At 47.1% G+C, this 144,179-nt stretch overlaps 2 protein-coding genes across 3 annotated transcripts; both read right to left on the reverse strand.

The window, feature by feature from the left end:
- Nucleotides 1–21,764: 21,764 nt before the first annotated feature.
- On the reverse strand, nucleotides 21,765–34,302 carry LOC135050639 (protein kinase C delta type-like). Of its 2 annotated transcripts, none has more exons than XR_010241712.1 (5): nucleotides 34,062–34,302; nucleotides 32,478–32,669; nucleotides 30,804–30,932; nucleotides 23,281–23,574; nucleotides 21,765–21,924 (listed from the first exon to the last, which is right to left on the reverse strand). XR_010241712.1 is itself a non-coding variant. In XM_063957070.1 (5 exons), exons 1-5 carry the CDS (start codon nucleotides 34,176–34,178, stop codon nucleotides 21,919–21,921), a joined length of 543 nt encoding a protein of 180 aa, XP_063813140.1. In that variant the 5' UTR covers nucleotides 34,179–34,302; the 3' UTR covers nucleotides 21,765–21,918. The 2 variants fall into 2 exon arrangements, 1 of the variants encoding a protein (XP_063813140.1); XM_063957070.1 differs by having other exon boundaries at nucleotides 23,476–23,574.
- Nucleotides 34,284–69,273, reverse strand: LOC134991012 (protein kinase C delta type-like). The gene is made up of 4 exons (XM_063950727.1): nucleotides 68,903–69,273; nucleotides 58,296–58,451; nucleotides 50,242–50,333; nucleotides 34,284–34,359 (listed from the first exon to the last, which is right to left on the reverse strand). The coding sequence occupies exons 1-4, from the start codon at nucleotides 69,212–69,214 to the stop codon at nucleotides 34,284–34,286; spliced, it is 636 nt and encodes a 211-aa protein (XP_063806797.1). The 5' UTR covers nucleotides 69,215–69,273.
- Between the last annotated feature and the right edge of the window lie 74,906 nt (nucleotides 69,274–144,179).

A 144,179-nucleotide genomic window follows, 5' to 3' on the forward strand; every position in this document is an offset into this window, starting at 1 on the left:
CCAAGCGCCCATTGTCTGTAAAATGGCGCCGGGCACTAGGGGTTAACCCCTTCAGTGCCGCAGCGGCCATTTTCCTCGTGGCTGGAGCCTTTCCGGCCACAGGGGCCCATACTTAAGGGGGTGTGGCCAGCCTCCACAGAGGCTTGAAATACACAATAGTCTAGTGCAGTGTAATGCAACATATCTACCATGTATAATACAAGTGCACAGTCTGGAACCTGATCCCTAGAGGAAGGAGTGGGCACTCAGGCAGTGGGGCCTACCGGTGGTTTCCCTGGTACCTCTGTGGGCCAGTCCGGCCCTGCTTGTGTCACAGTGGCTAATGCTGCTGCTTACTGCAATGCAGGCCCCTATGTGAGTATATTGAGTAAGCTATGTGAGGCACCTATAGATATTAAGGCTGGTTTTATGCGCCCCATGTTATTATGGCTCCACCATATCATGTGGATACCTTTGTTTTGTGGAACTATACCCTGTCTGTATGTATCAGTATTACATATGCATATTTATTTTAGTTTAAGATATGTTAAACATGTCCCTGTGTGGATGTACTCAGTATATATCATTAGGAGCTATACATTTTACAAATACTGTATATCACAGACTGGACATATATGTACACATATACTGTATAGGTACTGGTGCTGGAAAATGGATAACCCTTTGAAGTGGGAGACATACTAATAAAGGCAGATAGTTGTTTTTTTTTTTTTTTTTAATTGGCTTAACATTTGTGCATACTTGCCTACATTGTGATTCTCCTCTCCGGGAGAAGCCCGCAGAGGAGACGCTGCAGGAGTCTTCAGGGGGCGGGGACGGACTGTGACATCACCAAGCCCCGCCCCCATATCGGAAAATGTTGCGATACGCGGGTCCGCGGGAAGGGGGCGGGGCTAAAATGATGCGATTTGCGTCATTTTAGCCCCTTCCCCACCCGACGGACCTGCAAATACAGGAGATTATCTCTCCATCCTGCTGGCATCACTACGATGCGAGCAGGATGCGGGAGACCTGCCCACTCTTCCGGGGGTGCGGGGGGCTACCCCAAAAAACGGGAGCCTCCCGCAGCTTCCGGGAGAGTAGGTAAGTATGCATTTGTGTCTATGCTGGTGGCAATGTTAAAAAGCATCTAAAATGAATGTCACACTATTAAAGACCCTAAACCTTCCTTCCAGGGATTGGGCAGCCCATAGGCCTCTGGCCATTCACTACAGGTTTCTGTTACACAGCAGTGTATGTACACTTTGTATTCATTGCTCTCCTGCTTCCAGTGTGTGTGTGTGAGTACCAATATGAGTTTTAAAGTACAGTTTTCAAGTGGCGACATTTTATTATATTCCCTGGGCACTATCAACTCTGCTTTTTTTCCATTATGTGGGTTTAAGTACTGTATAAGGATATGTTTCTAAAGAAGAACACTGCCCTCTTGTGATACAGGTTGAGTATCCCATATCCAAATATTCCGAAATACGGAATATTCCGAAATACGGACTTTTTTGAGTGAGAGTGAGATAGTGAAACCTTTGTTTTTTGATGGCTCAATGTACACAAACTTTGTTTAAAACACAAAGTTATTAAAAATATTGTATTAAATGACCTTCAGGCTGTGTGTATAAGGTGTATATGAAACATAAATGAATTGTGTGACTGTAGACATACTTTGTTTAATGCACAAAGTTATAAAAAATACTGGCTAAAATTACCTTCAGGCTGTGTGTATAAGGTGTATATGAAACATAAATGCATTCTGTGTTTAGACTTGGCTCCCATCGCCACGATATCTCATTATGGTATGCAATTATTCCAAAATACGGAAAAATCCCATATCCAAAATACCTCTGGTCCCAAGCATTTTGGATAAGGGATTCTCAACCTGTATTGTTATATCCTTGCATATCAAGCTTTTTCTACAAGTTCGGTATTTCATTTTGGCTGGTGAAGCTGGAAGGAATGAACCTGTTTTATAAATTTCTGGGTTTCTGTTAGAATCCTTATATACAGTACTAAGGGGTCTATTTACTAAGCCTTGGATGGAGATAAAGTCGCTGGAGATAAAGTACCAGTCAATCGGCTCCTAACTGCCATGTCACAGGCTGGATTTGAAAAATTACAGTTAGAAGCCGATTGGCTGGTACTTTACTTCCAGCGACTTTATCTCCATCCAAGGCTTAGTAAATAGACCCATAAGTTCCTTATAAATACACCAGATAAGAAAATGATATATAAGTTGTGAAATCGAGGCAGCTTCAGGCTGTAATAAGCCGCTTATTAATCCAGTGGCAATGGTTAATTGTAGCTAAGCAAGTGGTTCACAACTCCATTCTTCAAGTGCGCCCAGCAGGTCATGTTTTCTGGATTTCTTTAATCATGCACATTTCCGTAGACAGAAATCCTGAAAACATGACTTATTGGGGGTACTTGAGGACTGTAGTTGAAAATCACTAATCAAGGCAAAAATATGTAGGGGCCAGTGACATGCAGTCACGGTAGGCAGATCCTCATCTGTCATACTCAAGTATACTCCAGTGTTTTGACTATAAAATAGGATTTTATTTACCTACTGGTAAATCCTTTTCTCGTAGTCCGTAGAGGATGCTGGGGTCCATATTAGTACCATGGGGTATAGACGGGACCACCAGGAGCCATTGGCACTTTAAGAGTTTGTGAGTGTGGGCTGGCTCCTCCCTCTATGCCCCTCCTACCAGACTCAGTCTAGAAACTGTGCCCGAGGAGACAGACATCTTCGAGAGAAGGATTATACACAGATAGTGGTGAGATTCATACCAGCTCACACATATAAGGCAAACCAAGCTAACTAGCTTGAAACTCAGCAACAGCTGAAACATTACTTAGCCAAGTAACAAGGCAGTACGCAACTAAGAACAAAGTCGTACTGAACCAGATAACCATTGCAGGATTACGAAGCACTGGGCAGGCGCCCAGCATCCTCTACAGACTACGAGAAAAGGATTTACCGGTAGGTAATTAAAATCCTATTTTCTATTACGTCCTAGAGTATTCTGGGGTCCACATTAGTACCATGGGGATGTACCAAAGCTCCCAGAACGGGAGTGAGAGCGCGGAGGCTCCTGGAGAACTGATTGACCAAACTTCAGGTCCTCAGAGGCCAAAGTATCGAACTTGTAGAACTTAGCAAACGTGTTCGACCCTGACCAAGTAGCCGCTCGGCAAAGCTGTAAAACCGAGACACCACGGGCAGCCGCCCAGGAAGACCCCACCTTACGAGTAGAGTGGGCTTTAACTGATTTCGGACACGGCAATCCTGCTGGAGAATATGCATGCTGGATAGTGATCCTGATCCAGCGAAAAATCGTCTGCTTTGAAGCAGGACACACAATTTTCTTGGGATTATAAAGTACAAACAGAGAGTCCGATTTTCTGTGACGAGCAGTCCTCTTCACATAGAATCTCAAAGCCCTCACAACATCCAAGGACTTTGATGTAATTGAGGAGTCAGTAGCCACTGGCACAACAATAGGCTGGTTGATATGAAAAGCCGACACAACCTTTGGAAGGAACTGCTGATGCGTCCTGAGCTCCGCTCTATCTTCATGGAAGATTAAATAGGGGCATTTACAGGACAAAGCCCCCAACTACGACACACGTCGAGCAGAAGCTAAGGCCAATAAAGTGACAGCCTTCCACGTGAGAAACTTAACCTCAGCCTTCTGTAAAGGTGCAAACCAATCCGATGGCAGGAACTTGCGCACCATGTTAAGATCCCAGGGTGCCGTCGGCGCCACAAAGGGAGGCTGGATGTGCAGAACCCCTTTCAAAAAGGTCTGAACCTCAGGGAGGGCAGCCAATTGTTTCTGGAAGAAAATGGATAAGGCCGAAATCTGGACCTTTATGGATCCCAAACGCAGACCCATATCCACACCTGCTTGCAGGAAGAGGAGAACATGTCCAAGTTGAAACTCCACCGTAGGAAATTTTTTGGATTCACACCAAGACACATTTTTTCCAAATGCGATGGTAATGTTTAGATGTAGGAATAACCTTGCTTGGAATACCCTTTCGGGCTAAGATCTGGCATTCAACCGCCATGCAGTCAAACGTAGCCGCGGTAAGTCCTGATAAGTGAACAGCCCTGTTGCAGAAGGTCCTCGCGAAGAGTAAGGGACCACTGTTCTTCTAGCAGTAGGTCCAGAAGATCCATGTACCAAGCTCACCTTGGCCAGTCCGGAGCAATGAGAATTGCCTGAACCCTTGTTCTCTTTATGAGCTTTAGAATACTTGGAATGATAGGAAGTGGAGGGAACACGTACACTGACTTGAACACCCACGGAGTTACCAGGGCATCCTCCGCCACTGCTTGAGGGTTTCTCAACCTCGAACAGTACCTCCGAAGTTTCTTGTTGAGACGTGAGACCATCATGTCTATTTGAGGCACGCCCCAACGACTGGTCACGTCTGCGAACACCTCTGGATGGAGGCCCCATTCTCCTGGATGGAGATCGTGTCTGCTGAGGAAATCTGCTTCCCAGTTGTCCATTCCTGTGAGGAAGATCGCTGACAGAGCTAACGCGTGCATTTCTGCCCAGACGAGGATTCTTGTCACCTCTGACATTGCAGCTCTGCTCTTTGTTCCTCCCTGTCGGTTTATGTAGGCTTCCGTCGTTACATTGTCCGACTGTACTTGAATGGCCTGATCTTGTAGAAGATGAGCCGCTTGGAGAAGACCGTTGTAGCCAGCTCTTAATTCCAGAATGTTTATTAGAAGAATGGCTTCCTGATTTGACCATATTCCTTGGAAGGTTTCCCCCTGGGTGACCGCTCCCCAACCTCTGAGACTTGCATCCGTGGTCAAAAGGATCCAGTTCAGAATTCCGAACCTGCGGCCCTCCAGAAGGTGAGGCATTTGCAGCCACCAGAGGAGTGAAATCTTTGCCCTCGGTGAGAGACATATCCTCTGGTGCATGTGAAGATGAGATCCCGACCATTTGTCTAGGAGATCCAGCTGGAAGGGTCGAGCATGGAATCTTCCGCACTGTAGAGCCTGGTAGGAGGCAACCATCTGCCCCAGAAGGCGAATGCACTGATGAACCGATACCCGGGCAGGCTTCAAGACATCCCGGACCATAGATTGTATCACCAACGCTTTCTCCAGTGGAAGAAACACCCACTGCACTTCCGTGTCGAGGAACATCCCCAGGAAAGACAATCTCCAAATGTGATTTTGGAAGGTTCAGGATCCAACCGTGATTCCTGAGCAGTCGAGTCGTCAGAGCAATGGACTGCAACAACCTCTCCCTGGACACTGCCTTTACTAGCAGATCGTTCAGGTACAGAATTATGTTCATACCCTGCCTGCGCAGGAGAACAATCATCTCTGCCATCACCTTGGTGAACACCCTTGGTGCCATGGAGAGATCGAATGGCAGTGCCTGGAACTGAAAGTGACTGTCTAACAGTGCGAATCGGAGATCAGCCTGATGGGGCTGCCAAATTGTAATGTGGAGGTACGCATTCCTTGATATCCAGGGAAACCATGAACTCTCCCTCCTCCAGACCTGAGATCACCGCTCTCAGAGATTCCATTTTGAATTTGAACACCCCCAGATAGGGGTTTAACGATTTCAAATTCAAAATTGCCTGACCGAACCATTCGTTTTCGGTACCACGAAAAGGTTCGAATAATAACCCTTGTTTTGCATATGAGGTGAAACTGGGACAATGACTTGTGACCCTACCATTTTTTGGATGACTTCCTGTAGGATAGCCCTGTCTGCCAGCAAAGCTGGTAAGCCTGATTTGAAGAATCGGTGAGGCGGTAGGTCTTGAAACTCCAGCCTGTACCCCTGGGACACAATATCCTGCACCCAGGGGTCCAGGCTGGACGCCACCTAAACGTGGCTGAACCTTTTTGGCCTCACCCCCACCAGTCCTTCCTCCAGACCGTGCGGTCCACCGTCATGCGGAGGATTTTGATGTACCAGAAGTAGGTTTCTGGTCTTGGGAGCCTGCAGTAGCAGGTTTTGGGGATTTTGCCCAACCTCCTCTAAAGAAGGTTTTGGGCTGCCTGTTCCTTCTTGTATTAGGAGCCCGAAAGGACTGTGACGTAGCTGAAGAAAAAGGTTTCTTCATAGCAGGTGCAGCTGAAGGAAGAAAAGGTGACTTACCCACAGTTGCCGTGGAAATCCACGCATCTAGTGCTTCCCCAAAAAGAGCCTGATCTGTGTAGGGTAGGTTCTCCACACCTCTCCTGGATTCTGTGTCGGCAGATCATTGGCGCAGCCAGAGTCCTCTACGAGCTGAGACAGACATGGAAGAAATCCCTGCAGCCATCGAACCCAGGTCTTGGATTCCACCGTAAATCCCGCAGAATCCTGAATGTTACGTAAGAACAATTCAACGTCACTTTTATCCATTGTATCCAATTCCTCAAGTTACGTGCAGACCACGTTACTATAGCCATAGAAGTCCATGCACAGGCAATGGTAGGCCGTAATATCGCCCCCGAAGCCATGTATATGGATTTGAGCATAGTGTCAATCCTGCGATCAGCTGGTTCTTTTAACTCGGCAGATCCCGGGACAGGTAAAACCACCTTCTTTGACAGTCTGGACACAGATGCGTCAACTATGGGTGGGTTTTCCCATTTTTTCCTATCCTCCTCAGGGAAGGGGAATGCAACCAGAACATTTCTTGGGATCTGGAATTTTTTGTCTGGATTTTCCCAAGATTTTTCAAATATAGCATTTAACTATTTTGACGCCGGAAAGGTTAGCGAGGCTTTCTTATTATCCGTGAAGTAAGCCTCCTCAACCTGCTCCGGTATTGCTTCGGCAATATTTAACACATCTCTAATGGCTTCAATCATCAACTGCACCCCTTTTGCAAGAGATGCCGCCCCCCTCAGCACGTCCCCATCACCGTCTACCGTGTCAGAGTCGGTATCCGTGTCGTCCTGCATAATCTGGGCTAGAGCACGTTTTTGAGAGTGAGTGCCAGGGGGCCCTGAAGGTGCCGACCCGGAGCAAACAGCCATAGAGTTCTGAAAAACCTGAGTTGCAGTTTCATTTTGTGCTACCCTAGTAGAAATCTGAGAAATCATACTTTTAATAGAGGATAACCACTCAAGTTCTCTTATAGGAATCTGTGCTAAAACAGTGCAATCCTGATTACATGGAATGGGATCATCCTGAGATGATCCTCTGCAGCATAGGACACAGAGTCCCTAGACATGGTTCTTTTTGTGAGCAAACAAGCACTCACACACACACACACACACACACACACACAGGGAAATGCAGACAAAGTTTCCCCCCTAAGCATGCCAAGAGAGACACAGTTTGGAGCCAACCCACACACAGCGCCTCCAAAGATAAAGGACACCCTTTACCAGCACCAACTGTGTACCTTAATAGGTTACACAGTCTATTACACCGCCTCCCTCCCCTTCTACAACCTCTGGTACCGTACAGATAGCTGGAGTTGAATTGGAGGGACAGCTCTCCCCTGTCAGCGGCTCTGCATGCAGGAAAGATGGCGCTGAACGCTGCTGGGTCCACTCTGAGGAGAAGCTCTGCCCCCTTTTCTGGCGGTGGCTCCCGCTCTTGTTTGAAATTTTACTGGCCTGAGGTATATTGCTGGCGGTGATCCGGGGTCCCGACAGGCTGTGTGACCAGTTTAGGGTGTAGGCACTGGCTCAGAGCACCTCTCACAGCGCCGCACCATGTACCGCTGAGCCCCGGAGTGCAGTCAGTACTGCGCTTCCTACTCTGTTGCCGCCATCTTCACACTGGCTCCCCGCTTGCCAGGGGGCCAGTGACTCACTCGCCACTGAAGTCTTCTGGCTCTGTAAGGGGGTTGGTGTTGGTGGCATGCTGCTGGGGTGAGCGATCCCCTGGTGCGGCGATCGATCCGTCCCCTCAGGAGCTCAGTGTCCTGTCAGCGGAAATAGTGGCTCAGACCCCTTAGGGCAGACACTACTCCCCCCCTTAGTCCCACGAAGCAGGGAGGCTGTTGCCAGCAGCCTTCCAGTGCCTAAACTCTTTTAAAATAAAAAAACTAAAGAAACTCCTATGGAGCTCCCCTAGCTGTGACTGGCTCCTCTGGGCACATTTTCTAAACTGAGCCTGGTAGGAGGGGCATAGAGGGAGGAGCCAGCCCACAGTCTCAAACTCTTAAAGTGCCAATGGCTCCTGGTGGACCCGTCTATACCGCATGGAACTAATGTGGACCCCAGCATCCTCTAGGACGTAAGAGAAAAATGATTATATAATAATACAGAATAAGACATTTACTATATATATATTTATATATATATATATATATATTGGTTAAAGATGAACGGCACTCACTGTCCATACATTCAGCCACCCAGGTGCCCTCCTTAGTAAAGATATGAAAGGTATGGTTCTCTGGTTAGGATTACTGCTCCTGTCCGTACTGCAAAAGAACCAGGCGGCACTCCGGGATTTTGAAAAAAGCCAAACGTGTAGTGGTCACAACAAATGCATCAAACAGGCATAGTGGTTACACCGACGTTTCAACGCCCTACCGGCGTTTTCTTCAAGGTGCTATGCTGCAAGTGAAACACACCAAACTAAACAAAAAACACTAGCAAGTGACATACCTTAAGTAGGTGATTGAGGTGATGTAGGACAGCCCCCTCCTGCCCCATGCTGGCGTCTCCCTGGGTCCGGACATCGCCTTCCGTTGCATTTCCGGTCACGGCCGTGGGCGTGCTGACGTCACCCACCCCGTGTTTCCTCTATGCCCGGCTACAGCTCTCTATCCATTGCCAGGGACGCCGTCACCTGGGGGAGGGCCGGAGGCTGAAAGAAAACAAAGTACTTAAATACATGACTTATGCGCGCTACATGCGCTAGTAGTGAACATGCCTAAAGTGCAGACAAGTAGTAAAACAAGTTAAAAACAAAGTATCATTACAGTGCTGCCAAGCATATTTAAGCAATTAATGAGACTTGTCTAAACGACAAGCTATGCATTAACACATATAAATAATTACTCGAGAAAAGCATCAGAGGTACCTTCCACTTATACACACGGAGATCGCTGGTAATACCACTTCTACAGGGTGGTATGAACTACATGGGACTAACTAGGCACTGAGGCTGCTAAAGGGGCACCTACTTAGGGAAGGCTCATATTTACTGCCGTCAGCCAATCCCATGGCATAACTGCAGCAAATATGCCCCCCAGACGTGATAAATTATACAGATTGAGAAATACTGCTGCATCATATACTTGAATAGACTCCAGTCCAGTTAATGGAAGGTCTAGAGGAATACATTCCACTGGATTTGTTCATTAAGACCCTTCGGGGTCAGAGAGTCTAATTGATGAATCCATTTAGTTTCTTTTTGAGATAGCATCCTAGCCCGGTCTCCACCCCTCAAAGGCTTTGGTACATGATCTATGATGGTATACTTCAAGTCATTCAGACGATGGTTGGCTACCTTGAAGTGTCTGGCTACGGGTTGGTCTTTCCCTTTTCCCTCCAGTGTGGCACGTATGGCCGATCTGTGGAGTGCCATCCTCTCACGGAATGTCCTTGTGGTCTGACCGACATATATTAGGCCACACGGGCAGACTATCGCGTAGATTACAAATGACGATGTACATGTGACATAGTGTCTGATATCAAACTTTTTACCTGTACCTGGATGTACAAACGTCTGTCCCGAGGCCATGTCTTCAGAAAATCTTCAGGACTTGTTGTCTTCCCTAGATTCTAGGGACTCTCCAGTCAAGTTGACTGCTACATGGAGTGAGAAATCCATCAATTTTCTAGATGTTAATATCTCCATCAACAACAAGAGACTCAGCACGGAGGTGTATACCAAACCCACGGATCGCAATACCCTATTGCAATACAGCAGCTTCCACCAACCAGCCCTAAAGGCAGGGCTTCCAAAATCACAGCTCATGAGGGCTGCTAGGATCACGAGTGATAGGACGAAAGTGGAACCAGCCTTGGACAAAGTGGTGGACAGATTCATGCAGAGGGGATACCCGAGAAAATCCCTCTATGAATGTAAAGAGGAGGTTTTGAAGACACCTCGAGAGAGCCTCCTTAATCCAGCCAAGAGGGACCAGCAGGGAGACAGAATACCCCTCATAACGGAATTCACCACAGCAAGTTCAGTCCTCTCAAGGGCCACCAAGGCCTTGTGGCCCATAGTATCTACAGATCCCGAAGTACCATGCTTTAAAGGGAAAAGGATAATGCCAAGCTTCAAAAGGGGACGTAACCTCAAAGATCTGGTAGTAAAACTGGATGTAACCAAGAAGCCGACGATCTTTCACAAGAGCGGGTGTTATAAATGCCTCAAGTGTGAGACATGCAATTACATGGCCCCGGCACAGACGTTTGTACATCCAGGTACAGGTAAAAAGTTTGATATCAGACACTATGTCACATGTACATCGTCATTTGTAATCTACGCGATAGTCTGCCCGTGTGGCCTAATATATGTCGGTCAGACCACAAGGACATTCCGTGAGAGGATGGCACTCCACAGATCGGCCATACGTGCCACACTGGAGGGAAAAGGGAAAGACCAACCCGTAGCCAGACACTTCAAGGTAGCCAACCATCGTCTGAATGACTTGAAGTATACCATCATAGATCATGTACCAAAGCCTTTGAGGGGTGGAGACCGGGCTAGGATGCTATCTCAAAAAGAAACTAAATGGATTAATCAATTAGACTCTCTGACCCCGAAGGGTCTTAATGAACAAATCCAGTGGAATGTATTCCTCTAGACCTTCCATTAACTGGACTGGAGTCTATTCAAGTATATGATGCAGCAGTATTTCTCAATCTGTATAATTTGTCACGTCTGGGGGGCATATTTGCTGCAGTTATGCCATGGGATTGGCTGACGGCAGTAAATATGAGCCTTCCCTAAGTAGGTGCCCCTTTAGCAGCCTCAGTGCCTAGTTAGTCCCATGTAGTTCATACCACCCTGTAGAAGTGGTATTACCAGCGATCTCCGTGTGTATAAGTGGAAGGTACCTCTGATGCTTTTCTCGAGTAATTATTTATATGTGTTAATGCATAACTTGTCGTTTAGACAAGTCTCATTAATTGCTTAAATATGCTTGGCAGCACTGTAATGATACTTTGTTTTTAACTTGTTTTACTATTTGTCTGCACTTTAGGCACGTTCACTACTAGCGCATGTAGCGCGCATAAGTCATGTATTTAAGTACTTTGTTTTCTTTCAGCCTCCGGCCCTCCCCCAGGTGACGGCGTCCCTGGCAATGGATAGAGAGCTGTAGCCGGGCATAGAGGAAACACGGGGTGGGTGACGTCAGCACGCCCGCGGCCGTGACCGGAAATGCAACGGAAGGCGATGTCCGGACCCAGGGAGACGCCAGCATGGGGCAGGAGGGGGCTGTTCTACATCACCTCAATCACCTACTTAAGGTATGTCACTTGCTAGTGTTTTTTTGTTTAGTTTGGTGTGTTTCACTTGCAGCATAGCACCTTGAAGAAAACGCCGGTAGGGCGTTGAAACGTCGGTGTAACCACTATGCCTGTTTGATGTATTTGTTGTGACCATTACACGTTTGGCTTTTTTCAGAATCCCGGAGTGCCGCCTGGTTCTTTTGCAGTACGGACAGGAGCAGTAATCCTAACCAGAGAACCATACCTTTCATATATATATTAGAGATGAGCGGGTTCGGTTTCTCTGAATCCGAACCCGCCAGAACTTCATGTTTTTTTTCACGGGTCCGAGCGACTCGGATCTTCCCGCCTTGCTCGGTTAACCCGAGCGCGCCCGAACGTCATCATGACGCTGTCGGATTCTCGCGAGGCTCGGATTCTATATAAGGAGCCGCGCGTCGCCGCCATTTTCACACGTGCATTGAGATTGATAGGGAGAGGACGTGGCTGGCGTCCTCTCCGTTTAGAATAGATTAGAGAGACACTTGATTTACTAATTTTGGGGAGCATTAGGAGTACTCAGTACAGTGCAGAGTTTTGCTGATAGTGACCAGTGACCACCAGTTTTATTTATAATCCGTTCTCTGCCTGAAAAAAGCGATACACAGCACACAGTGACTCAGTCACATACCATATCTGTGTGCACTGCTCAGGCTCAGGCCAGTGTGCTGCATCATCTATTATCTATATATAATATTATATATATCTGTCTGACTGCTCAGCTCACACAGCTTATAATTGTGGGGGAGACTGGGGAGCACTACTGCAGTGCCAGTTATAGGTTATAGCAGGAGCCAGGAGTACATAATATATTATATAGTGAGTGACCACCAGACACACAGTGCAGTTTATTTAATATATCCGTTCTCTGCCTGAAAAAAGCGATACACACAGTGACTCAGTCAGTCACATACCATATCTGTGTGCACTGCTCAGGCTCAGGCCAGTGTGCTGCCTGCATCATCTATATATATTATATATCTGTCTGACTGCTCAGCTCACACAGCTTATAATTGTGGGGGAGACTGGGGAGCACTACTGCAGTGCCAGTTATAGGTTATAGCAGGAGCCAGGAGTACATAATATTATATTAAAATTAAACAGTGCACACTTTTGCTGCAGGAGTGCCACTGCCAGTGTGACTAGTGACCAGTGACCTGACCACCAGTATATATAATATTAGTAGTATACTATCTCTTTATCAACCAGTCTATATATTAGCAGCAGACACAGTACAGTGCGGTAGTTCACGGCTGTGGCTACCTCTGTGTCGGCACTCGGCAGCCCGTCCATAATTGTATATACCACCTAACCGTGGTTTTTTTTTCTTTCTTTATACATACATACTAGTTACGAGTATACTATCTCTTTATCAACCAGTCTATATTAGCAGCAGACACAGTACAGTGCGGTAGTTCACGGCTGTGGCTACCTCTGTGTCGGCACTCGGCAGCCCGTCCATAATTGTATATACCACCTAACCGTGGTTTTTTTTTTCTTTCTTTATACATACATACTAGTTACGAGTATACTATCTCTTTATCAACCAGTCTATATATTAGCAGCAGACACAGTACAGTGCGGTAGTTCACGGCTGTGGCTACCTCTGTGTCGGCACTCGGCAGCCCGTCCATAATTGTATATACCACCTAACCGTGGTTTTTTTTTCTTTCTTTATACATACATACTAGTTACGAGTATACTATCTCTTTATCAACCAGTCTATATTAGCAGCAGACACAGTACAGTGCGGTAGTTCACGGCTGTGGCTACCTCTGTGTCGGCACTCGGCAGCCCGTCCATAATTGTATATACCACCTAACCGTGGTTTTTTTTTCTTTCTTTATACATACATACTAGTTACGAGTATACTATCTCTTTATCAACCAGTCTATATTAGCAGCAGACACAGTACAGTGCGGTAGTTCACGGCTGTGGCTACCTCTGTGTCGGCACTCGGCAGCCCGTCCATAATTGTATATACCACCTAACCGTGGTTTTTTTTTCTTTCTTTATACATACATACTAGTTACGAGTATACTATCTCTTTATCAACCAGTCTATATATTAGCAGCAGACACAGTACAGTGCGGTAGTTCACGGCTGTGGCTACCTCTGTGTCGGCACTCGGCAGCCCGTCCATAATTGTATATACCACCTAACCGTGGTTTTTTTTTCTTTCTTTATACATACATACTAGTTACGAGTATACTATCTCTTTATCAACCAGTCTATATTAGCAGCAGACACAGTACAGTGCGGTAGTTCACGGCTGTGGCTACCTCTGTGTCGGCACTCGGCAGCCCGTCCATAATTGTATATACCACCTAACCGTGGTTTTTTTTTCTTTCTTTATACATACATACTAGTTACGAGTATACTATCTCTTTATTAACCAGTCTATATATTAGCAGCAGACACAGTACAGTGCGGTAGTTCACGGCTGTGGCTACCTCTGTGTCGGCACTCGGCAGCCCGTCCATAATTGTATATACCACCTAACCGTGGTTTTTTTTTCTTTCTTTATACATACATACTAGTTACGAGTATACTATCTCTTTATCAACCAGTCTATATATTAGCAGCAGACACAGTACAGTGCTGTAGTTCACGGCTGTGGCTACCTCTGTGTCGGCACTCGGCAGCCCGTCCATAATTGTATATACCACCTAACCGTGGTTTTTTTTTCTTTCTTTATACATACATACTAGTTACGAGTATACTATCTCTTTATCAACCAGTCTATATATTAGCAGCAGACACAGTACAGTGCGGTAGTTCACGGCTGTGGCTACCTCTGTGTCGGCACTCGGCAGCCCGTCCATAATTGTATATACCACCTAACCGTGGTTTTTTTTTCTTTCTTTATACATACATACTAGTTACGAGTATACTATCTCTTTATCAACCAGTCTATATATTAGCAGCAGACACAGTACAGTGCGGTAGTTCACGGCTGTGGCTACCTCTGTGTCGGCACTCGGCAGCCCGTCCATAATTGTATATACCACCTAACCGTGGTTTTTTTTTCTTTCTTTATACATACATACTAGTTACGAGTATACTATCTCTTTATCAACCAGTCTATATATTAGCAGCAGACACAGTACAGTGCGGTAGTTCACGGCTGTGGCTACCTCTGTGTCGGCACTCGGCAGCCCGTCCATAATTGTATACTAGTATCCAATCCATCCATCTCCATTGTTTACCTGAGGTGCCTTTTAGTTGTGCCTATTAAAATATGGAGAACAAAAATGTTGAGGTTCCAAAATTAGGGAAAGATCAAGATCCACTTCCACCTCGTGCTGAAGCTGCTGCCACTAGTCATGGCCGAGACGATGAAATGCCAGCAACGTCGTCTGCCAAGGCCGATGCCCAATGTCATAGTACAGAGCATGTCAAATCCAAAACACCAAATATCAGTAAAAAAAGGACTCCAAAACCTAAAATAAAATTGTCGGAGGAGAAGCGTAAACTTGCCAATATGCCATTTACCACACGGAGTGGCAAGGAACGGCTGAGGCCCTGGCCTATGTTCATGGCTAGTGGTTCAGCTTCACATGAGGATGGAAGCACTCAGCCTCTCGCTAGAAAAATGAAAAGACTCAAGCTGGCAAAAGCAGCACAGCAAAGAACTGTGCATTCTTCGAAATCCCAAATCCACAAGGAGAGTCCAATTGTGTCGGTTGCGATGCCTGACCTTCCCAACACTGGACGTGAAGAGCATGCGCCTTCCACCATTTGCACGCCCCCTGCAAGTGCTGGAAGGAGCACCCGCAGTCCAGTTCCTGATAGTCAGATTGAAGATGTCAGTGTTGAAGTACACCAGGATGAGGAGGATATGGGTGTTGCTGGCGCTGGGGAGGAAATTGACCAGGAGGATTCTGATGGTGAGGTGGTTTGTTTAAGTCAGGCACCCGGGGAGACACCTGTTGTCCGTGGGAGGAATATGGCCGTTGACATGCCAGGTGAAAATACCAAAAAAATCAGCTCTTCGGTGTGGAGGTATTTCACCAGAAATGCGGACAACAGGTGTCAAGCCGTGTGTTCCCTTTGTCAAGCTGTAATAAGTAGGGGTAAGGACGTTAACCACCTCGGAACATCCTCCCTTTTACGTCACCTGCAGCGCATTCATAATAAGTCAGTGACAAGTTCAAAAACTTTGGGTGACAGCGGAAGCAGTCCACTGACCAGTAAATCCCTTCCTCTTGTAACCAAGCTCACGCAAACCACCCCACCAACTCCCTCAGTGTCAATTTCCTCCTTCCCCAGGAATGCCAATAGTCCTGCAGGCCATGTCACTGGCAATTCTGACGAGTCCTCTCCTGCCTGGGATTCCTCCGATGCATCCTTGCGTGTAACGCCTACTGCTGCTGGCGCTGCTGTTGTTGCCGCTGGGAGTCGATGGTCATCCCAGAGGGGAAGTCGTAAGCCCACTTGTACTACTTCCAGTAAGCAATTGACTGTTCAACAGTCTTTTGCGAGGAAGATGAAATATCACAGCAGTCATCCTACTGCAAAGCGGATAACTGAGTCCTTGACAACTATGTTGGTGTTAGACGTGCGTCCGGTATCCGCCGTTAGTTCACAGGGAACTAGACAATTTATTGAGGCAGTGTGCCCCCGTTACCAAATACCATCTAGGTTCCACTTCTCTAGGCAGGCGATACCGAGAATGTACACGGACGTCAGAAAAAGACTCACCAGTGTCCTAAAAAATGCAGTTGTACCCAATGTCCACTTAACCACGGACATGTGGACAAGTGGAGCAGGGCAGGGTCAGGACTATATGACTGTGACAGCCCACTGGGTAGATGTATGGACTCCCGCCGCAAGAACAGCAGCGGCGGCACCAGTAGCAGCATCTCGCAAACGCCAACTCTTTCCTAGGCAGGCTACGCTTTGTATCACCGCTTTCCAGAATACGCACACAGCTGAAAACCTCTTACGGCAACTGAGGAAGATCATCGCGGAATGGCTTACCCCAATTGGACTCTCCTGTGGATTTGTGGCATCGGACAACGCCAGCAATATTGTGTGTGCATTAAATATGGGCAAATTCCAGCACGTCCCATGTTTTGCACATACCTTGAATTTGGTGGTGCAGAATTTTTAAAAAAACGACAGGGGCGTGCAAGAGATGCTGTCGGTGGCCAGAAGAATTGCGGGACACTTTCGGCGTACAGGCACCACGTACAGAAGACTGGAGCACCACCAAAAACTACTGAACCTGCCCTGCCATCATCTGAAGCAAGAAGTGGTAACGAGGTGGAATTCAACCCTCTATATGCTTCAGAGGTTGGAGGAGCAGCAAAAGGCCATTCAAGCCTATACAATTGAGCACGATATAGTAGGTGGAATGCACCTGTCTCAGGCGCAGTGGAGAATGATTTCAACGTTGTGCAAGGTTCTGATGCCCTTTGAACTTGCCACACGTGAAGTCAGTTCAGACACTGCCAGCCTGAGTCAGGTCATTCCCCTCATCAGGCTTTTGCAGAAGAAGCTGGAGGCATTGAAGAAGGAGCTAAAAGGGAGCGATTCCGCTAGGCATGTGGGACTTGTGGATGCAGCCCTTAATTCGCTTAACAAGGATTCACGGGTGGTCAATCTGTTGAAATCAGAGCACTACATTTTGGCCACCGTGCTCGATCCTAGATTTAAAGCCTACCTTGGATCTCTCTTTCCGGCAGACACAGGTCTGCTGGGGTTGAAAGACCTGCTGGTGACAAAATTGTCAAGTCAAGCGGAACGCGACCTGTCAACATCTCCTCCTTCACATTCTCCCGCAACTGGGGGTGCGAGGAAAAGGATCAGAATTCCGAGCCCACCCGCTGGCGGTGATGCAGGGCAGTCTGGAGCGACTGCTGATGCTGACATCTGGTCCGGACTGAAGGACCTGACAACGATTACGGACATGTCGTCTACTGTCACTGCATATGATTCTCTCAACATTGATAGAATGGTGGAGGATTATATGAGTGACCGCATCCAAGTAGGCATGTCACACAGTCCGTACTTATACTGGCAGGAAAAAGAGGCAATTTGGAGGCCCTTGCACAAACTGGCTTTATTCTACCTAAGTTGCCCTCCCACAAGTGTGTACTCCGAAAGAGTGTTTAGTGCCGCCGCTCACCTTGTCAGCAATCGGCGTACGAGGTTACATCCAGAAAATGTGGAGAAGATGATGTTCATTAAAATGAATTATAATCAATTCCTCCGCGGAGACATTGACCAGCAGCAATTGCCTCCACAAAGTACACAGGGAGCTGAGATGGTGGATTCCAGTGGGGACGAATTGATAATCTGTGAGGAGGGGGATGTACACGGTGATATATCGGAGGGTGAAGATGAGGTGGACATCTTGCCTCTGTAGAGCCAGTTTGTGCAAGGAGAGATTAATTGCTTCTTTTTTGGGGGGGGTCCAAACCAACCCGTCATATCAGTCACAGTCGTGTGGCAGACCCTGTCACTGAAATGATGGGTTGGTTAAAGTGTGCATGTCCTGTTTTGTTTATACAACATAAGGGTGGGTGGGAGGGCCCAAGGACAATTCCATCTTGCACCTCTTTTTTCTTTTCTTTTTCTTTGCATCATGTGCTGATTGGGGAGGGTTTTTTGGAAGGGACATCCTGCGTGACACTGCAGTGCCACTCCTAGATGGGCCCGGTGTTTGTGTCGGCCACTAGGGTCGCTAATCTTACTCACACAGTCAGCTACCTCATTGCGCCTCTTTTTTTCTTTGCGTCATGTGCTGTTTGGGGAGGGTTTTTTGGAAGGGACATCCTGCGTGACACTGCAGTGCCACTCCTAGATGGGCCCGGTGTTTGTGTCGGCCACTAGGGTCGCTAATTTTACTCACACAGCTACCTCATTGCGCCTCTTTTTTTCTTTGCGTCATGTGCTGTTTGGGGAGGGTTTTTTGGAAGGGACATCCTGCGTGACACTGCAGTGCCACTCCTAGATGGGCCCGGTGTTTGTGTCGGCCACTAGGGTCGCTAATCTTACTCACACAGCTACCTCATTGCGCCTCTTTTTTTCTTTGCGTCATGTGCTGTTTGGGGAGGGTTTTTTGGAAGGGCCATCCTGCGTGACACTGCAGTGCCACTCCTAGATGGGCCCGGTGTTTGTGTCGGCCACTAGGGTCGCTAATCTTACTCACACAGCTACCTCATTGCGCCTCTTTTTTTCTTTGCGTCATGTGCTGTTTGGGGAGGGTTTTTTGGAAGGGACATCCTGCGTGACACTGCAGTGCCACTCCTAGATGGGCCCGGTGTTTGTGTCGGCCACTAGGGTCGCTTATCTTACTCACACAGCGACCTCGGTGCAAATTTTAGGACTAAAAATAATATTGTGAGGTGTGAGGTATTCAGAATAGACTGAAAATGAGTGTAAATTATGGTTTTTGAGGTTAATAATACTTTGGGATCAAAATGACCCCCAAATTCTATGATTTAAGCTGTTTTTTAGTGTTTTTTGAAAAAAACACCCGAATCCAAAACACACCCGAATCCGACAAAAAAAATTCGGTGAGGTTTTGCCAAAACGCGTTCGAACCCAAAACACGGCCGCGGAACCGAACCCAAAACCAAAACACAAAACCCGAAAAATTTCAGGCGCTCATCTCTAATATATATATATATATATATATATAGATGAAGGTTCAGCACTCACATAACATGAACAGCTTGGCCCGGTGCCCTCACAATTTTAGTAACAGAATATGTAGATAGTGTGTGCGGCACTCATAGCAAATAAAAAGACGACTTGACCACCAAAGGGTATCGACGTTTCAATTATAGAAAATTGTTATCAGGATACATCCAGATGACAATTTTCAATAATTGAAACGTTGATACTCTTTGGTGGTCGTCACCTTTTTATTTGCTACGAGTACCGCACACCCGATTTACAATATATAATATATTATACATATTTTTATATAAATATATATATATATATATAGATATATATATATATAGTAACGAAGTACAGTATATACTGCTGCACCTTTGTATAATTCCCGCAAGAACTACGAGGTTCATATATGTGTGTGTGTAAGTCTGGCTCTGATACCAGCCTGTATCTCTCCAGCCATTTACCTCAACAAATGTCCCTGATAGGAGCCTATTACTATTCCTAAATGGATCCATTACCGAATGCATGATTTAAGTAATGGGCCCTTTCATTATTAGAGGTCAAATGGGGCTGCTGAGTATTCAGCAAACTCTGAAAACTGAAGTATTGCAGTCATGGATGCAAGGCCAGCTCCAGACCTACTAGCACCCTGAGCTAAAAATTTTGAAGCGCCCCCTACCTCTCTAATTTGCTCCTGTGAAAGTGGGTGTGGCTTCGCAACTTCATATTATCAAACTCTAAATATATATTTCTTTTCACACCCCCTCTACACACACAATTAGCAGCCTTACACATAATGCCCACAGTAGTGTTCCTTACACATAATGTCCCCAGTATAGTGTCAGTGTACATAAAACGTTCCAGTAGCATGCCAGATACACATACGTCCCCCATAAGGGAAGTGCCAGATGCACATATGCCCCCAGTAGTTGCAGATACACATACGCCACCAATAGTGCAGTGCCAGATGCACATATGCCCCCAGCAGTGCAATGGTATATACATATTATATGCCCCCAGCAGTGCCATGCCGAATACACATTATATGCCCCCAGCAGTGCCATGCCAGATACACATTATATGCCCCCTGCAGTGCCATAACAGATACACATTATATGACCCCAGCAGTGCTGCCACATACACTATTGCCCCCACAGTGCTGCCAGATACACATTATATGCCACCAGCAGTGCTGCCAGATAAACAAATGCCCCCTTAGTGCTGCCAGATACACATTATATGCCCACACAGTGCTGCCAAATACACAAATGCCCCCACAGTGCTGCCAGATACACAAATGCCCCCACACTACTGCCAGATACACAAATGCCCACACAGTGCTGCCAGATACACAAATGCCACCACAGTACTACCAGATACGCAAATGCCCCCACAGTGCTGCCAGATACACATTATAGGCCCCCACAGTGCTGCCAGATACACAAATGCCCCCACAGTGCTGCCAAATACACAAATGCCCCCACAGTACTGCCAGATACACAAATGCCCCCACAGTGCTGTCAGATACACAAATGCCCCCACAGTGTTGCCAGATACACAAATGCCCCCACAGTGCTACCAGATACACAAATGCCCCCACAGTACTGCCAGATACACAAATGCCCCCACAGTACTGCCAGATACACAAATGCCACCACAGTGCTTTCAGATACACATTATATGCCCCCACAGTGCTGCCAGATACACTAATGCCCCCTCAGTGCTGTGCTGCCAGACACACTAATGCCCCCTGTGCTGCCAAATACACAAATGCCTCCATAGTGCTGCCAGATATACAAATGCCCCCACAGTGCTGCGTTGCCAGATACACAAATGCCCCCATAGTGCTGCACTGCCAGATACACAAATGCCCCCAGTGCCAGATAGCCGGATCTCAGTGCGACGGGGATGGGCGGTGCGCAGTGTGCTTAGGTCTGGGAGCTTTGCTCCCGACACCTCAGCTACATGCAGGCAGAGAGCTACGGCAGCAGGGATAAGCTTCCCGAGCTGCTGTACACCCGTCCCGCCCTCAAACCCCGGCTCACTCACCGCGATGTCTGGTCCGCAGCGCGGCTCTCCCCCCGTCCCCGGCCGCCAGTCATCTCAAATATGGGCGCCGGTCCACGAGCCAATCAAAGCTCGCGGCCCGGCAGCCAATCAGGGGCCGCCGCTGCCGGTCCACGAACTCTGATTGGCTGACGGCTGGCACCATATTAGAAATGGGCAGCCACTCTTAAATAGCCAGCGCCCTGCACGGCCGCTCCAGTCGAACGTGTCTGGAGCCGGCCCTGCATGGTTGGCTGAGGAAGTGACCTCTTGCAAATGATGTGACCTGTGAGAAGTTATTCTTGTATGATCACCAGAGAATCATTATGACTTTGTGAATGGGGGTATATCTGTCTTATTCTAGCCCCAATAAACTAAGGGGGACCCATATGTAAAAGAGGGAGTGATCACCAGACAATATTATTGTGAACTCAGAAATACTCCTCATCCTCTCCTCATCCAGGCACTTTTTTATTTTTAAAGAGGCAATCATGTAAAAGGCTAAATCATGTCTTGTTCATGATTGCCCCTTTAAAAAAACGTCCGAGTTCAGTCGGCATCACTCTGAAAAGTGATAAAGAGATACATATAGGGGTTTGCAAAGTTTGTATTTATAGTATACTATATTAATGTTTTTTATATTTTTTTTATAATTCTTTTTTAAGATAATGCTTCAGAAGACAGAGGGAGATGTTGTTTTGGGAGATGGCTATCCCAAGAGGCCTCAGTAGACTTGGCCAGGCTGATGTTTGGTGGAGATGGAGAAATCTGTGTTCTGGCTGATGGCTGTCCTATTCCTGGAAAGAAACAGTGTTACAGTAAGTGAGAGTAACAAGCTAGTTGTAGAGGTGTAGAGTGCTGCTAATCCGTGCTAGTGAGAGCGACACGACCACTCGTCAGGATCGCTAGTTAGTAGCTTACACCTCTCTTCTCCTCTTCCTCTCCTCTCTCACTGACAGTCAGATTGCTATTAGATGAATTGCACTTGTTGCGCTGCATCTGTTAGATAAGGATTGTCCTTCTGTCCAGGACCACAGCCAGAACTTTGTTTGCCCCATAGCAACACTTTTGTTTGAAATTGATAAAAATTTATTGGAATTTAGGGGTCTATTTACTAAGCTTTGGATGGAGATAAAGTGGACGGAGATAAAGTACCAGCCAATCAGCTCTTAACTGCCATGTCAAAGGCTGTGTTTGAGAAATGACAGTTAGAAGCTGGTTGGCTGGTACTTTATCTCCGTGCACTTTATCTCTATTCCATGCTTAGTAAATAGACCCCTTAGTAAATAAACCCCTTATTATGCCAGCAGTGCTTCACAGCATCACACGTGGGGATACTGATTTTTGTTGAGACATTTTCATAATTGACTATTGTTTTTTCAAAAACATCTGTATTCTAACTCTGAGGGTCCAAATCAAATCATCCAAATGGATGGGATGAATGTTTGGCGGAGTTGAAGTGAACCCTTATAGTAACTACTATATAGGAAGAAAGGGAGGTAGTCAGGAGTCTGCTGGTCACAATATCGACGCCGGAACCCTACCACCTTAAAGTCCCATGCCAACTAACAGGGATTATTCCCACTCGTGGGTGTCCACAATACCCATTGAGTGGGAATACCGATCCCACAGCGTGGGGAGCGTAGCGAGCCCGCAAGGGGCTTTGTTGCGCTTGACCATCACTTCCCCGTCGGGCATCTAAAAGCCGGTATCCCGGCATCGGTATGGTGACCAGCGGTCTCCTGACCGCCAGCCACGCATACCCAACCTAAAGAAACAACTGGTGATCATGTCTGTGTGAACTTCAGAGCCACCATTTTGCCCGTTCTGGATTGAGACTTTTCTGGATATGTGGCTTCTGGAAACAAAATCCCATACTTAAGATTACATTTAGATGCTTATAAATGAGAAAATACATTAAATAAATGTATGAACATGGGAGAGAATTTCTTACACCCAGATTTCATGTCGGTAATCCTATTTCAGGACTATACAAGCAGCTTTACCTAGCCTCTTAAAATTACCAGTACAATAAACAATATCCTACACTCATAGCAAAATGTTACATTTTGTCAAAGTATGGAAAACCAATCTGTGTAAAGTCAATTTAAGTGTACATCCATTCTGGCATTCTGTAGCCAGACAGTAATTACCTGTGCGGATCAGGTGCCTAGGTAGATGAGATTGGAAAACACAGCCTTTGTCTGTGCCTGCACAGATGTGTATTCGGACATACAGCTAAGATAAAAAACCTTGCCATATTTCTTCTGGCTTATACGTCACATTGATATTTCTGCAATAATTGGGAGTGCCCAAAATCATGAAGGAATTTATGAAGTCTATCTTACTGTGTCTCCAATAAAGGAAAATCCTGGTATAGGGTCAGCTGCCATGCTATCTTCCAGTTTCAGCTCCAAACTAGGATGTTCCTGGAGCTCTGGAACGTGCTGCAAAACAAAAAAATATTGTTACTATTATGTAAGCATTATACTGTACATACATAGTAAAACTGGCATACTGTTTAAAACCATCATGCAATTCAGTGCCACTCTGCGACATGATATTTAGGGGGACATGTACTAAGCAGTGATGAAAGTGGAGAAGTGAGCCAGTGGAGAAGCTGCCCATGGCAACCAATCAGCTGCTCTGTTTACTTCCATAGTATGCAAATTATAAATGTTACGTCAATCCTGATTGGTTGCCATGGGGAACTTCTCCACTGGCTCACTTCTCCACTTTTATCACTGCTTAGTGCATGTCCCCTTTAGTATCAAGGTAAAACTGGAAACTCTATGCTCATTTGAGCTTTATTGATATACACAGTTGGTAGCAGTTTAGATATCTGGCTGTGGGGTCAGAAAAAATTCATTTGGCAGACAGATTGTTGAAAATACTATTCAAAGCTGCACACTGCTTATTGTGTATAGTGATGTCATATTGGGGTGGGTTTGGCATAATCTGTTGACAGTCAGAAAGTGAACAGTCAGAATAACAGTGTAATGTTGACTAGAGAATTCAGACATGGGGGGAAATATACTAAGCTCCCGATTTTGACCGAGATGCCGTTTTTTCATCAAAGTGTCATCTCGGTAATTTACTAAACACTAATCACGGCAGAGATGAGGGCATTCGTAATTTTTTGCAAGTCCAAGTAAAAAATTACGAATGAATACACCATCGGTCAAAACGCGGCTGTTTAAGTATGAATCTCGGTCATTTACTAAGGGGTAAATTTACTAAGATTCGTATTTTCCAGATTCAGGTCAAAGTTCAATCACGAATGACATCGAAAGTGTAAAACTGCAACTTTTTGAATTTGTTACGATGGATTTACTAAGCTGTCGTATTCGGGTTTTTCTTTTCTTCCGATGTCGATGTCATTCGTGTTTTTTTTGTGTTTTTTACGGCAGTGATTAGCAAAACACTGCCGACTTTTTTACAATTAATCTCGGCCGGATCTGTGTGATCCGTGCTGGGGTTCTATTTTTTTTTTTTTTTTAATTAAACACTGTAAAATTTTAAAAAAAAATTGCGTGGGGTCCCCCCTCCTAAGCATAACCAGCCTCGGGCTCTTTGAGCCGATCCTGGTTGCCGAAATATGGGAAAAAAAATGACAGGGGTTCCCCCATATTTAAGCAACCAGCATCGGGCTCTGCGCCTGGTCCTGGTTCCAAAAATACGGGGGACAAAAAGAGTAGGGGTCCCCCGTATTTTTAAAACCAGCACCGGGCTCCACTAGCTGGACAGATAATGCCACAGCCGGGGGTCACTTTTATATAGTGCCCTGCGGCCGTGGCATCAAAAATCCATCTAGTCACCCCTGGCCGGGGTACCCTGGGGGAGTGGGGACCCCTTCAATCAAGGGGTCCCCCCCCCCCAGCCACCCAAGGGCCAGGGGTGAAGCCCGAGGCTGTCCCCCCCCATCCAATGGGCTGCGGATGGGGAGGCTGATAGCCTTTGTTGTAAAAGAAAAGATATTGTTTTTAGTAGCAGTACTACAAGGCCCAGCAAGCCTCCCCCGCATGCTGGTACTTGGAGAACCACAAGTACCAGCATGCGACGGAAAAACGGGCCCGCTGGTACCTGTAGTAGTACTACTACTAAAAAAATACCCAAAAAAAGACAAGACACACACACCGTGAAAGTATAATTTTATTACATACATACACACATACATACATACTTACCTTAAGTTCCCACGCAGGTCGGTCCTCTTCTCCAGTAGAATCCAAGGGGTACCTGTTGAAGAAATTATACTCACGAGATCCAGGGGTCCAGGCTCCTCGGGAAATCCAGGGGTAATCCACGTACTTGAAAAAAATAACAAAACGGTGTCCCGACCACGAACTGAAAGGGGACCCATGTTTGCACATGGGTCACCTTTCCACGAATGCCAGAAACCCACTTTGACTTCTGTCTAAGTGGGTTTCTTCAGCCAATCAGGGAGCGCCACGTTGTAGCACTCTCCTGATCAGCTGTGTGCTCCTGTCCTCACTGACAGGCAGCACACGGCAGTGTTACAATGTAGCGCCTATGCGCTACATTGTAACCAATGATGGGAACTTTCTGCCCTGCGGTTGACCTAAAGTGACGTCACCGCTGAGCAGAAAGTTCCCAGCATTGGTTACAATGTAGCGCATAGGCGCTACATTGTAACACTGCCGTGTGCTGCCTGTCAGTGAGGACAGGAGCACACAGCTGATCAGGAGAGTGCTACAACGTGGCGCTCCCTGATTGGCTGAAGAAACCCACTTAGACAGAAGTCAAAGTGGGTTTCTGGCATTCGTGGAAAGGTGACCCATGTGCAAACATGGGTCCCCTTTCAGTTCGTGGTCGGGACACCGTTTTGTTATTTTTTTCAAGTACGTGGATTACCCCTGGATTTCCCGAGGAGCCTGGACCCCTGGATCTCGTGAGTATAATTTCTTCAACAGGTACCCCTTGGATTCTACTGGAGAAGAGGACCGACCTGCGTGGGAACTTAAGGTAAGTATGTATGTATGTGTGTATGTATGTAATAAAATTATACTTTCACGGTGTGTGTGTCTTGTCTTTTTTTGGGTATTTTTTTTGTAGTAGTACTACAGGTACCAGCGGGCCCGTTTTTCCGTCGCATGCTGGTACTTGTGGTTCTCCAAGTACCAGCATGCGGGGGAGGCTTGCTGGGCCTTGTAGTACTGCTACTAAAAACAATATCTTTTCTTTTACAACAAAGGCTATCAGCCTCCCCATCCGCAGCCCATTGGATGGAGGGGGACAGCCTCGGGCTTCACCCCTGGCCCTTGGGTGGCTGGGGGGGGGACCCCTTGATTGAAGGGGTCCCCACTCCCCCAGGGTACCCCCGGCCAGGAGTGACTAGTTGGATTTTTGATGCCACGGCCGCAGGGCACTATATAAAAGTGACCCCCGGCTGTGGCATTATCTGTCCAGCTAGTGGAGCCCGGTGCTGGTTTTAAAAATACGGGGGACCCCTACTCTTTTTGTCCCCCGTATTTTTGGAACCAGGACCAGGCGCAGAGCCCGATGCTGGTTGCTTAAATATGGGGGAACCCCTGTCATTTTTTCCCCCATATTTCTGCAACCAGGATCGGCTCAAAGAGCCCGAGGCTGGTTATGCTTAGGAGGGGGGACCCCACGCAATTTTTTTTGTAAAAATAAGCACTTTCCCACCCCTTCCCACTGATATACATGCACGGATCTCATGGATCCGTGCATGCCTATCCAATCACGAATAAAAAAAAAAGGTCTGTTTTTTTTTAGCACTTTTTTACGAGTTGTAATTTTTCACGGCAGTGTTTGTTTTTTTTTTGCTTTGCACTTCTTAGTAAATGACCGAGATTCATACTTAAACAGCCGCGTTTTGACCGATGGTGTATTCATTCGTAATTTTTTACTTGGACTTGCAAAAAATTACGAATGCCCTCATCTCTGCCGTGATTAGTGTTTAGTAAATTACCGAGATGACACTTTGATGAAAAAACGGCATCTCGGTCAAAATCAGGAGCTTAGTAAATTTCCCCCTAAGAAGTGCAAAGCAAAAAAAAAAAAAACACTGCCGTGAAAAATTACAACTCGTAAAAAAGTGCTAAAAAAAAACAGACCTTTTTTTTTTATTCGTGATTGGATAGGCATGCACGGATCCATGAGATCCGTGCATGTATATCAGTGGGAAGGGGTGGGAAAGTGCTTATTTTTTCAAAAAAAATTGCGTGGGGTCCCCCCTCCTAAGCATAACCAGCCTCGGGCTCTTTGAGCCGATCCTGGTTGCAGAAATATGGGAAAAAAAATGACAGGGGTTCCCCCATATTTAAGCAACCAGCATCGGGCTCTGCGCCTGGTCCTGGTCCCAAAAATACGGGGGACAAAAAGAGTAGGGGTCCCCCGTATTTTTAAAACCAGCACCGGGCTCCACTAGCTGGACAGATAATGCCACAGCCGGGGGTCACTTTTATATAGTGCCCTGCGGCCGTGGCATCAAAAATCCAACTAGTCACTCCTGGCCGGGGTACCCTGGGGGAGTGGAGACCCCTTCAATCAAGGGGTCCCCCCCCCCAGCCACCCAAGGGCCAGGGGTGAAGCCCGAGGCTGTCCCCCCCCATCCAATGGGCTGCGGATGGGGAGGCTGATAGCCTTTGTTGTAAAAGAAAAGATATTGTTTTTAGTAGCAGTACTACAAGGCCCAGCAAGCCTCCCCCGCATGCTGGTACTTGGAGAACCACAAGTACCAGCATGCGACGGAAAAACGGGCCCGCTGGTACCTGTAGTACTACTACTAAAAAAATACCCAAAAAAAGACAAGACACACACACCGTGAAAGTATAATTTTATTACATACATACACACATACATACATACTTACCTTAAGTTCCCACGCAGGTCGGTCCTCTTCTCCAGTAGAATCCAAGGGGTACCTTTTGAAGAAATTATACTCACGAGATCCAGGGGTCCAGGCTCCTCGGGAAATCCAGGGGTAATCCACGTACTTGAAAAAAATAACAAAACGGTGTCCCGACCACGAACTGAAAGGGGACCCATGTTTGCACATGGGTCACCTTTCCACGAATGCCAGAAACCCACTTTGACTTCTGTCTAAGTGGGTTTCTTCAGCCAATCAGGAAGCGCCACGTTGTAGCACTCTCCTGATCAGCTGTGTGCTCCTGTCCTCACTGACAGGCAGCACACGGCAGTGTTACAATGTAGCGCCTATGCGCTACATTGTAACCAATGCTGGGAACTTTCTGCTCAGCGGTGACGTCACTTTAGGTCAACCGCAGGGCAGAAAGTTCCCACCATTGGTTACAATGGAGCGCATAGGCGCTACATTGTAACACTGCCGTGTGCTGCCTGTCAGTGAGGACAGGAGCACACAGCTGATCAGGAGAGTGCTACAACGTGGCGCTCCCTGATTGGCTGAAGAAACCCACTTAGACAGAAGTCAAAGTGGGTTTCTGGCATTCGTGGAAAGGTGACCCATGTGTAAACATGGGTCCCCTTTCAGTTCGTGGTCGGGACACCGTTTTGTTATTTTTTTCAAGTACGTGGATTACCCCTGGATTTCCCGAGGAGCCTGGACCCCTGGATCTCGTGAGTATAATTTCTTCAACAGGTACCCCTTGGATTCTACTGGAGAAGAGGACCGACCTGCGTGGGAACTTAAGGTAAGTATGTATGTATGTGTGTATGTATGTAATAAAATTATACTTTCACGGTGTGTGTGTCTTGTCTTTTTTTGGGTATTTTTTTAGTAGTAGTACTACAGGTACCAGCGGGCCCGTTTTTCCGTCGCATGCTGGTACTTGTGGTTCTCCAAGTACCAGCATGCGGGGGAGGCTTGCTGGGCCTTGTAGTACTGCTACTAAAAACAATATCTTTTCTTTTACAACAAAGGCTATCAGCCTCCCCATCCGCAGCCCATTGGATGGGGGGGGACAGCCTCGGGCTTCACCCCTGGCCCTTGGGTGGCTGGGGGGGGGGACCCCTTGATTGAAGGGGTCCCCACTCCCCCAGGGTACCCCGGCCAGGGGTGACTAGATGGATTTTTGATGCCACGGCCGCAGGGCACTATATAAAAGTGACCCCCGGCTGTGGCATTATCTGTCCAGCTAGTGGAGCCCGGTGCTGGTTTTAAAAATACGGGGGACCCCTACTCTTTTTGTCCCCCGTATTTTTGGAACCAGGACCAGGCGCAGAGCCCGATGCTGGTTGCTTAAATATGGGGGAACCCCTGTCATTTTTTTTCCCATATTTCGGCAACCAGGATCGGCTCAAAGAGCCCGAGGCTGGTTATGCTTAGGAGGGGGGACCCCACGCAATTTTTTTTTTAAATTTTACAGTGTTTAATAAAAAAAAAAAAAAAATAGAACCCCAGCACGGATCACAGAGATCCGGCCGAGATTAATTGTAAAAAAGTCGGCAGTGTTTTGCTAATCACTGCCGTAAAAAACACAAAAAAAACACGAATGACATCGACATCGGAAGAAAAGAAAAACCCGAATACGACAGCTTAGTAAATCCATCGTAACAAATTCAAAAAGTTGCAGTTTTACACTTTCGATGTCATTCGTGATTGAACTTTGACCTGAAACGGGAAAATACGAATCTTAGTAAATTTACCCCATGGTATTTATTTAAAGCATTTTAAATGTATTTCCATTATAATGTTAAAACATCATGTTTAAAGTTATAATGCTGTAATGGCTAAAATTATTTAAATTAAATTCATTTTGTGTCGGCATTCTCTGGTCATCATTACACTGTCTACATTTTCACTGTTGGCAAATTAACTACCTCCCCATTTGTGCAGTGTAGCCAGCATTGGATGTCCCTGGAATCTTCTATAGCGTATCATAGACAAATGCTATTGAGGCTGCAGGTGCAAGGCATTACTGATAAATAAAAGCTAAAGTGGAGCTTGTAGTAAATGTTCAATTAGTGACTACTAGATACAGTTCTTCCTGGATTTATTACATCTGGAAATAGGGTGACATCAGATAGAGTCTTTGGGGTCTCTTCAGTGTGTTTTGAAAATAAATATCTTCCAAATTTCAGATAACCAGAATTGTAGGGTACAATAACCACAAATCTATGCGTGTTTCTGGACCTAAAGTTGCATGTTAGTGTACTGCACCCCGCACCTTAAGTAGAAGTGACGTATTCAAATAGGAGATCACTTCGGCTCTTACATCACAGAGACAATAATCGGCAATTAGACAGGGACGATAATCAGCTATAAGATTCTGATTATCGGGTCTAGAACCTGATAATGAATAATATGTCCAAAATATATAAAAATATATCTATTTCTAAAGGGATAGTCTGTGTTTCCGGTTGATATTTTTTCTAATTACATGAAATAGGCCCATTAGGGCTAATGTTCAAGTACATGTAACATGCTGCCCTACAGCTTCTGTGGAAGTACGTAGTAGCTGGAGGGCAGCATGATCACTACCCTGGGCTTACACAACTGGTTAGATGACCTGCTTGGTTGAGTATATCTAACATTACCAAACCATGATAAAAACAGAGAGTGTGGGCAAGACAAGCAAATATACCCACCCCCAATGATGCATTATCTATCTGATGTTGGCACATATCAATTGTACAGCATAAATAAAACTTCCTTTTGATTGTACGTTAGAATAGGCATCTAACCGTAGCTGTCCTTATCCCAACGTACCATAAATGGCAGGAATGGTGGTCTTACTCTTCTGCTTTCTATCTCTGCCCAGTCGATGTCCTTCAGGAAGGGGTGCTCCCGTATGTCATGTGACACCCCGAGGCGTTTTTGCGGCCTCTTTCTCAGTAGCTGTAAATTTTAAATAACAAATGCGTGTCATTTCACATTTTCTTTTACTAATTCTTATTTTATTAAAAGTTGTACTTCTTAGAGTCTGCTTTTGGGGGTGCTCATTTAAAGCAATATTTGTCTTTACAATGCACATAAAATGCTTATTAACTTTTTTTGAAATCCCTATATGCGTAGCTATCTTACTTTTTTATTCAGAAATCACTACAACATTTTTCTGTCCCCCTTTTGGATACCATTCACTAATATATGTAAACTTATACATATATCACCTTGAAATATTTCTGCTATTTTACACTGTTTATATTTTATATTTAAATATGTAAAACTTTCCCCAAATCAACGGCTTCATCTGAAATATTACAGATGCAGTAACTAAATACATTATTGGCATTGTTGATTATTTTATATTTATTGAATAAATGAAGCCTTCAAAAAGTGATTTGTAAATGTGCTCATAAAAGCTGTGAGACCTCCCAGACTGGGACCTCTAACCTCTCACGTCATCCTAACACCGTACTGCGATCTCACCGGTCACTACCACCTCTGGCAGTTTTTGGTGGCAGAATAACCTGTGATTTATATAAGTGAAAGCTAATGTATATATTTTTTTATTAAAATAACAAAATCAATAGGAATTGCTATTTGCTGCATGATATGTTTATAAAAAATAGTTTTTTTCTATAATCCCCCCAACCCCCAAAACAAACAAACAAACAAACAAACACCAAAACACTGAAAACTGCCAATTTTAATAAATTGCTCACAGAAAATGCAATGGGGGAAATGTAATAGGGTCCGAGTTTGCCGATGTCCCGGATTTCGGCCGAGACTGACGTATTTTTAAATCAGCGATCATATACAAGGCAAAACCAGATTGGTTTTGCCTTGTAAATGATTGCCACTTTAAAAATACGGGCGATCTCGGCCAAAATCCCGGACCTTGGCAAACTCGAACCCTATTACATTTCCCCCAGTATTACAATTTGATTAAGTGGCTGGCTGGGGCAGGGGTGGGGTAGTGGTCCTTGCAGGGCAATTGGCGGATATGATGCCCAGTAACAGAAGTCCTACCCATGCCTGTCTGCCCACTACAGAAGCCCGGCACTACTCTTCTTAGCAGAGTTTGTGAATATTTGCAATGTTACTAAAATTATAAAGAGGATCTATGTAACAATGCAAACAGCATATTTATAGTGGGAATGATTGTTAGCAAGCATCGAAGGTCTGACATCAATGGTAAGAAAAAAGAGTTACCATTAATGGATGTTCACCAGTGATATACACCAGCCACGTAGATCTGATGTCAGATGGTGGCCTCGGACTGCACATGTGTGATAAGGGGCCATTGATGATGCAACCATAAATGGTTTCCTAACGATGGTTAGGAACCATTGATCATCAATGATTTACCCATCGATGGCCATCCCATGCCAATTACTCACAGTCACTTTTATCAGTTGGCTGAGCCCAAATAGTGAGGTTTGTATGGCTTTAATACTGCATTCTACCATTAAAGGGTAATATACAAACTCATATGCTTACCTGCTTCAGAAAATGTTTTGCGTCTGGCTCTAGCCATGTTGGGAATGTGGGCTTCTCCTTTAGAACAGCCTTATACAAGAGCTGTTTATGTGGCCCATTATAGAATGGATGCCTTCCTGTAGCCATCCCAGTGAGTGTTACTCCTAGTGACCACCAATCCACTTCCTTCCCGTAGGGTTTTTCTTGGAGAACCTGATAAAGATGTGATTAGTCATAATGTAGATTATACCATCTGTAATTACATCTACTATATCTACCAGCCTATATGTCAGCCTTTATGGAACTATAGCAACTGTTGTCCTTTAGTTTTTCTGTTATACTGGCTTACACCACTTTCTTATAATCCACATCCTGATCCAATACCTGTATTGTCCCATGTAGCACAGCCCTGGTGCCTGTATACTCTGTCACTATGGCTGCCTCCCTAGTGCAGCTGCTGGTCAGTGTTCCATCATCTGCACAATATGGACCTGAGTCTGAGTGGCAAGCATTGCCAATGGTAACATAGTTGAGCAATTATTTGCAACTGTTATGCGCAAAAAGTCATGGAGACCCCTGCACAACATGCGTTACACTGAGTGCGCACACAGAGGTGCTATTGTGATCACTTCAGATGGTATTAGAAAGGTGGCGGTACAGCAGTGGGCGTTCCTGGGCGGTGACTGGGAGGTGACTAGTTGTGCACGTAATATTGTCTGGTCAGTGGGTGTGTCAATGGGAGTGTTACAGGCATGTCAATGCAAGCTGTTGTACAGCCACAAGCATAGGAGACCATGGTCCGACAGAGAAACTGTATCTGCCATGGGGCTGGAGCAAATGGATGGTGAGGTACTGTATAATGATGCACCAATCTATATTACAGTGTGCTTGGGCACTAGATATTTGGCCAAATGAATTTATGCAAGGGAGGGAGTATGTAGGGCATTTGGATAAACTGGCAGGTGGGCAACCACCAGTGATGCCTGTACATCCATTACAGGCCCTGTAGGGGAAATTCAGTTGTTTCAGGCGTCCATTAATTATCATGTTTGTAGCACCAAATTAGACCGTATTTAGTCATGTATAGTGGATGAACTCATCTAAAATCCTGGTTATGGCAACCAAATCACAGACTTATTGCACATTCCTGCTCGCAACCTCAGGAGGCTGTGAGAAGAAATGTTACCCTCTGCAACACTCACACCCGAACGGAGAAACAATTGATTTGTTCCATCGGGCACCATCTAGTGCCAGTCACGGAAGAAACCAGTTGAATTCCCGCCTATCTGTGCAGTGCTATGTCCTCTCCATCCAGTTATGTCATGTCTTCTGCACACACATTGCTGTAGCTGCTACTGAAATGCAGTCACTTATACACTTTATATTGCTTAGTACACAGGCACATGGTTTCCTATGCATTACAAATCACACAAGTGCCTATTCTTTTTTCTAAATGCTGTGTCTGTGTCAGTATATTTTATAATGACATAATGCTACCGTACCTTCCAAACATTCATTTCCAAAACAAATCCATGACAAATTAAACTGTAATTAGTTCTCCAAAATCTCCTTCTAACTCTAGCTTTCTCTATTTCTGAATCTCACCTCTGGGGCCATGTATTCAAAAGTCCCCGTGCGGTCACTGACTACTTTATCTCCATTCATTCCATCCACAGCGAGGCCAAAGTCAATGATCTTAATATGACCATCCTTGTCAAGCATGATGTTATCTGGCTTGATATCTCTGCAGTGAAATAAAGAGATTTCTATGTAAGGTAGGAGAAGGCACTGCCAGTATTGCAGATAGCTGTAGCATGTACTGTAAGACTATTGTACTAACCGATGGATGATGCCTCTGCTGTGTAGAAATTGGAGACCACAAATTAATTCTGCTGCATAGAACCTGGACAAGAGAAGAGAACAATGTAATTAAATGCTTCTAAATCTAGTTATTTAGTTTTTTTCCCACCATATTCAATACATAATGATTGTCCACATAATAAAATGATTTTGCCTGTACATCTTCTGCATGGACAGATAGCTTTCTGGCAGTTTTGGTGACATTGCTGGCACTTAGACCATCCCCAAAAGCCACATATCAGTGACTGTATAAGATTTACCTTCCATGCCGCTGAATAGTAAATCCAGTGGTTTGGAGGTGAATTCCACTGGCGATTTGTAGCCAATCCAAACTGCTGCACAAACTAACCTTTTATGGTCGCCTTAATGACTGTGATTGTAGTGAAATTACCAGATGTAGCGAACTGACAAAGCAGTTCAGAACCAGTATGTATGATGTGAGTCCCGGGCTCCCACCGATGTTTTGTCACCACGCTGGATCAGCTAAACTGGGTTTCATCAGTCACTGATCCAGCGTGGTGACAAAACATTGGTGGGAGCCCGGGACTCACATCATACATGCTGGTTCTGAACTGCTTTGTCAGTTCGCTACATCTGGTAATTTCACTACAATCACAGTCATTAAGGCGACCATTGGTTTTATGTTATATGTGTGGAGCATTTATGTGATTTTATAATTGATGTTTTTCATGTGATATTCACTGTCTTATGTATTAAAAACTGTACTTCACTATATCCAACTCCATTTGTTTTTGGGTGGATACAAATTCGATCACTGAAAGAATTGGAAGATCTGTGGTACAGGAGATTCATATATCAGTAGCGCCAGATAAGTTTACCCTTCTTTTTTTTGTTGCATAATGGGTGTTCCTGTTTATAAATAATAATTTTGACTTGGTTATATTGATTTTATACCTCGATATGCTTCCAAATTGAGAAATTAGATCCAAAATTACTGAAATGGAATGAACTGGATTGGAGAGGAATAGGAGCATATCGTCAGCAAATAATGATACACGGAGATCTCTGGTGCCTATATGAATTCCCTGGTACAACGGGGATTGATGTATGGTGATAGCCAATGGTTTCAATGCCAATATAAACAGTAATGGGGAAAGAGGGTATCCCTGACAGGTTCCTCTCAATATTGGAAAGGGGTCTGGAAGTAAGCTATTACATATTAGTTGCGAGGAGGGTTTCGTGTAGAGAGTCTCGAGAAAACCTACAAATTTTCTTGGGAAAGAGAAGCGCAGCAGCACATCATAGAGATGGTCCCAGTGCACCATGTCAAAAGCTTTTTCGGCGTCCAAGGAAAAAATAGCCTGTGGTGTGTTTGACATGGTGCCCTGGGAACCACCCACCGCCATCAATAATCGGCATATACTGGTCACAGAACTCCTACCCTGCACAAACCCCATCTGATCTTCGTGAATAATTGTTGGAAGAATCAATTTCAAGTGACTCGCTAAAATTTTTGTCAACATTTTATATTCAATATTCAATAATGAAATTGGCCTATATGAGCCAGGGTCAGATGGATTCCGACCGGGTTTAAGAATAACTCTAATATGTGCTGTGTTATAATGCAATGGCAAGTCACCAGAATCTAATATAGTGTTAAAGACCAAAACCAGAATAGGTATAATGCGGGGGGCAAGTAGCTTATAGAATTCAGGGGTGAAGCCATCAGGGCCCGGCGTCTTACCTAGTTTCAAATGGGAAATTGCCGATGTAACCTCCTCTGTAGAAATCTTATAAAGCAATAAGTCACCTAATGAGTCTGACAATTGCTGTAGAGAAAAATTCTCCCAAAAGTGAGAATCCTGTAAAGTAGGTGTTTGTGGGGCCGAATACAGGGCGGTATAGAAATCTTTTAACACCTCAGCTATCTGAGTATTGGATGTGGTGGTAGTCCCATCCGCACTCACCAATGGGACAATTGTAGAGGGTGTACGTTGTACTCTTAGTAAATTAGGTAGCAGTTTGCTAGATTTATTAGCAAATCAATGATTTTTGCAATTTCTTGTAAGAGAATAAGAAGCCTCCATCTTAATAAATATATTCTCAAATTGTTGCCTAGCACGATTATAAGAATCTTTAGTGGTCACGGAGGGGTTAGATTTATATAATTGGAAAGAGGAAGTCAATAAATCTTGTGCTTGAGTGAACTGCAAAATGGCTGTCTTCTTATGGGCAGTAGTGTGTGAAATAATAACCCCCCTGAACGTTGCTTTAAAAGCTTGCCAATATAAGACTGGGTTAGTCAATTTCGTCTCTAAATTGTCCATCTCAAAATTATCCTAAGCTGTAAATATCCCTTCCTTGAAGGTATGGGAAGTCTTTATAGAAGGACACCGCAACCGAATAGAACCACCCCTATCAAGAGCTACTTGTAATTCTACCCAGACAACCGCATGATCAGAAATCGTTATCAGCCCAATCTCAACCCTAGATATTTTTGGAAGTAAAGTTATCGATGTCAATATGAAATTTATCCTAGACATACGGCCAGTAGCTGCCAACAGGCAGGAGCATTCCCTGTCAGTCGGGTGCAACATGCACCAGGAATCTAACAGTTGGAGCTTCCGTGCAAATTCTGGAACTCCTTATTTCGGGAGCCTCATGTTAGAGGGAGTGGTGGACTAGGTATCTAGTTGAGGGATAGAAACAAGATTCAGGTCCCCACATAAAACCATAGGTAAGTATATGTGTGGAAGCAGTATAGACACAAGTTTCATCAGGAATGTCAAGGAATATACAGTTGGCGCATATATAGAGACACAAACAAACCACATATTTTCATAAATCAAATTACACACAACATAACGCCCCATAGGGTCAATAATTACATATGAGATCTCTACTGATACAGAAGACCTAGCAACCCCTCACGCCTTTGAATTATAGGAAGCTGACATGAGGACTTTCCAGCCTAGAATATTTAACTTGAGGATTTCACTCTGGATAAGGTGCAATCTCCTGTAAACACATGATATCCAAGTGTAGCTTTTTTTAAATACATGAGGATACAGTTGCAGTTAAAGCCCCCCACATTCCAGCTACCTATTTTCATAGCCATGACCGCAACTCAGAGATCGTACATGTGGATACAATAACTTAAAGAGCATTTCCTTCAGAGAGTCCAAGGAGCCCAGACAACCATAAAGATCATGCTGAATCATGTCTAGAAGTGCAAGCAATCATGTGAAGAATAGATGCATGGGAAAAGAAGAGGGAAAAGCACCCATGGGCACTCTAAAATAGAAACAAAAGAAACACGTAATAACATTTGAAACAGAACAGGGATAACTTCCATACAATTTAAGCAGCAACAGGTTGCTCGGAGTGTGATCCATAGAACATTCGCCCCTACTTCTGGCCATCCACCAAGCTATATAGAAACAATGTGGGTTGGTAACGCACTCTCGCAGAGGAAAAACAACTAAAATAGAACGTAACTCTGAACCTCTAGTTTTTTCCCAACACTATGACCAGGACGGTCGTCGTCTGGTGGTCCTATAGAGGAGAGATCAACAGACCTAAAAAGGAGGAGGATACAATGTAAAACCATAACAGTACCAGTATGGCCCCATGAGTAACTGTAATAAGAAATTAAAAGCTGAGCCGAAAGCTTAGCATGCATACTGTACTTGGGGGAGGGAATGTAGGCAACATCCAGAGTGTACCTACGGCACACATTATACAATCCCTGAAAAGGAAATGATGGATTAGAAAATATTCAGACATTTAACAGGATATTACCTCCAGACGACAGGCACAGCGATGGGCACGAGATTCGCACCCAGCTAAGCCAATCTCTTTATGAGCTAGTGGGAAGACCAGTTTATCTGGACAAAATCAGAGCTTGGGCGGAATCTCGTGCTCTGGACAAGGTTCATAGATGACATATTCTTCATTTGGCCAGGAGAAGAAAAAACACTCATTGAATTTATACAATACATGAATAAGAATGACAATAATCTTCAATTTACAACAAAATACAGTAAAAGTAGTATGGAGTTTCTAGACCTGAACATCTTTGTAGAAGAGGGTAACCTACATACCAAGACCTTTAGGAAAAAATAAGAATTTACTTACCGATAATTCTATTTCTCGTAGTCCGTAGTGGATGCTGGGGACTCCGTAAAGACCATGGGGGAATAGCGGCTCCGCAGGAGACTGGGCACAAAAGTAAAGCTTTAGAACTACCTGGTGTGCACTGGCTCCTCCCCCTATGACCCTCCTCCAAGCCTCAGTTAGGATACTGTGCCCGGACGAGCGTACACAATAAGGAAGGATTTTGAATCCCGGGTAAGACTCATACCAGCCACACCAATCACACCATATAACTTGTGATCTAAACCCAGTTAACAGCATGATAACAGAGGAGCCTCTAGAAAAGATGGCTCACTACAGCAATAACCCGATTTTTTTTGGTAACAATAACTATGTACCAGTATTGCAGACAATCCGCACTTGGGATGGGCGCCCAGCATCCACTACGGACTACGAGAAATAGAATTATCGGTAAGTAAATTCTTATTTTCTCTAACGTCCTAAGTGGATGCTGGGGACTCCGTAAGGACCATGGGGATTATACCAAAGCTCCCAAATGGGCGGGAGAGTGCGGATGACTCTGCAGCACCAAATGAGAGAACTCCAGGTCCTCCTCAGCCAGGGTATCAAATTTGTAGAATTTTACAAACGTATTTGCTCCTGACCAAGTAGCTGCTCGGCAAAGTTGTAAAGCCGAGACCCCTCGGGCAGCCGCCCAAGATGAGCCCACCTTCCTTGTGGAATGGGCTTTTACAGATTTTGGCTGTGGCAGGCCTGCCACAGAATGTGCAAGCTGAATTGTACTACAAATCCAACGAGCAATAGTCTGCTTAGAAGCAGGAGCACCCAGCTTGTTGGGTGCATACAGAATAAACAACGAGTCAGATTTTCTGACTCCAGCCGTCCTGGAAACCTATATTTCCAGGGCTCTGACAACGTCTAGCAACTTGGAGTCCTCCAAGTCCCTAGTAGCCGCAGGCACCACAATAGGTTGATTCAGGTGAAACGCTGAAAACCACCTTAGGGAGAAACTGAGGACAAGTCCTCAATTTCGCCCTGTCCGAATGGAAAATCAGATGAGGGCTTTTACAGGATAAAGCCGCCAATTCTGACATGCACCTGGCCCAGGCCAGGGCCAACAGCATGACCACTTTCCATGTGAGATATTTTAACTCCACATATTTAAGTGGTTCAAACCAATGTGACTTTTGGAACCCAAAAACTACATTTAGATCCCAAGGTGCCACTGGAGGCACAAAAGGAGGCTGTATATACAGTACCCCTTTCACAAACGTCTGAACTTCAGGGACTGAAGCTAGTTCTTTTTGGAAGAAAATTGACAGGACCGAAATTTGAACCTTAATGGACCCCCATTTCAGGCCCATAGACACTCCTGTTTGCAGGAAATGTAGGAATCGACCTAGTTGAAAATTCCTCCGTCGGGGCCCTACTGGCCTCGCACCACGCAACATACTTTCGCCAAATGCGGTGATAATGTTTTGCGGTTATATCTTTCCTGGCTTTGATCAGGATAGGAATGACTTCATCCGGAATGCCTCTCTCCTTCAGGATCCGGCGTTCAACCGCCATGCCGTCAAACGCAGCCGCGGTAAGTCTTGGAACAGACAGGGTCCTTGCTGGAGCAGGTCCCTTCTTAGAGGTAGAGGCCACGGATCCTCCGTGAGCATCTCTTGAAGTTCCGGTTACCAAGTCCTTCTTGGCCAATCCGGAGCCACGAATATAGTGCTTACTCCTCTCCATCTTATAATTCTCAGTACCTTGGGTATGAGAGGCAGAGGAGGGAACACATACACTGACTGGTACACCCACTGTGTTACCAGAGCGTCTACAGCTATTGCCTGAGGGTCCCTTGACCTGGCGCAATACTTGTCGAGTTTTATAAACATGTGGAAGACTTCTGGGTGAAGTCCCCACTCTCCCGGGTGGAGGTCGTGTCTGCTGAGGAAGTCTGCTTCCCAGTTGTCCACTCCCGGAATGAATACTGCTGACAGTGCTATCACATGATTTTCCGCCCAGCGAAGAATCCTTGCAGCTTCTGCCATTGCCCTCCTGCTTCTTGTGTCACCCTGTCTGTTTACGTGGGTGACTGCCGTGATGTTGTCCGAATGGATCAACTCCGGGTGACCTTGAAGCAGAGGTCTTGCTGAGCTTAGAGCATTGTAAATGGCCCTTAGCTTCAGGATATTTATGTGAAGTGATGTCTCCAGGCTTGACCATAAGCTCTGGAAATTCCTTCCCTGTGTGACTGCTCCCCAGCCTCGCAGGCTGGCATCCGTGGTCACCAGGACCCAGTCCTGAATGTGCGGCCTTCTAGAAGATGAGCACTCTGCAACCACCACAGGAGAGACACCCTTGTGCTTGGTGACAGGGTTATCCGCTGATGCATCTGAAGATGCGACCCGGACCATTTGTCCAGCAGGTCCCACTGGAAAGTTCTTGCGTGGAATCTGCCGAATGGGATTGCTTCGTAGGAAGCCACCATTTTTCCCAGAACCATTTCATTGATGTACTGAGACTTGGCTCGGTTATAGGAGGTTCCCGACTAGCTCGGATAACTCCCTGACTTTCTCCTCCGGGAGAAACACCTTTTTCTGGACTGTGTCCAGGATCATCCCTAGGAACAGAAGACGAGTCGTCGGAATCAGCTGCGATTTTGGAATATTGAGAATCCAATCGTGCTGCCGCAACACTACCTGAGATAGTGCTACACCGACCTCCAACTGTTCCCTGGATCTTACCCTTATCAGGGAATCGTCCAAGTAAGGGATAACTAAAATTCCCTTCCTTCGAAGGAGTATCATCATTTCGGCCATTACCTTGGTAAAGACCCAGGGTGCCGTGGACCATCCATACGGCAGCGTCTGAAACTGATAGTGACAGTTCTGTACCATAAACCTGAGGTACCCTTGGTGAGAAGGGTAATTGGGACATGAAGGTAAGCATCCATGATGTCCCGAGACATCATGTAGTCCCTTCTTCCAGGTTCGCAATCACTGCTCTGAGTGACTCAATCTTGAATTTGAACCTCCGTATGTAAGTGTTCAAGATTTTAGATTTAGAATCGGTCTCACCGAGCCGTCCGGCTTCGGTACCACAACAGTGTGGAATAATACCCCGTTCCCTGTTGCAGGAGGGGTACCTTGATTATCACCTGCTGGGAATACAGCTTGTGAATGGCTTCCAAAACTGCCTCCCTGTCAGAAGGAGACATCGGTAAAGCCGACTTTAGGAAACAGCGAGGGGGAGACGTCTCGAATTCCAATTTGTACCCCTAAGATATCACCTGAAGGAACCAGGGGTCTACTTGCGAGTGAGCCCACTGCGCGCCGAAATTCATTGAAACGGGCCCCCACCGTGCCTGATTCTGCTTGTAAAGCCCCAGCGTCATACTGAGGGCTTGGCAGAGGCGGGAGAGGGCTTCTGTTCCTGGGAACTGGCTGATTTCTGCAGCCTTTTTCCTCTCCCTCTGTCACGGGGCAGAAATGAGGAACCTTTTGCCCGCTTGCCCACGAAAAGACTGCGCCTGATAATACGGCGTCTTCTTATGTTGAGAGGCGACCTGGGGTACAAACGTGGATTTCCCAGCTGTTGCCGTGGCCACCAGGTCTGAAAGACCGACCCCAAATAACTCCTCCCCTTAATAAGGCAATACTTCCAAATGCCGTTTGGAATCCGCATCACCTGACCACTGTCGTGTCCATAACCCTCTACTGGCAGAAATGGACAACGCACTTAGACTTGATGCCAGTCGGCAAATATTCCGCTGTGCATCACGCATATATAGAAATGCATCTTTTAAATGCTCTATAGGCAATAATATACTGTCCCTATCTAGGGTATCAATATTTTCAGTCAGGGAATCCGACCACGCCAACCCAGCACTGCACATCCAGGCTGAGGCGATTGCTGGTCGCAGTATAACACCAGTATGTGTGTAAATACATTTTAGGATACCCTGCTGCTTTCTATCAGCAGGATCCTTAAGGGCGGCCATCTCAGGAGAGGGTAGAGCCCTTGTTCTTACAAGCGTGTGAGCGCTTTATCCACCCTAGGGGGTGTTTCCCAACGCACCCTAACCTCTGGCGGGAAAGGATATAATGCCAATAACATTTTAGAAATTATCAGTTGTTATCGGGGGAAACCCACGCATCATCACACACCTCATTTAATTTCTCAGATTCAGGAAAACTACAGGTAGTTTTTCCTCACCGAACATAATACCCCTTTTTGGTGGTACTCGTATTATCAGAAATGTGTAAAACATTTTTCATTGCCTCAATCATGTAACGTGTGGCCCTACTGGAAGTCACATTTGTCTCTTCACCGTCGACACTGGAGTCAGTATCCGTGTCGGCGTCTATATCTGCCATCTGAGGTAACGGGCGCTTTAGAGCCCCTGACGGCCTATGAGACGTCTGGACAGGCACAAGCTGAGTAGCCGGCTGTCTCATGTCAACCACTGTCTTTTATACAGAGCTGACACTGTCACGTAATTCCTTCCAACAGTTCATCCACTCAGGTGTCGACCCCCTAGGGGGTGACATCACTATTACAGGCAATCTGCTCCGTCTCCACATCATTTTTCTCCTCATACATGTCGACACAAACGTACCGACACACAGCACACACACAGGGAATGCTCTGATAGAGGACAGGACCCCACTAGCCCTTTGGGGAGACAGAGGGAGAGTTTGCCAGCACACACCAGAGCGCTATATATATACAGGGATAACCTTAAATAAGTGTTTTTCCCCCTTATAGCTGCTATTTGTAATTATTACGCCAATTAGTGCCCCCCTCTCTTTTTTACCCTGTTTCTGTAGTGCAGGACTGCAGGGGAGAGTCAGGGAGACGTCCTTTCAGCGGAGCTGTGAAGGAAAATGGCGCCTGTGTGCTGAGGAGATAGGCTCCGCCCCCTTCTCGGCGGCCTTATCTCCCGTTTTTCTGTGTATTCTGGCAGGGGTTAAATTCATCCATATAGCCCAGGAGCTATATGTGATGCATTTTTTGCCATCCAAGGTGTTTATATTGCGTCTCAGGGCGCCCCCCCCCCAGCGCCCTGCACCCTCAGTGACCAGAGTGTGAAGTGTGCTGAGAGCAATGGCGCACAGCTGCAGTGCTGTGCGCTACCTTGTTGAAGACAGGACGTCTTCTGCCGCCGATTTTCCGGACCTCTTCTGTCTCCTGGCTCTGTAAGGGGGCCGGCGGCGCGGCTCTGGGACCTATCCATGGCTGGGCCTGTGATCGGTCCCTCTGGAGCTAATGTCCAGTAGCCTAAGAAGCCCAATCCACTCTGCACGCAGGTGAGTTCGCTTCTTCTCCCCTTAGTCCCTCGATGCAGTGAGCCTGTTGCCAGCAGGTCTCACTGAACATAAAAAACCTAAAACTAAACTTTTCACTAAGCAGCTCAGGAGAGCCACCTAGTGTGCACCCTTCTCGTTCGGGCACAAAAATCTAACTGAGGCTTGGAGGAGGGTCATAGGGGGAGGAGCCAGTGCACACCAGGTAGTTCTAAAGCTTTACTTTTGTGCCCAGTCTCCTGCGGAGCCGCTATTCCCCCATGGTCCTTACGGAGTCCCCAGCATCCACTTAGGACGTTAGAGAAATGTTGATGTAAACAGCTATATTCTATCTACTAGCGGTCACCACCCTAATTGGTTGAGGACAATCCCAAAGGGACAATTCACTAGATTGAGAAGGAACTGCTCTAAGAAATCAGACTATCTAACTCAAGGTAAAGAACTGATGGCAGATTTCAGAGAGAAGGAATACAAGGAAGATCTAGTAGAGGAGGCATACAACCAAGTAGGGGAGACAGATAGGGCTCAGCTACTCAAATACAAAGATAAACAAGACAGGGACCACTCAAAAGAGGTAATGTTTATCACTAACTATAAACAACAAGCAAGATCAATACAACACATTCTCAACAAACATTGGTCACTCCTTATGGAGGATGAAATTTTTAACGATTTACTTAGCACGAAACCTTAAGTTGTGTTTAGAAAAGCGCCTGATTTAAAGCAGAAATTAGTACATAGTCATCTACAGCCAACACAAATGACACAGTCCTACATCAATCAATTAAAACCCAAACAGGCTTCTATAACTGTGGAACGTGTTTAGGGTGCAGGAATGGGGGACCCATGAGCACCAAACCAGTAACAAACTTCAGTTTTGCCAATACCCACAAAACCTACAACATTAAATATAGATTAACCTGCAACAGCAAAGGAGTTATTTATCTGTTGGAATGCAGGTGCACAAAGCAGTATGTAGGACGTACCACACGTTCATTAAAAACAAGAATTAGCGAACACATTCGCATCATCAAAAAGGGACTTGAGGAACACAATCTTTCAAAACATTTCAAATATCATTACAACAGTGATTCCCATTCATTGAAATTTATAGGGATACAAGAAGTACACCCCAACTGGAGAGGGGGTGACTTAATTGAAAAGATCAATACCATAGAACTCAGGTGGATGTACGAATTAAGGACCCTGCCCCCATTTGGATTAAATCGTGATAATGAGGTGAAATCGATAATATGTAAGAAATAACACGTATCAAGCACCACCCTTTTGCCTAGTAGTGAATATGCAATAAACAAATTAACACTTCTGCACGTTTATGCATTTATATATAATTCATAGATATGCATACGTATATATGTGGATATATGTAGGTGGATATATATTTGTATGTATATGCATATACGTATGTTGGTACCTGTGGGATCATGGGTCTATGCACATGCGTATGTGCATATCAGAATCTAGAGATTCTACATATAGGGTACATGTGCATACTGCAACATACAACATATAGTAAAAAAGTCTTTATAGAGGAAACTATATGAGGCTATGCAATAAGAAAAACAACTGACAAAGATAGATGCCTGCGAAGTTTATTATAAGAAATGTCCAGACTGACGATAATTTAATGAAGAAGGGATCAGACCAATAACAGCCAGGGATTTGGACCACATGACTGGATGAGGACACATGGACAGCCTTTAAAAATCGAAGGAATCATTATCATAATCATTCACTTCTCCCAGAGGAAGGCCTTGCAGAGGCTAAAACGCGTTGGAGCAACTGCACCAGATTTACAGCAAAGAGAATAACCAGCACTAAAGACGCTTGGTGAATCACTTCCACAGAAGGATCACCTCGGTCACGTGACCCCGGATCCGGAAGCAGAGGAGGGCATCGGACGGAGAGGAGATGAGTGGAGGAAGAAAGCCGGCACCGGGACAAGGTGGACGGCAGAGGCGGACAACGAGATGAGTCTCCGTATGGGAAGCATGTGCCGCATCTGCTAACAGGCGATCCCCAATACAGGACCCATCCCCTCAGCGCAGCAGTGCCCGGGTAGTGACCGTGTATGGCCGCATCTCCGGAGGCAAAGGGGGGAAGGAGGACAGTCCGGAGTCCCTTTCAGTACACCACTGCCTACACTAATTGTCTTACAATGCTGTGAAGAAACTCAGAAACTTTAATTTTATTTTAATATAGTGTGCACACATTGAATAAGGACAAGCGGTATGCCGCAGCCCTATTCTATTCATTTATGCAAAAATGGTCCCCATTTTTTCAATTCACTACTTTCTAGAAAGTACATCAAGAAATCTGATAATTTATAGCAGTAACTTGTATTGGACTATTTGGACAGCAATATCAGTGCGGTCACAAGCTAATGTACGCAAGTGATCAAGTTACTGAATAAGGCTGGTTATGATTATGATACGGCCAAGTCTCTGAGAGAGACCTTAAGGTGTTACCACTAGCACCAGACAAAGTGACTTTTAATATCATCATTATCCCACATCTCAAATTCATTAAAAGATTTTACATGCATGATCAACCCCATTGTATTCTTGTGAATTAATCAGCAGATACTTTATCACCACTCTAGTATATTACTAAGCAACACCAGGGGCAGAGCGCTATATAACCCAAAAGTGTAACTATCCACATAGGACCAGATAAAATCACCCGCATTAGCTAGGATTGAGCGCAACACTAGACAATACATTATTTATCTCTAGAGAGACTGGTCACCTAGCAAGTGCAGCTGCTCGTCCGAACAAAAAGATACTCAGTGCGCAGTTAATTTAAAGAAATTTATTCAACAGGAATACAGAAGGACATTAAAACATCAGAGGGCATAAGAGCCATCAGACGTCACTATATAAAAAAGGTCACATAATAGTACAGAAAATTCCAATGAAAGTTCCCATATATATGGGTCTGATGACGATATAGCCAGTAGCATGTGAGATGTAGGTGAGAGTAAAAAATCCAGGGGTATGATATTTGATCATGTATCCTCAATGTGGGTTAGTTTTATCCGGAACAATGCAGCAGTAATGTCAGGAAAAAAGAATAATATGAACACAAACAGCAGCAAGAAATAAGCAAGATATCATTCGCAGTCTGACAGTCCAGAAGTGAACGTAGTGGCAGCAGACGATTCTTTGAGATATGCTTCCGCATCCATGGGGGACAGGAAATCAACAAACTGTGAGCCACTATATAGGCGCAGCCACTCCGGATACAGGAGGGCAAATTTTCTATCTTCTTGGATAAGACGGGAGCATAAAGGGGCAAAATCTCGTCTTGCTTTGGACAATTCTACTGAGTAATCTTGAAAGAGTAGAATCTTATGTTCTTCCCAGGTAAGCTGCTTTATCTTGCGAGATGCAGACCACAATAATTCTTTGTGAAGGAAGTTCAATGGCTTGAATATCACAGCCCTGGGCCTAGCGCCCTCCTATGGTCTCACCGGGCCCAGTCTATGAGCCCTTTCTATAATCAGATCAGAGCACCTCTCTTGTACATGGAGCATTTCTAACAAGGACTTTTTTATGAAATCAAATAAATCTTGACCTTTACAGCTTCTGGAAAGGCAATAATTCTGAGGTTCCCCCTGCGTGACCTATTTTCTAAATCTTGAATTTTGTTATGCAGTTGCAGGATATCTTTAGTGTTTCGAGAAGGAGGTTTTTTTAAGATTAGCTACGTCTGCAAAAGTCTCCCCTAATCTTTTTTTAATGCCGAGGACTCTGTGTGAGTTGTGCCAGTTGTCTGTTGTATCAGACGTTTGTTCTTTAAACAATGGACTGATGGCAGGGCCGGTGCTAGGGTGTTCGGCACCACGCTGCAAACTATAAATTTGCGCCCTCCCATATTTCACAAAAGGTCAGAGCATGCCAAAGGAAAAGGGGTGTGGTCTCACAAGGAAGGGGCATGGCCACACAATAGTACCCCCATTTAAAATTACGCCACACAGTAGCACAATCTTATTCACCTTATACATAATGCCCCATGTAATGCTCCACCATAGTAGTTGCGTCCTTATACGTAATGCCCCCCAGTAGTAGTAGCATCCTTATACGTAATGCCCCCCAGTAGTAGTAGCGTCCTTATACATAATGCCCCCCCAGTAGTAGTAGCGTCCTTATATGTAATGCGCCCCCAGTAGTAGCACCGTCCTTATACATAATGCCCCCCCAGTAGTAGTAGCGTCCTTATACGTAATGCGCCCCCAGTAGTAGCACCGTCCTTATACATAATGCACCCCCAGTAGTAGTAGCGTCCTTATATGTAATGCGCCCCCAGTAGTAGTAGCATCCTTATACGTAATGCCCCCCCAGTAGTAGTAGCGTCCTTATATGTAATGTGCCCCCAGTAGTAGTACCATCCTTATACATAATGCCCCCCCAGTAGTAGCTTCCTTAAATGTAATGCCCCCAGTAGTAGCGTCCTTATATATGATGCCCCCCCCAGTAGTAGTAGTAGCGTCCTTATACGTAATGCCCCCCCAGTAGTAGTAGTAGTGTCCTTATATGTAATGCCCCCCAGTAGTAGTAGTAGCGTCCTTATACGTAATGCCCCCAGTAGTAGTAGTAGCGTCCTTATACTTAATGCCCCCCAGTAGTAGTAGTAGTAGTAGCATCCGTATACGTAATGCCCCCCCAGTAGTAGCGTCTTTATACGTAATGCCCCCTCCCCCAGCAGTAGCGTCATTATACATAATGTCCCCCCAGTAGTAGAAGTAGCGTCCTTATACGTAGTACCCCCCCAGTAGTAATAGTAGCATCCTTATACGTAATGCCCCCCCAGAAGTAGCGTCCTTATACGTAATGCCCCCTCCCTCAGTAGTAGCGTTGTTATACGTAATGCCCCCCTGTAGCCAATAGTAGCATCCATAATACGTGCACACACAGACACACCTCACACCCCCACTACACACACATCCCCACCATACACACACACACACATACACATCCCCACAATATATACACAACCCACCATGCACACACACATACATACATTTCTCTCTCTCCCTCCACTTACCTAAGTCTGGCTGGCTGTCACTGTAATTACTCTTCCTCTGTACAGCTACAGCAGCCTGGTCCATGTAGCCCCGCCCATGCATCCTGTGTAGCTCCACCCCCTGCATCACGTGTAGCTCCGCACCCTCTTCGGATCTGCAGTGCACACAGTCGCTGTTACAGGCGAGGGGAGGGCAGTAGGCATTTCATGCTGTCGGCGTCGCTGCCTGTCATACAGTGACAGGCACAGCAGCCGGCAGCAGGGGGGACAGGTCAGGCGGCGCAGCATCAGGGAAGGGATGCAGAGCAGGGACAGCACCTCTCCTTCCCAGCGCCTCCCTGCACTGCATCCCTTCGCTGAGCGGGTAGCGCCGGGCCTGACTGATGGCCTGCTTAATAGCTGTCACCATGTCGGTATGTGTAAGCTGCATGTCTGCATGGTGTAATGGGGGTGATTCTGAGTTGTTCGCTCGCTAGCTGCTTTTAGCAGCATTGCACACGCTAAGCCGCCGCCCTCTGGGAGTGTATCTTAGCTTAGCAGAAGTGCGAACGAAAGATTAGCAGAACTGCGAATAGAAATTTCTTAGCAGTTTCTGAGTAGCTCCAGACTTACTCAGCCATTGCGACCAGCTCAGTCATTTTCGTTCCTGGTTTGACGTCACAAACACACCCAGCGTTTGCCCAACCACTCCCCCGTTTCTCCAGCCACTCCTGCGTTTTGCAACTCGAACGCCTGCGTTTTTCCGCACACTCCCATAAAACGGCTAGTTTCCGCCCAGAAACACCCACTTCCTGTCAATCACACTACGATCAGCACAGCGATGAAAAAGCTTCGTTATGCCGTGAGTAAAATACCTAACTTTTGTGTAAAATAACTAAGCGCATGCGCTCTGCGTACCTTGCGCATGCGCTGTTAGCGACTAATCGCAGTATAGCGAAAATCGGCAACGAGCTAACAACTCGGAATGACCCCCAATGACTTGTCATGTAGTGGTAACTTTACTGCTTTAGCTTTAGCCTGAGGAGCTGGGAGTGAATCCTCTTCTGAAAAATCATCAGATTCAGCTGTGCGGGAACCGTCCTCCTGGGTGAGGGAAGCTGAGTCATGCTGTTTCTGAGAGAAAACGGCGTCCTGCGCCATCTTGGATAATGTGTGGTGCAGCTTCCTCTCCTTCTGACCGCGCAATTTACCACCTGGCATAACGGGGAAGTACTGATTCATGCGGCGGTACTCGTCCCACACAGTCTCCGGTGGTGTGATCCCGCTATGAGACGCTTTGCAGCCGTGAAAAGGGTAGCTGGGGTGGCCGGTGTAGTGGAGCTCACAGGCTCAGCATCCGCACATCAGGCTTCCGGAAGCGGACGTCCATCTCAGATCATCTTTTTAGCCAAGCCCCCATTTCCCCCCAGTCCTTCGTCTGACAAACCTGTTCACATTTATTTTATTTCTACCCACCCTCAGTGACATCATGCTTCTTATCTCATTAGTAGTTATTTACTTACCGCACTTTGTCAGTCTCCAGGTGTTTCCATGTTTTCATTAGTGCTTTGATGCTGCCACCACAAATATACTCCATAATGAAGTATGCATGGGCCTGTAAAGAGAAAAAAAATCCCTGATAAAGAAAAATATAATTTAAAAGCATAGATGTTAATTTTAAGACACAAAAATATGAAGATCTACAGATGCATTTAGGGCACTGAGCGGGGAAGGGGGGGGGGGGGGGTCACAGACAGTACCAGGGTGGCATGGCTACAACCCCATGGAGAAATACTGCAAAATGATGGTACAGTGCACAGCTTCTTATAGGGTATTCCAGTACTGGGGCCCGACCAGAGGCGGATTTAGACCTCATGGGGCCCTAAGTAAGACATCGATTTCGTTCCCCCATCCTCGAACGGGTCTGGGACTCCAGGTTGACAACAAAAAGTTCGACACACCTCAGGTCGACGCCAATAGGTCGACATGGGCAAAAGGTCGACATGGGCAAAAGGTCGACAGGAACAAGGTCAACATGGAAAAAGGTCGACATGAGTTTTTTGTTTTTTTGGTGTCGTTTTCTTCGTAGAGTGACGGGGAACCCCAATTAGTGCACTAGTCACTGACAGCCTGCCGGGAGTTTTCAGCCAGACCAGCGCTCAGACATTTTCGGCGGAAAACAGAAATGACCCGTGACTCCATGATCTGTCGGCGAGCCCCTGGGACCCGCCGGGCCCTTGCGGCTGCTTTGGTTGCCTAGTGGTAAATCTGCTACTACATGGTGGTGAGTTCGCTAACTTAATTGTCAGACCTCATATAATGGAGTCACACTAAAGTCACTGATATATAGTCAATACAGTCACAGTCACTGAGGGGTGCAATAATGCCAGAAATGCCCTTTATACAGCCTTGTTGGCGGGCCCCCTGAGACCAACAGGGCCCCAAGCAGCTACTTTGGTTGCATTGTGGTAAATCCTCCTTTGGGCCCGGCCAATCTCTTGTTGGCCCCGGGTATTTGAATCTCTATGGCAGTAGCTTCACAACAGAAATATCCAGGCTGAGAAAGTATATTGACTACTACACAAGATAAACAGGGCCCTTTTACCTCTGCAGGGGAGATGTATCAATGTAGAATTGCAGTAAATGAAAACATCTGGAGAATTTCAGGATCAGTTAAGGGTCCCCTTTGGGGACTGTGATTTAGCCGAATGTGTCAAGCTCTGAAAAGCTTAGCTTTTTTGTTTGGCAGTAGCCGCTGAAGCCTAGTGACTACAATATTACAAGTTTTCCATTCAGATTCCGCTCTAATAGAGGCAACTTCAGAATGTGTAGCCTGATGACTGCTCATACTTATTACATCTGCTGTGTCCCAAACAGAAGCAGTGTTGGACTGGCCCAGAGGGGTACAGAGGTGGGCCCACCTCCTCCTCAGGTTCCAGACTGTGCTCTTATACATTTGTTACTTTATACTGCACAGGACTATGGTTTATTCTCCACAGTGCATTGCTTTTATTACTCTGGTACAGTATCATGCATGCAGGGGCGTATCTAGAGAGGAGGAGACCCGTGTGCAGTCTCCGTGTGTGGGCCCCCTAGTCTCCCGTAGCAGTAGCGCTGCTGTTAGCGCTCTGAGCACTAGAGCAGCGGTGGCCAACCAGTGGCTCTTGAGCCGCATGTGGCTCTTTCTTTCTTTAAATGTGGCTCCCGACACTCAGTCACCTGACCACAACAGATCCGCTAACCACTGCACTCCAGAAAGACATGCAGAAGCACTACGAGGGCTGTGGACTGAGGGAGCCAGATACTAGAGATAAACTACCCACCGTCAAACAGAGGATTCTTAACCCCCTTTCACATCGCCAATGCAGGATCCCACTCGGGAATTAGAAACAGTCCTTCCCGAGTGGGATCCAGCATTGGACCCTAACAGGTGGCTTCCCAACCTGGCAATTTGCTGGGTTGGTTACCATAGCTGTAGGGGGTGGGGGGCGGCAGCGAGGGTGGAGAAGGTGCTGGGAGATGAGCTCATCTCCGCGCCGCCTCTCCCTATGTAGTAAACGGGTCCTGGGTCGCATTGACCCGGAACCCGTTTACGCTGCCACTGACCCGGTATTCAACCCAGGAATAACACTGCTTATAACCTGGGTTGAATTACCGGGTCAGGCGACCCAGGAATTCGACCATGACCCATTCACACCGCACACCAACCCGTGTCCACCTGGAAATATGCCGGGTCGATACCGGGATATTTGTGCGGTGTGAAAGGGGTAATAAGGAGCTGCTACAATGGCATGAGGTGGGGGGAGCTCTGAAGTGACACATGAGGGTTCTAGCAGGAGTGACATGTAGGGGAGCTGACTGGAGTGACACATGGGAGAGCTGAAGTGTACTATGTGTATGTGAATCATCTCATTATATTTTATGTGGTTCTGGCTTTTTCAATTATTTTATGTGGAGGTGACTTCTTCAATGTATTTTATGTTGGATCTGGCTATAAAAATTAATTTTATGTGGATCTGGCTTTTTCAATGTATTTTACACCAGGGGCGGTGCCTAGCAGGCACAAGGCCACACCCCATTTTTGCATGCTTGCCTTCGGCTCTTTGACGTACCTAACAAGATTTTTTGGCTCCTTGACTCTGACTGGTTGGCCACCCCTGCACTAGAGGCTCTGACACAGTTCCAGAGTCTACGGCACATGCTCAGGTCACCGGAAAAATGGTGCAGCGGCCATTTTTTCGGAGACCTGCGCATGCGCTGTAGACTCTGACACCTTGTCAGTGTCTCTAGTGCTCAGAGCACTAACAGCGATGCTGCCGGCTACGGGAGAGGAGGGGGCCCACACACAGACACTAGAAAGGTAAGTATACAAAAAATGGAAGCAGTGTGTGCGATGTGGGCCCCATTCTGGACCCAGGGGCCCAGGTGCACCACACACTGCACCCATTATAGATACGACACTGCATGCATGCACTAGCAGTGTTTACATACATATATATATTTATCAAGGGACCCAGCTCATGCACTTTCTAATGGTTTGGCAAACCAATTTGGTGACTGACCCCACCCCCTCTGGAGACTGGCAACACCCCTAAACATGGGCTAGTACCACTCTGTCTCCCCAGTGGGCCTTCAATCCCCAGTCCCATACTGAACAGAAGTGATGTCTTTGCCAAAACAGCTACTGGAGTAGCTGTCTAGGCAAGATTATATTCAGTGATGCCAAGAGGGGTAAAGCAGATACTAATTACTCAGGCCTGGGTATGTCCAAGATCCCAAGAGGGACCTGGCTAACTGTTCAGGAGGATGCATAGTAGTTTTCATTAATTTAATTAGAGAAGGCTTGACCTGTTTGACAGTGATTCCGCAATAATCCTCAGAATGGTTTTGATTTTTATATGATCTTTGATAGGGAGGCAGTCAATTTACTGCCTGCCGGGATTACAGCGGTCAGGATACCGACGCCAGAAATCTCGACACCAGCTGAAATACTGGTGGTCGGAGTCTCTGGTTACCCCTCTTGGGTGGTGGTCCACGCCATCTCCCAGAGGGGAATAGAACCCTATGGTGACCGAAGGTCGCCACCGGGCCCGAAGCCTGGCCGCCGGGATCCCAGCTGTCAGGCTCCTGGGATCGGTCTCCTGACCGACGGGATCTCTCTCGTACTGATCACCTTTGATAAATCTGTATCTGTTAATAGTCATCACGCTGGCAGTATATGAATACATGTATATAATATGTCTACTGGTTCCAGGTACTGTAATAAATATGGGTTGTTTATTGTACAATTGATATTGATAAAAGGCGTTTTCTAGTTCTCAGATGCTTGACCCCATTCTCTGCTGCTGCTTTGTACTGACAGAATGAGGAGGTCATCACTATTAACACATTTGTAGTTGGCGGGTGTTCAGTAATAGTTAAACATGAATGGCTGGACCATTCCTGTTAACAATATACTCATGGTCCAGATGATTTGGGGCTATAAAAATAAAAAGGTAAAAACTGGCAAGTATCTAAGACAGGCTTTTTAAACCAATGTGCTGTGGCACACTAGTGTGCCGCGCAGAGGCGGAACTACCGGCAGTGCAAGCAGTGCGTTGCACTGGGGCCCGCCTCTGTCCAGGGGCCCAAACATGTAATGAGTCAAACTGACTCATTACATGCCGCTGTGCGCTGCAGGCAACCGCTGCCCGCAGCACACAGCCGCCCGGAGAGGAGAGGAGAGGAGAAGCGGCACTGACGGGGGAAGGAGGAGGAGGGAGGTGAAGGAGGGAGCCGCAGCAGCGCTTTGTTACTGGTGGAGGCGCTGCTGCTGCTGCCCCTCTGCTTCACTATAGGCTGTCTTCCGAGAACAGCCTATAGGGAAGCAGAGGGGCAGCAGCAGTAGCGCCTCCACCAGTAACAAAGCGCTGCTGCGGCTCCCTTCTTCACCTCCGTCCTCCACCTCCTCTACTGCCCGGGAATCGTCTGACGCGGCTGCACCGAGGAGCCTGAGCCGGCGGAGAGGGTAAGTATAATTCTTCTTTCTTTCTTTTTCTCTTTTTCTTTCTTTCTTTCTTTCTCTTTCTTTTTTCTTGGGCCTGCCTGCCGCTATGTGTAAAAATGGGGGACTGCCTGCCGCTATGTGTAAGAAGGGGAATCAGCCTGCCGCAATGTGTAAAAAGGGGGGACTGCCTGACGTATTGTGTAAAAAGGGGGAATCAGCCTGCCGCAATATGTAAAAAGGGGGGACTGCCTGACGTAATGTGTAAAAAGGGGGAATCAGCCTGCCGCAATGTGTAAAAATGGGGGCCTGCCCTCCGCTATGTGTAAAAATGGGGGACTGCCTGCCGCTATGTGTAAAAAGGGGAATCAGCCTGCCGCAATGTGTAAAAAGGGGGGACTGCCTGACGTAATGTGTAAAAAGGGGGAATCAGCCTGCCGCAATGTGTAAAAAGGGGGGACTGCCTGACGTAATGTGTAAAAAGGGGGAATCAGCCTGCCGCAATGTGTAAAAAGGGGGGACTGCCTGACGTAATGTGTAAAAAGGGGGAATCAGCCTGCCGCAATGTGTAAAAATGGGGGACTGCCTGCCGCTATGTGTAAAAAGGGGTAATCTGCCTGCCGCTATGTGTAAAAAGGGGTAATCTGCCTGCCGCAATGTGTAAAAATGGGGAATCTGCCTGCCGTAATGTGTAAAAATGGGGACGCTGTCTGCCGTAATGTGTAACAAGGGCACGCTGTCTGCCGTAATGTGTAAAAAGGGGACGCTGTCTGCCGTTATGTGTAAAAAGGGGATGCTGTCTGCCGTAATGTGTAACAAGGGCACGCTGTCTGCCGTTATGTGTAAAAAGTGTACGCTGTCTGCCGCTATGTGTAACAAGGGCATGCGGTCTGCCGTTATGTGTAAAACGGGCACGCTGTCTGCCGTTATGTGTAAAAAGGGCACGCTGTCTGCCGTTATGTGTAAAAAGTGCACGCTGTCTGCTGTAATGTGTAAAAAGAGGAATCTGTCCGCTGTAAGGTGTAAAAGGGTCTCTACCTGGTGTAGTGGTGCTACTGTGCAGCGTAATTTGAATAATGGAGACTACTGTGTACCGTTTTATGAATTGGTATTATTTTGTGGCCACACCCCTTCCCCACGAAGCCAAGCCACTATGTATTTTTGCGCTCGCCTACGGCGCGCACTGCCCCTGTTTTGCATGCAGGGGTGGGGCTCCGATGCCGTTTCTTGCACACAGTGCTAAAATGTCTAGTTACGGCACTGTTGCTAGGTATCCATTTCTCTGGCCCTGAGCAGGTCCCCCTCACCAGATCCTCTCCAGGGGTGAGGGGGTGGACTTGGATGGGATGTGTGTGGGGGGGGGATGTGGGGGGGGGGGGGGGGGCCCAAAGCATTTTGTCGCACCTGGGCCCACCGCTCGCTAGTTCCGCCACTGGTGCCGCGACCAGTTGCATAGTGTGCCGCGGAGCCAGAGCAGCTTCCTGCACCTTCAGAGTGAACTGTTGGCCCGGGCTCTTCTTAGAGTATCAGTCGTGCTCCGGCCGTGACGTATGCCTTGAAGACGTGGTGGTGTGATATCATAGGTCACGGCCGCCACTTCTCACCACCCAGCCAGCCCACACACCTGCACACACATCTTCCAGTTCAGTTCCTGCCTGCATACACAGCTTTCCTTGCCTACCCACATCCACACCTGCCCAACCACCCACTGCTCAGTATTCGCAGCACTCCACTATGAACAATCCCCGCCACTGAGGGACAGGGAGGAGGACAGCTGACCGGTAGGGGCTAATATTTGTTGTTATTTTTTTTCTCCTGTGGGGAACAATAGGATTTATGTGGGGAGAATAAGGATTTATGGGGGAAGCAATGTGAATAATTCATGTGGGGAGCAATAGGATTTATGTAGGGAGCAATATGATTTATGTGGGGAGCAATGTGATTGTTTTTTCTGTGTAGGCCAATGTATGTGTAGATTTTTTTTTACTATGAGGGCCAATATGTGTTTTTTGTTTTTTTTTCTGTGGGGAACTGATGGTGTGCCTTGGCAGTTTTAAAATATTGGCCCTCATTCCGAGTCGTTCGCTCGGTATATTTCATCGCATCGCAGTGAAATTCCGCTTAGTACGCATGCGCAATATTCGCACTGCGACTGCGCCAAGTAATTTAACAATGAAGATAGTATTTTTACTCACGGCTTTTTCTTCGCTCCGGCGATCGTAATGTGATTGACAGGAAATGGGTGTTACTGGGCGGAAACACAGCGTTTCAGGGGCGTGTGGTTAAAAACGCTACCGTTTCCGGAAAAAACGCAGGAGTGGCCGGAGAAACGGAGGAGTGTCTGGGCGAACGCTGGGTGTGTTTATGACGTCAAACCAGGAACGACAAGCACTGAACTGATCGCAGATGCCGAGTAAGTCTGAAGCTACTCTGAAACTGCTAAGTAGTTTGTAATCGCAATATTGCGAATACATCGGTCGCAATTTTAAGAGGCTAAGATTCACTCCCAGTAGGCGGCGGCTTAGCGTGTGTAACTCTGCTAAAATCGCCTTGCGAGCGATCAACTCGGAATGAGGGCCATTGTTCGGTGTGCCGCGAGTAAAAAAAAGTTGAAAATTACTGATCTAAGACATAACTGAGGTGTTTGACCCAATCTGGGTAACTCATACAGAGGGCAGGATGCACTAAGAATGTGGAATACATTCCACCACACATTGCATCGGCATCGCAGTGGTACTAACATATGCAATAAGAGCTGTCCTTTGCGATGAGCGTCTGTCACTGGTCTTCTTGGTATCAGCCCCGGGAATCTGTCTGCACAAGTGCAAAGTGATGCGTCAGCCGCGGGGATGCTAGGAGGGATCCGATCAGATCCCTCTCACAGCACAGTGTGGAAAGAAGCAGAGGCGCTAGAATGTTTTGAGGTTGGGGAGGGGACGCAGAAAAAAAATCACATATTGGCGCTCCCCCCAATCTCCACCCCCAGTGCGGGGGAGCGCTTACCTCCGATACCCGCTGTGACTTGTCCTTTAAAAAGTCTGCCGCCGCAGCATGCTATGCCATGCGCTGTCCAAGCCGGCTCCTCACAGATGCATTACTGGGAGGAGGCGGGGATGTTCCAGCAGGCTCAGCATGGCCACGTCTCCTCTTAGTAATGCATCTGTGAGGAGCCGGCTTGGACAGCGCATGGCAGACTTTTTAAAGGAGAAGTCACTGTGGGTATCGGAGGTAAGCGCTCCCCCTCCCCAGTGCCTGCGCCTGTCCGCAACCAGAATTGACGTCAGGAACCCTCCCTGTGAACATTTGGATACACCAGCGTTTTGCCAACCACTCCCTGAAAACAGTCAGTTGACACCCACGAACACCTTCCTTTCAATCTCCTTGCGAACACCCGTGCGAACGGATCCTTCACACAAACCCATCACTGAGCAGCGATCCGCTTTGTACCCGTGCGACGCACCTGCGCATTGCGGTGCATACACATGTGCAGTTTAAACCTGACCGCCCACTGTATGAAAACGCAGCCTGGCGATCAGGTCTGAATTACCCCCAAAGTCCTCTAGAATATGGGCAAAGCAGTGAGAAGTTACATACCTTAGACTGAAGTGCGGCGTAGGGATGACTTAAGTAGGGACAGCCTTGTGCTTCTAGGAGCACTCTCCGCTCCCGCAGAAGACTGCTTGCATTATGCCTATTTTTAATGATTTTTATAGCTACAAGCTTTTTGTGGGGCATTGATGCGAGGACCACCTGAGAAAGACAATGAGAAAACTGTTACATCTAATAATACCCAAAGATCAAATATTTAGGAATATTTACATAGCAGTTAATCTTCATATTAATGGTATAAACCTAGGGGCATAACTAGAATGTTGTGGGCCCCATAGCAAAATTTTGTAAGGGCCCCATTTGTACAGAGAGGGGAGGTATAAGGTGACACATACACACAGGTAGAGTGGGGTACAAAGTGTCACAAATACACACACACAGGGGGCGTACACTGTGTCATACACGGGGGGGGGGTACAGGGTGTCACAAACACACTAGATTGGGGGGGTACAGAGTGTCATATACAGGGGTAGGGAGATTACAGGGGGTCACACAACGGAGGGGGTCGGTTGGTACAGAGAGTCACAAATAGGAGGGCGGTAGGGGAGAACAGGGGGGGGGGGGGGTCACAAACCAGGGGATAGGTTGGTACAGGCGGTCACACACCTGAAGATAGAGAACTCCCTGTGAACTCACCACTATGTGCTCCGATCTACATCGGGGTGAGCTGCACCACAATGTAATGACCCCCCACACACACACCAGTGCCCACACATTATGCCACACTGAAGTCCCCACACATTATACAACACTGTAATTCCCAGACATTATGCCACACTGTAATGCCCACACAGTATGCCATACTGCAGCACACCCCACCCCACACACACATTTTTCCATACTGTGATGCCCACACATTATGCCACATTGCAGCACCCCAAGCCCACACAGACACACACACACACACACACACACACACACACACACACACACACACACACACATACATTATGCCACACTGTAATGTCCACACTGGATGCGGTACTCACAGCAGGAAGCCACAGCATCAGCCAGCAGCCGGAAAAGCAGTCATGGCAGATGCAAGAATCAAGTGGGCCAAAGGACCACTGACATCAGGGGGAGGAGCTAGGCCAGCAGGATAGTACTTTCACTATCCACGCCACCAACTACTCTCTTTAGTAACCCGAAGCGTAGCAAGCCTGCGAGGGTACATGGCCAAACAGAGTACCCGAAATGGGTACCCTGGGGTTACTAAAGGGAGTAGTTGGTGGCGTGGATAGTAGATGAACTATCCCGCTGGCCTAGCTCCTGCCACTGGTGTCATGGCTCCTCCCCCTGGTGTCAGAGGTCCTTTTTCCAACTTGATTCGGATTTTTTGTCGGATTCAGGTGTGTTTTGGATTCGGTTTTTACAAAGAAAACAAAAAACCTCAAAAACAGCTTAAATCATAGAATTTAGGGATAATTTTGATCCTATAGTATTATTAACCTCAATTACCATAATTTCCACTCATTTCCAGTCTATTCTGAACACCTCACACCTCACAATATTATTTTTAGTCCTAAAATTTGCACAGAGGTCGCTGGATGACTAAGCTAAGAGGGCGGCACAAACACCTGGCCCACCTAGGAGTGGCACTGCAGTGTCAGAAAGGATGGCACTGCAAAAAAATGGCCCCAAACAGCACATGATGCAAAGAAAAGAGAAAAAGAGGTGCACTGTGGTCGCTGGATGGCTAAGTTAAGCGACACAAACACTTCAATATTACAGGAATTATTCGTTCTAATCAATGGTATTATTGGTCCAAATCACTGGAAGAAAATGACAAAATCACAGGAATTATACGTTCTAATCAATGGTATTATTGGTCCAAATCACTGGAAGAAAATGACAAAATCACAGGAATTATTAGTTCTAATCAATGGTATTATTGGTCCAAATCACTGGAAGAATATGACAAAATCACAGGAATTATTAGTTCTAATCAATGGTATTATTGGTCCAAATCACTGGAAGAAAATGACAAAATCACCGGAATTATTCATTCTAATCAATGGTATTATTGGTCCAAATCACTGGAAGAAAATGACAAAATCACAGGAATTATTTGTTCTAATCAATGGTATTATTGGTCCAAATCACTGGAAGAAAATGACAAAATCACAGGAATTATTTGTTCTAATCAATGGTATTATTGGTCCAAATCACTGGAAGAAAATGACAAAATCACTGGAATCATTTGGCAAGATCACTGTAATTAATAATTAATTACAGTATAAATCACTGATATTAATTGGTAAAATCTCGCTATCGCCTGCCTAGTGAAGTGGAATCTAGATGAGATTTTGTACCGGGGACACAATAACTTCATCAATTGTCTAAATCTCAATGCACTAATGGCGGAAAACGGGCGCACGTCTAACAGCTCACTGATTATACTGAGAACTGATTATACTGATCAACCACTGATTATACTGAGCACTGATTTTACTGAGCACTGATGATACTACGGAGAACTGACACTGAGCAGCGAGAACAGCACTGGACTATTGTACTGTAGTATACTGGTCACCACAATGCTGCACTGTACTACTATGTACTGCTCACAACAATGCAGCACAGATATGGATACTTGAAGTGACACGGAGCTGCAAGATAAAGCAATGGCCTACTGTACTCTACAACTATATACTGTTGGTCACCAAAATGCTGTACTGTACTACTATATATACTGCTCACAAAAATGCAGCACAGATATAGAATGGATACTTGTGAGTGACACAGAGCTGCAAGATACAGCAATGGCCTACTGTACTGTACAACTATATACTGTTGGTCACCAAAATGCTGCACTGTACTACTATATATACTGCTCACAAAAATGCAGCACAGATATGGAATGGATACTTGCAGTGACACCAGGGACGGTTTTTGCCCTTTTGGCGCCCCTGGCGAGAAATAGGGGCGTGGCTTCATACAGAGATGGCGATACCCTGGAAGGCGAAAACGCAGTGGTAGGGTCTTAGTAAATTTGAAAATGTGGTAAAACCCCCGTTTTCATGGGTTTTACTGCATTTTTGCTTTAGTACATCCCGCCCAAACACACACTCCCACATGTACTCCAATCTGACTCTGATAATGACATGCCAGATTGGGATGAAGATGCGGTGGACACGGAAGGGAACAATACTCTGTCTCAAGGTGTGGGGGCCCTAATTCCTTATATTAGGGAAGTCCTCAACATACTGTATAAGGAAACAGAACAAGAGGAAGAATTGTTTTTATCGTAAAATAAAACTCTTCTACCAACTTCCCTGTCTCCCAGGAATTACACTAACTCTTTACAAAGGCGCTGGTAAATTAAAGAAAAAAGAATTTCAAACCCCTAAATGGTTATTACATTTTTTCCATTTCCCACATGAGGACGGGACAGGTTGGGTGACCCCCTGTGGGTGGAATACTCAGTGTCAAGGCTGTCACATAAGATTGTGCTGCCTGTACCTGGTGCTATCTCTCCCAAAGACCCAGCTGGCCGTAAACTTGAGACTACACTCAAATCAATTCATACCGCAGTAGACGTAGCACAGAGGCCCACCATGGCTTGCGGTTGGATTACAAGGTCCATGGTTACATGGTCTGATAATATAATAGAGGGGTTTGACACTCTACCTCAGGTTGAGATCCTGACTCTACTGCATCATGTCCAGGATACTGCAAGCTTCATGGGTGAGGCGATCAAGGAAATAGGCCTCAATAATGCCCGTGCCCCAGTGATGGCGGTCTCAGCTCGCAGTGCTCTGTGGCTGCGACAATGGTCAGCGGATGCTGATTCCAAATAAGGCCTAGAGAATCTTCCTTTTACAGGAGAGGCCTTGTTTGGTGGAAGAACTGAACAAGTGTTTTTTTGTTTTAGCCTCGACGGGTAAGTCTACTTATGTGCCGTCGGCTGCGCCTCCTGCTAGACGTCCCTACCCTGGGCCCTCTCTGCAGTTTTTCATGTGACCAGATTCAGAGGCAGAGCCAGAGGTGCCTCAAATGCTGCCAGAGGAAATCGAGGTGAGTCCCATAAACCAACGGCTGCTGGATCTCTGGCCCAAGCCTCCGGATACTCATCCACGAAGCCCTCCACATGACGGTTGGCCCCAGCAGTAAGGCGACTTCCAGGTAGGTGCTCATCTTCAGCACTTCGCCCATGTGTGAGCACTGTCCTGCTGGGATCCTTGGGTGAGGGACCTCATATCCCAAGGATACTGGTTGGAATTTCAAGCACTACCTCCTCTCAGATTTTCAAGTTAAGCTTACCAGCTTCACCCATATCAAGAGTTATCTTGCAAGATGTCATTCAAAAACTGCTACAAACGGGGGTTGTTGTCCCAGTGCCTCCTCCGTTGCACAACAGGGTTTTTTACTCCAGTCTATTTGTTGTACCGAAACCGGCCGGTTCGGTATGACCTATCTTGAACCTATAAAATCTGAACCCATATCTATGCGGCTTCAAATTCAAGATGGAGTCCCTGAGGGTGGTGGTCTCCGGTCTGGAGGAGGGGGAGTTCCTAGTATCCCTGGATGTAAAGGATGCTTACCTACACATTCCTATATGGCCTTCTCACCAGGCTTACCTCCGGTTCGCTATACTGGACCACCACTACCAGTTTCAGGCCTTACCCTTTGGTCTCTCCACAGCTCCAAGGGAATTCACAAAAGTCATGACAGAGATGATGCTGCAATTACAGCAGATGGGGGTCAACACAGTCCCCACTTGGATGATCTCCTAATAAAGGTGGTGTAGAGGTAATGTCTACTACACAGCATCGACTGATGACTCGTCTGCTTACGGATCATGGGTGGATCCTAAATTTCTGGAAGTCTCACCTGGAACCATCACAATGAATTCAGTTCCTGGGAATGATACTGGACTCGGTGTCTCACAAGGTATTCCTTCCAATGGACAAGGCCTTGACTATTCAGGCTATGGTCCTTTCGGTGCTAGCCGCGCAAAATCTCAATTCATCTTTGCATTCACTCACTGGGCAAAATGGTAGCCTCCTAAGAGGTGATACAGTACGGCAGGTTTCATACCCGTCCATACCAGCTGGATCTGCTGGACAAGTGGTAAGGGTCTCACCTGCACATTCACCAGCGTGCAGCTCTGTCGCCAAAAGCATGGATTTCCTTGTTATGGTGGCTACAAGTCTCTCACCTTGTGGAGGGTCGGAGTTTCAATAGCCAGTCATGGATCCTACTGACAACAGCTGCCAACCTCCGAGGTCGGGGTGCTGTGACCCAGGGATCCCAGTTCCAGGGGAGGTGGTCGAGTCAGGAATCTGCACTCTCGATAAATGTACTGAACTCAGGGCAGTTTACAATGCTCTTATGCAGGCCTCCTATCTTCTCCGGAATCAAGCCATCCAGGTACAGTCGGACAGCGCCACGGCGGTGGCGTACATAAACTGACAAGGAGGAACAAGAAGCAGGGCCGCAATGTGAGATGTGTCAAGGATACTCCTCTGGGCGAAGGCCAATGCATGGGCCATCTCAGCCATATTCGTTCCAGGCGTGGACAATTGGGAAGCGGACTTCCTCAGCAGGTACGACCTTTATCTGGGGGAATGGGGCCATCACCCTCAGGTGTTTCAACAACTGGTTCACAAGTGGGGCTGTCCGCAGATAGACCTGATGGCTTCTCGTCTCGTCTCACCAAGAAGCTTAGTCGTTACTGTTCCAGAACGAGGGATCCACAGGCTGCAGCAGTAGACGCTCTGACGGCGCAATGGACTTACCAGTTTGTATACCTGTTCCCTCTCATTTCCAGAGTTCTAAAAAGAATCAAAAGGGAAAGCATTCAGGCAATTCTAATTGCCCCGGATTCACCTCCTAAACATCTGTGGAGGAACCCTGGCCTATGCCGCTTCTCAAGATCCTTCTTCAACAAGAACCACTCATCTATCCAGACTTATAGCACCTACGTTAGACAACTTCAAGCCAGAAAAGGTCTCCCCTCCAAGGTTATTTCCACTATGGTCCAGGCCCGGCAGGTGGTCACGTCAAAACATTACCACCGTATCTGGAAGAAATATATTTCTTGGTGCGAAGGTAGAAAATATTCTCCTGCGGAGTTTTGACTTGGTCGTTTTCTACTTTTCCTGCAAATAGGCGTGGATATGGGCCTACGGTTAGGCTCCATCAAAGTCCAGATTTCGTCTCTCTTCATCTTCTTCCAGAAACAACTTGCAGTATTGACGGAAGTACAGACTTTCCTGAAGGATGTTCTTTACATTCAACCACCCTTCGTACCTCACATGGCTCCGTGGGATCTCAATGTGGACTTTACTTTTCTCCAGTCGGACTGGTTTGAACCCTTGCAAAGGGTGGAATTTAAATATCTAACTTGGAGGACTGTCATGTTGCTGGAGTTAGTCTCTGCAAGACGTATTTCGGAATTGGGGGCCTTATCCTGCAAGAGCCCGTATTTAATATTTCATGAGAATAGGGCAGAGCTCAGGACTTGTTTTTGCCGAAAGTAGTGTTGGCTTTTCACGTAAATCAACCTATAGTGGTTCCAGCGATGGCTGACACATTAATTGCTCCAAAGTCCTTGGATGTGGTGAGCGCTTTGAAAATTTACGTCAAGAGGACTGCTCGTCACAGAAACTCTGACTCGCTTTTTGTCCTTTATGATGCTACCAAAATTGGTCATCCTGCTACTAAGCAGTCCATTGCTCGTTGGCTCAGGTTGACCATTCAACAAGCCTTTTCTTCGGCAGCATTGCCGCTGTTGAGTTCTTTCCAGGCCCACTCCACAAGGTTGGTGGGTTCTTCCTGGGCGGTTGCCCGGGGTGTCTCGGCCTTACAGTTGTGCCGTGCAGCTACTTGGTCTGGTTCGAACACGTTCGTAAAGTATACAGGTTTGACACCTTGGCCAGAGATGACCTTCAGTTTGGTCAGGTGGTTTTGCAGGCGTCTCGGCACTCTCCCACCCATTGTGGGAGCTTTGGTACTTCCCCATGGTACTAATATCATTCCAGTATCCACTAGGACGTTAGAGAAAATAGGAATTTAAAACCTACCGATAATTCCTTTTCTCGTAATCCGTAGTGGATACTGGGTGCCCGCCTCCGTGCTTCGTGTTCCTGCTTACCTGGTTGTATTTGTTCTGGTTTGGGTCTGCTGTTACTGGCCCTTTTCCTGTTGGTTAGCATTGCTATCCTTTCTGTAGTTAGCATTGCTTTCCTCTGTTCTGGTTAGCACTGCCATCTTATTATTGTGGTGTGTTGGTTCATTGCCTCACCGCTTCAGTGTTATTCCTTCTCTCAAGGTATGACCATCTCCTCGGGCACAGTTTTCCTAGACTGAATCTGCTAGGAGGGGCATAAAGGGGAGGAGCCAGCACACACTAATGATTTCTTAAAGTGTCAGGCTCCAATGGACCCGATCTATACCCCATGGTACTAATGTCATCCCAGTATCCACTACGGACTATGAGAAAAGGAATTACCAGTAGGTATTAAATTCCTATTTTTTACTTGATGAGACAATTGAAACAAACAAATAAAACAAAATTACACTTATCTCCAATATACATGTTATAGTAACAAATAGGCCCCATCATAACGAGAATGACAATGTAATCAGAGCCGGCCATAGGCATAGGCAAACTAGGCAATTGCCTATGGCATTTGATATACCTAGGGGCATCAGCAGCTTCTGCTGATTAAAATGATATGCGGCATGCCTATATTCTGTGTGTAGCATTTCATATGCAGATATAGCCACAGTCGGCCCTCTCACACAGTATATAGGCATGCAGCATATCATTTTAATCAGCAGAAGCTGCTTGTGCATCCTAGCCACAGAGCAATGCAAATAAGATGCATTTTCCTACAAAAAAGGTGCCCGATGTTAACATTGAGGCAAGATTTATGAGGACACACCTGTATCCAAGCAGAGGCAGAGGTCACAGTGTTAGTGCTGTGTGCGGGTGGGTTGGTTGTGCTGTAGTCTTCGGAATATGTGTAAGGAGCATTTATGTGTGTCATGTAAAAATGCATTAATAATGTGCAACATATGTGTAAGGGGCACTATGTGTGTCATTATGTGTATAAGGGCATTAATAATGTGCGCCATATGTGTAAAAGGTAAAAGGGTACTACTGTATGTGTGTCATTATGTGCATAGGGGCACTAATAATGTGCAGCAAATGTATAGGGGGCACTGTGTGTGTCATTATGTGTATAAGGGCATTAATAATGTGCGGCATATGTGTAAGGGACATTGGGGGTAATTCCGAGTTGATCAAAGCATCAAATTTGTTAGCAGTTGGGTAAAACCATGTGCACTGCAGAGGGGGGCAGATATAACATTTGCAGAGAGAGTTAGATTTGGGTGGGTTATTTTGTTTCTGTGCAGGGTAAATATTGTCTGCTTTATTTTTACACTGCAATTTAGATTTCAGTTTGAACACACCCCACCCAAATCTAACTCTCTCTGCAAATGTTATATCTGCCACACCTGCAGTGAAAATGGTTTTGCCCAACTGCTAACAAATTTGATGCTGCGATCAACTTGGAATTACCCGCATTATGTGTAAAAAGGCATTAATAAAGGTTGTCATAATGTGTAAGGCGCATTATGTTTATAAGGACATTAATAATGTGTCTCATATGTGTAAGGGGCATTACTTTGTGGCATTATGTGTATAAGGTGCTCTACTATGTGGCGTTGCATCTAGAAAGGGCACTACTGTGTCATCTAATGTGAATAAAGAGCAATAGGGTGTGGTGTAGTGTGAATAAGGAACAATTCAGTGTGATGCAATGTGAATAAGGGGTTCTACTGTGGGATGTAATATGAATTATGGACACTATCGCATGATCAAATGTGAATAAAGTTGCAGTACTGTGTGGCATAATTGGAATTGGGGTTACTATTGTGTGGCCATGCCCCTTGCCAGCTAAAACACACCCCTTTTTGGGCTGAGCGACAAATGTGCGAACTGTTACTATTAAAAATATAGGGGGTACAAACACCAAAATAAGGACTGCTATGGGTGAGGGGTGATGGTGCTGGGAAAGTGGTGCAAGGTCAGAGGCGGAACCAGTGATGGTGCTTGGGGGCACCAGCCAAAATCTTGCCTAGGGCATCATATTGGTTAGGGCCGGCTCTGAATGTAATAATACCATTTGTAGAATTGTGCTTATTTATGTGCAGTTATACATATTTGTTTGGTTAGCGATATACCTCTCCAAACCTTTAAACATTCCCTGAAAACTCACCTCTTCAGACAAGCCTATCAAATTCCAGACCCACCCACATAACCTTCAGTGCTTCCCTATCTAATTACATCCTCTCTGTACAGTACACATGACATCACATATCTTGTCTTTCTTTACTCTCACACCCTCCTGACACTTGGCCAACATTGCGGGGTATCATCATACAACCCATTAAGAACCTAGCAATCTGGTGGACCATTATGCAATAGATAGCATCTATCCTTGTGTATCTATGCCTATTTCCCTATAGATTGTAAGCTTGCGAGCAGGGCCTTCCTACCTCTATGTCTGTCTGTTTTTACCCAATTTTGATCTATTACTGTTGTTCTAATTGTAAAGCGCAACGGAATATGCTGCGCTATATAAGAAACTGTTAATAAATAAAATAAATAATAACCTATGGGTGTAATATAAAGATGCCTCTATGTTCCAGCGTTATGTTTAGTATAGAATGTAATGTCTCTTGGGTGGCGTATAGAATAATAGGCACATATGATTGCCCATGTGACAATGAAGATGTCTGGTATAAAAGAACATGTAATAAAAGAGACCAAATAATGTTATATAAAAGAGAAGTCCCGCCCTGTTACAGGAGATCAACAACAGAATGTCACAGATAACATGGCTTAAATTAATGAGCAGTAATAATGTATTAACTGTGTAGCTAAACACAGTAAAAGCCATCTCCAATCCAATTATAGGTACTAGATAGTATATAACTCTTCAGCCGCCATTCAATACATTTCAGCCACTAGCACTGAGTGGTAACGAAATTAATTTGTGTAAATTAGACACTGTACTTTTCTAAGATGTTATAATCACTCAATGATATGACTATATATTTGTGCAAACAATTTACATGCAGTGATAGCCAAAATGCACCTGTCCTCAGGTATGACCTTATTAGAAGATAGAAATGGCTCAGCCTGAAATGGGGTGACTATGGGGTGCCTCAGGGCCTTTGCAGGGGTGCCTTGGATTGGTTGTCCAGGACCAATTCAAATTATTTATGGTCAATGTAATAGGCAAAACCAGTGCTGGTGGCTGCCAATCATAAAATATGTGGACAAACAGAAGCAAATCTTGTGCCTCACCACACAATTGAATCTAAGGATGACATATAAACACAATTTACTATTTCTTTCTAAATTTCTCAATAAGAAACTTTTGGACTAGGGGTGCCATGAAATTAATTCTGATACTTTAGGACGCCGTGATTAAAAAAAATGTGGGAAGCACTGGTTTAGACAATCACAGCACAATTTGATTGGGTAAGGGCATTTGCTATTTTGTCCTATTTTATCAATTAAAAATGTTTTCATGTATGGGTCTACAGAATAGTTAAGAAGCATCACTTACTTTACCGAAACTTCCTTTTCCAAGGACTTTGTGGATTTTAAATTGTTTCAGGAGAAATGATGTCCTCTTCATAGCCGTCGTCGTATTGTCCCCTTTTTCACTGCTAGCATATTTAGTTTTCTTCTTCCCCTTTTCATCCTCGGCCTCTCCGTCAATGATTAGGGGCCTTTTCAGATTCTCATGCTGAGTATCCATTGGATTTTGAAGGATATCAATTTTATTTAATTGCACCCGGATAGATTTGGGGCAAATACATTTAATTTTCTTTCTAATGTTTTCAGGGTCTGATGTAACAGACACTGTAAACTCCATGTTGTGTTATTGTGGAGATAAATAATAGCTATGCTACTATTATAGAATATAATCTCTGTGCTCTTGATAAAATAATTACTTGCTCTATCAAGGATCATCCAAAGACTGGGATTTCCATGAACACTGAGCAGTGATGTCATAAACACTTATGATGTCACAGACAAAGATGCCAGTGGGCTTGTAATGTAATATTACATGTCATTAAAGACAACTCAACAATTATATGGCCAAAATTACACCCACCCCTTAGACCAGAAGTTCCCAAATGTTCTTGAATAATCATATCACCACTATGCCAAACAGTTTTCATTGAAACATTTAGAAAAATAGGATATTACATGTTCATTTATGTGGTGGTGGACATGGTGAGCATCTGTTTGTCCACATACTGTATGTTTGGCAGCCACCAGCACTGATTTTACTTAAAACATTGATTTGATCCTGGAACTCCAACCTGTGGCATTCCTGTAAGTGCCCCGAGGCACACGGTTTGGGAACCACTTCCTTTAGACCACAGGTTCTCAAACTCGGCCCCCAGGACCCCACATGGTTCATGTTTTGCAGGTCACCTGTAGATTTTTAAAATGTGACAGTTGGTGATACACAGTGCACCTGCCGGGTGAAATGGAAAACGTGAAGTGTGTGGGGTCCTGAGGACCGAGTTTGAGAACCACTGCTTTAGACTATGGGGGTGATTCAGACCTGATCGTAGATGTGCTAAATTTAGCAAATCTACGAACAGCTTCCCTGACATGCGGGGGGACGCCCAGCACAGGGCTAGTCCACCTCGCAAGTCAGGGCCGACCCCCCCCCCCCCCCCCCCGCTCAAGTACAAAAGCATCGCACAGCAGCGATGCTTTTGTACTGGAAATGTAGTTCCCTGCCAGCGCAGCTCCTGCGCGCTGGCAGGAAGCTACTCGTCGCAGCACGTGTCAATCAGGCAGAGGCAATCGCAGGGCTAAGACAGCCGTCGGCTATTTGCTATTTGCCATGCGCCGGCGCACTGTGGCATGCTCAGTTCAGGCCTGATCGCTGCTGAGCGAAAACGCACAGCACCGATCAGGACTGAATTAGCCCCTATAAGCGGTCTACACACAAAGCCTTAGAAGAGATAAAGTGGATGAAGATAAACAACCAACCAGCACCTACCTGTGATTTAGGGTTACAACCTCATCCCTTTAATTCTGGACACATATTAATTACACAGGTTCTGTGGCTGGCTGACTTCAAGATTCCATTTCACCTGGTTTTAATCAACCACAGAACCTGTGTGATTAATATGTGTCCAGAATTAAAGGGATGAGGCGGTAACTCTACTGTCATTTTTCAAACACAGGCTGTAACATGGCAGTTAGGAGCTGATTGGCTGGTACTTTACCTCTGTCCATTTTATCTCTCTCCAAGGATTAGTACATAGACCCTTTTTATTCTTAGCATATCTCTACTGACTTTCATTAATATCTGACTGCAAATCTGGTACAGGTTGAGTATCCCTTATCCAAAATGCTTGGGACCAGAAGTATTTTGGATATCGGATTTTTCCGTATTTTGGAATAATTACATACCGTAATTAGATATCATGGCAATGGGACCTAAGACTAAGCACAGAATGCATTTATGTTACATATACACCTTATACACACAGCCTCAAGGTCATTTTAGCCAATATTTTTTATAACTTTGTGCATTAAACAAAGTGTGTCTACATTCACACAATTCATTTATGTTTCATATACACCTTATACACATAGCCTAAAGGTAATTTAATACAATATTTTGAATAACTTTGTGTATTAAACAAAGTTTGTGTACATTGAGCCATCAAAAAACAAAGGTTTCACTATCTCACTCTCACTCAAAAAAGTCCGTATTTCGGAATATTCCGTATTTCGGAATATTTGGATATGGGATACTCAACCTGTAATACAAACTATCCCTTTTTTTAAACTCCAGGGGCCAGGTGTGGGTTCCCGGCCAAAACTGTGCCTTGTAAATAATTTCCACTTTAAAAAAAACATCCATGTTAGGTCGGGAACCCGCACCTTCGGTCATCTCAGACTTCATTACATCCGGACCCAGATGTGAGTTAAGTTACAGTACAGTATATCTAATATATAGAAAGTATTAGAATGTCTCATAGAAAAGTCTGAAACATTACAGAATGGCTTTCTTTACATTTACCAGCAGTGATTGCCATTTCATCTACTTGTGTTTGTATATTTCTGGGTATTTATGCTCACTGTATTTCTATCTATCTATCTATCTATCTATCTATCTATCTATCTATCTATCTATCTATCTATCTATCTATCTATCCATCAAGTTTCTGACTGGGGCATGAAGGTCCCAAAGGGGAATTTAGTGGTAGGGGCCTATGCTTAGGGGTGTGGCCAGCATCTATAGGGGGTGCGGCTAGCTGCCACACAGGCTTGGCTAACCATTCGCGATTATGTGATTTGGACTCTTTTATAAATCTGTATATAGGGAATACTGCTGATAGTACATGCATGATAATGTATCAGATTAATAATGGCAGTGGATTGTAGAAAACACACCATACTTCTGTGCAGTATAATGTAAATATGTATAGATCAAGTACATAGTCTGGTACCTGATCCCTAGAGGAGGGGGTTCTCAGGGATTATGGCCTACCGGCAGTGTAGGACCCTGGGCAAAGCAATGCACAGGGGACCCTACCCATCCTCCAGCTGTAGTGGTGGGGGGTGCTATCAGTGGCAGCTTTGATGTCCCATGGGTGGTAGGGGGTGTTCTATCTTCCGCTCAGCATGTAGAACCTGGAGTAGTCATTAAACATCCTAGTGATATTTGGTGGACCCCCTTTATTGAAGTAAACCTTAGTTACCTCTTATACCAGTAAATAAAGACACGGAGACATGATTTTGGCAGAAAAATTGCTAGCTATTTATTTGACCCTAACCATAGCAAAACCTGTAATTGGGAAAAATTTGTTAAGATGCCGAATCAGCCGGCATAATGGTGGCAGAAAAAAGAACGGCTCAATTAAACTATTAGTAAACTTAAATTGGTAAACTGACCGAAACCGTCCAGCACCCTATCCAAACCGGTAATAGGTGTCAACACAACCCCCACAGTGACTTCCCACCGCTCCTGGGTGCCCTGCCGCTGCCTCCCGGATGGGTGGTCGAGCGGCCATTAAGTCGATGGAGGTGAGTGCACCTAAACCATATAACACTGAAACTTACTACCTATAAAAAACCATACAACTACAAACTGCCGTTCTTTTCCGCCTATAAATAGCCAACGAATGAAAACAGCTAAGCAATTAACCGCCAATGCACTCCGCGTCAAACAAAAAACAACCTCTACCCTTAGGGCGGGAGGGCGGGAAGAAAATTCAGCAAACAAAGATACCTAAAATGGCCACTCCAGCCTATATATACCTTAACCCTCCCCCTTTCCTAAGGCTGTACTACCTCACAGCTAGGTCCACCCCTCACAGGATGTTTAACCCATTCCTCTCCTATGTTAGTCAATTCTCTCTCCTAAACATCCTAGTGATATTTGGTGGACCCCCTTTATTGAAGTAAACCTTAGTTACCTCTTATACCAGTAAATAAAGACACGGAGACATGATTTTGGCAGAAAAATTGCTAGCTATTTATTTGACCCTAACCATAGCAAAACCTGTAATTGGGAAAAATTTGTTAAGATGCCGAATCAGCCGGCATAATGGTGGCAGAAAAAAGAACGGCTCAATTAAACTATTAGTAAACTTAAATTGGTAAACTGACCGAAACCGTCCAGCACCCTATCCAAACCGGTAATAGGTGTCAACACAACCCCCACAGTGACTTCCCACCGCTCCTGGGTGCCCTGCCGCTGCCTCCCGGATGGGTGGTCGAGCGGCCATTAAGTCGATGGAGGTGAGTGCACCTAAACCATATAACACTGAAACTTACTACCTATAAAAAACCATACAACTACAAACTGCCGTTCTTTTCCGCCAACAGCGAAGGACTCCATCCAAGAGTCCTCGCACCGCCACCATAAACTACCCTAACTCCTGCAACACTAGGAACAGATCCTCCAGGAAAAACATCATCCCCTCATTGGATAGATGCACACCATCAGGCCGAAAAAGGTGTTTGTCTCGGAACCGAATCCTAGGGTGGCGAACGACTTTACCTCCGTGGGCAAAGACCCACTTCGCCACCGCCCCATTCACCTTTATCCTGGCCTCATCCATTACGCGTCCGTCCTCCACACCTCGCCAACTCAACCTTGGCACCATCAGGGAAAATACCAACAAACAATTGGTCCATGCTGCGGCCACTTTTGCCAGATCTTGTATCATGGCCCACCGTAGCTCCAAGGAAGTCCTCTTCCCTAGGTCGTTGCCACCTAAGTGGACAACCAAAACCTTGGGAACTCCATGCTTCCTGGCCTGACTGACCAGTCTACTCAATAGATCTGTCCACATCATACCTCGCCAACCAAGCCATCTGATTCCCTGATCTCTAGGAAACCTCTGAGAAGTATCGGAGGCCAAAAACCTAGCTGCCCAGAAGACATACGAGTGGCCGACCACCCAAACGGACAAGCCATCAGCGAAACAACCTGAATGGAAGGAAAAGGGGTAAAATGTGTTACTATAATTCTACGCCATAGCATGTATTATGTTAACCTGAAGGATCTGCCAAAAGAAATTTTTTTTTTTTTTTTTTTAATGCTTCCTAATGTCGCAGCAGTCACGGCCTAGCCGATCTCCCGAGCTCCTAGCCAATTTGAAGTAAAAGCATTAAGACATTAAGGGAAAGGCAAAAGAAACAAAACGAAATTAAAAAGGGGGGGGGGGGTATAAAAAAGGGGTAAAACATGAAATAACTCAGCTGGAGGTGAAAGCATAAAACCTGCTGAGGGACTTTGATAAGAACAGATTAGCCGAATTAATGATTAGAATTCAGTCCGTCAAGTCAGGCAAAAATCGCAAAATAACTCCAGACCCCCGCTGCCGGCTCACGCCCGCAGCGGCAAGTGGCTAATCCCTGAGTAGGATAACACACGGGTAAACGAACCAACACACAATGAACATAACATATGAATAAAATACCAAGCAAACATTATCTTAATCTAACTTTTTGATGCAATCTACGCTTAAGCAAAGTATCTCAGGCGACGGGGCGAATGTACCGCTTATAACAGGACGACTTCCATCGTCCCACCGCCTGGATCTGGGCTCCCGAAAAACCCGCGGCTGCTGCCGCCGTAGCAGCCCCAATGCGGAATGAGTGTGTACCGAAGTGGGAGGGGGAAAGGCCCAAGCTCGTCAGACAGCGACCCATCATCCACCGAAATTGGAACTTAGTTACTGGCCGCCCGTCGTAGTGCAACAACCACGACCCCCGACAGTCGGGCCTAACTGCCTCGTATTGTACTGCCAACCGTACTGGGCATATGCTCTCCTCAAGTGCCGGAACCAGGGTGACCCATCGGCCCTTCCCCACCTGGTCCGTCTTAGAGCGTCGCAATCTGCACAGCAAGGACCTCCCACTCACCACTACGTCCTCTACCAGCATGCGCGAATCAGTTTGTTTAGAAGGCGCTACCAACTCCGATATCCTAAAGGCGCCGTGGTAAGCCATAGAGAAAGCCAATCTAAAAAGCAGCGATTCGTACATAGATGATGCGATGGCTCCAACCGACCCAATGATGCCTGGCAGCAACGCCGCATCGATGGGCCGCCTTCTGTCAGGCGGCGTAGGTGCTACGCGCGCCCATCCTTTCATAGCCTTAAGCAGAATACCACTTTTCGTCAAGTCGGGAACCCCTTTTATTCTGCAGAAGAACGCAATGCCAGCCAAGTACCGGGACACCACCGCTCTAGACCTACCTGAAACATAAAGCTGCCAAATAAAAGAAAGCATCATCCGATGCCCGCTCTTACCTCGTTGCTTCCGTCCTCTAGCAAATTCCTCCCATTCGCTCCAGGCCTGCTTGTAAGCCTTAAGCGTGGATGGCGCGACCGAACGCAGTGCTAGACCTTCCAGTCCGGCTTGATGACCTGCCAGACATAACCGGGACAATGAAAACCTTGTTCCTCGGCCTCGGGAGCCAACCAGTAAAACCTCTCCCATTGCCCTCGCGATAGCGCGTCAGCGACCCCATTTTCTAGACCCGGTACGTGTTGTGCCCGAAACCACACATTCCTGCGCAGGCAAGTAAGCAGCAACTGCCCTAGCACCCGAAGCACTACTAGCGATTTTGCCCTCTGGTTGTTAATCGCGTGCACCACGCCCAGATTGTCGCATCTGAACAGGATGCTGCGATGCGCTAACCGCTCGCCCCAGATTTCCAGCGCAACCATGATGGGAAAGAGTTCCAGGAGCAGAAGGTCCTTAGTGAAACCCGCCTGGTGCCAGTCTGCTGGCCACGATGCCGCGCACCAAGATCCCTCAAGAAAGCACCCAAAACCGGAGGCTCCTGCCGCGTCGGTGAAAAGCTGCAATCTGGCGCTGTCGACCGTTGGTGCCTGCCATATTCGCACGCCGTTGAAATCCTCCAGGAACGATGCCCAAACTGCCAGATCTCTTTTTATCTCAGCGGGCAAGCGTACGAAGTGGTGCGGCCTGGCACACCCCGCGGTCGCTCTTTCCAGCTTCCGGCAGAAAACCCTGCCCATTGGGATGACCCGACAAGCAAAGTTAAACATGCCCAGCAAGGATTGTGCCTGCCGCAGCTTAACCTTACGCGAACCCATGAATTGGCCAATGGCTTCGCGAAGCTTAGCCACTTTGTCCACAGGAAGGCGACATTCGCCTGACACCGTGTCGATCTCGATTCCTAGAAATGACAGGCAAGAGATCGGTCCCTCCGTTTTGTCCTCAGCCACTGGCACTCCGAAATGACAAAACAATGCTCGTATACTGAAAAGCAGGTTGCCGCACCGCGGCGAACCCGCCGGACCCGTACCAAGGAAATCATCGAGGTAATGGGCAACCCCGTGCCCACCCGACGAAGACTCCACGCACCAATGCAGGAAGGTGCTAAAACGTTCAAAATACGAGCATGAAACGGAACACCCCATCGGCAAACATTTGTCAATGAAATATTCCGACCCAATCCGGAAACCCATAAAACGGAATGAGTCCGGATGGAGGGGTAGCAACCTAAAAGCGGATTCGACGTCAATCTTTGCCATGAGGGCCCCAGCGCCGTAGCTGCGGACCAAATTAAGCGCCTCGTCAAACGACTGATACACTACCGAGCAATGACCCGGAGGTATAGCGTCGTTGACCGAGGACCCCGCTGGGTAGGAAAGGTGTTGGATCAGTCTGAAGGACCCGGGTGTTTTCTTGGGTACCACCCCCACCGGGGAGATGACTAGATCCGCCACTGGGGGTGTTGCAAACGGCCCCTCCATCCTGCCCAGCCTGACCTCCTTATCGACTTTCTCCCGCAACACTAAAGGCAAGGCCCGAGCAGACTGGAGGTTCCTCTGCGCCCGAACTGTAACATCGCTCGCAACAGGCAAGCGGAAACCAAAACTAAAACCTTCGTATAAAAACCTGGCATCCTCCCTATTCGGATACCAATCTAACCATTTACGCATAGCCTGTAACCTAATTGGCGTTGGTGCCCTGTGGAGCGCCCCCGCTGGGTGCCCCTCTCGAGTAGGATTGCTTAGAACGGGGACCCTGCCGAGTATTCTTGAAACAGGAGGAGGCAGGGTGGGAACCCCCGCAATGGAGGCAAGCGTGACGGAACCGACACTGCTTGCCGTAGGAACATGCAGCGTTGTTAAACGCGAAACATACTCCTTTCGTTGCGGGCTGTTTCCCAGCCCGGACGGCCGACCTACCTGGCTTGGCCGACCCGCCGTCCGCGCCGGGCGCATGGGCGGACGGCCCAGCACGGCGTCCGTCCGCCCCTGCGCTCCGGGGCTCCTTGTCCTGCTGCGAGGCCCTGGTGACCTTAAGCCATACCTCCACGTCCTTGAACCCGAAGTCCATAACGTACAACCCATCCTGCTTTTCTCTGAATTCCTCATCATACCTACGCCATTCGTTACCCGCCGACGTGCGTTGCATATCGTGCACGAGATGCAGGTAGCGAATTACATTCATATGTTCGTCTGGCCTGTCTTCAAGGTAACAAGCCGCGAAAACCAAAAACCCCGCCAGCCAGTTATCAAACGTGCGGAAAGCCTCGGCCCCTATGCCCTTCTTAGCGGTTGCTGCCTTGAACTCTTTTTTAGAGTCTTTAGTCAAGATGAAGACATCTACGTAGTCCCCCCTGCGAATCCTTTTGCTGCAGCTATCCCTAAGCCCCCGCATGACAGCAGTATATTCGCAGCGGACCACGCCTGGCAAGTCGCATCGCTTCCTGGCCTTGCGAGATTCTTTGCTAAGCCGCCTTCGCCTCTTGCGCCTCTCCTGCTGCCCAGCCGCCTTCTTGGCGTATTTAGTCGCCCTTTTCTTCGCCTTCGTCGTGCTACTAACGTCGGACGCTGCCGACGAAAGGGAGGAGGAGGAAGAAGAGGATGAAGGGGACGAGCTGCGCGAACTCGAGGGAGTACTTGAAACCGACGCCGACTGCTCCGCCTCACCTGAAGCCGTAGATTGGTCGGATCCAGATTCATCAGGCGCGACGTACGTAACGTCCTCAGCTTCCGATTCCGGTTCCTCCGTATCCGCTTGAACAACTGCGGGCAGAAAAGGGGGAGAGGACCCAGACACAAACAAAGGCATGCGCTCAGCCCGTCAAGGCGTGGGCGTGCCAGGTGAATGCACATTCCCGTCTCGCCGCGGCTGTTGCTGCAGCTGAGCCGCGGCCGCACCAAGCTCGCGGCACGCACGTGCTACCCTCTGAGCGGCTGAAACTGCACCAGCGCCCGATCCACTAGGTATCCCCCCGGGACCACCCTCGAGCTCCGGGGCCACTGCGAGCGGACCCAATGCCGCCACCACCGTGGCGAGGGCCGACGCGAACGCGCCTTGCGTTTCATTGTGACCCCGTGACGTTGTAACGTCGTCTGCTCGCTGTCGTGAGGGAGGAACGCGCCGAGTGGACCCGCCGCTGGGCATAGGAAGCCATGACCCATCTGCACCTCGGCCCGGTCGGCCCTGTGGGGAAAGGTCCGCAACGCCAGAGCGCCTAACCCCGGAAGTCCACCCCTCCATAAAACCTGTGCCTACCCGCCCAGGTCCCCTTGGGGTGCTGCCCGTCTCTTGCACTGTTCTTAGACTGGTGCTAGCCTGCCGCCTGACTGAGCCAGCTCGCTCAGCCCGGTAGCCCCCGCTCGGCGTGACTGTTAATGCCCGCGGTGCTGTGCCTTCAGCATCGCTGGGCGGATTCCCCCAAGTACCTGGTTGATCTCCACCAGGCCTCCTCCCCCCCCTCGCCCCGCCGGAAACTATCCGCAGCGAGGAGGGCTGAGGGGACACGGAGCGCTGCGGCGTCGCTGCGCGCACCCGTGCGCGCGAGACGCCGCCGGAGCCGCGCGTGGGCGCGCGCGCACGCCGTGCGCGCGCCCCACCGCTTCCTGTCCGGGCGCCCCCCGCTGATGAAACCGCCTGTGATGCAAATTCCTCCCCACGCCCGCTCGACGATCCCGCGACGGGCCCGGGCCGGATCGCCTCTGACACCTGCCCAGCTCTCCCCCCCCGCGTGTGGCCTCTAAGCGGCCCCGGCAAGCGGGAGTGAGCGGGTGTCGTTGCGGCGGGTGCCGAGCGGCGCCCGGCGAGGCGCGCCAGCGTGCGCCCGCGAGCTCCTGCCGTCCCGTCACCCCTGACCGGCCCCGGAGGCGAGGACTGTTGGTTGCCTCTCTCCGGGAGGTCAGTCCTGCGCACCGCCGCATGCCGCCGACCGCGCTCGCCAGCCGATGCACCCGCGACCGCAGGGTCGCCGGAGGAGCGCGTCCTGCGCCCCGGAACCCCCGCTTGAGAAGCCCCAGGGGCAGTAACGGCCTCCTCAGCGCCGGACCTCCCTGCCCCGGGACCGGCCTCGCCGGACTGGTACCGGGCTGGTGCACCCGCGGATCGGCGTGGGCGGCTGGAGGCCATATTATCAATTGGTTAACTTTCAACAAGTGAATAAACTATATAAGGTGAAAAATCTGCCAGGCAGAACTCACCAAGAAAATTCAGCAAACAAAGAGACCTAAAATGGCCACTCCAGCCTATATATACCTTAACCCTCCCCCTTTCCTAAGGCTGTACTACCTCACAGCTAGGTCCACCCCTCACAGGATGTTTAACCCATTCCTCTCCTATGTTAGTCAATTCTCTCTCCTTCTGCTAATTACTCCTTTACTGCACAGATGGTGGGAGATGGGGTAAAAGGGATAACACTAACCTGTAGAATGGGGGTATTGGTTTGAATTAAGGGGCGCCATTACATGAGTTCCAAAGTGGAAGGACGTGTTTAAAACACAGAGGAGGAGTGGGCTTAATATTCATCACTTTCTGGTGGGAGGGCAGCTTGATAGACTGCAGATAGCTCCAGTTCCTGGAAATAGATTTCTTAGCTTTCAATGAGATAAAAAAATAAACTAAAGAGTCTCACCTTTCAGGAGGTACTAGGTACTTGGGGATCAGAGTTCAGGAGCCAGAGCAATCCACCGAAGAATTTAAAACTTAAAACTACATACCAGGTGTATGGAGCTGGAACAGTGACCAGCTGCTGGATGGATGATACTCAAGTATATTGTATTAATCAAGGGTGTGGACTTGATTGCCTCAAGACTATATGGTAGATGCGCTGGGAGATCTATACAAATGAGGAATTAACCAATGTAGAAATATAACCACACTCTGGGTCTGCTTGCTTATGCGATTAGCGCAATTATACAGTATATAAGAAAAAGACACCATTACCCACTAATTAAGATAAGTTAATTCAAGATATTTTTATTAAAATATAGGGCCTAATTCAGACCTGATCGCAGCAGCAAATTTGTTAGCATGCGGGGAAAGAACAGGCCCGCTGGTACGTGTAGTTCCAAAACAAAAGAAATACCCCCAAAAAAACAAGACACCGTGAAAGTACAAGTTTATTAAAAAACACTTACCCACTCATACATACTTACCTACATCCCACACCGCCATTCATGTCCCATTCTCCAGTAAAATCCAATAAGGTACCTGTTAAAAAAAAAATATATATATATATATATATATATATATATATACACATATATACTTACAAATAATCCAATGTAGATTGGTCCTCTTCCTTCCCTGTAGGCATCCCAGAGGTTAAAAAAAACAAAACGAATAACCTGAACCAACGAACTAAAGGGGATCCATGTTTACACGAGACCCCCCAAAAGACAATATTCTTTTTTTAAAACACTTTTAAAGGCTATCAGCCCCCCCCTCCCCCCATCCACCACCCAGGGATGGGGGGACAGCCTCAGGCTTCACCCATGGCCCTCGGGTGCCTGGAAGGGGGACCCCTTGATTTAAGGAGTCCCCACTCTCCCAGGGAACCCCGGCCAGAGGTGACTAGTTGGGGGGAGTAATGCTTTGGCCGCAGGGACCTATATAAAAGTGGCATCACCTCCCTGGCTAGTGGAACCCGGTGCTGGTTTCAAAAATACGGGGGACCCCTACATCTTTTGTTCCCTGTATTTTTGGAACCAGGACTTGCCCAAGAGCCCGGTGCAGGTTGTCTAAATACTGGGGAACCATAGTCACATTTTTCCTCAGTATTTAAACAACCAGGAGCGGCTCAAAGAGCCCAAGGCTGGTTATGCTTAGGAGGGGGAACCCATGCAATTTTTTTACATTTTTTTTAACTATTTCTATACTGTACACAATGAAGCCCTGCACGGATCTCACTGATCCGGACAGGCTTCATTGTGTTAAGTCCGGCAGTGTTTTACTATTCTCTCCTGTAAAACACTGCCCGCAATACGAATTACACCAACATCTGTGAATTCAAATTGAAAAGACAAGGTAGTTTAGTAAATTACCATGATTTTTCTCAAAAAGTTGCATTCTCACACTGCCAATGTCAGCCGAGATTGATCTCGGCTGAAATTGGCAGAAATGAGAATCTTAGTAAATATAGCCCATAGTCTTAACACATGATACAGATGTTTTTGTATATCATTTTATATCATACATGTTATATTTAAAAAAAAAGTTAAAATATACAAATATTTATTTATTTATTTATTTATTTATTAACAGTTTCTTATATAGCGCAGCAAATTCCGTTGCGCTTTACAATTTGAAATAACAATAACAAACTGGGTGATAACAGTCATAGAGGTAGGAAGGCCCTGCTCGCAAGCTTACAAATACGTCAGTCTCTGACCCCCTATCCACATTTTAACACTAACCTAATAAAAGTTACATTTTAACATTACACCTTTTTATGTGTATTTAAGCTAGTGATGTGCACCGGAAATTTTTCGGGTTTTGTGTTTTGGTTTTGGGTTCGGTTCCGCGGCCGTGTTTTGGATTCGGACACGTTTTGGCAAAACCTCACCGAAAATTTTTTGTCGGATTCGGGTGTGTTTTGGATTCGGGTGTTTTTTTCAAAAAACCCTAAAAAACAGCTTAAATCATAGAATTTGGGGGTCATTTTGATCCCATAGTATTATTAACCTCAATAACCATAATTTCCACTCATTTTCAGTCTATTCTGAACACCTCACACCTCACAATATTATTTTTAGTCCTAAAATTTGCACCGAGGTCGCTGGATGGCTAAGCTGAGCGACCCAAGTGGCCGACACAAACACCTGGCCCATCTAGGAGTGGCACTGCAGTGTCAGGCAGGATGGCACTTCAAAAAAATTGTCCCCAAACAGCACATGATGCAAAGAAAAAAAGAGGCGCAATGAGGTAGCTGTGTGACTAAGCTAAGCGACCCAAGTGGCCGACACAAACACCTGGCCCATCTAGGAGTGGCACTGCAGTGTCAGACAGGATGGCACTTAAAAAAAATAGTCCCCAAACAGCACAAGATGCAAAGAAAAAAAGAGGCGCACCAAGGTCGCTGTGTGACTAAGCTAAGCAACACAAGTGGCTGACACAAACACCTGGCCCATCTAGGAGTGGCACTGCAGTGTCAGGCAGGATGGCCCTTCAAAAAAATTGTCCCCTAACAGCACAAGATGCAAAGAAAAAAGAGGCGCACCAAGGTCGCTGTGTGACTAAGCTAAGCGACACAAGTGGCCGACACAAACACCTGGCCCATCTAGGAGTGGCACTGCAGTGTCAGGCAGGATGGCACTTCAAAAAAATTGTCCCCAAACAGCACATGATGCAAAGAAAAAAGAGGCGCACCAAGGTCGCTGTGTGACTAAGCTAAGCGACACAAGTGGCCGACACAAACACCTGGCCCATCTAGGAGTGGCACTGCAGTGTCAGGCAGGATGGCCCTTCAAAAATATTGTCCCCTAACAGCATATGATGCAAAGAAAAAAAGAGGTGCACCAAGGTCGCTGTGTGACTAAGCTAAGCGACACAAGTGGCCGACACAAACACCTGGCCCATCTAGGAGTGGCACTGCAGTGTCAGGCAGGATGGCACTTCAAAAAAATTGTCCCCAAACAGCACATGATGCAAAGAAAAAAAGAGGCGCACCAAGGTCGCTGTGTGACTAAGCTAAGCGACACAAGTGGCCGACACAAACACCTGGCCCATCTAGGAGTGGCACTGCAGTGTCAGGCAGGATGGCCCTTCAAAAAAATTGTCGCCTAACAGCACATGATGCAAAGAAAAAAAGAGGCGCACCAAGGTCGCTGAGTGACTAAGCTAAGCGACACAAGTGGCCGACACAAATACCTGGCCCATCTAGGAGTGGCACTGCAGTGTCAGGCAGGATGGCACTTTAAAAAAATTGTCCCCAAACAGCACATGATGCAAAGAAAAAAAGAGGCGCATCAAGGTCGCTGTGTGACTAAGCTAAGCGACACAAGTGGCCGACACAAACACCTGGCCCATCTAGGAGTGGCACTGCAGTGTCAGGCAGGATGGCCCTTCAAAATGTTTTGTCCCCAAACAGCACATGACGCAAAGAAAATAAGAGGCGCACCAAGGTCGCTGTGTGACTAAGCTAAGTGACACAAGTGGCCGACACAAACACCTGGCCCATCTAGGAGTGGCACTGCAGTGTCAGGCAGGATGGCCCTTCAAAAAAATTGTCCCCAAACAGCACATGATGCAAAGAAAAAAAGAGGCGCACCACAGGTATAGAATGTAGATGGATAGTATACTTAATGACGACACAGAGGTAGGTACAGCAGTGGCCTACCGTACTGCTATATATAGTATACTGGTGGACACTGTCAGCAAACTGCTAAACTAGTCTAAAATGCACCACAGGTATACAATGTAGATGGATAGTATACTTAATGGATGACGAGTGACGACACAGAGGTAGGTACAGCAGTGGCCTATCGTACTGCTATATATAGTATACTGGTGGACACTGTCAGCAAACTGCTAAACTAGTCTAAAATGCACCACAGGTATACAATGTAGATGGATAGTATACTTAATGGATGACGAGTGACGACACAGAGGTAGGTACAGCAGTGCACTCTGCACTGTACTCCTCCTATATAATATTAATTATACTGGTGGTCCCCAGTCCCCACAATAAAACAGCACACTGTGAGCACAGATATGGAGTGTTTTTCAGGCAGACAACGTATACTGGTGGTCACTGTCAGCAAAACTCTGCACTGTACTCCTGCTATAGCTGCTCCCCAGTCCCCACAATTATGCAGTGTGAGCACTCAGCACAGATATACAGTATCATGCAGCACACTGAGCACAGATATGGTATGGAGCGTTTTTTTCAGGCAGAGAACGGATAAAAAAACTGGTGGTCACTTATCAGCAAAACTCTGCACTGTACCCCTAACAGCTGCTCCCCAATCCTCCCCACAATTAAGCAATAAAAAACAACCAATCAAGTCAACTGTGTTCTACAATAAACGGAGAGGACGCCAGCCACGTCCTCTCCCTATCATCTCCAATGCACGAGTGAAAATGGCGGCGACGCGCGGCTGCTTATATAGAATCCGAATCTCGCGAGAATCCAACAGCGGGATGATGACGTTCGGGCGCACTCGGGTTAGCCGAGCAAGGCGGGAAGGCTCGAACCTGCCTCGGACCCGTGTAAAAAGGGTAAAGTTCGGGGGGGTTCGGTTTCTCGGAAACCGAACCCGCTCATCACTAATTTAAGCTTATATTTTTTTCTAAGAGCACCCCCAAAAATGAGTCTTCTTTCTCTCCAATTCTATATTTAATGTAAAGCCATCATCAACAAAATCCATCAGAGATTGTAAGAGGTAAACATTCCAGGCGTAAAAGTATGAGGGGCCGTTCAAGTCAAAATTACAGCTTTCTGGATATAACGTATAGCTAATTTTTGCTTTATGGATATGATGTATGACGAGATGGATATGCCGTATGCTGAGATGGATATGATGTATGCCGAGATGGATATGACGTGTACTGAGATGGATATGACATATGCCGAGATGGATATGATGTGTGCTGAGATGGATATGACGTATTCCGAGATGGATATGACATATGCCGAGATGGATATGACATATGCCAAGATGGATATGACATATGCCGAGATGGATATGACATGTGCTGAAATGGATATGATGTATGCTGAGATGGATATGACATATGCCGAGATGGATATGACGTATGCCAAGATGGATATGACATATGCTGAGATGGATATGACGTATGCTGAGATGGATATGGGATATGACATATGCTGAGATGGATATGACATATGACAAGATGGATATGGACTATGCTGAGATGGATATGACGTTAGCCGAGATGGATATGACGTTAGCCGAGATGGATATGACATATGCCGAGATGGATATGACATATGCTGAGACGGATACGGACTATGCTGAGATGTATATGGACTATGCTGAGATGGTTATGAATTATAGTGAGATGGATATGGACTATGCTTAGATGGATATGACATATGGTGAGATGGATATGACATATGGTGAGATGAATATGATGTATGGTGAGATGGATATGACATATGCTGATATGGATATGACATATGTTGAGATGAATATGATGTATGGTGAGATGGATATGACACATGGTGAGATGGCTATGGATTATGCTGAGATGGATATGACATATGGTGAGAGGCTATGGATTATGCTGAGATGAATATGACATATGGTGAGATGGCTATGGATTATGCTGAGATGGATATGACATATGGTGAGATGGATATGACGTATGGTGAGATGGATATGACATATGGTGAGATGGCTATGGATTATGCTGAGATGGATATGACATATGGTGAGATGGCTATGGATTATGCTGAGATGGATATGACATATGGAGAGATGGCTATGGATTATGCTGAGATGGATATGACATATGGTGAGATGAATATGATGTATGGTGAGATGGATATGACATATGGTGAGATGAATATGATGTATGGTGAGATGGATATGACACATGGCGAGATGGATATGATGTATGGTGAGATGGATATGACATATGGTGAGATGGATATGACATACGCTGAGATGGATATGGAGTATGGTGAGATGGATATGACATATGCTGAGATGGTTATGGATTATGCTGAGATGGATGTGACATATGGTGAGATGGATATGGATTATGCTGAGATGGATATGACATATGGTGAGATGGATATGACATATGGTGAGATGGATATGACATATGGTGAGATGGATATGACATATGGTGAGATGGCTATGGATTATGCTGAGATGGATATGGCATATGGTGAGTTGGACATGGATTATGCTGAGATGGATATGACATATGGTGAGATGGAGATGACATATGGTGAGATGGATATGACACATGGTGAGATGGATATGACATATGGTGAGATGGATATGACACATGGTGAGATGGATATGATGTATGGTGAGATGGCTATGGATTATGCTGAAATGGATATGACATATGGTGAGATGGCTATGGATTGTGCTGAGATGGATATGACATATGGTGAGATGTAGAGATGAGCGGGTTCGGTTTCTCTGAATCCGAACCCGCACGAACTTCATGTTTTTTTTCACGGGTCCGAGCGACTCGGATCTTCCCGCCTTGCTCGGTTAACCCGAGCGCGCCCGAACGTCATCATGACGCTGTCGGATTCTCGCGAGGCTCGGATTCTATCGCGAGACTCGGATTCTATATAAGGAGCCGCGCGTCGCCGCCATTTTCACACGTGCATTGAGATTGATAGGGAGAGGACGTGGCTGGCGTCCTCTCCATTTAGATTAGGAGAGAGAGAGAGAGATTGACCTGAGGCTGATACTGTAGAAGAGAGTGCAGAGTTTAGTGACTGACCACAGTGACCACCAGCAGTGCAGTTGTTTTATTTAATATATCCGTTCTCTGCCTGAAAAAAACGGTACACACAGTGACTCAGTCACATACCATATCTGTGTGCACTGCTCAGCCCAGTGTGCTGCATGCCTGCATCATCTATGTATATATTATATATCTGACTGTGCTCAGCTCACACAGCTTATAATTGTGGGGGAGACTGGGGAGCACTGCAGTGCCAGTTATAGGTTATAGCAGGAGCCAGGAGTACAAGACAGTCACATACCATATCTGTGTGCACTGCTCAGCCCAGTGTGCTGCATCATCTATGTATATATTATATATCTGACTGTGCTCAGCTCACACAGCTTATAATTGTGGGGGAGACTGGGGAGCACTGCAGTGCCAGTTATAGGTTATAGCAGGAGCCAGGAGTACATATTATATTAAAATTAAACAGTGCACACTTTTGCTGCAGGAGTGCCACTGCCAGTGTGACTGACCAGTGACCTGACCACACTGACCACCAGTATAGTTAGTAGTATACTATATTGTGATTGCCTGAAAAAGTTAAACACTCGTCGTGTGACTTCACTTGTGTGGTGTTTTTTTTTTATTCTATAAAAAACTCATTCTGCTGACAGACAGTGTCCAGCAGGTCCGTCATTATATAATATATATACCTGTCCGGCTGCAGTAGTGATATATATATATTTTTTATATCATTATTTATCATCCAGTCGCAGCAGACACAGTACGGTAGTTCACGTCTGTAGCTACCTCTGTGTCGGCACTCGGCAGTCCATCCATAATTGTATACCACCTACCCGTGGTTTTTTTTTCTTTCTTCTTTATACATACATACTACTACATCTCTTTATCAACCAGTCTATATTAGCAGCAGACACAGTACAGTACGGTAGTTCACGGCTGTGGCTACCTCTGTGTCGGCACTCGGCAGTCCGTCCATAATTGTATACCACCTAACCGTGGTTTTTTTTTCTTTCTTCTTCATACATACATACTACGACATCTCTTTATCAACCAGTCTATATTAGCAGCAGACACAGTACAGTACGGTAGTTCACGGCTGTGGCTACCTCTGTGTCGGCACTCGGCAGTCCGTCCATAATTGTATACCACCTAACCGTGGTTTTTTTTTCTTTCTTCTTCATACATACATACTACGACATCTCTTTATCAACCAGTCTATATTAGCAGCAGACACAGTACAGTACGGTAGTTCACGGCTGTGGCTACCTCTGTGTCGGCACTCGGCAGTCCGTCCATAATTGTATACCACCTAACCGTGGTTTTTTTTTCTTTCTTCTTTATACATACATACTACGACATCTCTTTATCAACCAGTCTATATTAGCAGCAGACACAGTACAGTACGGTAGTTCACGGCTGTGGCTACCTCTGTGTCGGCACTCGGCAGTCCGTCCATAATTGTATACCACCTAACCGTGGTTTTTTTTTCTTTCTTCTTCATACATACATACTACGACATCTCTTTATCAACCAGTCTATATTAGCAGCAGACACAGTACAGTACGGTAGTTCACGGCTGTGGCTACCTCTGTGTCGGCACTCGGCAGTCCGTCCATAATTGTATACCACCTAACCGTGGTTTTTTTTTCTTTCTTCTTTATACATACATACTACGACATCTCTTTATCAACCAGTCTATATTAGCAGCAGACACAGTACAGTACGGTAGTTCACGGCTGTGGCTACCTCTGTGTCGGCACTCGGCAGTCCGTCCATAATTGTATACCACCTAACCGTGGTTTTTTTTTCTTTCTTCTTCATACATACATACTACGACATCTCTTTATCAACCAGTCTATATTAGCAGCAGACACAGTACAGTACGGTAGTTCACGGCTGTGGCTACCTCTGTGTCGGCACTCGGCAGTCCGTCCATAATTGTATACCACCTAACCGTGGTTTTTTTTTCTTTCTTCTTCATACATACATACTACGACATCTCTTTATCAACCAGTCTATATTAGCAGCAGACACAGTACAGTACGGTAGTTCACGGCTGTGGCTACCTCTGTGTCGGCACTCGGCAGTCCGTCCATAATTGTATACCACCTAACCGTGGTTTTTTTTTCTTTCTTCTTTATACATACATACTACGACATCTCTTTATCAACCAGTCTATATTAGCAGCAGACACAGTACAGTACGGTAGTTCACGGCTGTGGCTACCTCTGTGTCGGCACTCGGCAGTCCGTCCATAATTGTATACCACCTACCCGTGGTTTTTTTTTCTTTCTTCTTTATACATACATACTACTACATCTCTTTATCAACCAGTCTATATTAGCAGCAGACACAGTACAGTACGGTAGTTCACGGCTGTGGCTACCTCTGTGTCGGCACTCGGCAGTCCGTCCATAATTGTATACCACCTAACCGTGGTTTTTTTTTCTTTCTTCTTTATACATACATACTACGACATCTCTTTATCAACCAGTCTATATTAGCAGCAGACACAGTACAGTACGGTAGTTCACGGCTGTGGCTACCTCTGTGTCGGCACTCGGCAGTCCGTCCATAATTGTATACCACCTAACCGTGGTTTTTTTTTCTTTCTTCTTCATACATACATACTACGACATCTCTTTATCAACCAGTCTATATTAGCAGCAGACACAGTACAGTACGGTAGTTCACGGCTGTGGCTACCTCTGTGTCGGCACTCGGCAGTCCGTCCATAATTGTATACCACCTAACCGTGGTTTTTTTTCTTTCTTCTTTATACATACATACTACGACATCTCTTTATCAACCAGTCTATATTAGCAGCAGACACAGTACAGTACGGTAGTTCACGGCTGTGGCTACCTCTGTGTCGGCACTCGGCAGTCCGTCCATAATTGTATACCACCTAACCGTGGTTTTTTTTTCTTTCTTCTTCATACATACATACTACGACATCTCTTTATCAACCAGTCTATATTAGCAGCAGACACAGTACAGTACGGTAGTTCACGGCTGTGGCTACCTCTGTGTCGGCACTCGGCAGTCCGTCCATAATTGTATACCACCTAACCGTGGTTTTTTTTTCTTTCTTCTTTATACATACATACTACGACATCTCTTTATCAACCAGTCTATATTAGCAGCAGACACAGTACAGTACGGTAGTTCACGGCTGTGGCTACCTCTGTGTCGGCACTCGGCAGTCCGTCCATAATTGTATACCACCTAACCGTGGTTTTTTTTTCTTTCTTCTTCATACATACATACTACGACATCTCTTTATCAACCAGTCTATATTAGCAGCAGACACAGTACAGTACGGTAGTTCACGGCTGTGGCTACCTCTGTGTCGGCACTCGGCAGTCCGTCCATAATTGTATACCACCTAACCGTGGTTTTTTTTTCTTTCTTCTTCATACATACATACTACGACATCTCTTTATCAACCAGTCTATATTAGCAGCAGACACAGTACAGTACGGTAGTTCACGGCTGTGGCTACCTCTGTGTCGGCACTCGGCAGTCCGTCCATAATTGTATACCACCTAACCGTGGTTTTTTTTTCTTTCTTCTTTATACATACATACTACGACATCTCTTTATCAACCAGTCTATATTAGCAGCAGACACAGTACAGTACGGTAGTTCACGGCTGTGACTACCTCTGTGTCGGCACTCGGCAGTCCGTCCATAATTGTATACCACCTAACCGTGGTTTTTTTTTCTTTCTTCTTCATACATACATACTACGACATCTCTTTATCAACCAGTCTATATTAGCAGCAGACACAGTACAGTACGGTAGTTCACGGCTGTGGCTACCTCTGTGTCGGCACTCGGCAGTCCGTCCATAATTGTATACCACCTAACCGTGGTTTTTTTTTCTTTCTTCTTCATACATACATACTACGACATCTCTTTATCAACCAGTCTATATTAGCAGCAGACACAGTACGGTAGTTCACGGCTGTAGCTACCTCTGTGTCGGCACTCGGCAGTCCGTCCATAATTGTATACTAGTATCTATCCATCTCCATTGTTTACCTGAGGTGCCTTTTAGTTGTGCCTATTAAAATATGGAGAACAAAAATGTTGAGGTTCCAAAATTAGGGAAAGATCAAGATCCACTTCCACCTCGTGCTGAAGCTGCTGCCACTAGTCATGGCCGAGACGATGAAATGCCAGCAACGTCGTCTGCCAAGGCCGATGCCCAATGTCATAGTACAGAGCATGTCAAATCCAAAACACCAAATATCAGTAAAAAAAGGACTCCAAAACCTAAAATAAAATTGTCGGAGGAGAAGCGTAAACTTGCCAATATGCCATTTACCACACGGAGTGGCAAGGAACGGCTGAGGCCCTGGCCTATGTTCATGGCTAGTGGTTCAGCTTCACATGAGGATGGAGGCACTCAGCCTCTCGCTAGAAAAATGAAAAGACTCAAGCTGGCAAAAGCAGTAGCACCGCAAAGAACTGTGCGTTCTTCGAAATCCCAAATCCACAAGGAGAGTCCAATTGTGTCGGTTGCGATGCCTGACCTTCCCAACACTGGACGTGAAGAGCATGCGCCTTCCACCATTTGCACGCCCCCTGCAAGTGCTGGAAGGAGCACCCGCAGTCCAGTTCCAGATAGTCAGATTGAAGATGTCAGTGTTGAAGTACACCAGGATGAGGAGGATATGGGTGTTGCTGGCGCTGGGGAGGAAATTGACCAGGAGGATTCTGATGGTGAGGTGGTTTGTTTAAGTCAGGCACCCGGGGAGACACCTGTTGTCCGTGGGAGGAATAGGGCCGTTGACATGCCTGGTGAAAATACCAAAAAAATCAGCTCTTCGGTGTGGAACTATTTCAACAGAAATGCGGACAACAGGTGTCAAGCCGTGTGTTCCCTTTGTCAAGCTGTAATAAGTAGGGGTAAGGACGTTAACCACCTCGGAACATCCTCCCTTATACGTCACCTGCAGCGCATTCATAATAAGTCAGTGACAAGTTCAAAAACTTTGGGTGACAGCGGAAGCAGTCCACTGACCAGTAAATCCCTTCCTCTTGTAACCAAGCTCACGCAAACCACCCCACCAACTCCCTCAGTGTCAATTTCCTCCTTCCCCAGGAATGCCAATAGTCCTGCAGGCAATGTCACTGGCAATTCTGACGAGTCCTCTCCTGCCTGGCATTCCTCCGATGCATCCTTGCGTGTAACGCCTACTGCTGCTGGCGCTGCTGTTGTTGCTGCTGGGAGTCGATGGTCATCCCAGAGGGGAAGTCGTAAGCCCACTTGTACTACTTCCAGTAAGCAATTGACTGTTCAACAGTCCTTTGCGAGGAAGATGAAATATCACAGCAGTCATCCTGCTGCAAAGCGGATAACTGAGGCCTTGACAACTATGTTGGTGTTAGACGTGCGTCCGGTATCCGCCGTTAGTTCACAGGGAACTAGACAATTTATTGAGGCAGTGTGCCCCCGTTACCAAATACCATCTAGGTTCCACTTCTCTAGGCAGGCGATACCGAGAATGTACACGGACGTCAGAAAAAGACTCACCAGTGTCCTAAAAAATGCAGTTGTACCCAATGTCCACTTAACCACGGACATGTGGACAAGTGGAGCAGGGCAGGGTCAGGACTATATGACTGTGACAGCCCACTGGGTAGATGTATGGACTCCCGCCGCAAGAACAGCAGCGGCGGCACCAGTAGCAGCATCTCGCAAACGCCAACTCTTTCCTAGGCAGGCTACGCTTTGTATCACCGGTTTCCAGAATACGCACACAGCTGAAAACCTCTTACGGCAACTGAGGAAGATCATCGCGGAATGGCTTACCCCAATTGGACTCTCCTGTGGATTTGTGGCATCGGACAACGCCAGCAATATTGTGTGTGCATTAAATATGGGCAAATTCCAGCACGTCCCATGTTTTGCACATACCTTGAATTTGGTGGTGCAGAATTATTTAAAAAACGACAGGGGCATGCAAGAGATGCTGTCGGTGGCCAGAAAAATTGCGGGACACTTTCGGCGTACAGGCACCACGTACAGAAGACTGGAGCACCACCAAAAACTACTGAACCTGCCCTGCCATCATCTGAAGCAAGAAGTGGTAACGAGGTGGAATTCAACCCTCTATATGCTTCAGAGGTTGGAGGAGCAGCAAAAGGCCATTCAAGCCTATACAATTGAGCACGATATAGGAGGTGGAATGCACCTGTCTCAAGCGCAGTGGAGAATGATTTCAACGTTGTGCAAGGTTCTGATGCCCTTTGAACTTGCCACACGTGAAGTCAGTTCAGACACTGCCAGCCTGAGTCAGGTCATTCCCCTCATCAGGCTTTTGCAGAAGAAGCTGGAGACATTGAAGGAGGAGCTAACACGGAGCGATTCCGCTAGGCATGTGGGACTTGTGGATGGAGCCCTTAATTCGCTTAACAAGGATTCACGGGTGGTCAATCTGTTGAAATCAGAGCACTACATTTTGGCCACCGTGCTCGATCCTAGATTTAAAGCCTACCTTGGATCTCTCTTTCCGGCAGACACAAGTCTGCTGGGGTTGAAAGACCTGCTGGTGAGAAAATTGTCAAGTCAAGCGGAACGCGACCTGTCAACATCTCCTCCTTCACATTCTCCCGCAACTGGGGGTGCGAGGAAAAGGCTCAGAATTCCGAGCCCACCCGCTGGCGGTGATGCAGGGCAGTCTGGAGCGACTGCTGATGCTGACATCTGGTCCGGACTGAAGGACCTGACAACGATTACGGACATGTCGTCTACTGTCACTGCATATGATTCTCTCACCATTGAAAGAATGGTGGAGGATTATATGAGTGACCGCATCCAAGTAGGCACGTCACACAGTCCATACTTATACTGGCAGGAAAAAGAGGCAATTTGGAGGCCATTGCACAAACTGGCTTTATTCTACCTAAGTTGCCCTCCCACAAGTGTGTACTCCGAAAGAGTGTTTAGTGCCGCCGCTCACCTTGTCAGCAATCGGCGTACGAGGTTACATCCAGAAAATGTGGAGAAGATGATGTTCATTAAAATGAATTATAATCAATTCCTCCGCGGAGACATTGACCAGCAGCAATTGCCTCCACAAAGTACACAGGGAGCTGAGATGGTGGATTCCAGTGGGGACGAATTGATAATCTGTGAGGAGGGGGATGTACACGGTGATATATCGGAGGGTGATGATGAGGTGGACATCTTGCCTCTGTAGAGCCAGTTTGTGCAAGGAGAGATTAATTGCTTCTTTTTTGGGGGGGGTCCAAACCAACCCGTCATATCAGTCACAGTCGTGTGGCAGACCCTGTCACTGAAATGATGGGTTGGTTAAAGTGTGCATGTCCTGTTTTGTTTATACAACATAAGGGTGGGTGGGAGGGCCCAATGACAATTCCATCTTGCACCTCTTTTTTCTTTTATTTTTCTTTGCGTCATGTGCTGTTTGGGGAGGGTTTTTTGGAAGGGACATCCTGCGTGACACTGCAGTGCCACTCCTAAATGGGCCCGGTGTTTGTGTCGGCCACTAGGGTCGCTAATCTTACTCACACAGTCAGCTACCTCATTGCGCCTCTTTTTTTCTTTGCGTCATGTGCTGATTGGGGAGGGTTTTTTGGAAGGGACATCCTGCGTGACACTGCAGTGCCACTCCTAAATGGGCCCGGTGTTTGTGTCGGCCACTAGGGTCGCTAATCTTACTCACACAGTCAGCTACCTCATTGCGCCTCTTTTTTTCTTTGCGTCATGTGCTGATTGGGGAGGGTTTTTTGGAAGGGACATCCTGCGTGACACTGCAGTGCCACTCCTAAATGGGCCCGGTGTTTGTGTCGGCCACTAGGGTCGCTAATCTTACTCACACAGTCAGCTACCTCATTGCGCCTCTTTTTTTCTTTGCGTCATGTGCTGATTGGGGAGGGTTTTTTGGAAGGGACATCCTGCGTGACACTGCAGTGCCACTCCTAAATGGGCCCGGTGTTTGTGTCGGCCACTAGGGTCGCTAATCTTACTCACACAGTCAGCTACCTCATTGCGCCTCTTTTTTTCTTTGCGTCATGTGCTGATTGGGGAGGGTTTTTTGGAAGGGACATCCTGCGTGACACTGCAGTGCCACTCCTAAATGGGCCCGGTGTTTGTGTCGGCCACTAGGGTCGCTAATCTTACTCACACAGTCAGCTACCTCATTGCGCCTCTTTTTTTCTTTGCGTCATGTGCTGATTGGGGAGGGTTTTTTGGAAGGGACATCCTGCGTGACACTGCAGTGCCACTCCTAAATGGGCCCGGTGTTTGTGTCGGCCACTAGGGTCGCTAATCTTACTCACACAGTCAGCTACCTCATTGCGCCTCTTTTTTTCTTTGCGTCATGTGCTGATTGGGGAGGGTTTTTTGGAAGGGACATCCTGCGTGACACTGCAGTGCCACTCCTAAATGGGCCCGGTGTTTGTGTCGGCCACTAGGGTCGCTTATCTTACTCACACAGTCAGCTACCTCATTGCGCCTCTTTTTTTCTTTGCGTCATGTGCTGATTGGGGAGGGTTTTTTGGAAGGGACATCCTGCGTGACACTGCAGTGCCACTCCTAGATGGGCCAGGTGTTTGTGTCGGCCACTAGTGTCGCTTAGCTTAGTCATCCAGCGACCTTGGTGCAAATTTTAGGACTAAAAATAATATTGTGAGGTGTGAGGTATTCAGAATAGACTGAAAATGAGTGGAAATTATGGTTTTTGAGGTTAATAATAATATGGGATCAAAATGACCCCCAAATTCTATGATTTAAGCTGTTTTTTAGGGTTTTTTGAAAAAAACACCCGAATCCAAAACACACCCGAATCCGACAAAAAAAATTCGGTGAGGTTTTGCCAAAACGCGGTCGAACCCAAAACACGGCCGCGGAACCGAACCCAAAACCAAAACACAAAACCCGAAAAATTTCAGGCGCTCATCTCTAGTGAGATGGGGATATAACATATGCTGAGATGGCTATGGAGTATGGTGAGATGGGGATATGACATACACTGAGAAAAGCACATGATGCAGCCAGCTAATCACAGCTCTCCTATATAAGCAGTGGTGCTGGCTGGGAGGAGGATCAGTATAATGTGGAAGAGCTGTGAAGTGGAGCTCTCACCAGGTGCCATTGTCAGCAGCAGAGCAGTGATACTGAGGCACATTGCAGAGCAGCTCATCTCCTGCCTCAGGCTGCCTGACCCCTTTCTAGGTACTGTACCATTGGGGTGTGTGCAGGGGGGAATGTCTGGTGACAAACACTACCCGAAGGGGGGCTGAGGGGGAGACCAGGGGTGCAGACATATGACACACAATGAGCAGCTAAGCATTTGCAGATCAGCTCAGATAATAGTGGTGGTTTGCAGGGTAGAGTGTGGAAAAATGTAATGTGCAGCACTCACAGGAGGACAGACACTGAGTATAGGGGAGGGGGAAGCTGTATGCATGAGTGACAAGCTTCCAGTGCCAGCACTCAGGGGTTGGGGAGACATCCACAGGGCAGACTGGCCATCAGCCGAGGTACAGAAGCTGCCTTACTTTCAGCAGTAGTATAGCAGACTCTGCAGTAATATCGGCCGTTGGAAGCTCCACCCCTCGCCACGCCCCCTCACATTGTAGATCAGGCTATGGTCCGGCAGAGGAAGTGGTTAACCTGCCCCAGTGTCTTGGCGCGATTTCTGCGCGCCATGTGATGTTGCAACAGCATACACAAAGCGCAGCAGCTGCAAGTGAGGTGAGTGGTGACTAGTGATCCTCCTGAGAGTATCTGGCAGCGTTTAGAGCTTGCTCATGTGGGAGGCAGGATAAGTTGTGGTGCAGCTGTCTGTGTCCCGCCCCTGAACTAAGGCAGAGCATTCGGGCTGGCTCTGCTTAACATTCAGTGTCTGGCCCCAGACTGAGCCAGCCGATCATAGAGTGAGCTGCTGTGAGGTAAAAGCCCTGTCCTCCTCTGCCTGCTCAAGTGCTCATCGTCGGAGTCACTGGCTGGCTCCACGGTTGGTTCTATATCGGAGGGGCTGAAGGGACCTTGTGACGTATTGAGGGGAGGAGCTACGTCACCAGGGGGAGGAGCTACGGGCGAACAGGGTACCCGAAAAGTACCCTCGCGGGCTCGCTTCGCTCGCCACGCTTCGGGCACGGTGGCTCGCTCCGCTCCGCTTCGCTCACCACCTAATTACTAAAGGTAATAGTTGGTGGCGTGGATAGTAGAGGAACTATCCCGCTGGCCTAGCTCCTCCCCCTTGCGTCGTAACTCCTCCCCCTTACGGAAAAGGTCCCTTAGCCCACTTGATTCTAGCATCTACCCTGGCTCCACGTGGTGTGTGCACAAACAGAAAAGCTAGGTACAATAGGGAGGAAGTGTACTGAGGATTGGAATAACGAGGGGGGGCTGTGTGTGTGTACAGAGGAATAGGGAGGGGGGGCTGTGTGTGTACAGAGGAATAGGGAGGGGGGCTGTGTGTGTACAGAGGAATAGGGAGGGGGGCTGTTTGTGTACAGAAGAATAGGGAGGGGGGCTGTGTGTGTACAGAGGAATAGGGAGGGGGGCTGTGTGTGTGTACAGAGGAATAGGGAGGGGGGCTGTGTGTGTGTACAGAGGAATAGGGAGGGGGCTGTGTGTGTGTACAGAGGAATAGGGAGGGGGGGCTGTTTGTGTACAGAGGAATAGGGAGGGGGGGCTGTGTGTGTACAGAGGAATAGGGAGGGGGGGCTGTGTGTGTGTGTATAGAGGAATAGGGAGGGGGGGCTGTGTGTGTACAGAGGAATAGGGAGGGGGGGCTGTGTGTAGGGAGGGGGGGCTGTGTGTGTACAGAGGAATAGGGAGGGGGGCTGTGTGTGTACAGAGGAATAGGGAGGGGGGCTGTGTGTGTGTGTACAGAGGAATAGGGGGGGCTGTGTGTGTGCAGAGGAATAGGGAGGGGGGGCTGTGTGTGTGTGCAGAGGAATAGGGAGGGGGTGCTGTGCATGTGTGTGCAGAGGAATAGGGAGGGGGGAGCTGTGTGTGTGTGTACAGAGGAATAGGGGGGGGCTGTGTGTGCAGAGGAATAGGGATGGGGTGCTGTGTGTGTATACAGAGGAATAGTGATGGGGTGCTGTGTGTATACAGAGGAATATGGAGGGGGTGCTGTGTGTATACAGAGGAATATGGAGGGGGGGCTGTGTATGTACAGAGGAATAGGGAGGGGGTGCTGTGTGTGTGCAGAGGAATAGGGAGGGGGGGCTGTGTGTGCGCAAAGGAATAGGGAGGGGGGGCTGTGTGTGTGTGCAGAGGAATAGGGAGGGGGTGCTGTGTGTGTACAGAGGAATAGGGAGGGGGGGCTGTGTGTGTGTGTAGAGAGGAATAGGGAGCGGGTGCTGTGTGTGTACAGAGGAATAGGGAGGGGGGCTGTGTGTGTACAGAGGAATAGGGAGGGGGGGCTGTGTGTGTGTGCAGAGGAATAGGGAGCGGGTGCTGTGTGTGTACAGAGGAATAGGGAGGGGGGGCTGTGTGTGTGTGTGTGTACAGAGGAATAGGGAGGGTGGCTGTGTGTGTGTACAGAGGAATAGGGAGGGGGGGGGCTGTGTGTGTGTGTGTGTACAGAGGAATAGGGAGGGGGTGCTGGGTGTGTGTGTACAGAGGAATAGGGAGGGGGGGCTGTGTGTGTGTGTGTGTACAGAGGAATAGGGAGGGGGGCTGTGTGTGTGTACAGAGGAATAGGGAGGGTGGCTGTGTGTGTGTACAGAGGAATAGGGAGGGGGGGGCTGTGTGTGTGTGTGTACAGAGGAATAGGGAGGGGGTGCTGGGTGTGTGTGTGTACAGAGGAATAAGGAGGGAGGGCTGTTTGTGTGTGCAGAGGAATAGGGAGGTGGTGCTGTGTGTGTGCAAAGGAATAGGGAGGGGGGGCTGTGTGTGTGTGTACAGAGGAATAGGGAGGGGGGCTGTGTGTGTGTGTGTGTGTGTGTGTGTGTACAGAGGAATAGGGAGGGGGCGCTGTGTGTGTGTGTGTACAGAGGAATAGGGAGGGGGGCTGTGTGTGTGTACAGAGGAATAGGGAGGGGGGGCTGTGTGTGTGTACAGAGGAATAGGGAGGGGGGTGCTGTGTGTGTACAGAGGAATAGGGAGGGTGGGTGTGTGTGTGTGTACAGAGGAATAGGGAGTGGGTGTGTGTGTGTGTGTGTGTGTGTACAGAGGAATAGGGAGGGGGTGCTGTGTGTGTACAGAGGAATAGGGAGGGGGGCTGTGTGTACAGAGGAATAGGGAGGGGGGCTGTGTGTGTGTGTACAGAGGAATAGGGAGGGGGGGCTGTGTGTGCAGAGGAATAGGGAGCGAGGGGCTGTGTGTGTGTACAGAGGAATAGGGAGGGGGGCTGTGTGTGTGTACAGAGGAATAGGGAGGGGGGCTGTGTGTGTGTACAGAGGAATAGGGAGGGGGGCTGTGTGTGTGTACAGAGGAATAGGGAGGGGGGGCTGTGTGTGTGTACAGAGGAATAGGGAGGGGGGGCTGTGTGTGTGTACAGAGGAATAGGGAGGGGGGGCTGTGTGTGTGTGTACAGAGGAATAGGGAGGGGAGGGCTGTGTGTGTGTGCAGAGGAATAGGGAGGGGAGGGCTGTGTGTGTGTGCAGAGGAATAGGGAGGGTGGGCTGTGTGTGTGTGCAGAGGAATAGGGAGGGGGGCTGTGTGTGTGTGCAGAGGAATAGGGAGGGGGGGGCTGTGTGTGTGTGTCCAGAGGAATAGGGAGGGGGGGCTGTGTGTGTGTGTGTGTGTGTGTGTGTGTGTGTGTGTGTGTGTGTGTGCAGAGGAATAGGGAGGGGGGCTGTGTGTGTGTACAGAGGAATAGGGAGGGGGGGCTGTGTGTGTGTACAGAGGAATAGGGAGGGGGGGCTGTGTGTGTGTGTACAGAGGAATAGGGAGGGGAGGGCTGTGTGTGTGTGCAGAGGAATAGGGAGGGTGGGCTGTGTGTGTGTGTGTGTGTGTGTGTGTGCAGAGGAATAGGGAGGGGGGCTGTGTGTGTGTGCAGAGGAATAGGGAGGGGGGGCTGTGTGTGTGTGTCCAGAGGAATAGGGAGGGGGGGCTGTGTGTGTGTGTGTGTGCAGAGGAATAGGGAGGGGGGGGGGCTGTGTGTGCGCAGAGGAATAGGGAGTGGGGGGGGCTGTGTGTGTGTGCGCAGAGGAATAGGGAGGGGGGGCTGTGTGGTTGTGCAGAGGAATAGACAGGGGGGCTGTGTGTGTGTGCAGAGGAATAGGGAGAGTGGAGGACTGTGTGTGTGTGTACAGAGGAATAGGGAGAGGAGAGGGGAGGGCTGTGTGTGTGTGCAGAGGAATAGGGAGGGTGGGCTGTGTGTGTGTGTGTGTGCAGAGGAATAGGGAGGGGGGCTGTGTGTGTGTGCAGAGGAATAGGGAGGGGGGGGCTGTGTGTGTGTGTCCAGAGGAATAGGGAGGGGGGGCTGTGTGTGTGTGTGTGTGTGTGCAGAGGAATAGGGAGGGGGGCTGTGTGTGTGTACAGAGGAATAGGGAGGGGGGGCTGTGTGTGTGTACAGAGGAATAGGGAGGGGGGGCTGTGTGTGTGTGTGTGTGTGTACAGAGGAATAGGGAGGGGAGGGCTGTGTGTGTGTGCAGAGGAATAGGGAGGGTGGGCTGTGTGTGTGTGTGTGTGTGTGTGTGCAGAGGAATAGGGAGGGGGGCTGTGTGTGTGTGCAGAGGAATAGGGAGGGGGGGGCTGTGTGTGTGTGTCCAGAGGAATAGGGAGGGGGGGCTGTGTGTGTGTGTGTGTGCAGAGGAATAGGGAGGGGGGGGGGGGGGCTGTGTGTGCGCAGAGGAATAGGGAGTGGGGGGGGCTGTGTGTGTGTGCGCAGAGGAATAGGGAGGGGGGGCTGTGTGGTTGTGCAGAGGAATAGGCAGGGGGGCTGTGTGTGTGTGCAGAGGAATAGGGAGAGTGGAGGACTGTGTGTGTGTGTACAGAGGAATAGGGAGAGGAGAGGAGAGGGGAGGGCTGTGTGTGTGTGTGCAGAGGAATAGGGAGGGGGGCTGTGTGTGTGTGTGTGCGCAGATGAATGGGGGGGCTATGTGTGTGTGCAGAGGAATAGGGAGGGTCGCTGTGTGTGTGTGTGTGTGTGTGTGTGTGTGTGTGTGTGTGTGTGTGTGTGTGTGTGTGTAGAGGAATAGGGAGGGCAGACTGTCATTTGGGGTTTACTGGGGGTAATATGGGGGAGGTGTGGCCTGTAAGGGGTATTCAATTAGTGCAGAGTTTTTCAGCTAGCCAAAAAAGCTGCACTATTCGACCATCTGTATTCAATTGCGGGCGTTTCAAAAATCCTTTTCACCCATGTGGTTTCACTTTTCTCTTAAGTCCCATTGGATATTGGGGAACTGTATTTTAGTACCGTGGGGTGTAGAAGATCGGGTCCACTGGAGCCTGGCAACTTTAGTGTGTGTGTTGTCTTCTCCCTCTATGCCCCTCCTACCAGACTCTGTTTAGAAAAATGTGCCCAAGGAGCCTGGTGCATTCCTCTGGAGCTCCAGAGAGTTTCCCTTAATTTTTAATTACATTTTCATTTTTTTCAGCTAGTACTAGTTGACAACCAGTCAACCTGCTTCGTGGGACTTATGGGGTCATTCCGACCTGATATGCGGGGGGGACGCGCAACACAGTGCTAGACTGCCCCGCGCAAATACAAAAGTATCGCCCCAGCAGCGATGCTTTTGTACTTGAAGAGTAACTCCCGGCCAGCGCGGCTCCTGCGGCTGGCTGGGAGTTGCTAGTCGCTGCCCTGGATCGCAGTGGCTGCGTGTGATGTCACACAGGCAGTGGCGATCGATAGGCAACAACAGCCGCCGGCTGTCAGACTTGCGTCGGCGCACTGCGGCGCTGGCGCATGCGCAGTTCTGACCTGAACGCTGCGAAGAACTGCAGCGAGCGTTCAGGTCAGAATGACCCCCTTAGTGGCTGGACCGAACCAACCTCCTGGGGGTTAATGGTTTGTAATCCCTGCTGACAGGACACTGAGCTCCTGAGGTGCTGTTTCACACACCACACTGTGTGCACATGCCAGCAGCAAGCCACCACCATCTAACAGATGCCGAAGAGACGCAGGTGCGGTGAGTGTTAACACCGGTGTCCCGATTAGCGTTTCCCCGGTGCATTTTGGCTGCGGTCACAGGCCACAAACTGCGGTGCCCACTGAGAACCACACTGGCTTAGAGTAGTATGTAACTCCACAGGGTGCACATCATCTGTCAAAAAACATTATGTTCATATTAACATTGGCAGCCAGTATAAATTCATAGGGACTGTGTGCCTTTACGGGGGCGGGGCTTCACGGAGAGCTGGACCATAGGTGGGATAGGCGCCATTTCCTCCTGCTGCTGCGGATCACACGGCTACATGCACACTGCTCCTCCGCGGACCCAGGCTGTTTAGATTCTGTACTGGTACCAGGGGTCATAGAAGGGCGGGAGCGCATCAGCGGTAGCACCGCTTCACATAGTTAGTATGGTCCATATACACAGCGATACGCTGCTCTGATGTGTTTGTGTGCTGGTCTCCATTTACTCTGTGTCACTCCAGGTGCTCTCTAGGGTCTGTGTGGAGTAATTCAGTGGGTTTCACTACATTGTCTCAGTAAAATCATGAGGGTCATTCCGAGTTGTTCGCTCGCAAGTGAATTTTAGCAGATTTGCTCATGCTAAGCCGCCGCCTACTGGGAGTGAATCTTAGCATCTTAAAATTGCGAACGATGTATTCGCAATATTGCGATTACACACCTCGTAGCAGTTTCTGAGTAGCTCCAGACTTACTCGGCATCTGCGATCAGTTCAGTGCTTGTCGTTCCTGGTTTGACGTCACAAACACACCCAGCGTTCGCCCAGACACTCCCCCGTTTCTCCGGCCACTCCTGCGTTTTTTCCGGAAACGGTAGCGTTTTTTCCCACACGCCCATAAAACGGCCTGTTTCCGCCCAGTAACACCCATTTCCTGTCAATCACATTACGATCGCCAGAACGATGAAAAAGCCGTGAGTAAAATTCCTAACTGCATAGCAAATTTACTTGGCGCAGTCGCAGTGCGGACATTGCGCATGCGCATTCAGCGGAAAATCGCTGCGATGCGAAGATTTTTACCGAGCGAACAACTCAAAATGACCCCCCATGTCTGCTGACAAAGTTGTGTACTGTTTGTAATTCTACCCCTTCTTCTGATGGGTCCCTCATGTGTGAACAGTGTTCATTATCCCCACGGGAAAACAGTTCACAGACACCTGACTGGTTAGATACATTTAAGAGCATGATTCATAATGTTAATTCTGAACTGGCTGCTGCTAGGAAGGAGAGACAGGTGTTAAGACAGTTTGTTTGTTGTATGGCTAAAGCTGCAGATATCAGAAAGTCTTCTTAGCCCCTCTGTTGGTTTCACATAAATGCTCACTTCAACAAGTGCTACAGTCTGATTCTGACCAGACTGATTTGGATGACACTGATGATATTGAGGAGGAGAGTTCTCTGTCATCCGGGGTGGAAGCCCTCATTTATGCTGTGAGGTAAGTTCTTAACATACCTGATCAGGAGGCAGAACGAGATGAAGAATTTTACTTCAATGTAAAACCAAAATCATCATCCACGTTTCCTGTGTCAAAGGAATTAAACTCCCTAGCCAGGGAGGCATGGGTGAACCCTGACAAAAAATGAAAAATCCCTCAGAGGTTGGTATCCTCCTTTCCCCTCCCAGCTGACAGTAAGGTATGTGAAGAACCCCCGTCAGTCGATACGTCTGTGTCTAGAATGTCAAGAAAATTGTTACTACCAGTACCTTGGGCAATATCCCTGAAAGACCCAGCTGACCGTAAAATTGAGACCACTCTTAAAGCAATATATACGGCAGCGGGCGTCCCAACGTCCCACAATAGTTTGTGTTTGGTTTTCAAGGACAGTGGTTAAGTGGTCCGATAATGTTGTTAATGGATTTGACTCTCTGCCCCAGTATGAGATCATTACTCTGCTGCAACATATACAGGATGCCTCCAACTTTGAGTGAAGTTGTAAAAGAACTGTGTCAAATAAATGGCCGTACTACTGCTATGGCTGTTTCGGCCCGCAGGGCTCTGTGGTTACGTCAATGGTCAGCGGATGCTGATTCCAAAAAGGGGGTAGAAAATGTTCCCTTTACAGTTGATGCCTTGTTTGGAGATGAGCTGAATAAATGGATTTCTCATGCAACGGCGAGTAAGTCTACCTATCTGCCGTCGTCCACCCCACCTGCTAGATGCTCTTACTCAGGTCCCTCCTTGCAGTCCTTTCCTGTGGCAGTTTCAGAGGTATAGGCTGAGGATCCTCCAATGCTCTTAAAGGATAGTGGTAAGTCCTGAAAACCTGCAGCTTCTTTGGACCAAAACCCCGGAACCTCTACCACGAAGCCTTCCGCTTGACGTTTGGCCCAAACAGGGTGACTTTCCGGTAGGTGCTCGGCTTCATCATTTCGCCCATGTTTGGGCACAGTTGTGCTGGGATCCTTGGGTGAGGGACCTAATTTCTCAGGGATACCAGCTGGAATTTCAAACACTTCCTCCTCACAGATTTTTCAGGTCAAGCTTACCAGCTTTACCCGCAACAAGAGTTACCTTGCAAGAAGCCATTCAAAAAATTTTACAAACGGGAGTAGTGGTTGCATTACCTCCTCTGTTACGCAACAAGGGGTTTTACTCCAATCTTTTTGTTGTACCAAAGCCGGATGGTTCGGTACAGCCCATATTAAATCTGAAAGCTTTGAACCCTTATCTGCGGGTATTCAAATTCAAGATAGAATCCCTACTGGCAGTGGTGTCCGGTTTGGAGGAAGGAGAATTTATAGTTTCCCTAGACATCAAGAATGCTTACCTGCACATCCCTATGTGGCCTCCTCACCAGTATTACCTCAGGTTCTCCATTTTGGACAGTCACTTCCAGTTTCATGCCTTACCCTTTGGTCTCTCCACAGCTCCAAGGGTATTCAGGAAGGCCATGGCGGATATGCTACAACTGCGCAAACTGGGGGTCAACATTGTCCCCTACTTGGATGATCTCCTGATAAAAGCAATGTCCAAGTAACGTCTGCTGCAAAACATCGACCTAACAACTCGTCTGCTGACGGATCATGGATGGATCCTAAATTTTTGGACGTCTCACCTGGAACCGTCTCAGAGACTTCAATTCCTGGGAATGATCCTGGACACGGTATATCACAAGGTATTCCTTCCAATGTACAAAACCTTGACTATCCAGGCTATGATTCAGTCTGTGCTCAGTCCTCGCAAGGTTTCGATTCATCTTTGCATTAGATTGCTGGGCAATATGTTATCCTCCAACGAGGCAATACAATACGGCAGGTTTCATGCACGTCCGTTCTAGCTGGATCTGCTGGACAAGTGGTCAGGTTCTAACCTGCACATGCACGAGAGTATAACTCTCTCACCATAATCACGGATTTCCCTGTTGTGGTGGCTACAAGTTTCCCACCTTGTGGAGGGTCGGCCTTTCAGCATCCATTCTTGGACCCTACTGACAACGGATGCCAGTCTCGGGGGTTGGGGCGCTGTGACTCAGGGGGCCCAGTTCCAGGAGAAATGTTCGAGCCAGGAATCTGCTCTTCCCATAAATATTCTGGAACTCAGGTTAATTTACAATGCTCTTCTGCAGGCCTCCTATCTCCTTTGGAATCAAGCTTTCCAGGTGCAATCGGACAACGCCACAGTGGTGGCGTACATCAACCGACACATAGGAACAAGAAGCAGGTGTTAAGGATACTCTTCTGGGCAGAAGCCAAGGCAAGGGCCATCTCAGCCATATTAATTCTAGGAGTGGACAACTGGTAAGCTGAACTTCCTCAGCAGGCACGACCTCCATCCGGTAAAATGGAGCCTTCACCCTCGTATGTTCAAACAACTGATTCACCGATGGGGCTGTCCGCAGATAGACCTGATGGCTTCTCGTCTCAACAAGATGCTCTGTCGTTACTGTTTCAGAACGAGGGATCCACAGGCGGCAGCAGTGGACGTTGTGACGGCGCCATGGAACTACTGGAGGGACATAGAGGCGAGGAGCCAGCACACACTGATTTCTTGAAGTGCCAGGCTCCAGTGGACCTGATCTATACCCCATAGTACTAAAGTACTTCCCAATATCCACTACAGACTATGAGAAAAAGAATTGTGGTATGTATTACATTTTAATTTTTCCATCTTTACCCTGCAAATTACCATGTCTTGTAGGAAGCTACATGGTGGCACACAGGAGGGGGGGGGGGGGGGGGGGTTCACATATTATGGGTCCCAGTTCCCCTAGGGGACCAGCCCTGTAGGCAACTGACTATGCTGGTAAAGCCAAGTTCTCCGGCAGGGTCCACAGGTTATCCACAGGATAACATTGGGATATGATGGAGCGACAGCGGATTGGCACCAAACGATCACAAGCTTTCAGGCCTCCCAGAATGCGTCGGGCTCGTCCATATAATCCCGCCCACTGACTCAGTCAAATCAGTTTTTTGTTTGGTGCGGTAGGAGCCGGACCATGGTCACAGGGCTGTTGTGTTTGGCAGCCCTAAGCTTTATTTGAGATATTTTTATAGTCTTACTATGTTTTTTGAGTGATCTTTCCTAACAGCGTCTTACACGCATATTGGAAAGAGCCGCTCCAGCAACTCTCTGCCTTCCACATATAACCAAAAGAAGAAAAGGATAGATATACACACTCCAGCGCTAAGGAGAGTAGCACATTCACAAAGTAGGTTCAAAAAACTCCATGCAAAAAACTTATCACCAGTGTGGATAATAAGTTAATTAGTAATACTTAACGTTAGGGAAGTAATCAACACAAATGTAGAATGGTCTTAATCCGTAGATTTCCACAGTTTACCATGTGAAAGGAACAAAAAATATATAATAGTGCAGATTATTTAAAACAAGTTTCAAATTTTATTACAGGTATCCACTTACAAACATAGAGTTTGGATTGAGCCTGATATTGTTCCTGTAGTGGCAATTTCAGCATCTAGTAGGTACATCAATTCCAAGTATACCCCGGATCTTTCATGTTGACTCCATAGTAAGGTATATGATACCATGAAAAGAAGAATATAGATAGTGCAAGTATGTAAAAACAGCCAATAAATTTTAATACAAATATGCACTTACAAACACTTGAAAAAACACAGCATAACGGGTTCCCCACTGGCAAAACAGCATAGGTGAGTTCCTGATGTTTCGAGGAATTCCAACACTCACTTCCGGAATGTGAATGCTGTAACAGACCTACGATCTCCAGCCATGCAGGGTGTCCGTCCCAAAGCCACGCCACTATTTCTGAGTAACCTGGATGCATTACTCTGATATACATAACTAGCTGCATTTTAGGGGTTTTTTTTGCGCACTAAAATTGGAAAAAAAATTTTGTTTACTATAGATTCCACATATAACCCCAAAATAGGGTCTGGTCCGGCCTGGTCTGTAATAAAGGAACGTAACAGCCTTAATACAATAAGTTTGGTAAGGCAGAGAAGCAAAGGCAACCAGAGGCCAGTTTCCAAACCAGAGGCCATCAGTATGTTGGCGCAGGTCTCCTTCTGGCTGATTCCAGAAGTATAAGGGGCCGACTTCTTCCGTTTGCACAGATTGATAGCAGTCTACAAGTAGATGCCTGGGTAAAAGAAGCAGTATCTCTAAGGTTATATTTTCACTTCTGGAACCATTCTCCTAAAAGGTAATCGGTTTCAGCCCATCTCGGGTAGAGGCTTAGGCGAGGGTTTTGCATTAAGCAATTCAGAAAACGTTTTGTCGGGAATTGTCATTCCAGAAACCCATGCACAATGGAGGGTTTATTCCCACCTGGGTCAAAAACAATCCCTCGCCCCATTATCAATTTCAAAAACAGAGAAATTTGGGTAACACGGTTCACGTGGAGGCAACTCCATAGTTGGGTGAGGAGCCAATATAATACATGGTATTCCTGGATAAGTCATGAATTTTACCTTCAGGCTCCTATAACGCTGTCCATTAGTGTTATCTCAAGGTTTACCATCCTTCAGCAAAAACCTTTTGGGTTAGCCACAGTCCAAGAGTACCAAAATGATTATGGCAATTTATCTCCGTTAGTAGAGGTTAAGAAAAATTTCCATACCTTGACCACCTTCCTATCCTGACACAAATACAGGAAAGGTTCTGTGTCATCTACAACATACAAATAATTTGTCTGCTGAGACATGTGTGATTCGTAATTGGGATCATCTCTGGTTCCATAACATAACTCACGGTGTGGCTATACTGAATTTGAGTTTGCAGAAAATAGTTACCTTGGAACAAGATATCCAAGGAAAAACTAGGAGAGTGGTTACAATGTCAAACAATATTGATTCGCGCAGCAATGCGAATTATGGGTTTGATGGTGTTAACAATACACATGATGCCGTGGTCATAATTCCACTCAAGACTTTTCCAGTATCTCCTCCATCTAAGGCCGCATCACACTGAATATGTCCAATCTCAATGGTGTTGTAAATTAAGCAGTGTTGTACCTGGTTAAATTCACCGTGCCAAGACCGTCTGTGAATACCAGGTGGTGTAGACGGGCTAGATGGACAGTATATAAACAAGTACTGTTACTGGCAAAAAAAAGGTAAGTAATAGCCTGGGGGCTACAGACATTCCATCTAGATGAGAGGATACCTTTTTCTTTTTGGTATCGGGTGGAGAAATCCTGACAACAAATACAAGTCTTCTCGACTAAGGAGGTAATTTTTCCGTAAAATTATGATTCTCGGGATTATGGACCATAAAAAAGGTGCCTGCTAATAAATCTATTAGCACTTCAGGCCATATACTGTGTCCTGGCTTAGGTACGAGATATTCCTAAAGGAAGATTGGTCCAGATCTGCAAGGACAAGGAAATGGCAGTAGTGTACCTTAACTTTCAGACAGGAACACGGAGATAAATAGCGAGGAAGGAGCTAAATCACATACTATAATGTGCAGAACTCCATCTTCCAGCCTTGTCCTCAGGGTTTGTTCAGAGAGTCCTCAACTACAAAGCTGATTTCTCAGTCAACACACCTTTCAGGTAAATGAATGGGCTTTGCATCCTAAAGTCATTTTAGACTCGGGTAGACAAATGGGCTTGTCCAGAGATAATTCTCATGGTGTCCCATCTGAACAACAAAAGCCATAATCTTTTCAGGAACAAAAGAGTGATCTTTGTGGATATTTTTTTAATGGGAATTTATTTCTCTTATGTGTTTCTCAAATCATCCTGTTACTCAGGATAGTGAGGAAAACACAATAAAGATGCCGGGATCCTAATAAGCCCCGGCTTGGCCCAGAAGGTCTTCGTACACATATCCGCAGAAAATGTTGAATACCTTTACTGTTTCCTCTACGGCCAGACTAAGACAGGGTCCTTGATTATCACAAATATCTGGATCAACCATTTTGATGGCGTGGCTTTTGAAATCTAAATACTGAGGTCCAGAGGATTCTCACAAATGCTCAGAGCAAGGAAAAACTTCCTTAACTCTTATTTATCACCAAATGTGACAAGCTTATATGCATTGGTGCAATAAAAGAGGTACTATGGACCCGAAATCTTGCAGATTTTCAAGGGTTTTTTCCATTCCTTCAAACAGGAATAGATAAATGGAATCAAGGGGTTTGCGTGGAGCGCACAGTATGTGTATCTTGTTCAAGGGGGCTGCTGGTATCTGGAGAGTTGTCCAGACTCTAGGGCTAGTGTTATCGTACAGGTTTTGGATACCTGCGCTCACCCTCTATTTGGTCTTTGTATGTGAGAAATGATGTATCTCTATGATCTGTAAATACCTTTATAAGTCACAATGCTTAGTATAACAGATGGTACAATAATTCATATATAATTGATGATATTGTGATTACACATAAATGCCCTTATTTGCAAATAGTAACATGCATATTGTGTGAACATCCGATGTATAGGGAAATTAAACACAAGATGAAATAAAATATGGTATTGCCGCTTGATGAATATCCCTCACGATGTGATGTTTAGTTCTCTTTGTTCACTCTGTGGTGAGTGATGATGTGGCCACTTGCGCTGTTTCCGCTGTATCCGTCCCCGGTGGTGCTCCTCAGCAGACAGGGCTGGAAGCCTTCCTGGCTCTGCTGCTAGGCTGCCGGGTCCCGCCGGAAGCCGCACTGAACAACCGGAAGTTGCGTTGCCGCAACACTCCGCTTCTTCCTATGTCCTGTGCGGTCTCAACGGCCGCTCCACTCGCCGGCCGGCGAGGAGTCTTGTGGATGTAGTTTGCGGTGATGTGCTTGCAAGCTTGAGGTGTCTGCATGGACATTATGACACACACCGCAAAGTCCGTGATACAGTATGCCACACACTGCAATGTCCGTGATACATTATGCCACATACCACAATGCCCGTGATATAGTATACCACACACACCGTAATGCCTGTGACACATACCGCAATGCCCGTTATACCCTATGCCACACACCGCAATGCCCGTTATACATTATGCCACACACCGTAATGCCCCTGAGACATTATACCACATACCACAATGCCCGTGATATAGTATACCACACACACTGTAATGCCTGTGACACATAATGCAATGCCCGTTATACCCTATGCCACACACCGCAATGCCAGTCATACATTATGCCATACACTGCAATGCCCCTGAGACATTATTCAACATACCACAATGCCCGTGATATAGTATGCCACACACCGTAATGTCCGTGATACATTATGACACACACCGCAATGTCCGTGATACATTATGCCACACACCGCAATGCCCATTACACATTAAGTCCTACAGTAAGGCTTCTAATTACGTTTAAATTACCTGCTCGTTGCCAGAGGTTTCATGCTCTTGGTTCCATGCACGGTGCCAGGGATTTTCATGCTCAGGATGTCATGCTCGTTTGCAGGGGTTTCATTCGCTGGGTGTTATGCTTGTTGCCAGAGGTATCATGTGCTGGGTTTCAAGCTTGTTGCCAGATGGTAATATTCGTTGCCAGGGGTTTCATGCAGTGGGTGTCATGCTCGTTGCTCGGGGGTAATGCTTGTTGCCAGGGATTTCATGAGCTGGGTGTTGTGCTTGTAACCAGGGAGTAATGCTTGTTCCTAGGGCTGTCCTCCGAGTGCCACATATGCCCCCAGTGCCAGACATTCCCCTATAGTGCCAGGTACACATATGCCCCCAGTGCCAAATATGTTCCCCCAGGGCCAAATATGCCCCCCAGTGCCAAATATGCCCCCGCCCAGTGCCAAATATGCCCCGCAGTGCCAAATATGCCCCCCCCCCGTGCCAAATATGCTCCCCCAGGGCCAAATATGCTCCCCAAGTGCCAAATATGCTCCCCAAGTGCCAAACATGCCCCCCAAGTGCCAAATATGTTCCCCCCCAAGTGCTAATATGTTCCCCCAGTGCCAAATATGCCCCCAGTGCCAAATATGCTCCCCCAAGTGCCAAACATGCCCCCCCCCCCAAGTGCCAAACATGCCCCCCCCCCAAGTGCCAAATATGTTCCCCCAAGTGCCAAATATGTTCCCCCAAGTGCCAAATATGTTCCCCCAAGTGCCAAACATGCCCCCCCTAAGTGCCAAATATATTCCCCCAGTGCCAAATATGCTCTCCCCCCAGTGTCAAATATTCTCTCCCAGTGCCAGGTACCCTTCTGGGCTCCCCCGCTGCTGTGCTGTTTTGGGAAGGAGGACACGGAGGGCATAGTGCACGCCTCTCCTGTGTGTCCTTCATGCATCTCTGGCGGCAGCGGCGTGTCTGTCAAATGAAGTGCGCGCCTCCAAGTGATCGCAGGGGCTGCAGGGCCCTAGTGGGATCTCTCTCAGTGGGAAGCACAAAATGAAGCCCATAGGCTTCTATAGGATATTGCCATCTGAAGATGTCTTTGCCCACCGCATCCAAACTCTTGACTGTATTGCATTCTGGAGCACGGTGCATATGAGAAAAGCTTTAGCATTGCTGCATCCTGCCTATGGTGACTTAGGAGTGGAAAGTACTGTATGTGTGCCATTGGCGTTTCTATAATGGGGGCAATGTGTGCGGTACCCACACCGCACACACTGCACCCATATTCTAATACTCACCTTTCCGGAGTCCATCGCAGAACGCTGCTCTCGCGGCAAAAAGCACATCTTAAATGGCCACCGCGCATGTGCTATAGCTAAATTGGTCTCCAGAACATGGTGGGCACCATGTTTCTGGAGAACTGCGCATGCGCAGTAGACTCCAGCATATTGCTGGAGACTACTGCGCCGTGCAGAGGAGGAGACCCACCCGGAGGTGCACACAGGCCCCCTCCTCTGTTAAAGCGCCCCTGATGTGTTCTATTCATGTACTCGGGACTTTCGCTCTTTGGATCTCATCCACTGCCATTGTCACTATTGAATACCATCTCGGAGTATGTGTATGAATATGAGAAGGGAGAAAGGGAACATTGAGATTAGCTTGAGCCGTGTATAGGTAGTGATGTGCACCGGACATTTTTCGGGTTTTGTGTTTTGGTTTTGGATTCGGTTCCGCGGACGTGTTTTGAATTCGGACGCGTTTTGGCAAAACCTCACCGAAAATTTTTTGTCGGATTCGGGTGTGTTTTGGATTCGGGTGTTTTTTTCAAAAAACCCTAAACTGCTTAAATCATAGAATTTGGGGGTCATTTTGATCCCATAGTATTATTAACATCAATTACCATAATTTCCACTCATTTCCAGTCTATTCTGAACACCTCACACCTCACAATATTATTTTTAGTCCTACAATTTGCACCGAGGTCGCTGGACGGCTAAGCTAAGCGACACAAGTGGCCGACACAAACACCTGGCCCATCTAGGAGTGGCACTGCAGTGTCAGGCAGGATGGCGCTTCAAAAAAATAGTCCCCAAACAGCACATGATGCAAAGAAAAAAAGAGGCGCACCAAGGTCGCTGTGTGACTAAGCTAAGCGACACAAGTGGCCGACACAAACACCTGGCCCATCTAGGAGTGGCACTGCAGTGTCAGGCAGGATGGCACTTCAAAAAAATTGTCCCCAAACAGCACATGATGCAAAGAAAAAAAGAGGCGCACCAAGGTCGCTGTGTGACTAAGCTAAGCGACACAAGTGGCCGACACAAACACCTGGCCCATCTAGGAGTGGCACTGCAGTGTCAGGCAGGATGGCACTTCAAAAAAATTGTCCCCAAACAGCACATGATGCAAAGAAAAAAAGAGGCGCACCAAGGTCGCTGTGTGACTAAGCTAAGCGACACAAGTGGCCGACACAAACACCTGGCCCATCTAGGAGTGGCACTGCAGTGTCAGGCAGATTGGCACTTCAAAAAAATTGTCTCCAAACAGCACATGATGCAAAGAAAAAAAGAGGCGCACCTCAGGTATAGAATGTAGATGGATAGTTTACTTAATGACGACACAGAGGTAGGCACAGCAGTGGCCTTCCGTATCGTACTGCTATATATAGTATACTGGTGGTCACTGTGTCAGCAAACTGCAAAACTAAAATGCACCACAGGTATAGAATGTAGATGGATAGTATACTTAATGACGACACAGAGGTAGGCACAGCAGTGGCCTTCCGTATCGTACTGCTATATATAGTATACTGGTGGTCACTGTGTCAGCAAACTGCAAAACTAAAATGCACCACAGGTATAGAATGTAGATGGATAGTATACTTAATGACGATACAGAGGTAGGCACAGCAGTGGCCTCCCGTATCGTACTGCTATATATAGTATACTGGTGGTCACTGTGTCAGCAAACTGCAAAACTAAAATGCACCACAGGTATAGAATGTAGATGGATAGTATACTTAATGACGACACAGAGGTAGGCACAGCAGTGGCCTTCCGTATCGTACTGCTATATATAGTATACTGGTGGTCACTGTGTCAGCAAACTGCAAAACTAAAATGCACCACAGGTATAGAATGTAGCTGGATAGTATACTTAATGACGACACAGAGGTAGGCACAGCAGTGGCCTTCCGTATCGTACTGCTATATATAGTATACTGGTGGTCACTGTGTCAGCAAAACTCTGCACTGTACTCCTTCTATATAATATTAATTATACTGGTGGTCCCCAGTCCCCACAATAAAGCAGCACACTGAGCACAGATATGGAGTGTTTTTCAGGCAGACAACGTATACTGGTGGTCACTGTCAGCAAAACTCTGCACTGTACTCCTGCTATATAATACAGCTGCTCCCCAGTCCTCCCCACAATTAAGCAGTAAAGCAATGAAGCTCAACAATAAACGGATTACAAAAAGCCTTTTAACCTATTCTGCCATGAAAACAGAGGGCATTCTTTAGGGGTGCTCACCCAGAAATACGGACCAAAACAAAGACCAGTGGCATACTGTTCAGCCCAGCTGGATCCGATTATCAGAGGAGCACCATCCTGTGTCCGAGCAGTGGCAGCAGCAGCAATACTGAAGGAAAAGGTGACAGACCTTGTGCTTGATCATCCACTATGTATACAAGTACCACACGCTGTAACAGAAATACTATATTATGATAATGGATCCCCAAGGACAGGATATGCAGTAACAACTGAAACTGAAGTCATAGATTCTGGACCAAGCATGTCAGCACAAGAAGCAGAACTCATAGCAATGACCAAAGCCTGCATACATGCTGAAAACATGACAGCTAACATCTACACGGATTCACGCTATGCTTGGGGGGTGTCCCAGGATTACGCTGTTATTTGGAATAGTAGGGACTTTAAAGGTGCAAATGGAGAACCCATCAAACATGCCAGTTTGATTATGGAACTCTTCAGAGCATTGGAACTACCTAAAAGAATTGGCGTAATCAAGGTACAAGCACATACTAAGAGCCAAACCATGGAAGCTAAAGGAAATGCATTTGCAGATGCAGAAGCCAAGAGAATTGCCTTACAATCAAAAGAACCTGAGCAAGTCTTAGTAGCTCACGATATGAAGCAAATGCCCAGTGAAGAGGAGTTTATCAAAATTCAACAACAAGCATCACAAGGAGAAAAGGAGAAATGGACACGATTGGGGGCAGAAGAAGATGAACATGGACTTTGGAAGTTAAGAGAATTAAAGTACTGTCTACCAGCAGCTCTATTTCCACATATGTTACAAGTAGCTCATGGACAAGTACATCATTCTAAGGAAGCCATGGTGAATAGAGTACAAGAGCATTGGATAGCTCCAGGCTTCAATAAAGCTGCAACAAACTTTGTAGCAGGATGCTGGATCTGTGGAATCGGCAATCCAGGACAAAGAACCAAGACACCTCTAGGAACTATACCCAAAGCCTCTTACCCATTTCTAGGACTACAAATCGACTATATACAGTTGCCACGAAGCGGTCCATATGAATATGTACTAGTAGCAACGGACATGTTTAGTCACTGGGCCGAAGCCTGGCCAGTAAGCAAAGCCACAGCAAAAACCACTGCAAAGAAACTGATAGCAGAAGTAGTATGTAGATTTGGGATACCTGAGGTTATAGAATCAGATAGAGGTACACATTTCACAGGAGAAGTCATGCAGCATATAATGAAAGATTTGGGGGTGCAGCAGGCCTTCCACGTGCCTTACCGTCCCCAGGCGAGTGGGAGGGGGGGGGGGCATCTGAACTTTGACCTTAAGCTAAAACTACAGAAAAGTGTTTTACAGAAACCAAAAGAACTTGGCCAGATGTACAGGAGGTCTGTAAAACATTGACTAACCTCCATTGCCGAGTGTTTTCTTCCATTCCAGACCCAGAAGGATCAGCTACGCATAAGCTAAATCCAGGAGATTGGGTCTATTTAAAGAGACATGTGAGAAAGACCTTTGAACCAAGATATGATGAGGTCCATGCCTACCTCAAATTAAGGTGAAAGGTCGTGATACCTGATTACACGCCTCCCACTTGAAGAAGTTGACAGTGACTCTCCAGCCAGAAGAATGAAGTTGCTTATCCTTTGGTTGTTGTTAAAGGTAATCCCCAAGGTTTGGACTATAAGTCCAGGCGACTGGTTTACTGAAAGAAAATAGTTCAGGCCTAGTGTAGGTAGAATAGGGAGAAAAAGTGGAATCAAAAAGAGGGGAAATGATGGTGTAGGAGCTTCCGCAATATAGCAAATATATATTGATTCACGCTTTTTCGCATTTATTAAGATATTTACTGTTAATCACAAAACGTGTTCATGTATCCTTAAAAAATATTGCAGAGCTAGTCAGAATACTATATTTGCTGAATATCTTGTTTTAAAGCATGACTTGTACAAGGACAATGCAACATTAAATGTATCCAAGGCGGACAAAGCAACACCAGATATATCCAAGGCTAATTGAGAAGAATGTTGAAAGAAATGTTTTGAGTTTATGTCCGAAAGACTGATAAACAAAACAATAACCATTTTCAAGGCTGTTCTAGTTGCCACTTGGAACATTGTATGACAATCGATGTATTTCAAGACATACATGGTGTATTCTGATTGGCAAACATGGTTCCTTTGTCTTTAAGCTATAAGAATAAACCTATTACGGCCCCTAGCAGGTCATTTATGATTTGCTTAGGTTACACATGAACTTGTGTCATCTTATCATTCATTGACCTCCAACCGGTTGCTAAAGGAACAGAATTCTGACTGATGACTGCAGAGAGTTTATAGACCAGACCAGAAAAGGTTAAAATACCCTAACAGGCGCAAGGCAGCACAGCAAGTTCTAACAGGGGAGCTGTACGCAGCAAGCGGGGACATTTGTCTCTCTCAACGAGTGGCTGATCCTTGGGGGTCCCATTACACTTCTTACCTGCCCACTGTATAGCAGTGCTGTGGTAATGGCACGCCATGCCATGCAGGGAGAGAGAGGAAAAGAAACAACGTTACAACATGCGCTCCTTGCTGGTAAACTGGCTGCTGGAACTAGAAGTGACTGCACCAATCACAAGAATACAATACAAATAAAGAAAAAGTTCCTGCGCACTTAAGAAGGTATATGACACTCCTTACTCAGTGTCTTAAGGATATAAAGCCAATCCTTCTAGTTGTAAATGAATGGAATCGTACCAAATTTTAAAATAAATTCTTCCAGACACTTTTCTCAAAGCAGAAATGTCTCAATTATAGAACATGAATGTCCCAATAGAGTCAATCAGTCAAAAAGTCAAGAATTGGATAAATCTCTTATCTGGTCTCCTCCTGAATACTCCAACCACTGGAAATACCCGATGGTGATAAAGCTTGTAATAAGTAGTGATGAGCGGGTTCGGATCCTCGGAAACCGAACCCCCCCGAACTTCACCCATTTTACACGGGTCCGAGGCATACTCAGATTCTCCCGTATGGCTCGGTTAACCCGAGCGCGCCCAAACGTCATCATCCCGCTGTCGGATTCTCGCGAGATTCGGATTCTATATAAGCAGCCGCGCGTCACCGCCATTTTCACTCGTGCATTGGAAATGTTAGGGAGAGGACGTGGCTGGCGTCCTCTCCGTTTATTGTTGAACTTGATTGTGCTTTATTGCTTAATTGTCGGGAGGACTGGGGCAGCAGCTGTATAATATAGGAGGAGTACAGTGCAGAGTTTTGCTGATCAGTGACCACCAGTTTTATCCGTTCTCTGCCTGAAAAAAACGCTCCTTATCTGTGCTCAGTGTGCTGCATATATCTGTGCTCACACTGCTTAATTGTGGAGACTGGGGAGCAGCTGTATTATATAGCAGGGGTACAGTGCAGAGTTTTGCTGATAGTGACCACCAGTATACGTTGTCTGCCTGAAAAACACTCCATATCTGTGCTCAGTTTGCTGCTTTATTGTGGGGACTGGGGACCACCAGTATAATATTATATAGGAGGAGTACAGTGCAGAGTTTTGCTGACCAGTGACCACCAGTATACGTTGTCTGCCTGAAAAACACTCCATATCTATACTGCATTGTAGACAGTATATAGTATGAGTACAGTGCATAATTTTGCTGACCACCAGTATATAATATATAGGAGTACGGTACAGAAGGCCACTGCTGTACCTACCTCTGTGTCATCAAGTATACTATCCATCCATACCTGTGGTGCATTTCAGTTTTGCAGTTTGCTGACCACCAGTATATAATATATAGCATTACGGGTACAGTAGGCCACTGCTGTGCCTACCTCTGTGTCGTCAAGTACACTATCCATCCATACCTGTGGTGCATTTCAGTTTTGCACAGTTTACTGACCACCAGTATATAATATATAGCAGTACGGTACAGTAGGCCACTCCTGTACCTACCTCTGTGTCGTCAAGTATACTATCCATCCATACCTGTGGTACATTTCATTTTTGCACAGTTTGCTGACCACCAGTATATAATATATAGCATTACGGTACAGTAGGCCACTGCTGTACCTACCTCTGTGTCGTCAAGTATACTATCCATCCATACCTGTGGTGCATTTCAATTTTGCACAGTTTGCTGACCACCAGTATATAATATATAGCATTACGGGTACAGTAGGTCACTGCTGTACCTACCTCTGTGTCGTCAAGTATACTATCCATCCATACCTGTGGTGCTTTTCAGTTTTGCACAGTTTGCTGACCAGCAGTATATAATATATAGCATTACGGTATAGTAGGCCACTGCTGTACCTACCTCTGTGTCGTCAAGTATACTATCCATCCATACCTGTGGTGCATTTCATTTTTGCACAGTTTGCTGACCACCAGTATATAATATATAGCATTACGGTACAGTAGGCCACTGCTGTACCTACCTCTCTGTCGTAAAGTATACTATCCATCCATACCTGTGGTGCATTTCAGTTTTGCAGTTTGCTGACCACCAGTATATAATATATAGCATTACGGTACAGTAGGCCACTGCTGTACCTACCTCTGTGTCGTCAAGTATACTATCCATCCATACCTGTGGTGCATTTCAGTTTTGCACAGTTTGCTGACCACCAGTATATAATATATAGCATTACGGTACAGTAGGCCACTGCTGTACCTACCTCTGTGTCGTCAAGCATACTATCCATCCATACCTGTGGTGCATTTCATTTTTGCACAGTTTGCTGACTACCAGTATATAATATATAGCATTACGGTACAGTAGGCCACTGCTGTACCTACCTCTGTGTCGTCAAGTATACTATCCATCCATACCTGTGGTGCATTTCAGTTTTGCACAGTTTGATGACCACCAGTATATAATATATAGCATTACGGGTACAGTAGGCCACTGCTGTACCTACCTCTGTGTCGTCAAGTATACTATCCATCCATACCTGTGGTGCATTTCAATTTTGCACAGTTTGCTCACCACCAGTATATAATATATAGCAGTACGGTACAGTAGGCCACTGCTGTACCTACCTCTGTGTCGTCAAGTATACTATCCATCCATACCTGTGGTGCATTTCAGTTTTGCACAGTTTGCTGACCACCAGTATATAATATATAGCATTACGGTACAGTAGGCCACTGCTGTACCTACCTCTGTGTCGTCAAGTATACTATCCATCCATACCTGTGGTGCATTTCATTTTTGCACAGTTTGCTGACCACCAGTATATAATATATAGCATTACGGTACAGTAGGCCACTGCTGTACCTACCTCTGTGTCGTCAAGTATACTATCCATCCATACCTGTGGTTCATTTCATTTTTGCACAGTTTGCTGACCACCAGTATATAATATATAGCATTACGGTACAGTAAGCCACTGCTGTACCTACCTCTGTGTCGTCAAGTATACTATCCATCCATACCTGTGGTGCATTTCATTTTTGCACAGTTTGCTAACCACCAGTATATAATATATAGTATTACGGTACAGTAGGCCACTGCTGTACCTACCTCTGTGTCGTCAAGTATACTATCCATCCATACCTGTGGTGCATTTCAGTTGTGCGTAGTATAAATAGTAGTAGGCCATTGCTATTGATACTGGCATATAATTTCACACATTAAAAAATGGAGAACAAAAATGTGGAGGTTAAAATAGGGAAAGATCAAGATCCACTTCCACCTCGTGCTGAAGCTACTGCCACTAGTCATGGCCGAGACGATGAAATGCCATCAACGTCGTCTGCCAAGGCCGATGCCCAATGTCATAGTAGAGAGCATGTAAAATCCAAAAAACAAAAGTTCAGTAAAATGACCCAAAAATCAAAATTGAAAGCGTCTGATGAGAAGCGTAAACTTGCCAATATGCCATTTACGACACGGAGTTGCAAGGAACGGCTGAGGCCCTGGCCTATGTTCATGGCTAGTGGTTCAGATTCACATGAGGATGGAAGCACTCATCCTCTCGCTAGAAAAATGAAAAGACTTAAGCTGGCAAAAGCACAGCAAAGAACTGCGTTCTTCTAAATCACAAATCCCCAAGGAGAGTCCAATTGTGTCGGTTGCGATGCCTGACCTTCCCAACACTGGACGGGAAGAGCTTGCGCCATCCACCATTTGCACGCCCCCTGCAAGTGCTGGAAGGAGCACCCACAGTCCTGTTCCTGATAGTCAAATTGAAGATGTCACTGTTGAAGTACACCAGGATGAGGATATGGGTGTTGCTGGTGCTGGGGAGGAAATTGACAAGGAGGATTCCGATGGTGAGGTGGTTTGTTTAAGTCAGGCACCCGGGGAGACACCTGTTGTCCGTGGGATGAATATGGCCATTGACATGCCTGGTCAAAATACAAAAAAAATCAGCTCTTCGGTGTGGAATTATTTCAACACAAATGCGGACAACAGGTGTCAAGCCGTGTGTTGCCTTTGTCAAGCTGTAATAAGTAGGGGTAAGGACGTTAACCACCTAGGAACATCCTCCCTTATACGTCACCTGGACCGCATTCATCAGAAGTCAGTGACAAGTTCAAAAACTTTGGGTGACAGCGGAAGGAGTCCACTGACCACTAAATCCCTTCCTCTTGTAACCAAGCTCCTGCAAACCACACCACCAACTCCCTCAGTGTCAATTTCCTCCTTACACAGGAAAGCCAATAGTCCTGCAGGCCATGTCACTGGCAAGTCTGACGAGTCCTCTCCTGCCTGGGATTCCTCCGATGCATCCTTGAGTGTAACGCCTACTGCTGCTGGGCTGCTGTTGTTGCTGCTGGGAGTCGATCGTCATCCCAGAGGGGAAGTCGGAAGACCACTTGTACTACTTCCAGTAAGCAATTGACTGTCCAACAGTCCTTTGCGAGGAAGATGAAATATCACAGCAGTCATCCTGCTGCAAAGAGGATAACTCAGGCCTTGGCAGCCTGGGCGGTGAGAAACGTGGTTCCGGTATCCACCGTTAATTCAGAGGAAACTAGAGACTTAATTGAGGTACTGTGTCCCCGGTACCAAATACCATCTAGGTTCCATTTCTCTAGGCAGGCGATACCGAAAATGTACACAGACCTCAGAAAAAGAGTCACAAGTGTCCTAAAAAATGCAGTTGTACGCAATGTCCACTTAACCATGGACATGTGGACAAGTGGAGCAGGGCAGACTCAGGACTATATGACTGTGACAGCCCACTGGGTAGATGTATTGCCTCCCGCAGCAAGAACAGCAGCGGCGGCACCAGTAGCAGCATCTCGCAAACGCCAACTCGTTCCTAGGCAGGCTACGCTTTGTATCACCGCTTTCCAGAAGAGGCACACAGCTGACAACCTCTTACAGAAACTGAGGAACATCATCGCAGAATGGCTTACCCCAATTGGACTCTCCTGGGGATTTGTGACATCGGACAACGCCACCAATATTGTGCGTGCATTACATCTGGCCAAATTCCAGCACGTCCCATGTTTTGCACATACATTGAATTTGGTCGTGCAGAATTATTTAAAAAACGACAGGGGCGTGCAAGAGATGCTGTCGGTGGCCCGAAGAATTGCGGGCCACTTTCGGCATTCAGCCACCGCGTGCCGAAGACTGGAGCACCACCAAACATTCTTGAACCTGCCCTGCCATCAACTGAAGCAAGAGGTGGTAACGAGGTGGAATTCAACCCTATATATGCTTCAGAGGATGGCGGAGCAGCAAAAGGCCATTCAAGCCTATACATCTGCCCACGATATAGGCAAAGGAGGGGGAATGCACCTGACTCAAGCGCAGTGGAGAATGATTTCAACGTTGTGCAAGGTTCTGCAACCCTTTGAACTTGCCACACGTGAAGTCAGTTCAGACACTGCCAGCCTGAGTCAGGTCATTCCCCTCATCAGGCTTTTGCAGAAGAAGCTGGAGACATTGAAGGAGGAGCTAAAACAGAGCGATTCTGCTTGGCATGTGGGACTTGTGGATGGAGCCCTTCATTCGCTTAACCAGGATTCACGGGTGGTCAATCTGTTGAAATCAGAGCACTACATTTTGGCCACCGTGCTCGATCCTAGATTTAAAACCTACGTTGTATCTCTCTTTCCGGCAGACACAAGTCTGCAGAGGTTCAAAGACCTGCTGGTGAGAAAATTGTTAAGTCAAGCGGAACGTGACCCGTCAACATCTCCTCCTTCACATTCTCCCGCAACTGGGGGTGCGAGGAAAAGGCTAAGAATTCCGAGCCCACCCGCTGGCTGTGATGCAGGGCAGTCTGGAGCGAGTGCTGACATCTGGTCCGGACTGAAGGACCTGCCAACGATTACTGACCTGTCGTCTACTGTCACTGCATATGATTCTCTCACCATTGAAAGAACGGTGGAGGATTATATGAGTGACCGCATCCAAGTAGACAGTCCGTACGTATACTGGCAGGAAAAAGAGGCAATTTGGAGGCCCTTGCACAAACTGGCTTTATTCTACCTAAGTTGCCCTCCCTCCAGTGTGTACTCCGAAAGAGTGTTTAGTGCAGCCGCTCACCTTGTCAGCAATCGGCGTACGAGGTTACTTCCAGAAAATGTGGAGAAGATTCACCAGCAGCAATTGCCTCCAGAAAGTACAGAGGGACCTGAGATGGTGGATTCCAGTGTTGACGAATTAATAATCTGTGAGGAGGGGGATGTACACAGTGAAAGGGGTGAGGAATCGGAGGATGATGATGAGGTGGACATCTTGCCTCTGTAGAGCCAGTTTGTGCAAGGAGAGATTGATTGCTTCTTTTTTTGGTGGGGGCCCAAACCAACCAGTCATTTCAGTCACAGTCGTGTGGCAGACCCTGTCGCTGAAATGATGGGTTCGTTAAAGTGTGCATGTCCTGTTTATACAACATAAGGGTGGGTGGGAGGGCCCAAGGACAATTCCATCTTGCACCTCTTTTTTCTTTCATTTTTCTTTGCATACTGTGCTGTTTGGGGACAATTTTTTTGAAGTGCCATCCTGCCTGACACTGCAGTGCCACTCCTAGATGGGCCAGGTGTTTGTGTCGGCCACTTGTGTCGCTTAGCTTAGTCACACAGCCACCTTGGTGCGCCTCTTTTTTTCTTTGCATCATGTGCTGTTTAAGGACAATTTTTTTGAAGTGCCATCCTGCCTGACACTGCAGTGCCACTCCTAGATGGGCCAGGTGTTTGTGTCGACCACTTGTGTCGCTTAGCTTAGTCACACAGCGACCTTGGTGCGCCTCTTTATTTCTTTGCATCCTGTGCTGTTTGGGGACAATTTTTTTGAAGTGCCATCCTGCCTGACACTGCAGTGCCACTCCTAGATGGGCCAGGTGTTTGTGTCGGCCACTTGTGTCACTTAGCTTAGTCACACAGCGACCTTGGTGCGCCTCTTTTTTTCTTTGCATCATGTGCTGTTTGGGGACAATTTTTTTGAAGTGCCATCCTGCCTGACACTGCAGTGCCACTCCTAGATGGGCCAGGTGTTTGTGTCGGCCACTTGTGTCGCTTAGCTTAGTCACACAGCGACCTTGGTGCGCTTCTTTTTTTCTTTGCATCATGTGCTGTTTGGGAACAATTTTTTTGAAGTGCCATCCTGCCTGACACTGCAGTGCCACTCCTAGATGGGCCAGGTGTTTGTGTCGGCAACTTGTGTCGCTTAGCTTAGTCACACAGCGACCTTGGTGCGCCTCTTTTTTTCTTTGCATCATGTGCTGTTTGGGGACAATTTTTTTGAAGTGCCATCCTGCCTGACACTGCAGTGCCACTCCTAGATGGGCCAGGTGTTTGTGTCGGCCACTTGGGTCGCTTAGCTTAGTCACACAGCGACCTTGGTGCGCCTCTTTTTTTCTTTGCATCATGTGCTGTTTGGGGACAATTTTTTTGAAGTGCCATCCTGCCTGACACTGCAGTGCCACTCCTAGATGGGCCAGGTGTTTGTGTCGGTCACTTGTGTCGCTTAGCTTAGTCACACAGCGACCTTGGTGCACTTCTTTTTTTTCTTTGCATCATGTGCTGTTTGGGGACAATTTTTTTGAAGTGCCATCCTGCCTGACACTGCAGTGCCACTCCTAGATGGGCCAGGTGTTTGTGTCGGCCACTTGTGTCGCTTAGCTTAGTCACACAGCGACCTTGGTGCGCCTCTTTTTTTCTTTGCATCATGTGCTGTTTGGGGACAATTTTTTTGAAGTGCCATCCTGCCTGACACTGCAGTGCCACTCCTAGATGGGCCAGGTGTTTGTGTCGACCACTTGTGTCGCTTAGCTTAGTCACACAGCGACCTTGGTGCGCCTCTTTATTTCTTTGCATCATGTGCTGTTTGGGGACAATTTTTTTGAAGTGCCATCCTGCCTGACACTGCAGTGCCACTCCTAGATGGGCCAGGTGTTTGTGTCGGCCACTTGTGTCGCTTAGCTTAGTCACACAGCGACCTTGGTGCGCCTCTTTTTTTCTTTGCATCGTGTGCTGTTTGGGGACAATTTTTTTGAAGTGCCATCCTGCCTGACACTGCAGTGCCACTCCTAGATGGGCCAGGTGTTTGTGTCGACCACTTGTGTCGCTTAGCTTAGTCACACAGCGACCTTGGTGGGCTTCTTTTTTTCTTTGCATCATGTGCTGTTTGGGGACAATTTTTTTGAAGTGCCATCCTGCCTGACACTGCAGTGCCACTCCTAGATGGGCCAGGTGTTTGTGTCGGCCACTTGTGTCGCTTAGCTTAGCCATCCAGCGACCTCGGTGCAAATTTTAGGACTAAAAATAATATTGTGAGGTGTGAGGTGTTCAGAATAGACTGAAAATGAGTGTAAATTATGGTTATTGAGGTTAATAATACTATGGGATCAAAATGACCCCCAAATTCTATGATTTAAGCTGTTTTTGAGGGTTTTTTGTAAAAAAACACCCGAATCCGACAAAAAATTTTCAGGGAGGTTTTGCCAAAACGCGTCCGAATCCAAAACACGACCGCTTAACCGAATCCAAAACCAAAACACAAAACCCGAAAAATGTCCGGTGCACATCACTAGTAATAAGTCGTCCCCACCGTTTGCAATTCTCTGTCAAGGTCCTCAATTAAGGTACATGCAAGACAAATAATGGGGAATCATAGTGCAGACTTATACAAGTTTATTCTTGAAATAGTATTTTACACTTAAAATGCGTACCCAAAATGACCTTCCAGGAAGGCACAGTAAACAACATACAGGGGTATTTATGAAGACCTCCCTATTGAGCTGTACCTTCACCGAATCCTGGGCAGCAGTGAACACCAACGCGTTTCAACCGGTAGGGTCTTTGTCAAGGTGTAAGTGATGTTTGGAGGACCAGATATTTATAGATAAAACTAAAACACACCCACTTCCTGCTCCAGTGGGCGTGATTACATTATTAAAAACATTGCACACATATTTCAGTAATAGAAAAGCACTTGCTAGCCTCAGATAATATAGCGAAACATCATATGTTAGTTTCGAGGTCTCCAGAAAATTAGAAAGCAGAGAAATACCGTATTTTTTAACATGCGTTCCAATCTTTGGAACGCATGGCGTTACTTCCGGTTCCGCCGGTAATGATGTCGCTATCTAAAAGTAGCGGTCGGGAAGCAGTGGAGATGTTACACACCGCTCCTTCTGCTGGATGTGAAGTGCGTCTTCCGCCAACCAGAGTGGGAGGTGTAGAGTGATGCTCTCCAAGTGAATGGAGCGCATGTTCCAACTTCCGGTTCCGCCGGAAATAGCACAGCGGCTTGTGGGGGGTAATGGTTAGATTACTTAACGTCCGTCAGGGAGTACAAATGATGTTAGCTGCCTGACAAAAGAAAATAACTATAATATGCTCTCCTTAAGTCACCATTATTAATTAAAAGTAACTGTTATAGAAATGGAGTTGGAATGGATATGCGTTCCAACTCCTGGAAACCATATTAACACTGCCGCTTCCGCCGGAAATGACGAATATCCACATAGTAAATTAAAAATAATGAATTTAAACATCCCATAACTAAAAGTAAAGTTAATACTGATAAATAGAAATACATTAGGAATAAAAAAAATACTAATCATATGCACATAAAAAAGAATTGTAGCTGTTATGAAAAGGATATGCATTCCAGCTCCCGGAATGTATATTAACACTTCCATTTCCACTGGAAGAGCACATTATAATTTAAAGATAATATATTTGTATAGGGAGAGAGAGGAGACTCCTGTTGCTCAGTGACAGCAGCCTTTCTGGATCCTCCATAGCCTCTGTGAAAGCCACTGAGCAGCAGCAGTGTCCACTCTTTCCTTACCCATTGTGCAACTGACCCAGGCCCCTTCAACAAGTCCATGCCCGGGTAAAGACTACCCTTCTTCTGGGCCATCTTAACAGCATTGTAGGCCATAAGCAAAGCAATGCACTGGAGCCCCTACCCACCCATTCACGTGAAGAAATGTAATAAAATCATAGCACGCCAATCCTGCGCTCCTCCACCGTCTTTCCACATGCTTCATATAGTGAATGGCTGTCAGCGGTCTGATTGGTGAATAGATCCAGTAATCCACTAATCAGCATGCTGATAGCTATTCTCTGTCTGGCTGCAGGCTGGGAGGCAGGTAGAGAATGCTGCCTGACCGCTCTGATTGTGTGTAATTCATTAACTGCCTCCCAATAAGCTCCGGAGGCATCATCCCTCCTCTGCTGGGGGTCCCCTAGAATCGTGGTGCTCTGGGCAGCTGCTCAGTGTGCCTATACATTAAAATGGCCCAGCCCTCCTCCCCGTCTTGACGCCCCTGCCTGCATATGCCCAACCTGGGTAATTTGTACCCTCTCCACACCCACTTTGCACCCCTGATATGGTTGAGTCAGTGAACTATCCACACCACAAAGGTGAGCTATGCAAGTGCATTATTAAATGTTCATTTTAGCTGTAGCATAATACAAAGCGGGAGATGTACTAAGCAATGGAATGAGTGGAGAAGTGAGCCAGTGGAGAAATTCTCCATGGCAACCAATCAGCATTGAAGTAACATTTATAATTTGCATAATATACAAATATACAGAGCAGCTGATTGGGTGCCATGGGCAACTTCTCCACTGACTCTCTTCTCCACTCTTTTCACTGCTTAGCACATCTCGCCCAAAGTCTCATAGCAGTGACTTTACTAAACTAATTGTTTATATGAATTTAAACGTACATAGAGTAAGTTGTAATTATATTAATTTAATTTTTTCCTTATGCAATAGTAAATATCATGTAATTATAAAAAATATTGCTTTAAATATATATACTGTATTGTTGTGACAGCATTTATAGGAATAGGAATCTTACAAGTAACTGTAGTTCCGTCACTCTGCACTAGATGGTAGTAATGGCATGAGAAAAGGATAATGTTTATTATAAAGAACTACAGTAGCAGTGCCTACCCGTAGTTGCAGAGTGATTATTAACTTTATTCAATTATAAAAAAAAATTCTTTCCCATCTTTTTAACCTGTCTGTCTATCTTCTGTACTAAAAACGAATTTTAATTTTTGAATTGTTTATCAATTCCTTCAGTCTGTAAATACCTCATTGTAAACCACATTACGTGTCATATTTCTGTCATCGGTTATGTGTGTGATTAATTTATTTATGTGTAGCAACATTGTGCAAAAACGCGCACTGGTACAGGGGAGGGAGGGGCAAGAGGATGTGGGGTGCAGTGCACTGAGGGAACTATGGGGGTCATTTCGACCCATTCACAAGCAGCGGTTCTTCGCAGCGGTGCGAACGGGTCGGAAATGCGCATGCACGGCGGACGCATTGCAAACGCGCTGCATTGCCTGGTGATGATTGTCGCCGGGCAACGTCAACGCCAGCGACAAATGTGATTGCAGCGGTGCTTGCAAGATGACGGACAGGCGTGAGGCGTTCCGGGGCGGATACTCACCACTTCCAGCCGTTTTCGGGGAGTGGTAAGAAGAAACCAGGCGTGTCCAGGCGAACGGAGGGCGGATGTCTGATGTCAGGACTGGGACCTTCATCACTGGATCCGTCGCACTGGGTAAGTATGTTCAGGGCTCGTCTTGTTTTGAGTGAATCTTTTTTTTTAGCATAGCAGGGCTGCACAAGCGTTCGCAGCCCTGCTATGCTTACATACACTCCCCTGTAAGCGGAGATTAGTTGATCACACCAGCAGCAAAAAGTTGCTTGGTGCGATCAACTCGGAATGACCCCCTATACCATTTGCCCATTGCCTGCATGTCCGTGACTGCAGTGCTGCTGACTCGGGTGGTCAGAGGCCATTCTGTGGCTTCTGACTGGTATGTGCCCCTTTATCCATATGTGGCTCTGAACCCCGCATTACCTGCTCTGTGGCATGACAACAGGGACGATATGATGCATTTATCATTTTTTTGCTAATTAGCTAATTAGTATGATAGCGAGGTGATTCACAGCCTATGTTACTTGGAGGAGCTCAAGGACCATTTCATGGAAACCCAATAAAAAATTCTAAATCGTTTTGATGGTTCTCAAGTTTATTGTGACCATACATACAAATGAACAAAATTATTAATAGTATAGATAGATGTGACTATGTTGTAGCTCTTTCCCCAGTGTATTGCTATTTTTCAGATAGAAATAAATGAATTCCTCCAGTTGTGTTAGTATAAAAAATCTCTTCCTTTTCAACACTTGTGTTCTGTTAACTCTGCGTAACTTTTTAAAACTACTTCTTTATGGTAGATTCAGTGCTGCAAATGTGGTGATACGGGGCGGTACTGCGTACCGCTAAGTCGCTAACAAATTCCCAGCTGGTACGAAGTACAGCCGAGCCGCCACCTTGCAGACACCGGGTGTCGGAGAGAGGAGAGCGCAGCATGCACCTCTCCTCTCCTGCCTGCCCAGTGAGTCCGGACTCTGGTGACCAGCGGTCTCTCCTCCTTCTGCGGCGGCGGTATCCTGGATCTTAGATCTGGCGCCAGTTCGTGAGCCAATCAGGAGCTGCCGCCGAGCGCTTTGGTTGGCTCATGGACCGCCACAGGAGGAGAGGAGACCAGACTGAGCGGGCAGGAGAAGCACGTGCTGCACTCTCCTCTCCCCGACAGTCACACTGCACAGCCGGCCCCAGGCAGCAGCAACAACAATGGTGACTTGCACTGCTGGGGGCATATCTGGCATTGTGAGGGCATGTGTATTTGGCAATCTGGTGGCATATTTGGCACTGTGGAGGCATGTGTATTTGGCAACGTGGGGGCATATCTGGCAACGTGGGGGCATATCTGGCACTGTGGGGGCATATATGGCACCGCATATGTGTATCTGGCACTGTGAGGGCATAGGTGTATCTGGCACTGTGACGGTATGTGTATTTTGCAACATGGGGGCATATCTGGCACTGTGGGGTCATGTGTATTTGGCACAGTGTGGGCTTATCTGGCACTGTGGGGGCTTATCCAGCACCGTGGTGGCATATCTGGCTCCGTGAGGGCATATGAGTATCTGGCACCGTGAGGGCATATGTGTATCTGGCACTATTGGGGGCATATGTGTATCTGGCACTGCACTATTGGGGTCATATATGTATCATGCCCCGATTTTCATTGGCCACACCCATTTTTTGGCGTGCACACAGTACCACTTAGAATTTTTTTTACTTGCACCACTGGGTAGATTATATAATAATCTCCCTGACACTGGTCTCCAAAAGTTTAACAGCTCTCAACTCTCCTATGGTACTGTACATGCTATATTGTTATTTTCAGCTCTTACATTACCAGAGTTTCTTACAACTTCAAGTCTTTGTACTCAACACTGCTTAAACATCCATGGAGTAGTACGGTTTATCTGTGTTCAGCAGCTTGCTCATCTCACATTTATCCAGGGTTATACAGTATTTCATACTTGTGACAAATATTGTCACCTGGAACTGGCTAATTTGTGAGGGGATGTATATGCAATTTGCTGCACATAAGCAGTGGTGCAGAGAGGGGGGGGGGGGGGGGGGGTAGAGGGTTCTAATTACCCAGGCCCAGGACTGATGGAAGAGCCCAGTGGTGGCCCAGGTTACACGCCCCCCACCCCCCCTCCCCCGCCCGCCCTTACCTGGCAGCAGCTGCAGCTCTTCTCCTCAGCTGCAGTGTTGCAAGGGAAGTGCTTTAAAATAATATTTATTTTTTTCCTAGGGGTGCATGGCCAAGGCTCCTGTGAATAGGTCACACACCCTGAAAAGTACCTGGTCCCAGCCAGGCTCTCTTCTGTCCTGCACATAAGTAGAATAGCACAGTGTCCAGTGGGGTAGTAGCATAAAACACTTTGGAGGTCATTCAGATCTGATCGCTGGGCTGCGTGTTTTGCTGTCCTGCATTCAGATAGTCGCCGCCTACAGTGGGAGTGTATTTTCGCCGTACCAGTGTGCGATGCAATGTGTACGCCGAGCTGCTAAAATTCTGTGTGTGCAGTCTGTGCGCAGCCCAGGACTTACTCTTCCAGTGCGATTGAATCAGGCTGATCGGGGCCGGAGCTGACGTCAGACACCCTCCCTGAAAACACTTGGACGCGCCTGCGTTTTCCTGAACACTCCCAGTAAATGGCCAGTTACCACCCACAAATGGCTCCCTCCTGCCAATCACCTTGCGAATGCCTGTGCGAACGGATGTTTTGCACCATCCTGTCGCTGACCAGCGAACCCCGTTGTTGTTGCCTGATGCGCGTGCGCATTGCGGTGCATACACATGCTCTGTTATCTCTGATCGCCGACTGTGCGAAAATGCAGAGCAGCAATCAGATCTGAATTACCCCCTTTGACCACTTCCTGACTGTCTGATGTTGGAGGGCGGCAGCTATCTTGAGGAATCTGGCTGGCTTCTCTGGTCCCTAACTCCTGTTACTCATCCAGGGTGATATAAAGAAGATTATATAAGATTAAATGAAGAGATATAAAGAAGATTACAAAGTGGCCAGTAGCAGTTATTACTCTGATACTGAATTTATGATTTAGCCCTAAGTAAAAATATCTTTCTTTAGAAATTGGGCAAGGAGTAATGCCCCAGGACACCAAGCAGTGTGAATTGGGTTTTTCCTGTAGTTCCGGCTTTTTTAATGTTTTTCTTTAATATGGCCCCTGCTTTTCCACTATATTTAGAATGGGTCCTGCTTTTCCTATGGGTCTGGCTTTACAATTAAAATATGTCGATTCATGGTTTTTACAAGAATGACATTCTGCTGTTGTCACTAACAGCACAGTGAGAACAAGGCAGAATATGATGAAGATATGGCCAAGGTGTGACGTTTACTGTGATGTACACCAGTTTTCTTTTATATATATATATATATATATATAGTTTTATATATTGCAGGTATATGATAAATAGAAATGTTATAATACTTTATGCCAGGGCCGGATTAACGCTGCGGGAGGCCTGGGTTACTTAAGGCAAGGGGGCCCCAGACACACATATATATTTATATATATTTTGAATACATCCACAGACACACAGCAAACGTATGCACAACACACACACTCAGCATACATACATACATACATACATACATACATACATACACATATATATATATATATATATATATATAGAACACACATGTCATACAGTCACACACAGTAAACATACCGTCACACCCAGCATACATACACACAGCTTTCCTAGGCTACAACCACACACATAGCATGCATACATACACTCAACCATAACTAACATCTGTAATCTCTCTCTCTCTCTACTGGTTATCTTTCCTTCACTATTCAAGCATGCAGTGATTACTCCCATTCTGAAAAAAAAAAATTCTGACCCTAACACTCTCTCAAACTATCGTCCCATCTCTCAGCTGCCATGCCTCTCTAAGCTACTTGAGAGACTTGCCTACACTCGCCTCACACACTTTCTTAACTCACACAGTTTATTGGACCCACTTCAATCAGGCTTTCCTTTCCCAGCACTCCACAGAGACAGCACTGACTAAAGTAGTGAATGATCTAGTCACTGCAAAGTCCAAAGGCCATTACTCACTTCTTATTCTTCTAGATCTCTCTGCTACTTTTAATACTGTTGACCATTTTCTTCTCATACAAACACTACAATCCCTAGGTCTTAAAGACACAGTTCTCTCTTGGTTCCTAGCCTACCTATCTAATCGCTCTTTCAGTGTTCGCTTCTTTGAAACTACCTCCTCTTCGCTACCTCTTTCAGTTGGAGTACCAAAAGGCTCGGTCTTAGGTCCTCTGTTTTTCTTAATCTATACTTCATCTCTTGGTAAACTAATCAGCTCTTTGGGTTTCAGATGATACTCAAATCTACCTATCCTCCCCAGATTTGTCACCATCTGTATTGGTCAGGGTCACTGAATGCCTTTCTACTGTTTCATCTTGGATGTCATCTCGCCACCTCAAACTTAATTTCTCTTACGTCCTAGAGGATACTGGGGCCCACATTAGTACCATGGGGTATAGATGGGTCCACTAGGAGCCTTGGGCACTTTAAGAAATCAATAGTGTGCACTGGCTCCTCCCTCTATGCCCCTCCTACCAGACGCAGTTTAGAAAATGTGCCCGGAGGAGCCGGTCACACTTAGGGAAGCTCCTGAAGAGTTTTCTGTATTTATTTTCTATTTGTTGTTTTCAGGCAATGCTGGGTGGCACCAGCATGCCTGCTTCTTGGGACTTAGGGGGGAGAACGGCCCAATTTCCTGCAGAGTTAATGGTCCCGTTTCTCCGCTGACAAGACACTGAGCTCCTGAGGGAGTCATTTACAAGCCCCACCACGGTAAGCGTACCCTCCCGCAGCACGCCGCCACCCCTAACAGAGCCAGAAGAAAGTGGTGAGTAGAACGCCGACGTCCCGGTTAGCGGATCACTGGCGGGAATGGCGGCATGAGGAAAGGAGCGCAGCATTGACATGCAGGCTGCACTCCAGGAGGCTCAGGAGGACATGCGGTCAGTATGTCCTGCTGTGAGGCAGACGTGCTGTGCCACCAATGATTACCCACACTGGTTACATAGCTTAACAGGGGTTTTAACCCTCTGTTAAGCAAACAAGACCTCAACCAGGATAAAAAAGACCGGGAAGCCACGTGCCATTACGGAGGCGGGGCTTCACTATGAGCGGATCCAGCAGCTCACCAGCGCCATTTTCCCTCTGTAGCTTACATTGGCAGGCATCGCAGGGAAGCACAGCTCCTCCACAAAGACTCCACGTCTCCTCAGTGGTACCAGGGGGTCTTAGAAGGGGGGGGGGGGGGGGGGGGGGAGTGTTGTAGAAGACTAAGCCCTATTAAGGGACTTAGGCCCTCATACCGAGTTGATCGCTAGCTGCCGTTGTTCGCTGCGTAGTGATTATTTAAAATGGCAAAACTGCGCATGCGTATGCACCGCAATGCGCACACGCGGCGTATGGGTACAAAGAGCATCGTGGTTTTGCACAGGTTCTAGCGATGCTTTCAGTTGCACTGGCGAACGCAAGGAGATTGACAGGAAATGGGAGTTTCTGGGTGGCAACTGACCGTTATCTGGGAGTGTTTGGAAAAACGCAGGCGTGGCCGGGCATTTGCTGGGCGGGCAACTGATGTCAATACCGTGTCATTCATCACAGCAATCATCACACAGAATAAGTAACTACAGGGCTGGTCTTGTTCTGCACAAAATGTGATTGCTGCCGCTCGGCTGCACAGGCGTTCGCACTCCTGCAAAGCGAAAATACACTCCTCCGTGGGCGGCGACTATGCGTTTGCACGGCTGCTAAAAGTAGCTAGCGGGCGATCAACTCGGAATGAGGGCCTTAGTGTGACGACCCAGCTGAGTTTTACTTGGCTACAAGGGCGCGGTGTGGCTGGCTCTATTTTCTGTGTCTCCCTGCGGGCTCTGTGTGGGTTAAACTGTGTTTTCACCTTCTGTGTGTGGGTGTGTGTGAGTCCCTTCACGTTACCATGTCCAGGGACAGTGTTTCCTGCACAGCAGAGTGCCTGTCCTACCCCGGAGACTCACTACCCTGTACTCAGGATAGTGCACATTCTCAGACTAGTGGGGCAGAACCTCCATGGCAGGGGTTGGCTGGCAACTTTCAGCCTGGGGGGCAGACTCAAGCAAGTGGCCCAACTTTTCACAGGAAATGCCATGCTAAAATGGCCCTGGAACAGTTAAAATGCACTGGCTGGGGGGCAGATGGCACCCTGCCCAGCCAGCCCCTGCCTCATGGTTAGATTCCATCTAGGGTATGATATCTACTATCTCTACTAAATTATCCCTCTGAGAAAGAGACACAATACTTAAGACAGTCTATGGATGACCTGATGAATAGAGATTCAGTCCCTATACCAGCATCTCAGGCCCCTGCCATTTGCCCACAAAAGCATACTCTGGCCCAGCTCATGCAGGCTGATACTGATGGATAGAAGCTATTAGAGATGCCTGCACATTCCTGACAAGGTGGGGGAGGTAGAGGAGGAATCTTATTTTAATGTAAAAAAGAAATCCTCTGCTACTTTTCCAGCATCAAAGAGGAATTGAAATCTTTGTTTGAAGAAACTTGGGCTAATCCTGATATAATGTTTCAGATCCCTAAAAGGTTGATTACATCTTTTCCCATTCCTCTGAAGGATAGAAAGAAATGGGAAACCCCGCCGATTGTGGACGCATTGGTATCTAGACTGTCACGTAAAATAGTCTTACCTGTTCCTGGGGCAGCATCCTTAAAGAACACAGCAGACCGCAAGATTGAGACTACTCTCAAGTCTTTATATACTGCTGCTGGGGTGGCCCAGAGACCCACTATTGCTTGTGCATGGATCACGAAGGCCATTGCTAAGTGGTCAGGTAACCTAATTGACGAATTAGATTCCTTACCCAGGGGGGAGATAATTTTACTCCTACAGCATATTCAGGACTATATACTACCTTTATGGTGGAGGCCTTAAAGGAAATTGATTTGCTCAACGCACGCACCACTGCCATGGCAGTGTCAGCACACAGAGGCTTGTGGTTGCGCCAATGGACTGCGGATGCCAGGAAAGGCGTGGAAAGCCTACCATTCACAGATGAGGCCCTTTTTGGAGGTAACTGGATACGTGGATATCCAAGGCTACGGCAGGTAAGTCTACGTACCTTCCTCCCGCAGCACCCCCAGCTAGGAAACCCTACTCTGCTCCAACTCTGCAGTCCTTTCAGACAGCGAAGTTCAAAGGCAAATCCAAAGGTTCTTCTACTGCCTTCAAAGGTAATAGAGGTAAACCCGGAAAGCCAGTAGCTGCAGGTACTCAGGAACAGACCTCCGGTTCTGCTTCCTCAAAGCCTTCAGCATGACGGTGGACCACACTGCCTGGGAGACAGGCAGGTGGGAGCCCGGTTACGTTATTTCAGTCACATTTGGCCAGCATCATGCCAGGATCCCTGGGTCAAAGATCTTATCACCCAGGCTTACAGACTGGAGTTTCAGGAACTCCCACGTCACAGATTCTTCAAATCAGGTTTAGCAGCTTCTCCAGAAGCAGATCTGATTTTGCAGGCAGCAATCCAGAAGCTGGTAGAATCTCAGGTCATTGTCCCAGTTCCTCTGCACTTACAAAACAAAGGTTATTACTCCAACCTGTTTGTGGTACCAATACCGAATGGTTTGGTGAGGCCCATTTTAAACCTCAAGTTACTGAATCCGTACTTAAGGGTGTTCAAGTTCAAGATGGAGTCACTGATAGCGGTGATCTCAGGTCTGGAGGAGGGAGAATTTTTGATGTCTTTGGACATCAAGGATGCGTACCTTCATATACCGATTTGGCCGCCTCATCAGGCTTACCTACGGTTTACACTTCTGGACTGTCACTACCAGTTCCAGGCCCTGCCATTTGGCCTCTCCATGGCACCGAGGGTGTTCACCAAGGTAATCGCGGAGATGATGTTTCTCCTCCGCAAACAAGGAGTGAACATAATACCATACCTGGACGACCTGCTGATAAAAGCACCATCCAGGGAGAGGTTGTTGGACAGCATTGCCCTCTCAACCCGACTACTCCTAAATCCCACCTGGAACCAACATGGAGGCTTCCGTTCCTGGGGATGATACTGGATATGGAGGAAAAGAAAGTATTCCTTCCATTGGAAAAAGCTTTGGTAATCCAGTCGATGGTGCGGGATGTTCTAAAACCAACCCGGATATCATCTATATTTTATAATTGTAAGTGTTTAATTACTGCCAATATTCTCCTTTTATATCTATGTGTATATATCTTTTATTTTTTGGTATCCATGGACTTGTCTTATGTGAGATCTGGACTGTTACCATGTTGTGGAACGCAAGCATCTCGAGTGGGAATGTACGCTATGAGGGCTGTGGTCCGCAAACGTCATATCCGGAATCGCGTCTTCCGGGATTAGGAATGGAAAGCAAAGAACGTCACTTCCTGTGTCGCGGATCTGATCACCGGGACGACGCGAGTAAAGCGTCCAACTACAGCTGTTTTGTATTTTCTAATTGGGACAGTATTTAAAGCTGCTAGTGTGTCTATCCCCTATGCTTCAGAAGATTGATACTAATCCGAAAGCGCTTAAGCAGGGGATCGTATGTGCTGTTCTGACCGGGGATCCAGAGGCCGTGACGGACAGTGTGGGGGACACCTCTAGTAACCGGGACTCTTGGTGACTATACACCTGTGCTGCTGGTTGCGATCCTTTATTTCCCTGCTCTCTTTACAACACATCTTTGTTACATGCTGGTTTTAATCTATGTCTGTGAGTGTTATTATTAAAACTTCTTTTAACCACATTCATAGACGTTATTGCACCATCAGTATCTCTATTTTAAAGTGCCAAATGGAGAATATGTACTCGTGAAATGGAGCAGTGTGCATTCAGAAACTTGATTTCTACATGTGAATTTGTCAGCTTCGCTATGTGAGTGGGACCATAAATAAATTAAGGCCTATATGTTTTATCAATAGGATTGCACTATGTTCTGTCCGGAGCTACCGCGGGTGCTGGAGGGTGTGTGTAGGAGTGACGCTGTTGGGGCCCGAGGTACTGCAAGTAGGGGAGTGGCGGGTAATGCTTCTCCTGCTTCTCCTCCTTTCAGCAGCTAAGCTGCTGTACTCCTTTTGGCAGTGGCTCTCCCAGAGGCTCGCACAGCAGCCAAGCAGCCGGCAGTCACTATTGTTAGCCCCGGTGTCCCAACATGCTGCATTACAGGAAAGAAGATTCACTCAATAAACTACAGCTCCCAGCAGCCCTAAGGGCCAGAATGCTTCGGTGCTAAGGGCTGCTTAGAGCTGTAGTTTATTTAGTGCGGCTACTTCCCTGTAATGCAGCGCGTTGGGATACTGGTGCTAACAATAGTGACTGGTTGGCAGAAGTGACTGGCTGAATAAATGTAAAAGGTGCTGTGCAGTTTCAGTGACACTGCGCACAGGCCCGGCGCTAGGCGCTCAGCAAACGGATGCAGTGCAGGGAGGCGCCAGGAAGGAGAGGCGTTCTCCCTGCTCTGCATCACTGTGCTGAGCTGCTGCTGCTATCCCTGCTGCTGCCGGCTGCTGTCACACATGCAGCGGCGCCAGCAGCACAAAACCTCCTCTCCCCCTCGGTGCCGGCAGCACAAAGCCTCCTCTCCCCTGTGTGACATTCAGTGGCCGGTCGGGAGCCAAAGGGGGTGGAGCTAGATGGGAGTAAGGGGCGGAGCTAGGCGGGACCATGCTGCAGCAGGAGGATGAGCTGCTACAGCTTCGGCCAGCGAGACTTCATTAGATAAGTGTCTGGAAAGAGAGTGAGTGTGTGTGTGTGTGTATATACAGTGTCTGTGTATACTGTATATTTGTGTGACTGTGTATGTGTGTAATGTATGTACAGTATGTATGTGTGTGTGTTTGTGTGTGTGTATGTATGTATATATATATATATATCTATAAATATATATGTTGTGTATTTGTGTGTATGTGTGACTGCGGCATAATGTGTTTAAGCGGCACTGGTACACGGGCGTTACGTGTAAGCGTCACTGGTACAGGGGGCGTTACGTGTGTAATCGTCACTGGTACAAGGGGCATTACGTGTGTAAGCATCACTGGTACAGGGGGCGTTACGTGTCTATGCGGCACTGGTACAGGGGCGTTACGTGTCTAAGCGGCACTGGTACAGAGAGCATTACGTCTCTAATCAGGGCATTACGTGTGTAAGCGTCATTGCTACAGGGGGCATTACGAGAATAAGCGTCACTGCTACAGGGGGCATTTCGTGTGTAAGCATCACTGCTACAGGGGGCATTATGTGTGTAAGCGGCACTGGTACAGGGGGCGTTACGTGTCTAAGCGTCACTGGTACAGGGGGCGTTATGTGTGTAAGTGTCACTTGTACAGGGGGGTGTTACGTGTGTAAGCGTCACTGGTTCAGGGGGCGTTACGTGTGGAAGCGTCTCTGGTACAGGGGCGTTACATGTGTAAGTGTCTCTACTACAGGGGGTATTATGTGCGCTGTCCCTTTGTAAAGTATGTGAGGGTGCAAATTTATAGTTTGCTGGGGGGCGCCAAACACCCTAGCACCGGCCCTGACTGCACACCCACTGCACTGCACAGCACTGTCACCTTTTACATTGATTTAGCGTCCATACATTACCCTTTGCAATATCACCCACTCTATCCGTTACATTAGCCATCTCGGGGCTTCCAGGCCGGCAACCCAGGTGCTGTGTTGCGGAGTCAGGGCCTCTGGGGATCTGGGTGCGGCTGTGGTGGGGAGGCACTTCTGTGACATCACGCGCAGAGGTGGCTCTGGGGCTCAGAGAGTATGCGGCGCAGTGAGGGCTATGAAAGCCTTCCGCTGCGCTGCTTTCATACACATCTATGCCGGTGGCCGCAGCAGCTTTTGTTCCACCTGTGCTGCGGCTAGGGAGTGGATATTGTTGATGCCGGAGGGGGCAGGTGGACTGGCAGCAGGACATAGGATGCTGCAGTAAAAGTTTCCCCCCCCCCTATCTACAGCGCAGAGACTTGCTGCAGATGCAGTGGCATACCCTCCAGCTGTACCTTTTTGACAGGTACAGGACCTTTTTTTTATGGTCTGTACCGATTTTTGACTCTCCAAATTTCCATTGAAAGTATAGGAAAAGGGGCGTGGCCACACCGTTGTACCCGTGGCTAAGCCCCCTTTTCGAATTTGTAGCTATTTTTATGTGTAAATTGTTGGAGGGTATGTTGCTGCAGATGCAGTGGGCCTATTTTGGGGTGTGGGGCTGCAGCTCCAGCTCCATCAGTCCCATTGTTAATCCTGCTCTGGGAAAACACAGCAGCCAAAGGGCAGAGCCTCCCATTGGATGTAACCTGTGTGGGAGGGCGTTTCTTGCCCAATCAGCTGTGGACTGGGTGTGATAGACCTGCCACTAACCCAATGAGAGCTCCTAGCCACGGCCAGCGTTAGAGACACAGGCACAGAGTCACAGATCTGGGCTATTATATAGGAGATATATTTTAGAATGTCAATGTGGTAAGCAATATATCGGATGTACAATACATCCATTAAAAGAAAGATTAGCAGAGCATGTGAGAAACATTAAGCGGGGTTATGAAAACCATAATGTCTCTATGAATTTTAAAAGTACACATAATTGTGATCCAAATTTTATTACATTTTTTGCTGGTATTAAAAAAGTCGAACCTAATTGGAGAACTAATCATAGGGCAGAAAAACTTGCCAAACTTGAGATGAGAACCATCTTTGAGATGAAAACATTGATGTCTGACGGGTTAAATAAAGATTTCGAGACCAAATGGTCACTTCCATATTTGACACCTTTTGCGGCTCCTGCAAAAAAAAAAATGGGCGTGGCTTCGCGGGTGCCGTCAGAAGGGTGTGGCTTTGCGAGATGGGGGCGTGGTTGCATTGCACATGAGCGTGGCTACGCTTCCAGACCCCCGTTTCCGTGACTAAGGGGGCGCGGGAGGTTCTGGCTGACCCCGGAGACTGCAGTGTCAGCTTCTTCACAGTGACAGAAGCCGAGCACTGCACGTAATGTTACAGTGCAGTACCCGGCTCCTGTCACTTTTTTCTCTTTTATTTCAAAACCTTTCCGTCATGGTGGCTGAATGAATGAATGAATGTATGGACATTTGTGACATTTGTATAACATTGAATGACTGTTCATTTAAGAATAGAATGTAGCCTGGTAGCATTCATTTGTGTCATATTGTACAACCATGTGTTTGTATTAATATATACATGGGGGGTAATTCCAAGTTAATCGCAGCAGGATTTTTGATAGCAATTGGGCAAAACCATGTGCACTGCAGGGGAGGCAGATATAACATGTGTAGAGAGAGTAAGATTTGGGTGGGTTCTTTTGTTTCTGTGCAGATTAGATTGCAGATTGAACACACCCCACCCAAATCTAACTCTCTCTGCACATGTTATATCTGCCACACCTGCAGTGCACATGGTTTTGCCCAATTGCTATCAAAAATCCTGCTGCGATTAACTTGGAATTACCCCCCATGTATATATTAATACAAACACATGGTTGTACAATATGACACAAATGAATGCTACCAGGCTACATTCTATTCTAACAAAAATCCTGCTGCGACCAACTTGGAATTACCCCCATTGTCTGTATAATCCCGGATGACTGTTTATTTTAGAGCGGACTTAAAAAGCTTAGTAACAGTTTGTTGTAGTATAATGCACTGCATAGTTACGTGGATTTCTTTATACATATGATGTTTTATATATATTTATTTATCTTAGGAATCATTATGTAGTTATTTTTAGTAGATTCCTACAATTTGATTATAAAGATAGACACACTATGTGAATGGAGTAGCATGATTGAGGAGAGACACCTGTAGATCACAGGGACGTGCAGTCAGGGGAGGCAGTGCCTCCCCTGTCATTAATGATTAAAATATTAGAAAGAAGATACTTATGACACATATTCTGTCTGTGTCATGAGTATCTGCTTTATATTATCCTAATCGTACCTCCTGTCTAAAATGTGTTTGGGAGGCACCGATCGTGGTGCCTCCCTGTCAGATAGGGAAAGGTATGGAGAGCGGGGGGCGGGCACGGGCGGGGCCTAGCAATGGGCAATAAAAGCCCATTGAAATAACATGGGAAAGCGGCACCATTAGAGGTGCCGCTTTCACACAGGGACGTGCTTTCAACCTATGAAAGCACGTCCCCTGTCAGTCAGGCCACAGTGATTGGCCAGCGAATCCGTCACTGGATCCGCTGTCAATCACTGTTGTGGGCGCGGCGGAGGTGCGTTTGTCGGCGGAGGTTCTGGCGGCGGAGCTGTGGGTGTCGGCGGAGGTGCTGGCGGCGGAGCTGTGGGTGTCGGCGGAGGTGCTGGCGGCGGAGGTGTGGGTGTCGGCGGAGGTGCTGGCGGCGAAAGGCGGCGGAGGTGCGGGCGACAGAGGTGCAGGCGGCTGGGCGCGGGCGGCGGTGCAGAGTTTGGGCAGCGGAGCGGTACCAATTTCAAAAATGGCGCCATAGCGTCATTTTTTAAATTCAAGATGGCCGCCGCGAGCCAATCACGGCTCGCAGCATCATCGCCCCGCCCCCTCCGGCTGACTTATATAAGTCAGCGGGAGGGAGCGGCTGTCAGTCCGACGGCGGAGGAGGAGCGGAGAAGAGCTCCTGAAGGCAGAAGACGTCAGAAGTCCTGGATGGGCGGCGGCTATGCAAGAGAGCTTAGCAGCCGCCGCCCACCAGGTGAAGATGCTGGAAGCCCTGGGGAAGGCGGCGGCCATGCAAAAGAGCTTAAAGGCCGCTGCCTCCCAGGTGAAGACGCCGGAGGAAGACGCTGGAAGCCCTGGGGAGGGGGCGCCCCCCAGGTGAAGACGCCGGAAGCCCTGGGGAGGCGGTGGCCATGCAAAAGAGCTTAAAGGCCGCCGCCCCCAGGTGAAGACCCTGTCAAATAAACTATTTTTTTTTTAAAGAGACTGGTGTTTTTATTTTTATATTTTCTTTACAGGTGGAGAACAGGTGCCAGCAGGCCATTTGTGTTCGGGCATGCTGGCACTTGTGGTTCTCCCTGTGCCAGCATGCTGGGGCAGGCTTGTTGGGACCTGTTGGCCACCTGTAAAGAACAATATTACTGTTCTTTACAGGTGGACCACAGGTGCCAGCGGGCCATTTATGTCCGGGCATGCTGGCACTTGTGGTTCTCCAAGTGCCGGCATGCTGGGGCAGGCTTGCTGGGACCTGTAGGGCACCTGTCAAGAACAATATTAACAATGAACCCCGCACCCACCGCCACCAGGGGTGCGGGGCATAGTACTGGGCTATCAGCCCAGTGCTGGTTGTTGCTCGGGAGAGGGACCCCATTTTAATTTTTTGGGGTCCCCACTTCCGAGGAACTCCAGCCCTGGGTTGACTGGTTTGGGGGGGCAGATTAATGTTATGGCAGGGGGATCCCATACCGAGTGTCTCCCCTGCTATGGCATTACCCCCCTGGCTGGTTCTGCCCGGTGCTGGTTTCACGAATGTGTGTGTGGGGGGGGGCTACACTTTTTTTTTTTTTTTTTACCCCACTCTATGGGGGGGGGGGTTGGCTGCTTGTGCCTCCCCAGCCACCGACCTCACCGCACGCCACTGGTAGATCACCATCAAACCAATCATAGATTAGGAATGGGTATTTATATGGAAGACTGAATCAGCGGCAACAAATCTTGAGAAAGGAGGTGGTGAGATCTAAACATACCAGGGATTTATCTATGGCACTGGTGGATCTTAAGACTAGGGAGTCTAGTTATATTATATTCCTTGTTTACCTGTTCCTCCCCCCCCTCCCCTTTCCGTGTCATTCAAGTACCTCAGCTAACTCTAAAGAATATGGCACTAGTCCTGCATTATTTTGTCTTAGAGGTACCTGTGAGCACATCCAACATTCCGTTTGGTTTAAGACCTTACCCACTAGTGAGTGGTGATCACTCAAGGGATGTCTGTCAAATGCTGCCTTATTGCTAGACTGACATCTCTGGATGCACTCATCTTCAATTATAGGGTCCCAATAACTACAAAATACAGTATTCCTCAGAAAATAGCCTATCACGTTACCTTTGATTTTCATTGATTTTCTCTGGCTTTAACAAAGTGATAGGCTGCTCCTGGGATCCTATAAAGTCATCACTCCTTTCTTCAGAACCAGTTCCAGTCCCACACTCGACTCCTCATGAAAACCTCACAAAAATAGTATGTCCTGAAAAAAATGAACAAAACAAATTTGCTTATAGCAAATCCGATACTATGACTGGTCTTTCTGTAATCCTTTAGTACGCTCAGGTAGTGTTCAACAGTGCCGTCTCTCAGTCTTCACGGAACAGACTCTCGGGTGATACTTCTGCGATCTCACTCCATTTACTAGTTCCTTCCAGACTACCGACTTTCCTGCGATGGAAATCGTGGACCCAAGTCTCTATCTCGGCTACTTTCACTGAAATCGTGCTGTCAACAAAACTTGGTACGGTCCTTCCCACCCAGGGCCGGCTCCAGGCATGTTCCAATAGAGCGGCGGCGCAGAGCACCACCCTTAATGGGCGCCGCATGCTGACACCGCGATATTGGAGCCTGGTCCTGCGTCTGTGTGTGGCTCCAGCAGCATCCGTCCGTCCCCGGCCCGCCTCCGAGTCCCACTCCCAGCCAGCAGTCAGTGGCTGACTCTGTGCTGGGGGCAGGACTATGCAAAACTACTCAGTGCACATAGCGCGCACTGAGTTTGTTTAGTTTAGTGCGCCCAGCCGCCCATCAGCCAGAGACTTAGGGGAAGGAGAGGCGCACGCTGCGCTCTCCTTCTCATCCTCACAGCAGGAGCAGCAGCAGCTGCAGCCTCCTCCCCACCCAAGAGGACCATCGGCAGCAGCAGCGCAGTGAGCAGCACTGCGGGGAGGGGACACTGTGTGGGGACATGTGTTTCTGGGACGGGGGTATATCTGGCACTGTGGGGTATGTGTATCTGGCACTGTGGGGCTACCATCTTCCCCAGAAGGCGAATGCAGAGATGCACCGATATCTGGGTTGGTTTCAAGGCATCCCGCACCATCGACTGGATTACCAATGCCTTTTCAAGTGGAAGGAATACCTTCTGTGCCTCCGTATTTAGTATCATCCCCAGGAACGGAAGCCTCCGTGTTGGTTCCAAGTGAGATTTTGGTAGGTTCAGAATCCACCTGTGATGCTGTAGTAGAGTTGAGAGGGCAATGTTGTCCAACAACCTCTCCCTGGATGGTGCCTTGATCAGCAGGTCGTCCAGGTATGGAATTATGTTCACTCCCTGTTTGCGGAGGAGAAACATCATCTCTGCCATTACCTTGGTGAACACCCTCAGTGCTGTGGACAGGCCAAATGACAATGCCTGGAATTGGCAGTGACAGTCCTGTAATGCAAATGACAGATAAGCCTGATGAGGTGGCCAGATTGGAATATGAAGGTACGCATCC

This window comes from Pseudophryne corroboree, chromosome 2 (genome assembly GCF_028390025.1).
Source record: "Pseudophryne corroboree isolate aPseCor3 chromosome 2, aPseCor3.hap2, whole genome shotgun sequence".
NCBI lineage: Eukaryota > Metazoa > Chordata > Amphibia > Anura > Myobatrachidae > Pseudophryne > Pseudophryne corroboree.

Coding starts and splice junctions, on each gene's coding strand:
- LOC135050639 (XM_063957070.1), bottom strand. CDS start 34,178: ATGCTTGACAAGGATGGTCATATTAAGATCATTGACTTTGGCCTCGCT. Junction 30,933..32,477: donor CAAAACATTTTCTGAAGCAG/GTAAGCATATGA, acceptor TAAAATTTACAG/CTACTGAGAAAGAGGCCGCA. Junction 23,575..30,803: donor CACCATTCCTGCCATTTATG/GTACGTTGGGAT, acceptor TTTGTTTTGCAG/CACGTTCCAGAGCTCCAGGA.
- LOC134991012 (XM_063950727.1), bottom strand. CDS start 69,214: ATGGAGTTTACAGTGTCTGTTACATCAGACCCTGAAAACATTAGAAAG. Junction 50,334..58,295: donor ACGCCGCACTTCAGTCTAAG/GTATGTAACTTC, acceptor TTCTCTTTACAG/GCCCATGCATACTTCATTAT. Junction 34,360..50,241: donor CTGGAGACTGACAAAGTGCG/GTAAGTAAATAA, acceptor TCTCTTGTCCAG/GTTCTATGCAGCAGAATTAA.